Genomic DNA, 144,179 nt, shown 5'->3' with positions numbered 1-144,179 from the left:
TCTCTCATCTTTCTCTTGGCAATGCCCCATAGATTCTCTATGGGGTTCAGGTCAGGCGAGTTTGCTGGCCAATCAAGCACAGTAATACCATGGTCACTGAACCAGGTTTTGGTACTTTTGGCAGTGTGGGCAGGTGCCAAGTCCTGCTGGAAAATGAAGTCAGCATCTCCATAAAGCTTGTCTGCTGAAGGAAGCATGAAGTGCTCTAAAATGTCCCGGTAGGCGGCTGCGTTGACTCTGGACTTAATAAAGCACAGTGGACCAACACCAGCCGATGACATGGCTCCCCAAACCAACATAGACTGTGGAAACTTCACACTGGACTTCAAGCATCTTGGATTGTATGCCTCTCCATTCTTCCTCCAGACTCTGGGACCTTGGTTTCCAAATGAGATGCAAAATTTGCTCTCATCAGAAAAGAGGACTTTGGACCACTGAGCAACAGACCAGTTCTTTTTTTCTTTAGCCCAGGTAAGGCGTTTGACATTTGAAGCCCATGTCCAGGACCCGTCTGTGTGTGGTGGCTCTTGATGCAGTAACTCCAGCCTCAGTCCACTCCTTGTGAAGCTCCCCACACATTTGAATGGCCTTTTCCTGACAATCCTCTCCAGGCTACGGTCATCCCTGCTGCTTGTGCACCTTTTTCTTCCACACTTTTCCCTTCCACTTAACTTTCTATTAATGTGCTTTGATACAGCACTTTGAGAACATCCAACTTCTTTTGCAGTTACCTTTTGAGGCTTTCCCTCCTTGTGGAGGGTGTCAATGATGGTTTTCTGCACAACTGTCAGGTCAGCAGTCTTCCCCATGATTGTGAATTCAACTGAACCAGACTGAGAGACCATTTAAAGGCTCAGGAACCCTTTGCAGGTGTTTAGCTGATTAGAGTGTGACACTTTGAGCCTACAATACTGAACCTTTTCACAATATTCTAATTTTCTGAGATTCTGAATTTGGGGTTTTCATAAGCTGTAAGCCATAATCATCAAAATTATATCAAATAAAGGCTTGAAATATCTTACTTTGCTTGTAATGAGTCTATATAATATATTAGTTTCACCTTTTAAGTTGAATTACTGAAATTAATGAACTTTTGCACGATATTCTAATTTTTCGAGTTTCACCTGTATATATGTATATTTTAGTTAAAGTAGATCAATATATTATTATATTAACGGCAACATTTTGGTATTAGTTGCACTTTTTATTTGTTTGATATTCAATGAAAATGAAATGATGGTCAGTGAGGACATGCAAACATGCTTGTTGTCTACTACTTAGGAAACCCATTATCTTTAAATTAAATTTTTTAAAAAGCAATTGTATTGCATTATAATGCAAAGGCACCTGGTTCTATTAATTGACAGTGTTAAAATGCATTTTGTGATTTCCTTCAATTGAAAATCTTTGAAGAAAGTTTGGGGGACTTGAAGGGCACCCAATTCAGAGAATAACCCAGATACTACCCTGCTAATCATTAGAGTCAATATCACTATAAAGTGCCTTTGGTGTCCTCATCAGAATCGCTCAGTCATCATGAACATAATGCAAAATAACGAAATTCTGAGGTTTTATTATAAATGGCCAAACACTTACACACATACAAGTACAATGATAAGTCTCTTGAAATGTGTTTTTCTGATTTTATACCATTTTCTTTGATTGGATTTATGTGATTTTGGCATGTCCCACACGCTACTCAGCTAACTTCAGTGAGTGTAAAAAGTGGTTAAATGACATAACATTTAAATACTTTTTGAATGTTCTTTTTGTCCTCATCAAATTATTTAATAAAACAAGTCATTTTGATTATTTATATTTTATTTTCATAATAATATTAAGCATTTTGCTTAATAATACAGTGTCCCTGAAATTGCTGTCCACTCTGTCATTATTGGGTAAACACCCCTTTAAGAAACCAACTGATGTACACAGTGACATCCTCTCCCCCATTTGGTCTTTCTTCAGTGGAGGTTAAAACATCTGCTGCACACACACTAAGTATCTACACTTATATTTCCTAATTTTCATCATATTGTGTTTGTAGTTGCGTGTTGTCAAGCTTAATATGTCCACCCTGTCATTGTGAAATATTAATTAATATAAAAACTTTTCAGAAATTCAAAATATATATTTTAAACAGTGCACAGTCAGCTTCAGTCAGTGAATCACTTTGCTAACTGCTACACACCATGTGCTCATTAAATACTAACTTTAGCCAAAAATGTCCACCCTGTCATTGTCCACCCTGTCACCAAGCCTTCCAATGACAGGGAGGACATTTACAGTTTTTGCCACATTTTGATTTTTTTTTCACATATCAGAACATTTATAACACAGTTATAATGCATATTATAACAGTAGATTCTATACAGAATATATAGAGAGAAATAACAGCAACAGAGGAAGACCTAAACACCCAATTCCAAGAGAGGCTTTTCCATTTTAGACGCCATGTCTTCAACATCAAATGGCAGTTTGATGTCTACAGGGAGCTCAGGAAGAACCTGAAGTACAATGAGTGCCTCATACATGTGGACTTCAGTGAAAATTACACATGCAAATACAATGCAGAAATCCAGTCTGTGCATTTTGGAGGCTCACACCAGCAGGCCAGTCTGCACACTGGAGTGCTCTACACAGCAGGTGAAGCGGCGCCGCACACCTTCTGCTCCATATCACCCTCCAGAAGACATGACCCTGTAGCCATCTGGGCCCACCTTCATCCAATTTTAAAGGTAGTGAGAGAAAGACACCCTCAAGTCAGCATAATTAATTTTTTTAGCGACGGGCCAGCAACACAATACAGACAAAAAGGAAATTTCTTCTTTCTCTCAACGGAACCCTACAAGTATGGCTTCAAGGGAATAACATGGAATTGTTTTGAGGCTAGCCATGGGAAGGGTGCACCAGACGGTGTGGGTGGGGCCCTTAAGAGGTCAGCAGACCGGATTGTGGCCCAAGGAGGAGACATCCCTGATGCCCAGAGCTTATATGACAAATTGAAAAGCCTGAACACATCTGTCGAGCTGTTCTTTGTCCCAGAGATGGATATTGAATCAAAGCCTGAGGTAATAGTCAGTTAAATTTCCAGTCCATAATCCAACGTACTCCATAAGGGGCTTTTGCACCGCATAGCTCTAGCAGGGTGGTAGGGGTAGGGTTAGGGTTAGGTTAGGGTTAGGGTTAGAACTAATTTCCCCCTGGACCATATTTCTGGTTGCATTTGCACTGGCAGTAGGAACTCTGAAGCGGCCTATAGTGTTGGCTTAGACCCTACTCTGAAATAGGAGCTAATTTAGTTCCCCCAAAAGGAGGTCCTAGAACTAAAATCGTTCCTAGTTCCTACAAGTCCCTGATCTGATGCTTTTTTCACATGTTGTGGTTAAAATACATTTTATTTATTTATTTATTTATCTCACTTTAGGTACCTACAATAAAAATAATAAACATGAGCAAGGCCTAAATATTACTACAGTACATCTCACCAAAAAAATGTCACAAAATCCAGCATGGTTTTCAAATGAATTATCTGAACTCCTTCATGAAAGAAATTTGGCTTGGGCCACTGCGAGGAATTCAGATACAGAAAGAGACTGGGTAGCATTTAGAGTATTGAGAAACAAATGCACAGCTCTTGTACGTAGATCTAAATCTGAATATTATTTAAAAGAAACCTCACAAAATCTGAATAATCCTATAAAGTTTTGGAAAACTATCAAATCACTGTCTCCCTCCACATTATCTATTGACTTTCCTGACCAAATTTTAGCAAACGATATTCTCATTAATGATAATATGGTTATGGTAAATATTTTTAATAAGCACTTTATTTCTTCAAGTTCTATTTTTAAAGAAATTCCTGTGAGTGTTATACCAAATCCATCTCTTTTGAGAGAAGATAGTCCGATTTTTAATTTTTCTCCAATTTCAAGAAGTGAGGTCTTAAAAGGTTTAAAAAATCTAGACATCAAGAAGTCTGCAGGGCCTGATGAAATTGAGCCATATTTTTTTAAATTGGCTGCCGAGATCATTGCTGGCCCACTAGCCTATATTTTCAATTTATCATTAGAACAGAATATTGTTCCTGATGTTTGGAAATCTGCTTTGGTTGTACCCCTGCTGAAAGGCGGTGATCCAACCATTTTAAATAATTACAGACCGATTTCGAAGCTATCACCTGTGGCTAAAATTTTAGAATCTATTGTCACCGAACAGCTAAAGGAATTTTTAATTAACAATAGTATTTTATCTAGGTTTCAGTCCGGTTTCAGAAAAAATCATAGTACAGTAACTGCTACTATGAAAGTCTTAAATGACATTACCTGCGCCCTAGATATTGGAAGGTCATGTGCTGCAATGTTTATTGATTTGACTAAAGCTTTCGATACAGTCAATCATGGTATTCTTTTGTCGCGTTTGCATTGTATCGGTCTTTCTGAAACAGCATTAGGTTGGATCAGGAACTATTTAAAGAATAGGTGTCAAAGAGTGCAAATTAAGGGGTCTCTTTCTGAAAAGCTCACCATTGAATCTGGTGTGCCACAGGGGTCCATTTTGGGTCCCCTGTTGTTTACATTATATATTAACAATCTTGGTGATAATCTATCAGGCATAAGTATCCATTTATATGCCGACGATACTATTATTTATTGTTTTGCATCTTCTATTGATAATTGCATTTTAAAGTTGCAGAAAGCATTTGAATTAGTTCAGTGTAACCTATTTTCTTTAAAATTAGTCCTAAATGATAAGAAAACAAAATACATGGTCTTTTCTAGGAAACATAAGACTGATTCTTCTCCACCACCTATTTACACGTTGCAGGGTAACTCTATAGAACTGGTCTCCTCTTACAAATATCTAGGGTTTGTGTTGGAAGAGGACTTTTCATTCAAATTACATGTTAGACAACTGCTGTCTAAGTTAAGGTTACAGCTGGGGTTTTATTTTCGGAATAGTGCATGTTTCTCACAGTCAGCCAAGAGAAAGTTGGTGGAATCTACCTTCTTACCTATCTTAGATTATGGAGATGTTTTTTACAGAAACACTACTAAAGCTCTCTTACAATCAGTAGATTCTGTTTATCACTCTGCTCTAAGATTTATAACTTGCACAAAATATCACACTCATCACTGTGCACTGTATGAAATGGTAGGTTGGCCTTCACTTTACATAAGAAGGTACAAACACTGGCTCATACTTGTATATAAGGCATTAGTCGGCCAGCTTCCTCAGTATATGAATAGCTTAATAACTTTTAATATTCAAGGGTATAATCTACGTTCAAGTAGATATATTCTTTTAAATGTTCCTTTAATGAAGACAGAGTTTGGAAAAACTGCTTTTATTTATAGTGCATCAGCTGCTTGGAATGAGATCCAAAGTTCATTGAAACTTGATGTACTTATTTCTATAAATGAGTTCAAGTTACATTTAAACAAATTATTCAAATCTGTCTGCACTTGCTCTTAACGTTTAATCTTGTTTTATTGTTGTGTATGTGTGTGTTGTGTAATCTGTTTTATGTAGTTATGTATATTGTGTGTTGCTACCTTGGCCAGGGCTCACTTGTAAATGAGATATTTATCTCAATGTGATTATTTCCCTGGTTAAATAAAGGTTAAAAAAAAAAAAATAGCTGCTGTAAAAGGAACCATGAGAATCCATCAAGCAATCAGTTTGACACCTGGACAGATGATGTACAGAGACATTTCGTGCCTGTGTAAAAGGGAGGATGGTGTTTTGGACTGCACCTGCTTTAATCTTCAGGAGGTCACTTTCACTGATGTTCCACTTTCATCTGATAAGGCCAAAGCATGTGGACAGACACAAGATATCCAAATGAGACCAGAAATGACCGAGTCAAAGCACATCGGAGAGTGGTGCGTTGTCAATTATGACAATGAAGGCTACCCAGGTGTCGTCATGGATGTGGAAGGGCACAGTGTGAAAATTAAGTGTATGCACCGTAATGGCACCAACAAGTTCTTTTGGCCAGGTCCCAGGGAGGACATCAATTGGTACCATGATTGGCAGATACTTTGCCTAAGAACCACAAGCTCTGAACAAGCGCTCTCTAAAGATTGATCTGTCTGTTTGGAAGTATGTGGAAGATCAATTAGAGTGATGCAGAAAATTAATTTCTGAAATCCTTCTTTATATTGCTTAAGGGTTTCTTGTTGTTCCTGTTGTTTCTTTAATGTTCCTGTTCTCTTCTAGTTTACCCATTAAAGCATTTCTCCACCCTGTCATGCCAGGTTCCACCCTGTCATCTCTTTGTCCACCCTGTCATGTTCAACTTTTGTGAAAATAAAACAATTATTTTAACAAGTTAACAAAACCTTGTGTGTGATTTCTTAATAAACAAATGAGGCCCAGTTCGTATTGTTTTAATGTTTGACTAAATATCTTTGTTGTTAGATTTTATTTAGAAAAGAATGTGCAACTATCGCATATTTTATTGGGCAAAACATATTTAGGCAGTAACTTCATTATTATCAAAAGACTTTTACCATTAACTAAAATGTTTTGTTGGGAAAGGGACACATTATCTTTCTGCAGATCTACATTTTATAATCACTATGCAATGAATTTGTCCATGACAGGGTGGATATATTTTATGGTTTGCTTGTATATTGTCAGCTTGCAGTTAATTTATAAAAAGTGCTGGAGCTTGACCAATAGGCATTTCTAACTCTCCTTAATACAAAACATATAAAGTTAAATGGAAAATCTCCAATTTTTTTTTTTGGTGGAAATTGTGAAGTCTCAAAGGCACTTTATGGTGATTTTGACCCATTACATGGTTAAATTTAAAAGAGACATCAATACAAACTTTTCTTTTTGTGAAGTCCACCCAGAAACTGTTTTGCACCTCTTTTGGCATTGCTCACACACCAGGACATTTTGGCAAAACTTCAGCAGATTCATCATTGACCATATTTATAAAAACTTTGCCTTATTGTGGGAGAATGTTGTATTTTGCTTTTATAGAAGGCAAAGTAAAGAAAATATATATTTCATTATAAATTTATTAATTCTGTTGGCAAAATGTCACATTCATAAATGTAAATTCAGCACTAAAAAACTAATTTTGTACTTTTTCTCCATGAAGTTGTACATTATATTAATTTGATTTCTGGCTCCAACAACAAAAAGGCAGTTAAAACTGTCAACATATGGTTGTCTTTTTCGTTATAATAACCTATAAGCTTCCCCTGGCAAAACTCTTGTATTTTGTTTACATATTATGTTTGAAAATTGTTATGTTATATTTTGATAAGTCACTTGTGATTTTTATCCTTTTTTGGCAATAAAAAAAAGACATTTTCAAACACGTGTGAAGGACAGACGCGCATGAAGATGACGTCAGACAGTGTGCAGCTGCAGTTCAGTGAGCGGCCGCGAGATGTCAGCACGAGCTTAACAGAAATCCTTCTCAAAGGTTAATGAAAGACAGCATGACTTTTTCCACTGGTTTCTCTTTAAGATTTTCCTCTTGCATTAAACATGTCACAAGATGCTTTACGCTTGAGCAAGGTGTATTATTATTATTAGCAAATATAGCAATAATTAATTGTTCTCTTTTGAGATCATTATGACCATATAAAATCTGATCCAGGGGCAATTCTAGTATTTCAATGTTAGGGGGGCTCAGCCACCAATGACACTATTTTACATGTGCGCATAGTTAGTGTTTTCTTTTCTCCTTCTTTTTAACTCTGTTTACATCATTCAAGATAGCCAGCTGATATCCATTCAGAATTGTCATTTTCTGTAATAAACACACTTTTAAAGTTATATAAACTTACTAACTAAATATAACTAACTGTTTAAAGAAACATTCAAAGAACACATTTTTTTTTTAATTTTACATTTATAATTTTTTTTATTGCGTTTATTATAGAAAATCAATAATTGTGCAATAACTTGTATCGATTACCATTATATCAAACACCACAAAACTCTATTATCACCATAAATGTTGCATTTAGTTTGGTCGTTCTTATGTGGAGTGAACTAATTCCAGATGGTGTTTCTCTGTATGTCATTAACTCATTCCAAAGAGAAAATCACTTAGAGATTTTAATTTAACCCTGGTAAAATGAAGGTATGCTTTGAAACTGATGATAGGTGATCATGACCTCATCATTGCAGGCTTTTACACAGAGCCACAGATTTGAATTTTAGTCAGCCATGCAATATTTCTATTTTTAATGGTGTCATTTTTAATTCAGATGTATTAGTTTCATTTATATTACATGTGAAACATGAATCATGATGTCTGGTGTTTACAGTATCTTGAGCGCAGAGATCGTTCAGGATTAAAACACAAACAAATGCTTTAATGAACGCTACACCATGTTCTCATATATTGTTCTGTGCAGTGTTTCATCAGATCAGTGTTCAATCTGATGTTTAGAATACATTACAAAAAGCAACTTAATTCTTCTGGGTTCCGACCTGATTTCACAGAAACTGGCACAGAAAAAGGAGATAAACATGACACGATCTCAAGTGAATAAATATGCCGGCAAGAGAACTCACCGGCTCTATTTAAAGCCTGTAAACATCATCTCAGCCATTAAATGAACTAAACATTAGTCAGTGAGGGTTGAACTCATACACTGGTGGTGACCATGTTTAGATTGAAATCCAAATTATACAGAGGATTATATTATATTTAGAGGATTACGCTTCTAGTATTAGCACTCATGTTTGACATGTGCTCTGTGGGGGGTGGGGGGTGGGCTTTGGTAATGTCATTGATTAATGAACACTAAAACTGATGATTCGTTTTGAATGATCATGTTGAGAATCTCTTAATGTAATAAATCATATTCATTTCTAGTGTCGTGAGATCTTCACGGTTCCACAGAATCAGCTGATGAACACATTAATGGAGTCATTTCCATATATAAGTGTTTACATTAATGTTGTCACTTTACTGCTTTTAAACTTCAGAGAGTGAGAGAAATGTTAAAAAATGTTATGATTATTTACATTTTATTGAGTGGATTGTGACACTAAGCTGCAAATGTTCACGTTTAAATATTACTCCGTCATATCTGTGTCAGATTAATAATTAATCTTCAGTTCCAGGCCTATGGTATACTAACTAAAGTTAAAACAGACCATCCAATTAACATGAGAGGAAAATCCCACATGCAGCGGCGTCAGACGAGCCCCCAGTAAACCACTCGCATGTTAACACACACACAGACACACACACACACACACACTCACACACTCACACACACACACACACACACACACACACACACACACACACACTCACACACTCACACACACACACACACACACACACACACACACACACACTTGTTGTGTTTCCATGTTTTATGGGGACTTTCCATAGACATAATGGTTTTTATACTGTACAAACTTTATATTGTATCCCCTAAACCTAACCCTACCCCTAAACCTAACCCTCACAGAAAACTTTCTGCATTTTTACATTTTCAAAAAACATAATTTAGTATGATTTATAAGCTGTTTTCCTCATGGGGACCGACAAAATGTCCCCACAAGGTCAAACATTTCGGGTTTTACTATCCTTATGGGGACATTTGGTCCCCACAAAGTGATAAATACACGCTCACACATACTCACACACACACACACACACACACACACACACACACACACACACACACACATGTTGTGTTTCCATGTTTTATGGGGACTTTCCATAGACATAATGGTTTTTATACTGTACAAACTTTATATTCTATCCCCTAAACCTAACCCTACCCCTAAACCTAACCCTCACAGAAAACTTTCTGCATTTTTACATTTTCAAAAAACATAATTTAGTATGATTTATAAGCTGTTTTTCCTCATGGGGACCGACAAAATGTCCCCACAAGGTCAAACATTTCGGGTTTTACTATCCTTATGGGGACATTTGGTCCCCACAAACTGATAAATACACGCTACACACACACTCACTCACACACACACACACACACACACTCCTCACACACAACACACACACTACACACACACATGTTGTGTTTCCATGTTTTATGGGGACTTTCCATAGACATAATGGTTTTTATACTGTACAAACTTTATATTCTATCCCCTAAACCTAACCCTACCCCTAAACCTAACCCTCACAGAAAACTTTCTGCATTTTTACATTTTCAAAAACATAATTTAGTATGATTTATAAGCTGTTTTCCTCATGGGGACCGACAAAATGTCCCCACAAGGTCAAACATTTCGGGTTTTACTATCCTTATGGGGACATTTGGTCCCCACAAAGTGATAAATACACGCTCACACACACACTCACTCACTCACACACACACACACACACACACTCACTCACACTCTCACACACAAACACACACACACACACACACACACTCACACACACACACACACACACACACACACACACACACTCACACACACACAGAGGAAATAAGCTTCTGTCAGGTCACTTTATGAGATATCAGTCAGAAATATCATTTCATAAGACTGAATCAACCAGAGGCATAGGGTCACACCAACGAAAGGGCCAAACAGAAATAGCTCTTGAAGGTAACAACTGAATATTTGACCTTTGACATTGTATCAGCACAATAAGGAAGCATAACAACCACTTCAGAAAAGTGTTCACCATTTCTTGTTCATTTCAATGGCGTATTTTATAATAAAATCTCCTTTGTGATGGGATCAGTCAACGTGAGCCCTACTTGAACATTCTTCATAACACATCTATTCTTTTTATGGGGGCCTTTAGCTCCTGCAATATGGGGGCTTTTTACCCCAAATACTGCCTTTCACTTGATGGACAGGTATTAAACAACTTTTTATTTAATCAACTTGAACAAAACTGAAAATGACAAATTAGCATTTAAAAAAAAAAAAAAAATGTGACAAATTCCAGGATTCTTGTAATGTTCATGAATTTACAACATTTCTGAACTTAATGACTTTCTTTCTAGTGCAGAACACAAATGATTAAATAATACATTTTGTATCCACTGTATGGACCAGCTCGGTTGGTCCATACAATTGGTCCAGAATTCAGAACATAAAGGCAGCATAAAAGTAATCCATAAGACTCCAGTGGTTTAATCCATGTCTTCAAAAGAGATATGATAGGTGTGGGTGAGAAACGGATCAATATTGAAGTTATTTTTATCAAAAGTGAAAGTGAAGATTGATAGTAAAAAGAAGTTTTCTGTTCACCATTCACTTGCATTATATGGACTGACAAAGCTGAAATATTCTTCTGAAAAACAGCAGAAGAAGAAAAGAAAGGTCATTCAGCAGAAAAGAAAGTCACACATATCTGGGATGACATGAGAGTGAGTAAATGATGAGAGAAATTTTATTTTTGGGGAACTGTCCCTTTAACTTCATTGAAAGTCAGTGGCTTTAATCTAATAACAAGAATTTGAAATGTATTACACTACACTACTTTTTGTATATAAAAGTAATTAGATTACAGTAAAGAAAATGTAATTACACCCAGTACTGATTAGATAAAATAAGTTTTAGACATTGCATGTGATGATCTCATGGATCAGGAAAGTTGACAAACAGGAGTTGTGGTAATTATTGTTGCTATTTAGCAACAGAATTCTGGTTCTTTGGCAACAGTCTTATGTATTAAATGTTAATAACAATGTAACTAAAATGTAATAACACAATGATCATTGTATGAAAGAATAGTAATTTACTGACCAGCTCCAAACTGTATGTTTAACATAAAAGTTCAGATGCACTTGATGAATCAACATGATCTGACAAGTGTCACTGATCCGGTCTGATGCACAAAGATGGAAATCAGCTATTGATCTGACTCGATTTGTTCGTCTGATGGCAGCTTCCACACATGATTATGCCCAGCTCATCTGGACAGAGTGAACTGAAGCATTGAACACACAGAACACAAACAGAGCAGCTCACCGCTGAGAGAACATGTCATAGACCGATCGCTTGTTTCCTGCTGCTGTCAGTACAGTGTGAGTGAGTACATGTGGAATATATTTGATGTGTTTGTGCATGTGCTGCTCTTTGAAGTTGTGTGAGATTTTGTGAGACGGTTTTTAACTTGACAATACTTGATGTGTGCAGTCCATTCATGTTCTTCTTCTGCTGCTGTGGCTGTAATTGCAGTTTCATCAAGAATTCAACACACCGCTGCTCTCGAAGTTAATAGTAGATTTTCAACCTTAAATCTTAGGTTTCTTAAAAAGTTGAAAGTTTTCAAAAGCAAAAAATAGATTGCTGAAATGATCTCCGAAATAAAGTTTGAAAGAGCCTGTGTGTTAAAGCTCAGTCTGAGGCACGTCGTTTCTGTGCACAAAAATCTCAAAAATAAACATGGTTTTCAGACAGCTTTCCCAAACACTTGAGAAATAATTGACTGAATTAATAATGATAAACACTGTAATTATATCTGAACAGAAGTTCTGAATACTGATGCTGATGTCAAATATTCAGCCACTTCAGACCTCAATCTGTGTAGAGAAAAACTATAGTCCTGCTATAGCAGGTGAAATACAGTCTGTCATTAGTTGAGTAAATAAATCTATCAATATCACAGAGAGAGAGAGAGACCATATGCGTTGGGTCGGACAGGAGTGGAGGCTTACAGCAAAGCTGCCTTATCCACAGCATTACAACCTCTAAGAAAGGATTTCATCCTTGATTAGATACAATATCTCTAAACGAAAGTAGAATGAACATACACAACATGCCAAAATACACATGACACACATGACTGTTGCACACACACACACACACACACACACACACACACACAGAGACCATTAGACTGATCATCACCGCTGGACTTGAGCGCTTATTACAGATTCACAAACGACAAACATCGAGAGACTGGTGTTTATTTTCTCTCTCGTACAGGAGAGTGAGGGAGGAAAGAAGCATCTGTCAGACGCACACACACAGCTGCAGGAGGGGATGTCGTGTTCACTCATGTCTGTCTCACTCTTATCTCAGACCTTCAGCTGGAGACTCTCGTGAGAAACCGGATGGAAGTTTGACCGGATCTTATCAGTGCCGCATCCATGACTTTACACACTGTGATCATATACGCACTTGGATTCACTTTGGCATCAGAATTCTTTTACACACAGGGTGAGTCTGTAAAATACTGTGTGTGAGTGAGTCTGTAAAATACTGTGTGTGTGTGAGTGTGTGTGTGTGAGTCTTTAAAATACTGTGTGTGTGTGAGTGAGTGTGTGTTTGTGTGAGTGTGTGTGAGAGTGAGTCTGTGTGTGTGTGAGTGAGTGTGTGTGTGCATGAGTGTGTGTGTGTGTGTGTGTGTGCATGAGTGTGTGTGTGTGTGTGTGTGTGTGTGTGTGTGAGAGAGTGATTGAGTGAGTGAGTGAGTGTGTGTGTGTATTGATCTATAAGATGCAAACAGCTCCATTTACCCTGCAATCTATCAAAATAATCTTGATATGAATCAGATCAAACAGCTCTGTCAACAATGCTGTACATCCTGAAGCTCAGACTCAAAGAACAAATGATCAGTATATCACTCGCAGCACTGTATAATGTCATTTTGTGTAATTGTACATTGAACAGAACACACACCTTCACAAGAACAACACACACTTTCTAGAAGTGGTCACAGTCCACAGAGCTTCACTTTGATTTCAACAGATTTGTATTGAAGGGATTATTGGGCATCTGAAATGTGTTTGAGACGTAGTGGCTAATTAACGCAGTCACTGTGCAGGATTGTAGTACAGATGTGTCTCTCGGCTCTGGAAAGTCATTGAGATGTGAATCTGGTCTTCATACACAGTCTCTTTAATTCTCATCATTTCATTTTGATAAACACACACTGTCCATCATTCCAGAGATTGGTTTAATAATAGATGCTGTTATGATAAATGAATACATGAATACAATTTCATTCTCACTTGATGTCGTACAGCATCTGCCAACAGAGTATAGATGAAGTGAAATATGACAAATAATACAGCAATATGCAATAAATGATGTTGAGGTCTTTCAAAGAGAGATTGATAAAGAAGATGATTTGGATGTTGAAATACCTCCTGACTCATCTTAATAGAGTCAAGTGTGAGTAATCCAATGGTTGGTTGATATCTTGATAACACTGAGACTCTGTGGCACTTTCTAAACTAGCTCGACAAAGCAAACATCTGTTTGTCTGAGTAATGAGTTCTGAAAAAAATATTTTTGCAGTGGATGTGTTCAATGTTAATATCTTGAGATTTTATACAATTATGTGAACTAGTTTACCTACTACTAGACTAATGAGTAAGTGCATGACATGTCCATATTAATGCTATTTACAGGTTCAGGTTCATGTATAGATAGATAAGTAAGGGATAATGTACACTTAGCCGGTTTTTATCACACAATAAACCCAGACAGGGTGATCAGAATCCCAACACACTGAAGGGGTTATTTTGCAATAACAACTGGCTGACTGTACATTATCCTGCTTATTACATGACTACTAACTATTGATTTGAGTTGAATTTATTTTATTAGCTTAAGTGATCCGAGAAGCAAGAGAGATGACTCGCAGTACACGGATGAGCGGTCTGATATGTCTTAATTCACGGATATGCAGTTGTTACTCAGAAATATAAGACCACAAGATGGCACCATTGACCAATCAGAATCAAATATTACAGAGAGCCATGTAATGAATATATTTATAACATTAGCATAAAAGAGAAAAAAAGACTTCTGAACTTCTGGGCAAAATCTTCTGTGCAAATACATACAAACCTGTTTTACTAAAAGAGTCCTCCAACAGTGCATCTCCACATTTCAGACGTCTTCTTTCCCATTCATTTCTTTCATAGTGATTTCATACAATCCTTCATAAAAGAGTTGTGCACCATGAATCAAAGCAACCAGCTTCGAGGTGAACATGCTCTCTAATGATGTGACTTGTCTTCAGTTGACGGGCTGCAGTGTTATGGCTGTAATGTCTTCCATGGGCAGAAGTATGTGGACGTGGGCTGCAGCAACCCAGAGGTCATCACGTGTACACACTCACACAAGGGCTTCAAGCATCGCTTCTGCATCAAGACAGAGAGCAGTGAGTTACTCTGCACTACACTTCATATTCATCTGTAGAGATTAAGCCACTTTGAAACAGTAAACTAAGAGATTATACTAACAGTTAACCATCTTCAAGCTCATAATTTATTTTACTCGTCAGTGAAACTGTATTTATGAAGATGAAATGACACTGACCCACATATGCAAAGATTACAAACCTTAATCTTCTACTCTTCTTTAGACCATTCAGAGATTCTACAGGAAATGACCTCATATAGAACTGATATCTGGCAGATGTAAGCACGTGGCCAGTTGACACAGAGTGTGCATAAAATCTATTTTTATTTTATTTTATTTATTTTTGTGGGCAAAAAACAGTGACACTGTTGTAGGCTGATAAAATCAAATCCAAGGAACAAAGCCTGCACACAATGTCCATAGAAATAGACTTCAAGGATATTTATTAAGAGATGTTGTCTCTCAATATTACATTTTGTCATTTATGTGCAATGATCATGTGTCCATAAAAGGGTTCATTCAAAATAAGCAGATTCAAAGGAATACAATGAGCAATAATGTTTTTACTGTGTGCAGATGTGCTCATTGGTTACAAACATATCATGTGCATTTTTATAGCTTTCTTTGATTCCAGCTTCATCCTAAATGTGCCAGTCTGTTGACATGAGGAATAAGGTGACAGATCTCAAAGCACAAAAGGCCCACACAGTCAATAATGGAGTGTGCTGACGTCTCTTAGACGTTTGAAGGATGTGAGGAGTAAACGGCTGAGGTGGTACTGAATCTCCCTGGCTCAGGAGAATAAAGACATCAAAGAGTGCTGATGACAGTGTGTCAGCGCATGAGGGACTGACGTGTTGAACCAGATTTGAGATTGCTTTGAGACAGCAGGACGGCTCTTTGAATTGTGGCTTGGGTTTGATCTGGACCTGTGTTTGATTTAATCCCAAGAACCATTTATTTGAGTGAACCGTTGTGTAACACGCTTATAGTGTGCTTCTCCTGTTCTGTTGGGGAAAAGTGTCAACCTGCCTAATAGAGTTTTATTCCATTAGGATTGGGAGATGACCCAGGCTGGATTCAAACCCAGGTCCTCGTAAGCCAGCTACTCTTAGATGCCAACAGCAAGTGTGCCACATTCTGTGAAGCAGCTCTGACAAGATTATGAAGTTGAAAGAAAAAGTTGTGATAGAAAAAGTGCATAATCTTATCTTCATTTTACAAGTGCAATATTTTGAAGCACTCATTATACTCTTTGGAAAATTCTTAAATCAGCACCTGTGCATAATGTCATTATAGCAAAAGGGGGACAAACCAAACACTTTTTTATTTGTGTAAATTCATGTTAATTCTTCAATTTCACTTTTTAACTAATTAAAAATATTGTTATACCTGTTAATATAGTTTCCAAGATTCTGATCAATTATGTATTCAATGAGAAAAAGCATTTTCACTAGTGGTCTCAGGCTTTTGGAACCCACTTTGCATACTAGATTACTCCTAAAGTTGACAGAAAAAATCGAACTCAAATTCACTAAGAAATACAAATTTAAAAGTACTGTTTAAAGTAATAAGACATAATCTCAGAAAAACAAAGTGGACTAAACAGTCCTGCTCATGCACACCTTACATGCTAGTGCTTCAGACAGAACTATCTTTTAAAGTTTTGATGCCACTAACCTGAAAACTTTGGCACATCCAGTGATTAGCGCTTGACTCAGTGGACAGGTGAGCAGCTCTGCTTAGTTTTGTTGAGCACTGCTGCATAGAGGCAAATGTGGATGGTCAAAACGTAACAGATCTGCTTGACACAGGTTTTACAGTCACCATTATCCACCCTAAACTTTTAATGTGTAAATTATTCAACCTAGCCATCTACTACTGATTACTTTTTTCCATCATCTAAATGAGGTGACTGTCAAAGACTCCTGTTCTCTATAATGAATTGATAAATTGCTGGATCAGATATCAGAGTCCTTGTAGTTTTCTTCAATAGACCTACAGACCTGTTGTTGGCAGGAAGCCCTAAGTGCAGTCGGAATATACAAACATAGTTTTCAAGGCAGGATAGGCCTCTGGCAGTTCAGATCTATGCCATTTGGCCTTTGCAACGTTCCAGCCACATTTGAGCAGTTGATGAAGTGGGTGCTATAGAGCATCTTGATGACATCTTTTACATGAACAATTCCTTGACCTGGTCATAATCAGGGTAGCCCAGGCCGGGCTGAAGTTACCAACCCTGACATCCTTTTATGTACAGTATATTGTTACTTAGTTTAGGTACAAGTTGAAGTCAAAAGTAAACCTTATCCAAATATTTTTAAACTCAGTTTTTCACAATTCCTGGCATTTAATGGTAGAACACATTCCCTGTCTCAGGTCAGTTAGGAACACTACTTTATTTTAAGAATGTGAAATGTCAGAATAATAGTAGAGAGAATGAATTATTTCAGCTTTTATTTCTTTCATCACATTCCCAGTGGGTCAGAGGTTTACATACACTTTATAAGTATGTGTTAGCATTGCCTTTAAATTGTTTAACTTGGGTCAAATGTTTTAGGTATCCTTCCACAAGCTTCTCACAATAAGATGCTGGAATATTGTCCCATTCCTCTGGACAGAATTAATGTACTTGAGTCAGGTTTAGGCCTCCTTGCTCGTACACGCCTTTTAAGTTCTGCCCACAAATTTTCTATCAGATTGAGGTCAGGTCTTTGTGATGGACACTCCAAAACCTTGATTTTGTTGTCCTTCTCAGTTTGTTGCAACAACTTTGGAGGTATGATTGGGGGCATTGTCCATTTGGAAGACCCATTTCTGACTGAACTTCCTGGCTGATGTCTTGAGATTTTGCTTCAATATATCCACATCATTTTCCTTCCTCATGATGTCATTTATTTTGTGAATTGCACCAGTCTGTCCTGCAGCAAAGCACCCCACAACATGATGCTGCCACCCCCATGATTCACGGTTGGGATGGTGTTCTTCGGTTCTTCACATAGTAACATAGGCGGACTGACAAAAGTGGGCTAGGCCTCCATAAGAATTTTGTTTTATTATTATGCATTCTGTCTCAGACATTTGATGTTATGGGGAAAGGGTTTAATTTTTTTATATATATAATTTGATTCTACATTTTCTGATATGTTTATTTAATTTGTTGAAGGGAATCAATAAATATTGTTAATACCAAACAAAAAAAGTGAAACAATCTGTCTGTAAACAATTTTTGATAATATGAAATTGGTGGAGATGTTAAAATATGATATTTAATGACTTCAACCTACAGTAAGTATATGTAAACTTCTGACTTCAACTTTAGGCATATGCAAAATTCTTGGTGATAGCTGACAAGTAGTTGATGAATTCTTGCAATTGCATTAGACTACACTACTGAGAAAAGTGTTATGTGATGCAACAGGCTGTTACATTCTTAGGTCACCATGTGAGTGCAGCAGGGGTAGCCACAAAGGAAGTGCAGTTCCCATGCAGCTTGAGAGAGTTAACTTGCATTATACTACTGGAGGTTCATTGCTGGTTTTGTTACAGTTGTGCAGTTGAGGAGACTCTGTATTGAGCCAGGCACTGGTGCAACCAAATAGCAGATTGTTGTTCCCAAGTCCTGCAAAAGGCTTGATCAACCTTGGGATCAAACTAGGGAGGGACATTTTGGGGGAAAAGACACTGAAGTGATCATTGCAGAAGTTCAACTGGGGTACCTGTTGTAAAGTTAAGTCCTACTGTCCTACTTTTGGCTGTGCAAGTCCTGCATGCGCAGCCAGAAAATATCAGATGGGCCAGTCTCGTGCTCCCCTACGGTGGCTGTTGCCCTGTTAGAAGGCATGTTTGCCTGTTTAGGGATCTTGGCAGAAATCAGGGTATGAACTTCGAGTAGCACCTGTTTGCTGATTTCTGATTTCTGTTTGGCATCTGTGAGATAACAGGAACTCCCCTGCTCCTAAACATTGATGAGTTAATTGAGCAATACAGCTAGATCCTGGTCACTCAACTAAAACTTTGTTTGAGACAGGACCAGAAGGACTGAGGCCTTCAGGTGCAACTAGTTCTCCCGGCTAGTCGGAACAGGTGATCACAGGGTATACGCAAGTGCTTCTCATGTTGGGTAAGGAGCTGCATACTCCATCCTCTTTGTTCAAGGGTTGCATCTCCATCCTCCTCGCTCATAGGTCACACACCAGATGCCCTAGAAGCACCCCCTGGGCTAGAATGTTACCATCAATTTCTGGACTGGCTACAGGCAACCCATGACTTCACTTGTCACCAGGCCCCACAAGCTTGGGTTCACTAGAAGCAGATACGACCACCACTGCCCAGGGAATGATTTCAGCTAAACACACGCTCCCCCACCCTGCTTGCACCTGACTCAAACCCATTTCATGTTTGCATTTGTGATCCAGCTATTTTTTCACATGTCCGGTCAATCAAGAGCCACTTTCATCACATCAAAACTTTAGAAAATCAGTCTTCTGGTATTTCCTGGCCCAATCTTGATGCTTCAGCTTGCAGTTGTTATTAATTTGAGGAAATTTTTCAGTCCCCCTATTATTAACAATCTATTTCACTGTCTGGGGCTCACACCTCAATAAGATGGAATTTTTAAGAGTGTGCATCCTTCTGATTGGCTCATAATTTTGGACTTTTGTATCAGCACAATCTCTTTTTTGGCCCATTTGACCTGTAATAAGAAAGCTACATTACAATGATGCACATTTGAATATAGGGTGTTAGTCACTTTAAACCACACCCTCCATCATTATGAATTAAAAATCACAAGAGCATAATTCTACTTAGTAACTATTCAAGTTGATATGGTTTGGAATTGGAAAAATATATTTGGAAAATCGTATATTAAGAATGAGGTCGGCATGGTGGTGCAGCGGTTAGCACTGTCGCCTCACAGCAAGAAGGTCGTCGGTTCAAACCCTGGTTGCCCCGGCCTTTCTGTGTGGAGTTTGCATGTTCTCCCCGTGTCTGCGTGGGTTCTCTCCGGGTACTCCGGCTTCCTCCCACCATCCAAAAGACATGCAGGCTAGGTTAATTGGTGTCTCCAAAAAAATTGCCCTAGGTGTGGATGTGGATGTGGATGTGGATGTGGAGGTGAGTGTGAGTGTATGTCTGTCTATGTGTGGCCCTGCGATGAACTGGCGACCTGTCCAGGGTGTCCCCCGCCTTTCGCCCAATGTTAGCTGGGATAGGCTCCAGCCCCCCGTGACCCTGTACACAGGATAAGCGGTTGACGATGGATGGATGGATGGATGGATGGTATATTAAGAATTGCCTAATAATTCTGCATGCAGTGTAAGTACTCGTGTAAACACATAAACATAACACAACTGGCAGGCTGGTGAACACCAACTCCCGGAAGCTGATTAGCACCAGTTTAAAACATTTAGTCCAAAATAAGGTTTACACAGTTTTATTTTAATGAATGAAATAAAAACATATTTGATCTCCACTAGGAGGGATGATTGCTGTACTGTATTCACTTTATTAAATGCATGATGGTTTTTATTGGTCATAGTGACACACCAGTCTGTTAATGATGTCCTTGAGCCTGATGATGTTGTGTTATTAGTGGGTTTAATTATCAGACTCATGTGAGACGGTCAGAGTTGTGCCGTAAGACTTGCGCTCCAGTGAAGCAGTGATGATCAGGACTGAGTGATAGATGTTCTCTCTCTCTTTCTCTCTCTCTCTCTCTCTCTCTCTCAGCGGCACTGGATATCGTCCTCACCAGCGGCTGCGCCACCTCTCGTCACTGTCAGCAGCAGGAGCTGCCCGGAGTTAGGATCCACTGCTGCAACTCTGATTTGTGTAACAGCGCCACCCTTTGCCTGACACACGCATTACATTACATCATTCTGACACTTGGTGTGATCATGTGGATGTGTTTATAAAGTCATAATGTTCCTCTGGATGATGAACTCTATTAAACAAAGGGTGGACAGAATTTTGTGAAATGAAATTTTTTAAAAACATTTTTGTTTCTTTCATTCCCACAAGAGTGTCTCATCTCACAATACTGTTATGTTTTTAAATATAAGGCCACTAAAGTTTGGAGAACAAGGTCAGCATCAAGTGTGAGCTATTAAGGAAAAAAGTTTTATTTTCAGATGTGTGTTCTTTTGCCACAAGTTAAAAGTACGTTTCACATGGCGAGGTTGTGTTTAACCAATAAAGGGAAGAAGAATTTTTATGAATTGTGGATAGAAATTTGTATCTTTGTAAATATGTTTTGGTCACTGTTATTGCTGTATCATGGAAAAATGCTCAAACACAATGCAAACAAAATGACTCTGTTACTAGAACAAGTATGAGATCACATTTTCTGTCAACATGTTTTTTTCACTTTTTTTCTATTTCATTGCTTCTGTGAATATATGAACACAGGGTAGCACACTGTTAAATAAGATATATATTATTTCATTTTGATAAGAACTTTAACTTGTCTAAGCAAAATTTAATTTTTTGAGGCATGTTCATGTTTTATGTGATTGTTATGGATAAAGAAGTCAAACTATGAATTTATCTACAGATTATAAAGGAAAATAGAGCTATTGATTCACATTTTTAAATGTAAGTGTTTTATCTGAGTTATGTTAAACTTATCTGTATAAATGAAACGTTCAACATAAGACATTACTGTGCTTTTAGGACAAGGTAATGTTTGAGTGAATTTGGAACTCAAAAGACTTCCATAAAGCTTTACATTTCGAGTTTGTGTTTACCTTTATTTGCTAGATTATTTAAAGAGCTCTTCAGATTCTCTCACATTGTCTACACATGGTTATTGATTAATCACAGCAGTCAAAGCATTTTAATACCATGATTAGCATTAGATGCATTCATGCTATCAACACCTTTCTAACAAGATGCTGTTCTTCAAGCATTCAGTCAAACATTAAATTGTTCAGTCAAGGATATAGACCATTTCAAGGATGGTTCATTGGTTTAAGGAGGTGTCATTTTTGTCCCTTGAACATTTCCTACTAGTTGTCAAGTCTAGCAAGACAAGTCATTGACTCACCTCAAGCAAGTCAAGACAGTGACTCACCTCAAACAAGTCAAGTCAAGACAGTGACTCACCTCAAGCAAGTCAAGTCAAGACAGTGACTCACCTTAAGCAAGTCAAGTCAGTGACTCACCTCAAGCAAGTCAAGTCAAGACAGTGACTCACCTCAAGCAAGTCAAGTCAAGACAGTGACTCACCTCAAGCAAATCAAGTCAAGTCAGTGACTCACCTCAAGCAAGTCAAGTCAGCGACTCACCTCAAGCAAGTCAAGTCAGTGACTCACCTCAAGCAAGTCAAGTCAGTGACTCACCTCAAGTCAAGTCAGTAACTCACCTCAAGCAAGTTAAGTCAAGTCAGTGACTCACTTCAAGCAAGTCAAGTCAAGTCAGTGACTCACCTCAAGCAAGTCAAGTCAGCAACTCACCTCAAGCAAGTCAAGTCAAGTCAGTGACTCACCTCAAGCAAGTCAAGTCAGTGACTCACCTCAAGCAAGTCAAGTCAAGACAGTGACTCACCTCAAGCAAGTCAAGTCAAGACAGTGACTCACCTCAAGCAAATCAAGTCAAGTCAGTGACTCACCTCAAGCAAGTCAAGTCAGTGACTCACCTCAAGTCAAGTCAGTAACTCACCTCAAGAAAGTTAAGTCAAGTCAGTGACTCACTTCAAGCAAGTCAAGTCAGTGACTCACCTTAAGCAAGTCAAGTCAGTGACTCACCCTAAGCAAGTCAAGTCAGCGACTCACCTCAAGCAAGTCAAGTCAGTGACTCACCTCAAGTCAAGTCAGTGACTCACCTCAGGCAAGTTAAGTCAAGTCAGTGACTCACTTCAAGCAAGTCAAGTCAGTGACTCACATCAAGCAAGTCAAGTCAAGTTAGTGACTCAACTTAAGCAAGTCAAGACAGTGACTCACCTCAAGCAAGTCAAGACAAGACAGTGACTCACCCTAAGCAAGTCAAGACAAGACAGTTACTCACCTCAAGGAAGTTAAGTCAAGTCAGTGACTCACTTCAACCAAGTCAAGACAAGTCAGTGACTCACCCTAAGCAAGTCAAGTCAAGTCAAGTCAGTGACTCACCTCAAGCAAGTCAAGTCAAGTTAGTGACTCACCTTAAGCAAGTCAAGTCAAGACAGTGACTCACCTAAAGCAAGTTAAGTCAAGTCAGTGACTCACTTCAAGCAAGTCAAGACAGCGACTCACCTCAAGCAAGTCAAGTCAAGTCAGTGACTCACTTCAAGCAAGTCAAGACAGCGACTCACCTTAAGCAAGTCAAGTCAAGACAGCGACTCACCTTAAGCAAGTCAGGTCAAGACAGTGACTCACTTCAAGCAAGTAAAGACATGCACAATCTGTTTATTATGTATATAAATGAATTGGGCCAAAATGTGTCGGATGCTAATATGCATTTCTATGCTGATGACACGATTATTTATTGTTTTGGATCGTCCCCAGCTAAAGCGGTTGAGTCTTTGCAGAAAGCTTTTGATGTGGTTCAACACACGCTTATGCAGCTTAAACTGGTTCTCAATGCTGATAACACCAAGCTGATGCTGTTTAGTAATACTAAGAAGGTTTCTAAAGTTCCTCCTTCTGTGTTCACTTTGACTGGAAGTGTCATAGAGGTGGTTCATTTTTATAAGTACCTTGGCATTTGGCTTGATGATGCTCTCACTTTTAAACCTCATATAGACAACCTTGTGAAGAAACTCAAACTTAAACTGTCTTTTTTCTTTCGAAATAAATTTTGTTTTTCTTTTAAAGCAAAAAAGCAGCTAGTCACTGCAACATTTTTATCTGTCTTAGATTATGGTGACCTGGTGTATAGGACCGCTTCAGCACAATGTCTGCATAAGATTGACACTGTTTATCATGCGTCTCTGAGATTTATTACGAATTGTAAAAATTTGACCCATCATTTTGAATTATATTCCAGAGTTGGATGGCCATCGTTGTCCAACAGGAGATCAGGGCATTGGCATATTTTTATCTATAAGGCCATGCTTGGTCTGTTGCCATCCTACATCAGTAGTTTAATCACATGGAGAAGTGTTGGTTCTTATTCATTGCGATCAAATGATCACTTGCTGCTCTTTGTTCCATTTGCCCAAACAGAACTGGTGAAAAGGGCTTTTGTCTACTCGGCTCCTTCTGCATGGAACTTTTTGCAAAAAGACTTGAAATTACCTGAACTCATTTCCTTAAATGCTTTAAGTCCAGATTGAGAGAACCTGAAATGACCTGTTTAAATTGTAAATGTTTTTAATTATTTGTGTTGTATAACCTTTATAAATGTAATTGATTGTGTTTTTGCTGCCTCTTGGCCAGGACTCCCTTGAAAAAGAGGTTTTTAAACTCAATGGGACTTTCCTGGTTAAATAAAGGTTAAATAAAAAAAAAAAAATGAAAAAAAAAAAAGACAGTGACTCACTTTGTAATGTCTGCCAGAGGATTTTGGAGCCTGCCCAGATGAAACAGGAAAAATAGTAAAATGCAATAAGGAAAACTCTGAGGCAAATGATCGGGTAGTCTCACAAGGCTTTATAGATGGTTGCCACAAACACACTCTTCTCATACATGTCAAAGAGCAAGTATAAATAGGGAACAGTAATACTAAATAAAAGTATAGATAGGGTATAAATAGGGAACAGTAATACTAAATAAAAGTAGAGGTGAGCGCATTAGCATATTGCAACAGCACTCAGCGGTAGAGCAGCCATCTCTCTCTGCACACAAGCAATACTACTCTCCTCTCCGTGCGTGCACGCTCTCTCATAACAACAGTATACACCATTGGAGACGTCATCTTAAAGGCACATCAACATTCATGCCATAACAGTACTTAACATTAGGTGGCTGTGACAACTTCAAGCAAGTCAAGTCAAGTCCTGATGAGTTTCAAGTCAAGTCTCATTACTAAAATAAATAAAGGTTAATTTTTTAAATAAATATTTATTTTTGCTCTGAAAAGATGAACATATATATATACATATATTTACATTAACTTATTTTATATGAATTGTATAACAGTAATATGTTATACAATATACGTATATATATATTAGTAAATTGCGATAATGAACATGCACAATCTTTTTTTTGTGGGCACTTAAAAATACTGTGAATAATTCTAGATACCGTATTATACGATTGTTTAGATTTTAGAATTAACCGGTTAAAATGTATAACACTGCATTGTAGGGTGCACTGGTTTTTTAGATTAGTTTTACTATCAGATATAACTAATAATTATTAATTAATAATTAAATAAAATAATAGAATTTAACTAGTTGAATTCTATCCTCGGGGCACCACTCTTTGACAAGAGAAAATGATAGTAAGTACCCTGAAGGTTGAGTATTTTAATAATCAAAATACAAAAAAAGGGAAGAAGCTAGTCAAATTGCCATATGAATCCAAAAGTAATCTGGTTACAGTTGGCTTCTAACAACAACAATTTAACAATACTGAAGTAATACTGGAGTTCTTGACGTGGCAGAGGCTGGCTTCAACACAAATATTCAAACAAACAACTAGGAGTACTTATTATAATATAACAAGATTTATTTAATGAACACTGCCAATACTAGATGAACACAAAAACATAAAATGGAAGTCCTAACTGAATAGTGAAGCTATATGCTAGTGTATGGATGTGTGTGGGTGAGTGTGTGTCTAGATTCGGTAACAAAGGAAACAAAATGGCGGATTAAACTCAACGTGGGGAACTACTTTCAAAATGGAGGATTGGTTTCAACATTGAGAACTAGGTTCAAAATGGCGAACCGAATTCAAAATGGAAACTAGTTTCAAAATGGAGGATTAGATTGTAAAGGGTGGAGCCAACGATTATTTGAATACGGAGGGAAAGAAAGATGGCTGGATCAGATCCAGCACAACTGAGCTAATACCATGCAGGTGGTAATGAGCAGGCACACAAAGGAACTGACCAAACAGGTGGGAGAATTTGAAAACACCAGCCTGAGTTGGACATAAACAGGGGTGCTGCTCGCTCCGTTGTGTGTGTGAGAGAGATAGAGTGAGAGAGCGAACAAACAGAGGATAAACACTGGTAACAGCGCAATTGAATCGTTAATTCAGATCACTCAATAAACAACATTTCACCCAAAAATGACGATCTCACAAATCAAGACAGCAGTCAGCAATCGTAGTTAACATACAATTGTAATCAAAACATCAAACATTCGATCAAATATATGATTTAGCTTTATAAGAAAAGTCACAGTTTCTAATCTAAATCTGCCCAGATATCAAGCCTTACTTGGGAAATCCTGTGTGATTTCAGCAGGGTTGTCTGTTTGAATTCCTGTTGCGTTGAGCGGTCAGGAGAAAACTCTGTGGAATCTGTCCTTTGTCTCACGCTCGTCAGCAAAAAGACATGTCTCTGCGTTGTTTCTCGGGTCCGGTGATGGAGAGAAATGCAGAAGGTACTCAATGTTGATAGAAAACAATTGAGAAGGGAAGCTGGTCACCTTTTCCGTTTTCTAAATAAATTCACTGTCTCGTAGTGAAAATGATTGAACCGGTTGTAATAAGTATACTACATGACTGAAACAAAGCTAAGTTAATCTTACTCTACCGTGGCCAAATGGTGAGATTAGAAAAACGTGGTCTCTTTGTCCAGAAGGAGGGAAATTCCTTTGTATATGTAGATACGCGTCTCTTTAAACCGCAGGCTTGCGCAGCTGTATGCAGAGAGACCGAAATCAAATCTGTCTGCTAGATTTGTGGAGAAGATTACATCATCGGTCATAGGCCGATTTTGACCAATGGTGTTTGAGATTGGGTCCATGGGTGGGACTTCCCATCTGGCTGTGAAGCATTCTGGGAAACCGAGATCAATGTCTCACCTTTGATCATAGAACAAAGGGCCATGCGGTCTCCGCTGCCATTTTGATTGGACAAGGCCCAACAGAATGTATGCTGTGTAAAAATGCGGTCAGATTTTCACATTGATCTAACAAAAACGGCAGACGGGCTGAATGAAAATGCTAATTCGCTCTCTGAAAGTAGGTGGCTATAAAGGAGTTAAAGGGAAAGGAGGAGGCAAGAACCGGCTTGACGATATAAAAAATAGTTCAATGAAGAATCAAAAAGACAAACAAACACACACACACACATGTGTCAGACTGCTGTCCGTAAATCTCTCTCTCTGTTGCACTGCAGCTTCCAGTCACCCTTTATCGCTTTCTGAGGCTTGATTAGTCTGATTAGGGGCTGGGTGTGTGGAATCACGACCCGGCCCCACCCTCCACCCTGACACATTCCTCCCTCATTCTCTCAGGCCAGGAAGCATGACATACACCCCCTCCCCCCTCTCTTTGCCTGGGGAGGGGCATGCCTTCCGCATCATCTGCCGGCAGGTCATCCCCATCTACCTGGATGAGCGAGGGGACAAGGGGAGGGAAACACTTCACTCTTGTTTCCTTTAACACTAACACATACTTGTTATTGCATGTAAATGATGGAATGATTTAGATCAAAGCATAGCCTACAGCAGTGTTTCTCAACTGGTGGGTTGCAGGTCTATTCAGAATGGGTTGCAGACAGCAGGGAAAGAACAATGCCATGGTTCTCATCCCATGGTAAAGGCTTCTCATCTGCACTTTCACACGAGTGTAATGGAACCAGCTCACGATCATGAACTGCTCTTTATTTTGCGTGCAACGACCATGCTTGCGGTGCACAGACCTCAAAACTAATGTGACCAATTTCAAGTCTAGTGAGACTTTTCTAGTTTAAAGCATCACGGAGGAAGTTAAGTTAAATCTCTCAAACAGTAGGCAGCACCAACATGCCAAACAACAATTTTATATGTATAGCGCCTTTCACAACACACATAAGATCAGGCATTAACAAAAGATAAAACTGTAATGTCTATAAAGTCAATGAGTTATTATTGTGTAATTAGATAAAATACAATTGTGAATTGTGTTTAAAATAAGTAATTAAATAATAATTGTATTAATAACCCCAGTGAGCAAGCTGAAGGCGACTGTGGCAAGGAACACAAAACTCTATAAGATGTTGATTAATGGAGAAAAATAACCTTGGGAGAAACCAGACTCACTGTGGGGGCCAGTTCCCCTCTGGCTAACATCATGAATATAATGTAAATATTACTTATGTATAGTTAAAGTCATGGTTTAAAATTATTAAACTAAGTAAGTGTTAAGGGTCAGTGTTTAAACATCAATTTTGTATGAACTGTAAGATTAATGATTAATGTCTCTGAAGTTCATCCTGGATTAACTGCAGAAGTTCACATAGGTGCAATTGTCCTTGTTAATTGGCTGTGAAGGCTTTTATTGGCAATTGTTAGTCTATGCATTCCATTTCAAGATCGTAGTCCATGAATAGGCCGAGGTGATGCAGGCAGAGATCAGGGATGTGAAACGCAGTTCAACCTGGCCAGTAATTTCGGTGAGGTTCGGTGTGGTCCATCCTAAATCCAAGGTTCAGTCAGTGGCATATGAAGTATCCCATGTCTTATGCTTGGAGTTGGCATCAGTTCATCCTCTGAAGTCCATCATAATAGACCGAAGTGATGTTTGGCTGGCATCGGCTGCATTTAGTCATCATCATTCAGCAACACGTAGTGTATTATATTTTTATCAAGTTAATCAGGAGTAATCAATGAAAACATTGTTGATTTGTACCACAGTTATGTCTGACGGGCAAACATGCAGTTTACTGTGTGTAAAACATATGTGTGACTATTTGACGGTGTGTGCAGAAACATAAATAGCATTACTTGGGGGGGCTCTCATGACTGCTGGGAGAATTGAGCTTTTCCAAAGGTGGTTCTGTTACTTCTTAATATGGTCAAGACCAGAGTCAATGAAGAGCATGATAGATAATACATGTAACCCCACCTTGTTTGAGGAGATGTATTTAAGTAAAACCAAACCAGGGATGCTTCAGTTGTTGTTACTGTGGTTTCACGGTAGCTTTATTGTGTGATAATAAAGTCTATTCTTCTGAAATCAAAACCCCAAAGATGCTGAGTGATTTTTCACAAAATTGGCATAAAAAACTACTACAAATTGGCGCCCAAACAGGGACAGAAGAGAGCAGAGTCATTACATCGCGGGCTGGCTGGGAAGGCGAACACAAACACGGTGGCCACCATTAAGAGGTAAGCATATTTTGCTTATAAACGTTTGTGTTACTTGCCAGTTTGCCTCTGGTGGTAAGAACGCTCAAAAAGCTCTTCTAAACCAATAAAAAACAGAAAATAAGAATAAATAAAGGGTTTTGATTCCAGAAGTAATAATTGCATGCAATCATCTGTTTTCTGCTGTTAAGTGGGCCTTGATGGATAACAGTAAAATTGTTGTTAATTGTTTTCTACTGTTAAGTGGGCCTTGATGGATAACAGTACATTTTTGTTAATTGTTTTATGTTTATAAATCCTGTAGGAACGGGTCACTCAAAAAGAGTGTATGTTTATAAATCCTGTAGGAACGGGTCACTCAAGAGGAGTGTGTGTGTTTATAAATCCTGTAGGAACGGGTCACTCAAAAAGAGTGTGTGTATAAATCCTGTAGGAACGGGTCACTCAAAAAGAGTGTGTGTATAAATCCTGTAGGAACGGGTCACTCAAGAGGAGTGTGTGTGTGTGTATAAATCCTGTAGGAACGGGTCACTCAAGAGGAGTGTGTGTGTGTATAAATCCTGTAGGAACGGGTCACTCAAGAGGAGTGTGTGTGTGTGTATAAATCCTGTATGAACGGGTCACTCAAGAAGAGTGTGTGTATAAATCCTGTAGGAACGGGGCACTCAAGAGGAGTGTGTGTGTGTGTATAAATCCTGTAGGAACGGGGCACTCAAGAGGAGTGTGTGTGTATAAATCCTGTAGGAACGGGTCACTCAAGAGGAGTGGTAGAATAGTTGCGTTCTAGAATTATTTTGTGTTATTGTGAGCTCTGTGTTTATAAAGGCCTTGTGTTTGTAAAAAGTGTGGTCATTTCTGTGGTTTGTGAGAGTATCTGTATTTGTGTTTGAAACTGTGTGAAGAGCAAGTGTGTATGGACGTGTATGACTGAGTACAGACATAAGCCCAGTACAAAGATTGGAATGAAAGCCTGTCTTGAGAAACTTTGGAATAATTAACTTTGTTAAAATATAGAAAACTAAAAATGTTCCAAAATATCAGCCTGTGCTGCATAAATGGTAAGGTGTATATATGCAATTTACAGCAGGGAAAATATATTTGAGCTATTTTCAACCTTCCATCACTATATGGAGGCAGAAAAGAGCTGATAATTGCAGGCAGAAAAGGCACCTAATAAATATTCTGGTTGTAACTGGCTGGATAACATTTAGTCTTGGCTGTTCTTAGTCTAGCAGCTGTTGATTGGAATGGACTAGAGCAAAACTCCTAAACTAGACTCTAGCATAGAAATGTATTTGACTTCATGCAGAGAATCTATACATTCAAGAGATATTGTAGGGCGTGTGACCAAGATAGAGAGACTCAGCCCTTGCTGCGTGAACAGAAAGTTAACTCTCAGTTGTGAGGTTTTTTTTTAGACTAGCAGCTGAAAAATATGCCAGGCCTCTGAACTAGTCAGTCACAGAAGAGAAGTGAACTTCATACAGAGAATTGGTGCAGTCAAAAGATATATCTGTGCTTAAAGTTTAATATTTAAAGCACAGGGACAAGTAACAATAAAAAATTTGAAATTGAAATAAAATTAAACAACTTTAAAGTAATTAAAATCAGTTTGAAAAATCAAAAATGCTTAGAGAAAAAGTTTATATTAAAGTGATGAGTAAGAATATTTAAATTATAAAGAACATGTACATTATTCAGGGGCGTCCGCTTTTCCGCAGTACACGGCGAGCATGCCAGTTCCCTGCGCACGGAAATCGCGACCCTCTTAGCCAAGGGCGCGGTAGAGCCCGTCCCTCCAACCGAAATGAGGAAGGGTTTCTACAGCCCTTACTTCATTGTACACAAGAAAGGCGGTGGCTTACGACCAATCCTGGACCTGCGAGTTTTCAATCGGGCCTTGTTAAAACTCCCGTTCAAAATGCTCACGCAGAGAAATATTCTGGCTGGCGTTCAGCATCTAGATTGGTTCGCAGCGGTAGACCTGAAGGACGCGTTCTTCCACGTCTCAATTCTGCCACGACACCGACCCTTCTTACGGTTCACGTTCGACGGCCAGGTGTTTCAGTACAAAGACCTCCCCTTCGGCCTGTCTCTGTCCCCTTGTGTCTTCACGAAGGTCGCAGAGGCGGCTCTTGCCCCGCTACGAGTAGCCAGCATCCGCATTCTCAACTACCTCCACGACTGGCTTATCCTAGCACACTCTCGAGAGTTACTATGCACACACAGAGACCAGGTGCTCCGGCACCTCAGCTGATTGGGGCTTCAGGTCAACTGGGAAAAGAGCAAGCTCACTCCGGTTCAGAGCATCTCTTTTCTCGGGTTGGAGTTAGACTCAGTCTCAATGACAGCACGTCTCACGAGCGAGCGTGCTCAGTCGGTGCTGGATTGCCTCGCTACCTTCAAGCCAGGCACAGTGGTCCCTCTGAAACATTTCCAGAGGCTCCTGGGGCATATGGCGTCCTCCGCGGCGGTCGCGCTGCTAGGGTTGATGCATATGAGACCACTCCAGCACTGGCTCCAGACTCGAGTCCCGAGACAAGCATGGCACCACGGCACGCATCAGGTAAGGATCACCCCCGCCTGCCTCAAAACACTCCGACCCTGGACAGACCTCTGCTTTTTACGGGCAGGAGTGCCCCTGCAGCAGGTGTCCCGATGCGTTCTGGTCACAACCAACGCCTCCCGGTCCGGGTGGGGTGCCGTGTGCAGCGGGCACGCAGCAGCGGGCCGTTGGAAAGGGGCCCCGCTGCGTTGGCACATCAACTGCCTGGAGTTGCTGACCATCCTTCTCGCCCTCAGGAAGTTCCTCCCGTTAGTTCGGGACAAACACGTCCTCGTGAGATCGGACAGCACCACGGTGGTGGCGTACATAAATCGACAAGGCGGCGTACGCTCCCGCCACGTGTCACAACTCGCCCGCCGTCTCCTCCTATGGAGCCAGCAGTGACTCAGGTCGCTGCGTGCCACTCACATCCCCGGCAAGCTCAACGTCGTAGCAAACGCGCTATCACGACAACGCCTGCCAGGTGGGGAGTGGAGGCTTCACCCCCAGTCGGTCCAGCTGATTTGGGAACGGTTTGGCAAGGCCCAGGTAGACCTGTTCACCTCCCAGGAAACCTCCCACTGCCCGCTCTGGTACGCCCTAACAGAGGCTCCCCTCGGGACAGATGCGCTGGCACACAGCTGGCCCTCGGGGCTGCGCAAGTACGCATTTCCCCCAGTGAGCCTTCTTGCACCAGTGCTGTGCAAGGTCAGGGAGGACGAGGAGCAAGTCACGCTAGTGGCCCCCTACTGGCCCACTCGGACTTGGTTCTCGGAACTCAGGCTTCTCGCGACAGCTCCTCCCTGGCGAATTCCCCTGAGAAAGGACCTCCTCTCTCAGGGACGGGGCACGCTCTGGCACCCGTGCCCAGACCTCTGGAACCTTGACGTCTGGTCCCTGGACGGGATGCGGAAGAGCTAGCCGGCTTACCGGCGACCGTTGCGAATACAATTAACCAAGCCAGAGCCCCTTCTACCAGGCACCTTTACGCCCTAAAGTGGCACTTGTTCGCAGATTGGTGTTCTTCCCGAACTGAAGACCCGCAGAGATGCGCGATTAGGTCAGTGCTCCTGTTCCTACAGGAGAGGCTGGACAGGAGGCTGTCCCCGTCCACCCTCAAGGTGTATGTTGCCGCCATTGCCGCCCACCATGATCCTGTAGACGGCAAGTCTTTGGGTAAGCACGACCTGATCCTCAGGTTCCTGAGAGGCGCCCAGAGGTTGAATCCCTCCCGGCCAGGCCTAGTTCCCTCCTGGGATCTCTCGGTAGTCTTGGCAGGACTCCAGAGACCCCCTTCGAGCCGCTTGAATCAATTGGACTCAGGGCCCTCTCTCTTAAGACGGCCCTGCTGATCGCTCTCGCCTCTATCAAGAGGGTCGGGGACCTGCAAGCGTTCTCTGTCAGCGACACTTGCCTGGAGTTCGGTCCGGCAGATACGTCTGTGATCCTAAGACCGCGACCGGGCTATGTGCCCAAGGTTCCTACCACACCATTCCGAGAGATCAGGTGGTGAACCTGCAAGCGCTGCCCCGGGAGGAGGCAGACCCAGCACTTTCGTTGCTATGTCCAGTGCGCGCCCTGCGCATTTACCTGGACCGCACACAGAGCACCAGACGCTCTGAGCAGCTCTTTGTCTGCTTTGGGGGACGGCAGAAAGGGAATGCCGTCTCCAAACAGAGGCTCGCCCACTGGGTTGTCGACGCCATCACACTGGCTTATCACACCCAGGCCGTGCCCCTACCCTTGCGGGTCCGAGCTCACTCAACAAGGGGTGTTGCATCCTCGTGGGCACTGGCCAAGGGCACCTCCCTAGCAGACATCTGTAGAGCCGCGGGTTGGGCAACACCCAACACCTTCGCGAGGTTTTACAACCTCCGCGTTGAGTCGGTTGCGTCTCGTGTTTTGTCAGGTCCGAGCCCGTAGAACTCGGTAACACGTTGTAGCGTGGCCACATAAGGGGAGGTTTTATATTAAGGTTTATGACTTTAAATGTGTGTCATTGATTCTTATTAGTTATATTGCTTTCCCCTGTTATCTGTCATTCCCCTCAGCTGTTGTGTGTTGTTCCCCGATCTCTGTTCACGCGAGATCTTCGCGTGAATTCATGTTACGTGTTTTCCTGCCACGTAAACAGGAAGACTGTTGCCTTGAGCCGCATTCTTAACAACATCAATCCAAGAGTTGCGGGCTGTCTGAGAGGGACGGTGAAATCAGTGGAACAGCTGGTGAAGGTGGGATCTATGGTGGAGAAGGACTGGATGGGAGCAAAAGATTACTGGCAGAAAGTGAGCAAATTGAAAAGCAAAGAGACTACAACTAAAAGACCACCTGAACGCCATACTGCTAAAAATCTAGCAGGAGTATCCATTGCTCAACCCCACCCTATGACATCTCTTCTAGTAGTGCCTGTGACGATAAAAGGACAAGAGGTGAAGGTGGTACTGGATACAGGGAGCACATACACCCTTATGCAGGAGAGCCTCTGGAGACAGTTAGGAGGGGAAGCTAAACCTGACCCTTCAGCCCCTCTTCAACGGTTCATTATGGCTGATGGAAAGATGCACCAGGCGATTAACAAGAGATCAGTCTGTTATGAGTGGCATGACAAGGTATGCAGGTTGGACACCTATGTAATGAAGGATGCTCACCTGGCCTTTCCCCTTATAGCTGGTCTGGATTTCCTGAGGACCGCTGAAGCCATAGTGGACGTGGGACACTGGAGATATGGTCTAAAAATGGGCAAAGGATATGTTTATCATCCATTTCTAACTGCACTTCTAAATCCTCTACTGTCTTCACGACTAATGGGTGAAAACATAGGTACGACCGCTGCGGTGAGTCTCTATTATGCCTTACCTCCAACCTGGAATTTGGAGGTACCAAAATATGACTTACCCACACAAGTTGTTGATGCCTTGTCACAAGTCTTTGAAGCGCCTGAAAGTGAAAGTGTGCCCTGTCTAGCCATAATAAAACCAAAATGTGCCTCTGACATACCCCACACGTTACAGGAAATCTCACAAGCACAAAGTCATGACAATACGGTGTCTCTCCTCCAACTGTCCCAAAGAACCAGAAAGGTCCAGGATAACCAAATCACCTTTGAGGTCCACCAGGGGGTGTTATATCGCCGGGTTCCTGTCAAGAACAATGGAAATAAATTCCAACTGGTCGTTCCTCAGGCATTAATTCCTGGTTTCTTGCACTACGTACACGATAACCCGCTGGGAGGACATCTGGGACGGCTGAAAACCTTACTGAGGCTCTTGGAGGTGGCGTGGTGGCCAACTGTCCGTAAGGATGTCTGGGAGTATGTAAAAGGATGTGAAACATGTCAAAAATACAAACATGACAATACAAAACCCAGCGGTTTCCTACAGCATACACAAGTGACAGAACCAGGTCACACTTGGGGGATGGATTTCATGGGACCTTTCCCGACCAGTAAGAAACGAAACGCTTACTTACTGGTGTTTGTGGATTATTACACCAAATGGGTAGAGATGTTCCCCCTTCGAGACAGTAAGACCCCTAAGGTCGTAAAAATTCTAAGGGAAGAAATCTTCACCCGTTGGGGGGTGCCAAAGTACCTCATTTCCGACCGGGGAGCCCAGTTCACCTCCAATGTGCTCGCAGAGCTATGCAGGTCCTGGGGAAGCATCCAAAAGCTCACTACCAGCTATCATCCTCAGACAAACCTGACGGAAAGAATTAACAGGACGTTAAAAACAATGATTGCGTCATATGTGGGACAACATCATGATAGATGGGACCAGTGGTTGCCTGAATTAAGGTTTGCCATCAACACCGCACATCAGGAAACTACAGGTAGAGCACCTGCTGAATTAATGATGGGCAGACAGCTACACGGTCCACTAGAGAGGTTAATCCCCAAAAACCCCACTCCTGACAAAACCTCATATAACATAATTGAAAGACAGAACATCATGGCAGAGGAGGTAAAGCACCGAGTAGGGGTGCAACAATCTAGACAAGCTAGATACTATAATGCCTGACGGAAAGATGCGCAGTTTCAGCCGGGAGATCTAGTCTGGGTTAGAACTCACCCTCTCTCGTCTGCCTCCAATAAATACTCTGCTAAGCTAGCGCCCAAATGGGAGGGACCAGCTGAAATAATAAAAAAAATGGGGCCAATAAATTACACCGTTCGCTGGGGAGACCCATGTAAAACGGACAATAAAAATGTGGTGAATCTGAAACGCTGGTACGGACGATCTCCTCCTATGCCGAAGGCTGGGGGGGGATCTATGTAGCGTGGCCACATAAGGGGAGGTTTTATATTAAGGTTTATGACTTTAAATGTGTGTCATTGATTCTTATTAGTTATATTGCTTTCCCCTGTTATCTGTCATTCCCCTCAGCTGTTGTGTGTTGTTCCCCGATCCCTGTTCACGCGAGATCTTCGCGTGAATTCATGTTACGTGTTTTCCTGCCACGTAAACAGGAAGACTTTCAGTTTCTATTTAAAGAACCGCTATGCCGGTGTTCGGGGCTCATTTGCGAGTACGCACTTCAAACCCGTTCATTCATAAATTGGAATACGCTGGTGACTGACCTGGGAGCGCTGAGACGCCGTTCCTCCTGGAGGTATTTCGTTTGGCTCGTAGCCAGGATTACCTTTTATCAGAGGACTTTGGGCATTCATCAATTCATCACTCCATCACTTGATCACGCTCACGGACGATATAAACACCCGGTGAGGCTGATCCGAACACTGTTGATATCTCTGTGCACTCTGGACTTCACTTTTACATGTATATACACTTTGTTTGTTATTATTGTAAATATTATTGGTTTTGTAAATACACTTGGGTTTATTGATTTTTCATCGGTGTTGTTATATTTATTTTCTCCACTCCACAACCTATCATTAGAAACGGTACAGAAGATCCCATAATTAGTGTAAACTCAACTTTAAGATTGGAGAGTGTTAGACCGTAGACCGACCAGCCGGGTGGATCGCTTGCGCCCAGCGCCCTTTTCCTGACGTCAAGGTTAAGTAGTGTGCCTTTTTTCCCAGGGCGCCCCACTCCGAGTCGGGACCCTGGTCGATTCCTCCCCAGCCCTCCGGGTCCGCGGTTCAGCGGAGGAACTCGCCGACCCAAGCCACTGCGGGTACCCTGATGGCTACCCTGTACTGGTATAGGTGCTCCACAGGTAAGGCCTCCTGCTCGGACTCCCCCTGTGTGTATTTCCATGGTTCTGTCCCCTTACGAGCGGACCCCCGTGTCTCCCTTAGGCAGTTACAGCTGCCCCGAGCCCTAAGACGGCCGTGTGACGTGTCTACCACTTTTCCTCCCCAAGAAAAAGGGCAGGTGTGGTCTCCGCAGGGTCTGGGTAAGACCCCCTTCCCTATATGCATGTAAGGGCCCCGGCCGTGATTGCTCTATGCGAGAAACATAGAGAGAAAAGAGGCCCAGCCAGGCTGGCCCGTTCCCATGTTGGCAAACATCGCTAGAAGGATCCCGATGTTCGTATGGGGCATTGGGGAAGGGTACGTGCAGCCGGGTACAGACGATGCGTGGCACTGGATGAATCCCTGCCCGCCTCTGTATCGGCAGTTCACGTACACGGTTCAGCACATGGCAAGATTGGAATGGGTCCCCTAGTGTCTTTCCTCCGCCATGTCGCTGAACCGAGCCACTGTTGTGGCCGGCCCATTTCCGGCTCCTCAGAAAAATCCTGAATGAAATCCCGTATTTGCGCCGCTTAAATACCCGTATGTCCGGGGGCGGGACATGCAAATACTGGCTGCCAACTCTCATTGGCCTTTTTTCATAGATCAGAGGTGGATATCGGCGCTCAAGAGAGACCCCTAGTGTCGCTTCTCCGACACAACGTGTCGTTCCCTCCCTCGGGGAACGGAGGTTACATACGTAACCAAACGATTTTTATTTTGAGTTAAATCCATGAAAATACAGTTTTAAAGGTATACAGTTTATGTACAGTGACATCTGTCTCTACTATTTAACTGAATAATTGATCATGAAATGCTGATAAGTATAAAACGTAATAACTGAAAAATAATATTATTAAATGATGATAACATTAGGATATAAAAATGAGACTTGTAAGAAATTCAAAGGACATAATGTATTTTACTGATCAATTATTGCAAAACACAAGACATTTGTCTGAACTTCCATTGTGCCACTTTACTATTTTATTTTGTTTAAAATCTTTAATTTATTTTCTGTTCATTTAAAAAAGGTGATTTATGTTGGTTTATTTGACATAATGAAAGTTCCTTCTCCTGAGAAAGAGTTAGAAAAGGGAGAAAGTAATCATAAGAAAGTTTATTGATTTAAAACGAAAACTTAAATTTCTCAATGGTCTGAATACAAATGCACATTAATTTTATTGCGCGAGGAGGGAAGGGATAAGAGGATTAGAAATTCTAGAAGTTTTCTTGAAGATGGTTTAAAATGGCTGGAAAAGGTTAAAAGCAGATAATATAATGAAATATATTTGATTATATTATTTCATTAAATTACATTTATCACTATTCTCACTGTTGTAGGATTACATAAATGTGTTATTGTGATTTTCTAAGGAAAAAAAAGGAATAGCTGTAACAACAGTGTGAAGGAGTGCAATCTCTCCTTCAAAATTATTTCCCTCTCGCTCTGTTTAAGTGGGCTAAAACCATATCACAAAATTGTTTTATTTTCTTTTATATGGAAAATGATGTGATTTGACAATAATGTTAGATACAGCAATATGAAGGAAAGGTTCAAACAGCTTTCCTCATCATGATTAAAGATTTTTTTGATTTTCAGAGGGCAATTTGAATCTCATACTAAAGATAAGAGATTTGGTTGAATGTACATCTGGATGAATAAATGTAGGTTCTAAAACTACTTAGAAATTATTAAATTAAAGTGATGATTTAAATTAAGCATCTTAGAAGCTTGACAGAGATTACCCTGTATTTTGATTTGTTCTGATGGTTAGTCTTCACCAAGAGACAAGGTCTTTTGTGACCTTTGCCAAAGGAGAAAATATAACAACTTGAATGGAAATTAGTGAACTGTTAATGAGTTCAATTATTGCATTTTACTTTTCATTTGGACAATTTCAATAGATTGTTGAACTTTGAATAATGCTTTGTGAATTTAACCATGTTTTGGACTGTCTCAATGTTTGAGCAGTTGTAGATGGCTCCATTGGCTGTGATGGTTCTCAGGTGATGCTCCCTGAAACAAGGGAAAATATCTGTTTGCTGATACCAGATTATTAAAGACTGGATAATAAGACTGAGCGGTACCGCGGTACCATGTCGCAGAATGATGATGACTAAATGCAGCCGGTGCCAGCCAAACATCACTTCAATCTATTATGACGGACTTCAGAGGATGAAATTATGCCAACTCCAACCTGCATCACCTCAGTCTATTTATGGACTACGATCTTGAAATGGAATGCTTAGACTAACTATTGCCAACAAAAGCCTTCATCAGCCAATTAACAAGGACAATTGCATCTATGTGAACTTCTGCAATTAATCAAGATGGACTTCAAAGACTTTGGTCATTAATCTTACAGTTCAAACAAAATCGATGTTTAATCACTGACCCTTAACACTTAGTTTAATAATTTTAAACCATGATTTTACCTATACATAATTAATATTTACATTACATTCATAATGTTAGCCAGAGGGGAACTGGCCCCCACAGTGAGTCTGGTTTCTCCCAAGGTTATTTTTCTCCATTAATCTACATCTTATGGAGTTTTGTGTTCCTTGACACAGTCGCCTACAGCTTGCTCACTGGGGTTATTAATACAATTATAATTTAATTATTTATAAACACTATTAAAATTTGTATTTTATCTAAATTACACAATGATGATTAATCGACTTTATAGACATTACAGTTCTTATCGTCTGTTAATGCTAATATTCTGTAAAGCTGCTTTGAAACGATGTGTGTTGTGAAAGGCGCTATACAAATAAAATTGACTTGACTTGACTTGACTTACCGAGACCAGAGACAAGAGATGATAACCCAATGATGGGTAAAACTCTCCAGTGGCAAGAGGTGACGACCCAATGACGGGTAAAGACTCTCCATTTGCAAAATGAGAGCTACCTAAGACAGGGCGTCACCGCCCTGAACATGCCCAAGAAGGGTGAACTGGGTTTCAGGAAGTGGATGGATGCTTTTAGGAAAGAAGCATCAAAAGGGAGGTCTAGAAGAAACCTGCCAGAAATTGTGAGTTCCACTCAACCCGACTGTGTCTTAATAATCGCTTTATTAAAATATTTAATCACAGCGATGAATAACAAGCATTCTATCACTGTGTTATCAGGGGATCACACCCTGTGTAGAAGATCAATTATAGATTGATTTTGGAGGTAAAGCTTTGAGAACCGTTGCATACAAAGAAGTACCTAAATTATTAAAGAAGTATTAAGCAAACCTGGGATTGTTTGCATGATGAAGATTGGAAAATTATTTTTGTTTATGCTGTTATTGAACTCATGTACATTTTAATAATAATGAAGAATGGAAAAGAATATATGGTGGTGACTAAAAATTAACATGGCCTGATTGCCAAAAGAAATGGGGTGCACAATGAACTAAAATTAATATAATATTTGGAATAACCACATTGTGGAAGGGATAAGATAATGTTGTGTGTGATCATTAGTAAAATAATTTTGGATTCGAGCAACAGTGAAGCAGATGACTTTGATCGATGTGAGTGGCCCAATGCAATGGCAACTACCCTGAATGGACAGAAAGACCAACTTGGGAGAAAACTGATTCCTTCAATGAATATATAAGAAGATATGAAGAACCACACCCTGGGTGTAAGTGCTGGTTAACCTCTCCCCAAAGGGTGATCCTCTACGATGCGCAAAGCATCTGGATTGAAGACATCTACACTATAAGCAAGAACTCTTAAAATTAGGATGAATATTTTGTTTGATACACTCTACATAACTGTGACAACCAAAAACAAGACCGAACCTCTAGCACGTACATGCTTAAATATGTTAATTTGTGACTATAAAAAGTCACAGAGGAGGGAATATGTAGTATATTTTTATCAAGTTAATCAGGAGTAATCAATGAAAACATTGTTGATTTGTACCACAGTTATGTCTGACGTGCAAACATGCAGTTTACTGTGTGTAAAACATATGTGTGACTATTTGACGGTGTGTGCAGAAACATAAATAGCATTACTTGGGGGGGCTCTCATGACTGCTGGGAGAATTGATCTTTTCCAAAGGTGGTTCTGTTACTTCTTAATATGGTCAAGACCAGAGTCAATGAAGAGCATGATAGATAATACATGTAACCCCACCTTGTTTGAGGAGATGTATTTAAGTAAAACCAAACCAGAGATGCCAACATATTCTCACACCCCAACTCGTCACATACGGACGCTCGGGCAGGACCCCTTAGCGTCGCTTATTGACGCGCCGGGTGTACCTTTGGCGTCGTTTTACGACGCGTCCGGTTTGGAAACATAAAAAACCGGTTGGAGGGCCATTGTAGCGTGACATTTGAACGCTGCACGCTCCGGTACCTATGGGACTGCCCTGCGCTTCGAAAAATGACGCCAAAGGTGTACCCGGCGCGTCAATATGCGACGAAACTGCCCGAAGCGTCCGTACGTGACGAGTCGGGGTGAGAATGTGTTGCAACTTGTTGTTACTGTGGTTTCACGGTAGGCAACTCGGCTTTATTGTATGACAATAAAGTCTATTCTTCTGAAATCAAAACCCCAAAGATGCTGAGAGATTTTTCACAAAATTGGCATAAAAAACTACTACAGTAGCAGTAGAGTCCAACATGAAGCAGGAATGGTGCTGGATCCAGCCGGTTCTGGTGAACTCAGTATAGGAGTCCTTAGGTTGAGACGGAAACAAATTAAATAGTATAAGCATAGATGCCATTCAATTTATTGCAGAGTTCTAAATCATGATCAATGTTTCTGGTTTCTGGTTCCGGCAGACCCAACTAAAGCAGCCTAATTGTGGGTTGGAGGATAAATTAGGTGTATGCCTGGCTAAATAGAGGAGTCTTTAGTCTAGACTTAAACTGAGAGAGTGTGTCTGCATCTCGAACAGTGTTAAGGAGACTATTCCATAGTTTAGGAGCCAAATATGAAAAGGATCTACCTCCTTTTGTGGATTTTGATATTCTAGGAACTATTAACAGGCCAGAATTTTATGATCGTAATGAACGTGATGGAATATAGCATGGTAGAAGATCACTTAAGTACTGCAGAGCTCGACCATTCAAAGCTTTGTAAGTAGTTTACAGAATTTTAAAATTAATACAGAACTGAACAGGTAGCAAATGTAACGATCATAAAATGGGGCTAATATGATCATATTTCTTAGTTCTTTTAAGCACTCTGGCTGCTGCATTTTGAACCAATTGAAGTTTATTTATTGATCTTGCTGGACATCCTCCCAGTAATGCATTACAATAATCTAGTCTTGAGGTCATGAACGCATGAATTCGTTTTTCGGCATCAGCAACAGAGAGCATACGCCTTCATTTAGCAATATTTCTTAGGAGGAAGAATGCTGTGCTACAAACATTTGTAATTTGATTTTCAAAGGACAGATCGATTTCAAATATAACACCTAAGTTCTTTGCTGTTGAAGATGATGTAACAGTACATCCATCGAGAGTCAAATTATATTGTAGTGGCTTATTTTTAGCGTTTTTTGGTCCAATAATTAGAACCTCTGTTTTCTCAGAATTGAGTAGAAGGAAATTTCTGGCCATCCAATCTTTTATTTAATTGATACACTCTGCTAATTTTGAGAATTGTGAAATCTCATCAGGTTTTGAAGAAATATAAAGTTGTGTAATGTCGGCATAGCAGTGGAAACTTATTCCACGATTCCTGATAATAGCACTGAGGAAAAACGCAACACTGTGCTATGCACACATTTGTTTTCATTATACATCATCACCTTTACAAATTTGTTTCAGGATTTTACGTGTAAAAGTAACTGTTATATTTTGACAACATGTTCTAGTTTCTTATGAAATAATCTAAAGGTAGAATCTATTAGACCACATTTTATATCAACAGTGGCAGTTGTAGTTAAAGTTTCAAGATGTGTTTCAGCTAGTATTTATTTTTCATAAATATATTCATTTATTATTATTATTACTACTATTTAAGTATAGCTACACTGACTTAACAATGGTAACGAGGAGCCTTTCCTTCTGTGTAATATGTGTGTTCTGTTTGAATTATGTTTGAAATTAGTAACAAATGGGATAATAATGCCCGCGACCCTGTACACAGGATAAGCGGTTGACGATGGATGGATGGATGGGATAATAATGGGCTTATATAAGTAAATATGCTCTTCAATTTTTAAAAGGGGGGAGAGAAAACTTCCTGACATCAACAACAAAAACAATGTCACTTGATGCACGTCCAAAACTATGCAACATAAAAGGAAATGTGACCCAGGATACATTAAATACAGGTTATGTTTTTATTATGGGTCTTTGCTAGAAAAAATCAATAAAAATGTCACTCTTTAAGGTCATCTTTTAATTGCAAACATTATAAACAGAACAGTTAGTTATTAGAATGTTGTTGTTTTTTTAGTAAAAACCAGTGGCTCAACTTTCCCATGACAGTTTGGTTCATCTTGCCCTATCGTGACCATTCTGGAAGAAAGCACCTAGTTTTGTACTTCAGCGCTAATATTGTGCTAATCAAATAATGGGTATTTATACATTGGGTATACACCATTATGCATGATATGTCATTGTTTACCTACATACATTTACTTAAGAACCAGAAAACCTCATATGTAGAAAATTTACTTTGGCCAGCAAATTGTTTTAATTTTTTTTTTTTAATAAAAACACACTTACTGTTCAGTTCCCATGGTCAGTGTCTGCTCGATTGTCAGTGGTGATGCTCAGTGGTCAGTCTCAGAACTGCTTCAGTTCCCATTGTCAGTATCCGCTGGTGTTTTAACCTAATTGTTCAATTGGGATAAAAGAAGACTTATATTAATTTAATATTAATCCAATTTAATAAGCAATAATTGACTGGAAGACGAAGTAGCCAGCACTGGTATTTTGGTGGCAGTTTCCATTTGTTTGTCAGTGGTGGTGCTCAGTGGTCAGTCTCAGAACTGCTTCAGTTCCCATGGTCAGTATCCGCTGGTGTGTGTCAGTGGTGGCGCTCAGCGGTCAGTCTCAGAACTGCTTCAGTTCCCATGGTTAGTTTCCATTTGTTTGTCAGTGGTGGTGCTCAGCGGTCAGTTTCGGAACTGCTACAGTTTCCATTGTCAGTTTCCGTTTGTTTGTCAGTGGCGGCGCTCAACGGTCAGTCTCAGAATTGCTTAAGTTCCCATGGTCAGTATCCGCTGTTGTGTGTCAGTGGCGGCGCTCAGCGGTCAGTCTTGGAACTGCTTCAGTTCTCATGGTCAGTGTCCGCTCATGTGTCAGTGGCGGTGCTCAGCGGTCAGTCTCAGAACTGCTTAAGTTCTCATGGTCAGTGTCTGCTCGTTTGTCAGTGGTGGCGCTCAGCGGTCAGTCTCAGAACTGCTTAAGTTTCCATGGTCAGTGTCCACTCGTGTGTCAGTGGTGGCGCTCAGCGGTCAGTCTCGGAACTGCTTAAGTTCTCATGGTCAGTGTCTGCTCATGTGTCAGTGGTGGCGCTCAGCGGTCAGTCTCAGAACTGCTTCAGTTCCCATTGTCAGTATCCGCTGGTGTTTTAACCTAATTGTTCTATTGGGATAAAAGAAGACTTATATTAATTTAATATTAATCCAATTTAATAAGCAATAATTGACTGGAAGACGAAGTAGCCAGCACTGGTATTTTGGTGGCAGTTTCCATTTGTTTGTCAGTGGTGGTGCTCAGTGGTCAGTCTCAGAACTGCTTCAGTTCCCATGGTCAGTATCCGCTGGTGTGTGTCAGTGGTGGCGCTCAGCGGTCAGTCTCAGAACTGCTTCAGTTCCCATGGTTAGTTTCCATTTGTTTGTCAGTGGTGGTGCTCAGCGGTCAGTTTCGGAACTGCTACAGTTCCCATTGTCAGTTTCTGTTTGTTTGTCAGTGTCAGCACTCAGCGTTCAGTCTCGGAACTGCTTCACTGGTATTTTGATGGCAGTCAGTCTCAGAACTGCTTAAGTTCCCATGGTCAGTATCCGCTGTTGTGTGTCAGTGGCGGCGTTCAGCGGTCAGTCTCGGAACTGCTTCAGTTCTCATGGTTCGTGTCCGTTCGTTTGTCAGTGGTGGTGCTCAGCGGTCAGTCTCAGAACTGCTAGAGTTCCCACCCTGATAGCAATAGACTCCGGGGCGGATCCGCCCTCAAGCCGCCAGGGCCGCTCTTCTCTCAGACTCAATTCGGCCATGCGCACAGAATATTCCCCGCCTACAGACAGCGCACTGTCAACTCGCGGACTCGCTACAGACGCTGGGCGGATTCGCTGACTGAACGCGCCTATTTTCAACCGTCACCATCACTGAATCATTCTCCACAGTGGAAAAGCTGCTGCCGTCAGTTCAGCGAGGACGGAACACGGTAAGAATAGTTAAAATATGCTTTATTTGTACAGTTAACGTTACTTAGCCTGTAATATTCATACCGTTCAACATACCGATGTTTTTATTTCTGAAATGATTGTGGCAAAACAACTTAGCAAATTGTCATTGGCGTAGATTTGAGTAAAATGTATTTGGTAATTAATAACTCTGATTAAAAATATATTTGGATGGAATTATTTCTCTCTGGGAGGTGAGGTCACGTAAGTTAGCTCTCCAGATTTTTATCAAACCCTGAGCGCATATTTTCTCCACTTTCCAGTAAAATGTCAGGCGAGAAATGATCGTGTTAGGCCTACTGTTACTTTTTAAAACTGAATTTCTGAATTTCTGTTATAACGTTAGTTTAAGTCCATTTGTGTTTACATTTTGACAGTTCCACCACCCCATGTAATGTTGTTTCAGAAAAATGTATTAATATTATATTAAATCATGATTACATCATGTGTGTGTGTGTGTGTGTGTGTGTGTGTGTGTGTGTGTGTGTGTGTGTGTGTGTGTGTGTGTGTGTGTGTGTGTGTGTGTGTGTGTGTTCTGTTGCAGCTTACAGTTCGTTCAAGTGCCACCAGTTTTTTTGGAGTTTCATCTTTTCCATTCATCTGAGTAAGGTAAGATTAAATAGTACTGTTTGAAACTTGATTGAGCCAACTTGTCCAGACTACAACATTTAGCCTAACACTCTTCTGCTAAACTAGTTTGAGTCTATTTTTGTTTACATCATGACAAATATATTCTCCACCACCTCCCCATGTAATGTTGTTTCAGATAATTATTTCATATCATATTAAGATACTGTGTGTGTGTGTTCTGTTGCAGCTTACAGTTTGTTCAAGTGCCACCAGTCTGGTTTTGGAGTTTCATCTTTTCCATTCATCTGAGTAAAGTAAGATTAAATACTGTTTCAAACCGTTTTCAAATTTAGCCAGCTATTTTGTCAAATACTGACACTGGTCCACACTACAGCATTTAACACTTTTCTACTAGTTTGAGTCTATTTTTTTTTTTTTTACATCATGACAAATAAATTCTCCACCAAAGTGGAGTACCAAACTGAGTCTCCTTGCGCTTGAATATTTAAATTGTCAAGGCTTAAAAATTCGCAAATTATCAACTTCCTTGAAGATGCAGCACTGGCCCGATCGGGCAAATGACAGTTCCGGCAACTGGCCCAAGTAGTGTTGTCACGGTACCAAAATTTCAGTATTCGGTACCAATACCAGTGAGAATCCACGGTTCTCGGTACCAAAGCTTAATTTAGAATAAACTTTCATATATTATTATAGTGTATATCACGGTTAGAAAGATGGAAACTGTAGTATTAAAAACACTTTACAATAAGATTCTATTTGTTAGATAACAGATAAAATGACCTAACAATAAACAATAGTTATATACTGTAGCAATTATTCTCCTTGGGGTTAATTTAAAAATGTTAGGGCTGTAACGATACACCAAACCCACGATTTGGTTCGTATCACGATTTTTGAGCCACGATTCGGTTCGTATGGCGATTCGATCACGGGGTGAAGAGATGGGGTGAAGAGATTTTGAGAGAAAAAAATATACCGGTATTTTTATTAAATAACATTTGAAAAACCTGTATAAACTGAACACCAAAGAACAATATTAACTATGCAAATTATTAAACTAAACTAGGCAGTGTAGGCTGCTGCTTTTGGGTTGTTTTCTGTGCTCCAACTAAATTGATTTCGGGATGTGCCGTAGGATATGCATCTGCATGTTGGACGTGTTACCGGTTCACATTTGAGGAAGCTTCTTAAAACACTTAGCCTACGGCAAATTGTGTGGATCTTGTAGACTACACGATTGCCATCCTTATTCTCCACCGCTAGCCGAAATGTTGCCATACTGCTGACTTAAATGTATTGGGAGGGTCCGCAATCTCTGGGTTGTTTTCCATGTTTCCTCATGTTATTTAACTAGCTCGCGTCACATGGAAAAGTATAGTTACATGATACGTAGGCTTCTAGGCTAACATGTAAAAAGACGCTTACAAGTAAACTTTTTTTAATAGTTGGTTGGGATAAGCAAATAATTTAATTTAAAAGAAAACTTGACCGGCGAATTTAAAAAACGAGGGTAAATATCGGGATAGCTTTTCCCAGGTGGAAATAGCTAATGAAGGAGAAAGACTTTGAAAGGGGAAGACTTTGAAAGACGCTGAAGCCGCCTGCTTTGTTCTCGACAAGTCAGTCAGTGTTACGGTCTAAATTACAGGCTTTTTTTCATTGCTTGGTTGTGTAATTCATTATATAGGCAGCATAACAGTAGAACATGTATAATTAAACTCGATGAACTGCTATTCAAAGACATGTTGTCATAGCTTCTTGGCACATAACGGCTACCATAGATGCAACACGCATTTGAAAAAGCAAGGCGCTAGAGAGCACAATTCGTTTGAATGCAAAATACAATTTCACCGCTAGATGGGAGAAATTCCTACGCAGCATACCTTTAATATTTTAAGCAAATATCTTTTATCAGCCATTTTATAAATGTTTTTAATGGTCTTCCAGCCAATCAGAAAGTCATATTGTTATGCCTATAATAAATAACAAATTTTTGTTACATTTTTGATTTCCTCCCTGGCAACTATTGGGGGCTATGACACCAAACGTGTCACATGGAACATCCTTTCCAGTATGTTCCATGACGATGTTGGGAGGAGGATCAATTGGAAGGGCACGAATGGGAAAAAATCATTCAATCAGATGGAGTCTAAAAAGTTACTCCTGTGTAAGTAAATGTATTAAATATTGTCTGGCTAAAAAATACAAGCTAAAAAAAACATTGTTTTTTTAACAGTTTTAAACTGAAACAGTAACACTTTTTGTTTAAAATTTACAACATTAATGTAAGGAGCAAGTATATCATGAATCCATCTTCCAAAGTGTGATTTGTCTTATCCTGAATCACTACAACACACCTATAATAAGTGTTTATATTCTGACTATTTTAGACAGCGCGGGATGCCAACCGCTACGGAGTATCCCATTACCTGCCGTGACTTGCCATAGAAATAAACCAAGAGAAGTAGCTCTGGCTACAATGTTCTACCGCAAGACGAAAAAGTTTCTGTTTATTAACCGCTAGAGCGCCAAAAGTTACAGTGTACCTATAAATGTCAGATTGTACACTTTTGTTTTAAAGGCAGTGGTTATGTCTATCCTTTAAAAAAAACAACTTGGTAGTTTCAATGTGATTTCATGTCATTTAATGAAAATCTGCTTGTGTATTACAGGTGCTGTGAGAAAGAGCCATGTCTCCCGTGCCGCCACCGATGACGAGATTACGAAGAATGTAATACGTTGGTTCAACCTGGCAGCAGATAGGGGAAGCTCAAGGAGCCGTCCCACTGTCAGCATCCTGACCCAACAGTAGTGACTTTTTTTATTTTTTTTAATGTTTTTTCATTTAGTAAAATGTTTTTCATTCAATAAAACAATGTTCTTGGAACAATTTATGGTTGAATTTCATTTTTCTGTAATGTCTATTCAATGTAGCCTATACATGAATAAAACTATTAAAATAGTAAATACATTTATAGACTTTAAAGACCTATTTTTTTATATAGTTTTATTGTTACTGGCTAAAAATTATGATTTTCAAATTTTGAATGATTTCATGTTTTATTAATATTAATAAAGGCAGACACATTAATAACTATTCAAGCTTTTATAGAGCAATCTAGTCTATCTAAAAAACATTAGATTTGAAACATTAATGTAGTTTTGGCCAGATTACTAGTTTTGAATGAGGGATCTGAAAGGTTTTCAGACCGAAATGAACGGGTCCAGATCGGATCCGCGGCGGGTGAGCTGCTTTATCAGCGGATACGGGTAGGGTCTGCCACGGATCTAGTCTGGATCCGCAATCCTTATCTGTTCCGGATTCGTTGCGCTGTGCAAGTGGACTCCGTTCCGGATCCGTTTTGCGGATCCGTTCCGGAGCTTGTGATACCTCCGTGGCAGATCCGTTCCGGAGTCAGTTTGCTATCTGGGCATGGTCAGTATCTGCTGGTGTGTTTCAGTGGTGGTGCTCAGCGGTCAGTCTCAGAACTGCTAGAGTTCCCATGGTCAGTATCCGCTGGTGTGTGTTAGTGGTGGCGCTCAGCGGTCAGTCTCGGAACTGCTACAGTTCCCATTGTCAGTTTCCGTTTGTTTGTCAGTGGCGGCGCTCAGCCGTCAGTCTCGGAACTGCTACAGTTCCCATTGTCAGTTTCCGTTTGTTTGTCAGTGGCGGCGCTCAGCGGTCAGTCTCGGAATTGTTTCAGTCTTTGTGCCGCCGCCATCTTGATCAGAATCGGTTTCATCATCATCTGACCACACTGATTTCCATTGAACACACACGAGTACAGGTGAGAACAGACACCACAAACATACACACACACACTGCGCGGGAACACTTCAGTCTGACTCATATGATAAAACACAATCTGTCAGTTCAGAGTTAAAGTGAATGTTTATCTGAACATGTGCCGTTAGCATCATGCTAGTTAGCGGTTAGCAGCTCAGGAGCGCCATATAAATAACAACACAGATTAAATATATAAAAGAATAATGTTATTGTTGTTGTCTGTTAATGTAGAGTGCTGTCTGTATCTGTGATGTAATTTTTTGTGTAGAAACACAACATTAGCTGACAGGAAGAGAACCAACACCCAAACTGATTTATTTAAAATAATATCTGAATAAACGATATTATTTAGTTAATACCGTCAACTGATGTGCGAGTTAACATAGGAAAGAATTCGGGATAGGTCTGTTGTCAGTCTGCCTTTGAGTTTGCTAGATTGTTATTGGCCATTATATTGGTCGTGCAGGTAAACGAGTGTAAATAAATGTATATGAAGCTTTAGTGACTACAGCAGATATCTGACAGTCTCCCGCATGGAGCTGCTGTGTTACATTGTTCAAATGTGTTGTTTCTTTAGAGAGGATGGAGTTTACTTCGGGTCCTCTTTAAGTGATGTATAAAACAGTCAGTCATTGTTTTTCTGTCATTGAGTTATATAGCATCTTCACATCACAGGTGCTACCTTACATGCGTGATGAAATAATATGTTTGTTTTTTGTTTGTTTATTGCAGTGTCTGAAATAACTTTCCCATTAAGAGCTCTAATTGCCATCTGGATTTGATTTTCAGGGGCATTTTGTACTTGTGTGAGGGCATATTTTCTTCTAAACATAGAAAGATATATATACTATGTGTCATACTTTCATTTCTAATACCTCAATTAATCTATGTAGTTCTCCATTTGATTAATAATTTGAGAGTTTATAATCCCTTAAATTAACTCCTATTTTATGCCATAGTATGTATAATTATGATTATACTAGAATATGAAAAACTACATCCAATGTCACAAATAAAAACAGGGATTTCTCTCTATTTTTATTTATTTTTTGGTCATGTTTGGTGGTATTTTCTTTGAGTTCCTCTTAATTTCTGATGCTTCTTCATGATTTATTTGAAAAACACCTCAACTATACGCAGTCTCATTGTCATCTCTGTTCTTGCAGACTTTTCCAGCAGTTGTATTGCAGCACTTCTCATGTGATAAGTGTGTAAATATGTATGTAGTGAACAGAATGAAGGATGAAATCACGTGAGTGTTTGTGAATCAGATGAGCGAAGTGCTGACACTGCAGGTCACATGACTCTCTGTGTTCAGGAACTCTGATATCTATCGCTCTGCAGTCTGAAACTGACTCTAGAGCAGCTGTTTTACAAGTTTACTGACACAAATGACTGTACCACAGATAAGCGCCATCTTCAGTGTAGTGATGTGAGCACATGATGAGGGTCATGTGATGAGGCAGGATCTTCACACTGACTGTACGTTATTATGGTGTTGTGATGATAAAGGCATACCTGCATTACAGTGCATTACTAAGTGCAGCGCTATGACATAATCAGTGGGCATGAAGTTTTGGTCTAGACGCTTCTGGGTTTGGCGATTTCACCCACGCAAATGGGCTGGGTCAAGTGCAATTTAATTTTGAGGTTCTTCTCTGGGTTTTCCACTGTCTGTATAAGTGGTATTAGGGAGGCCAGCGGGGGGTGCTCACCCTGCAGTCTATGCAGTCCTAACGCCGCAGTATTGTGTCGGGAACACTTTACTGTAAAAATGCACCATCTTTCGTATGAGACATTAAACTGAGGTCCTGACTCTCAGTGGTCATTCAAAATCCCAGGGCACTTCTGGTAAAAAGTAGGGGGTGTAACCTTGGTGTCCTGGCCAAATTCCTCCCATGGCCCTTATCAATCAGGGCCTCCAAATAATCCCCCTCCATTAATTGGCTACATCACTCTGCTCTCCTCTGGCGCACTATGGCTGCTGTCACATCATCCAGACCTGCTGCACACTGGTGGTTGTTATACTATGTAAAGCATTTTGAGTGCCTAGAAAAGCACTGTATAAATGTAAGGAATTATTATTATTATATAGTCCATTCTCTGTCAAACACCAGTGAAATAAACAAAGACAGCACATTCATAAGAAGTTGGTAGTGTAAATAGACTGTATGCAATTGAAAATTATGCCTTTTTGTGCATTAAGTGCGTCCTTGATGATTGTCGGGCATATCTCTGTGACATTCACACGCTCCTTTTATATGCATGGAATATGTATGTTCTGTAAAAATGCTGAATGTAAGTATTATTAATCATTTTTATCTATTGTCACACAAATCATGGCTAGTATTAACAGTGATTTTATTGGCACGCACTTCAGTTCTACCAATCGATTTTGAAAAATATAATACATTTATTAAAACATTAAACAAAAAATATTTCTAAATTGAAATTAGCCTACAAATCAAACAAAATGGAAATATAAAATAACGAAGTGGACAAAAAAATCATACCAATTCCAAACCTATCTGAACATGTGTCTTTAGCCTCATGCTAGTTAGCGGTTAGCAGCTCAGGAACGCCATAAAAATAACAACACAGATTAAATATATACGACAACAGGTGGAAGAATACCTTTAGGCCTACAAATTAGACCATAAATACAATTGTAAATTTAAACAATTGTAATAATTGAAAATAATCTGCGACCGTTATCATAAAACGGCTACAACAGTGATTGTCAGGGACATAATTTGATGTTCCACTATATTTTCAGAGTTTAAACATGTGGTGAATCTCCAAACTGTAAATGCAGGAACTCAGTTTAAATTTTGTGCTGAGTTAAGACGTGGTTTTCAAACATCCTGGCGCAATGAGTAGGGATACACTGATACCACTTTTTGACCCCGTTTACAGCTGGTATTAAATGCATTTTTGGTGATCTTATCACATGTGGTCAGATGCTAAATACAGGTCTAAACAGGGTCTAAAATGTATGAACGTACCACAAAGATAGTCAGAATTGCATGTGACAGCATCTCCTTTGAGGTGTAACCGCTAATCCATCCTGATTGCATCCCAGATAGCAGCAAAGCACCACCCCACACTTGTCTGCAATAAATACTAAATGAATGGACAATTCTGCTCGAAATGTTGCAATTGTGCGTGGATGAAATTTCAGCTGCACCTGAGAGAAACAGTGTGCCTCTCTTTGGGCTTTCTTTGTTTTTTCTCACTTTTTTGCACTTTAATATCATGCATTAACACACTGACGTAAACCTAGTTACCATCCACTTTTCGTGCTGTTTTGTTATCGACAAAGTGAAAATGTATAAAAAAATTTTTTGTGAAATTTGATGTCTTCTGCGTGTTTTCATTAAAATGGGCTTTTATCAATAAAAATGGTGTGCGTGATCACATCATGCTTAAAAAAATGCTTTGTTGCATACGTTTTGGAAAAGCTGATATCTTCCTTTTTGCTAAAGTGCAGTGGATTTTAATTTAGTTTTCTGGTCACACAAATCTTTGAAACAGGAAAAGAAAGATTGCAGCCCACCCCATAATCTGATTGAAAACAATTATATATATAGATATAATAAAAACAAAGAAAACTGAATGAAATTTGTCACTAGGATTACATTCTGTCATTTTCTGTATATTTTTGTGTTACATATATACATAAAACAATTTAATAATGACTTATTCCTGGGGTCTGGGTATCTCAGCGAGTATTGACGCTGACTATCACCCCTGGAGTCGTGAGTTTGAATCCAGGGCGTGCTGAGTGATTCCAGTCAGGTCTCCTTAGCAACCAAATTGGCCCGCAAAAATATTATTTCTCTCACAACATTTCAGGTATCTAGCTTTTATTTTGGATTGTGCTTTTATTATGACATGTATTTTGCCGGAAGTTTCACTTTACCGGACGAACAGTTTGCGACACGGCTCTGTGTGATCATTGAAGACTTTTATGTCGTGTTTGAAATCTCATCTGTTTACACTTTGAGTCTGACAAATGAAATGAAGGACACAGTTTTAGAGTGTTTGGATTTTTGAATACTGGTGTTTGTGTATGTGGTAATTTTGAAATTTTATGTTTTACATTTTATTACAGTGTAGCTCTTTGGGCAACTCTGTTGTTTTAAATGCTGTATAAATAAAGTTTGAGTTGAGATTAAAGCACAAATGCTGTGATTTATTTATATAATGTAGTTTACATGTGCTGCGTGCTTCACAGTGGTTTAGTGCTCTGCTTTGTCATCTAATACAATGCGAATGATTCTCAATGTCGGTTGCAAATAAATACTCTAAATGACCATATTCTCATATGGAATTTGGGAGAAATGTTGTCAGTACTTTATAGAATAAAACAAAAATATTAATTCAACACAAACACATTCCTGTAAATCCAGAGAAAATTCTAATTTTGCAGTGGTCTCTTAATTGTTTCTGGAGCTGTATGTTGGTGAGTATATAATACAAGCATTAAAATGTATCATTTTCAAAAGTAAAAGTGTGTCGATATCATAAAATATCAGGTTCTGCGTAATGGAGAGAAAATTAGATATTATAAATTCATAATCAGCCATTTAAGTCATGATTTAAGTGAAAGTGAATAAAATAGTGTTAATTCTCCTGGAAATGGCAGGGAATTGTACCTTGAGACACGTACAGTATAACAAGTTTTGCAAAAATGTACACAGTCACGTTTTCACTATGAGACCAGGTTGCGCTAAACAGCTCTTTACTACTGTTCCTGGGAGATTTTCAACAAATAAACAGTTTGAATAACTACATCTTTTATTTTGAAAAATGACCTCATTAGAAAAATTCCATTACAGAACGGCACAAATCCGCTTATGTAAATCTCAGTTTCAGGGCAACAGACTAAAAAACTGGAGGAAAAAAAAAAACATTTAGGAGCCAAATGCCTGTTTTTAGTTGCCAAATCACCGAATTGCTTGGTTTAGATTGTTGTTTAGAAACAAGATAGAAAGCCAAAGGAAAGTCAGCTGATAACCCATTAATTGGCGGTTTAATATATATTTATTAGAGTGCATAAGTTTTCACACCTCTTTCAGAATGTAAACAAATATAATTTTATTTTAGTACTGCCCTTCAGAAACTACATAACAAATATTTACATAAAGTATAGTATGCATAAAGAAAATGCTTTCAGAGTTGTGTCTTTTTCATCTTTGACTTTTGATCTTGTAAAAGCTTGTAAAGTCAGACAAATTCCGCATGTCACATGACTTGTGTATGTGTGTGTGTGTGTGTGTTTCAGAGCGACGATGGCCACTGCACCCTACAACTACTCCTACATCTTCAAATACATCATCATCGGTGAGTAACTATCAATAATAGACTGGATTAATTAAACATGGGCCTAATTTGACAACGTTGTAGGCCGGCAGTAAGAGAACAGTACTCTCAGATCTCTCTGTCTCTGTGCAGGTGATATGGGTGTAGGGAAGTCCTGTTTGCTTCATCAGTTCACAGAAAAGAAGTGTGAGTATCAGGCTGATGTTGAGTGTGGTGTTTGTGTGATTCACTGTCTGTGTGTTTGAACAGCACTGCAGATTAGGCTCCAATGAAGAGGTCAATATGTTCATTTGATTTTGAGGTTCAGGTGGTTGTTTTTGCGCCTTCTAGATATTAGATGCCCAGAAATCTTCTAAAAACTTCTGATTAACTGATATCTCTCTCTGCCATCCTCAGTCATGGCGGACTGCCCACACACGATTGGCGTGGAGTTTGGCACTAGAATAATCGAGGTGAGCGGACAGAAGGTCAAGTTGCAGATCTGGGACACGGCGGGACAGGAGCGATTCAGAGCGGTCACACGCAGCTACTACAGAGGAGCCGCAGGAGCGCTGATGGTGTATGACATCACCAGGTACTGTGTTACTGCTGCTGCTTACTCATACTAGCTAATGCATTCTGCTTGGAACACAAAGACTGCTGGTGCAATCACAGCAACATGCACAACAGACTGTTATTGTGAGGTCCATATCATCATACCCTTCAGCAATACATGTACATTTATGTGTTTGAGATCTGAGGCAGCTCAAAAATATACTTTATGACTTTCCCTAATCTAATGAGAACTGGTTATAAATTTAAACTTCATTACACACTTCAAACATCCTCCATAAAATCGTTTGGGATCACTGATATAGAACAAGTATAAACCAAAGTATGCTCTGATGTTTTGTGTCTCTTCTGAAGCTTTGTTTGAATATGTTGAGTGAGTGAACTGCTGCTGTGTTAGGGTTAATGACAACCATTGGTGAAGCATTTGTCGGTGCTCTGCCCTGTCTGTTCTCCACAGGAGAAGCACATACAATCACCTGAGCAGCTGGCTGACCGACGCCAGGAACCTCACCAACCCCAATACTGTGAGTGCACCCATATGTCCCAATACTGCTGTTCCTGCACCAATTCCTGAGATTAAAGATTAAACTGATTCACCCAAAAATGAAAATTTGCTGATAATTTACTCACCCTCAGGCCATCCAAGATGTATCAGAGTTTCTTTCTTCATCAAAACAGAATTTAATATTTTTAAGATTTTATTTCAGGCCTTTATTTTTTTCCTTTAAACAATGCAAGTGAATGTACTCCATTTTTTGATGGTCCAAAATGCATATTTAGTGTGCATCAAAATAATCCACACGACTCCAGTCGATAAAGAAAGTTCTTCTGAACACAAACGATTGATTATTTTTACAAACAAAACAATGCTTCTATACTTTTCGATGAAAAGTTAATATTTTTCCCGGCGTGCATTTTCTTTGGGGTTTCAGAAGGTTGAAGCATCCAGGATACACACACCAAATTACCTTTTTGAACAATACACTTCTACGAATACAAATCTACAACAAAGACAATTAAACATTTTTGCAGCTCTCTTTCTCTCAGAAGAGAACATTTGTAGATAAGGGTTCCTAAGATGAGGGGAGATGGGGGATAAGAGGAGCCAGTAGGTTGAGTCCTCCCAGGCCACACCTCGTTCCCTCATGGGACCTCTCAGTAGTCCTTCATGGCCTGCGAGGGGCTCCCTACAAGCCTTTATAGTCAGTTGAGCTTAAGCTGCTCTCCTTGAAGACTGCCCTCTTGATGGCTCTCACCGCCATCAAGAGGGTTGGGGACCTGCAAGCGTTCTCTGTCAGCGAAACATGCCTGGAGTTCGGTCTGGGCTACTCTCACATGATCCTGAGACCCTGACCTTTCAGGGACCAAGTGGTGAACCTGCAAGAGCTGCCCCAGGAGGAGGCAGACCCAGCCACAGCGTTGCTGTGTCCGGTGCGCGTTTAACGCATCTATTTGGATCGCATACGGAGCTTTACGATCTCTGAGCAGCTCTTTGTCGTCTTTGGGGGACAGGGGAAAGGATGTGCTGTCTCCAAGCAGAGGATCACCTACTGGATCATCGACGCCATAGCTGTCGCCTACCAGGCTCAACATGTGCCGCCCCCTGCAGGCCTACGGGCCCATTCTACCAGGGGTGTGGCGGCCTCTTGGGCTCTGACCAGTGGCGCTTCTCTGGTTGACATTTGCGGAGCAGCGGGCTGGGCTACACCCAATACCTTCACGAGGTTCTACAAACCGGGTTGAGCCGGTTTCGTCCCGTGTCTTAGCAGGAATGCACAGGTCAGCCGGGTCAACCGTCTGGGTATATCGCTTGCACCTAGCACCTCCCCTGAGCTGAAGATCTTTGTTGTTGTTTCCCAGTAGTGTTCACAGATGTGTTCCCTGGTTGATTTCCTCCTAGCCCTGCGGCAGGTGAGTTTGGCGGAGAAAATCACTGCCAGCCCATTACTGGTGCTAACCTAGCCCCATTCTGGTATTGGTGCTCCACATGCGTTTGTTCCCTGTAGGCAACCACTTGTGAAGTATTTTCTGCTGAAATATGTTTCCCTTTTGTCAGACGGCTTCTTCCTTAGGCAGAGGCCCCTCCATTAAGTCTGACCTATTCTTGGGTAGTCAACTCGTCCCCAGTTGGGTTGCACGACACTCACACTTGCGTCGGGGGAGGTTACGTGCCGGCTAGATGCGCTGGCTTTGTGGCACACAGCAGTCTGTCCACCTCGCACCGCCATCCCACGTAACACAGTTCAGCTAGTTGTGGTGTTTTTAGACAATGTCATGTGAGTGACAGATAGGGAATGTCCTGGTTACTTTCGTAAACCTCCATTTCCTGATGTGTCCCTCCTGCCACATGCTGAGAATGCTCAATGCTGAACTACCCGTTGAAATGGCCGGGACCTTTTTCTCAGCTCCTCAGCACAAAATCTAATGAGCTGTATGCAGTGTCCTCTCCTTTATACCAGTATGTCCGGTTGGAGCGGCATCCAAATACCACGCGGCAATTCTCATTGGCCTTTTATTAAAGATCAGAGGCGTCTCGGGCTTTCAAGAATGACCCCTAGTGTCACTACATCGACACAACGTCTCGTTCCCTCCATCAAGGAATGGAGGTTACGGAAGTAACCAGGACGGTAATTAGCAACAGCACTGACAGCATGTGGTTTTAGCACTGAAATCTGTATTTGGGTCGGAAGTTTTGACTAGGAGAATGGGTGTAGGGTTCAGGGTGGGAGTAAGGAGCAGCATTGGGGTTTGAAATAGGGTTACTGATTCATTTAGATGATTGGCAAGCTGTTGGGCTCTCAAAGTAAAGATTACACATGTGTTTTTGCAGGTGATCATACTGATAGGAAACAAAGCAGATCTTGAAGCACAGCGAGACGTGACGTATGAAGAAGCAAAACAGTTTGCTGAAGAGAACGGTGAGTCAGCAGTGGCTTTCAAATCAGTCATACACAGATTAAGCTGTTTTGTGTTTTTAACATGCGTGTCATTAATGTGGTCTGATGTTCATTCACAGGTCTGTTGTTCCTGGAGGCCAGCGCAAAAACGTGAGTTATTACAGCAAATGCTATTTCTCCTATTGAATATGTATCTGTTTCAAACCCTAATGAGCTGCCTACCCAAACTGCATAAAAACGCTCCTGACTTGAACAGTGTTCTAAACAGTACGCAGATTCAATGTTTATCCCTTCAACAGAATGACTGACTGGAATGCTCATTAAAGAAGGTTTTTTTGACAATGCAACATGCTGAATCTTGAAAGAATTGAATCAGATAATTCAGTCGTAGTATATTGTGGATTTCCCACTTGATCTGCATGAACACAAGCTAAACTATCCTCTTTGCTAACAGGTTGATGTTCATTAGAATGAACAGGTGAAGGAGAGGATGAACATGTGAACTTGAATTAAGACACGAGCTAGTCACAATGTTATGTGAATGAAATGTGTTGAGAATATGCTGTTTATGTAAACATTTTGTAAATCTCCGTTTTCTGACCCACCTACTTCAGGTTTTGGTGTCTCCACTAAAGAGCTGATGAGTTGAATCAGGTGTGTTTGATTAGGGAGATATTCCAGGAACAGGGTTGAGAACCACTGGTCTAAAGAACTGAATATTCTCTAAAGTGTGAAGGATTCACAATAGAGTACATTTCCAAAAGTAGCTTAGACTTCAGTATATTAATTGTATGCTATTAATTCAGGAGTTCAGGTTTTCACGACATGTTTCTCATGTTATGTTGATAAATTACAAATGTGTTTTGTACATACAGTGGCTTGTAGTTTGGGCACCCAAACGTTTTGTCTGTTGCTGTGAATAGTTAAGTGAGGATAAGATGAACTGATCTCCAAAATGCATAAAGTTAAAGATGAAACATTCTTTTCAATATTTTAAGCAATATTAGTGTATTATTTTTGTTTTGTACAATTTTAGAGTGAAAAAAAGGAAAGGAGCACCATGCAAAAGTTTGGGCACCCCAAGAGATTTGAGCTCTCAGATAACTTTTACCATGGTCTCGGACGTTAATTAGCTTGTTAGGGCTATGGCTTGTTCACAATCATCATTTGGAAAGGCCAGGTGATGCACGTTTCAAAGTTTTATACATACTCTGACTCCTCTAAGCAGCTGCCTAGCGCTCTGAAAATTACAATAATTGATGCGCACAAAGCAGGAGAAGGCTATAAGAAGATAGTAAAGTGTTTTCAGGTAGCCGTTTCCTCAGTACGTAATGTAATTAAGAAATGGCAGTTAACAGGAACGGTGGAGTTCAAGTTGAGGTCAACATTCAAGATGGCACAGGTATCTCACAGATCTAGAAGCCTTTTGCCAGGATGAATGGGTGAAAATCCCCCAAAAAGAATTTAAAGACACTTAGCTGGTTACAAAATGCATTTACAAGCTGTGATACTTGCCAGGGGGTGTTACCAAGTACTGAACATGCAGGGTGCTCAAACTTTTGCTTTGGACCCTTTTCCTTTTTTTTTTTTATCTTGAAAGATGAATATAAAAAAGTTAAATTGCTTAAAATATGAAAGAAATGTGTCATCTTTAACTTTATGCCTTTTGGAGATCAGGCCATCTTTTGCTTGCTTAGCTATTCACAGCAAAAAAAAATTGATCAGGGGGGCCCAAACTTTTGCATGCCACTGTATGTTTAACCTTTAATCCCGGTTCATTAGAGACAGGCTACGTCCGTATTCGTCCATATAAATGTGAAAACACTCCATGCACTGCCGATTTCAAACATTTTCCAAAAGCTGCTAATCTACACTTCAATGTATTCTACACTAAAACTTTAATTAAGTTCCAAATAAAGTTCCTGTCACCGTGCGGTGAAGGTTGTACCAATTAACATTTATCTTTAACAGTGCTATCAAAGTGGATAGCAGGCACAACAACGGCGCTACAAAATAGGCCACCATCTTGAATGTTGTGGGTTGAATGGATCGCATGACCGCATCACATGACAACAAATATGTAATTGTTTTCGCAGTCCATACTACAAAACAAATACAGCGTTTTCAAATCTATCCCCTTGAGAGAGCATTTTTGAAAAGCTCTTTTTCCCTGGACAAAAACACTGTCTCGATGTGAATGGAAGGCCAGAATGTAGAGAAAAGCATTTTTCAGTCTTAAATAAAATGTGTAATTAACACAACTTCACTCTAGTAGAAACACTACATTTATATGTTATCTTCACTTCTATAAAAACCTTCACTTCAGTTAACTGAAAGACTAAAACAAAAAAGACCCCCCAAAAAATAAAGTGCATTGGGGGAATTATACAAGTAGATGCTTCAGTTCTCCATGCATTGGCTGATCTATATAAGCCAATGTTTTAATTTTGCAATTATGACACAAAGTTTACAGTCAAACCTGACTATGGTGTTACAATTGAGTAAACATTTTATCATTTATGTGAAACAAAAATTCTAGCATAAACTTTCTCTCAGTGGGCTCTTAGATCTGGATGTGTTTACAGATGTGTCTAAACCTGTGAGAGTCAAATGTCATCACTACTATAGTAAACATGATAGTGATAATGTAGGAAGATAGTGGAAATGACATTTTAATTATCCTCACAAGTAAATAAAAGTGGATCAAATGATGTTGATATTTACATCTAGTGATTTGCACAGGTTTGTGTGAAGGTTATGTTTAGGGGTGGGAGAAAGAAGACATCATTAGCCTGAAATGAAAACAATGGTAGTCGATGAAATGTTCTCACCGTTATAATAAAAACAAAACATGCATGTGTGTGTTCTGCATTTTTGCTGATTTATTTATTTTATCCGATAAATAAAAAAAGAAAATGTTCTGTGTTACAGTCTAACCCATTCATTTCTTATTCTGGTCAGATTAGTCCCAAACACGACGAGTGTCGCACTGCTAGATAAAACTACCTAGAATCATCAAATCAAGTCAAAAACTAAACTTTTTTTTGTGTGTATTTAGATTCCAAGTGTAAGAAGTCACAAAGCCTTATTCTCCTTAGATGAAGAAACCCATTTTTATAAAAAACATCAATGATAGGGGTCAAAAGTGACTCCAACAACAATTAAGGTTAAATAATCAAATGTGTGAATATATGGTTAAAGTTTGGTCATTTACAATTTGATACATGATTTTGCACGTTATTGTCTACTAAAATGTTATTCAATATTCAATGATTTGCTATTTTAGTCAAACGTACTAAAATGAATAAATATGACATGACGAAATGGGAAAACAAACGGGTGTTCTGGTGATGTGTAGTGAATCAGTTCTGCTCAAAAGTTCACAAAAGTTTTTTGGTGAAACGTTTGGTTTGAAGAGTGTGCTTCTGCTAGATTTCTTTAAAATAAATGACACTTGCTTTGATATTTTGTTTTCAAATGCAGTGACATTCAGAAATTGAAGTGAAACTTATGTGGCCAATTAAATAAATCTGCGTTTCTCGTCACAGAGGTGAGAACGTAGAGGACGCGTTTCTGGAAGCAGCAAAGAAGATCTACCAGAACATACAGGATGGCAGTTTGGATCTGAACGCGGCTGAATCGGGCGTGCAGCACAAACCATCAGCGCCGCAGGGTGGGCGGCTCACCAGTGAACCACAGCCGCAGAGAGAGGGGTGTGGTTGTTAATGACCAACATCCTCCACCTGCCCACAAAACCATCCGGCCTCCTCTACAGAACCTTCATCACTCTCAAACGCCCACAGTCACCCGTCTCCGAGGCCACTTGGGTGTGGGCCACAGATGGGAGGGGTCACGGGTCAGGCAGGGAAACTCCTCTTCATCTGTCCATGTTCATTTCTCATTCTCCTGGTCATTTTCTTAATTTCCCATCATCATTAACCGCCACTCATTGACTCATCACGCAACAGGAATCTGTGAGACTGCTGACAACCACACAGGTTATTTTTTATTGGTTCATTTTATATCTCAATAACGTAACATTTGTTCTTCTGTAAAACTGAGAAATGAGACTTGTACAGGAAGAAGCAGAAAGTGGCTGACAATAATCAGAAATGATATTGCTGCTGCTGCATGAGTTTGATAGCGGCTGCTCGGCACAGGTGATGCGATTATGTTTTCATCACACATTTTATAATCATTTTGAGACTAACTTCATTCCATAGTAGTGCGATCAGCCGTGCTGCAGATGACTGAAGCTCAGAGAACATTTAAAGGCCTTCAGGGCTCAAAATAATGTGTTTATGAAATCTGTGCCGATTCCAATGATTTCGATCGCAGATTAACAGCAGCATTCTCTCATTGGGGTGAAGACGCAAACACGGGTGTATGTAAAGTTGGTTTGTGTTGGACACATTTCTGAATCAAAGACACTTTAAGAAAAGATGTTTCCTGCTTTTTATAAATGATACTTTTGACTCTTATTTTATTCTTATGCTTTGATCAAATCAATAGATGTTTGTTTGTCCTTAACATTATTTTATTTTAATGTTGCCTTATTATAATTCATGTTAATATTATTACTATCATGGTTTAATATGTTACTGTGCTAGCTCAACATACAGTTTTGACTCGAGTGGTTTTACAACACTGCTACTTTTATTGTTCAGATCATGTGACAGAAACAGCTCCAGTTGTATAGGCTGTACTTTCTCCAAAATGGTGAGTATTTGGGGGACTTTTAATTCAGTTTATGTACCACATGACATCAAATCTAATTGAGCTGCTGTATATAGGGCTATATCTGTTGATGATGATGCTGAAACCGCACTGACTCTTCGCTCGGACCGATGATGTGATATTCTGTGAGATGCCACTCTTGTTTGGGAAAAGCTGTAACGTGTTTCCAAGTATCAATATTACAGTATGTACCTCACAAACTCTCTGAGGTGCACTTTTCCTCAGCTAAAGAGACTTTTGGCATATGTTAGAATTCTTCCACAGAATGTTTTATCATCTTATGATCATTTGAGGATCTTGGTGGATTAGCCTCTTGAACTGTCTCGGCATCTCTTTACTATCTGAATGAGTAAAAACAGTACATATGTATAACATTTGAAGGAGCTGTACTAACATTTAAAGTCTGTTATTCTGTGTATATGATTAAAAAATGTTGACATTTTGATTTTAATTATGACAATAAAAACGCTGCAGACAGAAAACAGTATTTCATCCAGTGTTGTGGTTTCACTGTGAACGTAAGACTTCAGCCTTGGATGTCAGCAAGAGTTCTGCTTAGTGACAGTAATATATACATGTATACAGTACTGTGCAAAATTATAGGCACTTGTGAAAAATTTTGCATATGGATGTCTTCAAAAATAATGCCATAAATAGTTTTCATTTATCAGTTAATGTCAATCAAAGTCCAGTAAACATAAACAAGCTGAATCAATATTCGGTGTGTCCACCTTTAAAACATCCCCAATTCTCCGAGATACACCTGCACACAGTTTTTCTTGGTGGTTTCAGTTCTTCTATTTCATCTGTCTCTTTATATAATGTCAGACTGACTCCATGATGTTCAGTGGGGTCATGACATCTGCTGCAGGGCTCCCTGTTCTTCTGTTCCTCTCTTTTCTGTAATGTTTGGGACTCTAAAATGCATATTTCCTATCGACACACTAAAGATGAAGATATAAATAACCATCTTAAGACAAATGCTGTTGTGAAACATCTGATGCGCCTTAGACAAGCTATATGGTCACCAATGTTACGAGCTAAAATACACAATCTCATTGTGAAAAACATGATAGAGATGGCACCAAATTGTCTAGCACAAAAAGGGTTGTACATCAGTTTAAATTGCGCACTCATAGTGCCAATTCAAAATTATTACTCAGAAATGGATCTTATCGCATGTACTCCCACACGATTGATTTCCGTCGATAGATCTGAAGGATGTGTACTTTTATATTCAAATTGTATGATATCACAGGATGTTTTTGAGGTTTACCTTTAAGGGAACAGTGCACCAATTCAAAGTCCTGCCCTTCGGACTGTCTCTGTCTCCTCACACATTCACAAGGTGCATCGATGCGGTTCTCGACCCTTTGAGATGGAGCGGCGTATGCATTTTGAAGTACCTTGACGATTGGCTGTTACTGGCGCAATCAGTGGCTTACTGCCTCAGCATCTAAACAGCTTGGGCCTCAATGTGAACTGGGCGAAGAGCACTCTCTCCCCCCGCCAAAAGACTTACCTCAACGAGCTGAAGCGTTGTGTGCCACAACGTGCTTGGCGCCAAGGGCGCATGCGCATCACTATATCTCGCCACTGTATAACTGCTTTAGCACCATGGACAGCTCCTGCATTTTACCTGTGAGGTGTCACGCTGGGCAAGTTGTCACGCGGTGCCTAGAGCTATCGGCTGTATCTTTCTAGCATTACAGGCTTTTCAGTTAGAAATAGCAAACTGTCATGTCCTGGTTCGCTCAGACAACATGACAGTTGTGGCATATATAAACCACCAAGGCAGAATTCAGGAGATTTCATCCTCAAACTGTATTTAGGATTTGGGAAATATTCGATAAAGCAGAAATCGATCTATTTGCCTCAGTGGAAAATACCCACTGTCCCCTCTGGTACTCGAAGTCCCAAACCCCGCCAGGAGCAGGCACAATGGCGCACAAATGGTCGGCAAAATGCAAATATTAATTTCCCCCGATATGCCTGATTCACTCTGTTATGCCTGATTCACTCTGTCATACCTAAAGTATGAGAGGACTTTTTCTAGTTTTACTAGAAAAAAAGAAATTATAATCCAACATGAATTTTCTTGATAAATAAATATGATCGTGTCTGTAACGTGTATGAAAAATGGCTAGAAATAGAAATTTTAACTTAGCGTAAAGCTTCCTGCCTCCTCCGTGTGACCTTACCAACGAGATTACGTCATCCCTCTCATGAGTATGAGGGGGGTCAATGTTGGGGTGTTCCTCCTAAAGTCCACAATCATCTCCACCGTTTTGAGCGTGTTCAGCTCCAGGTTGTTATGATTGCACCATTGAGCCAGCAGTTTAACCTCCCTTCTGTATGCAGACTCATTATCATCTCGGATGAGGCCGATGACAGTGGTGTCATCTGCAAACTTCAGGAGCTTGACAGAGGGGTCCCTGGTGGTGCAGTCATTGGTGTAGAGGAAGAATAGTAGTGGGGAGAGCACACATCCCTGGGGGGCACCAGTGATGATTGTACAGGTGCTGGAAGTGAAATTCCTGTCTCACAAGCTGCTGCCTGTCTGTCAGAAAGCTGGCAAACAGATAGAGATGGGAACAGGGAGTTGGGTTAATTTAGTCCATAGGAGAGTGGGGTTGATGCTGTTAAAAGCCGAACTGAAGTCAACAAATAGTATCCTTGCATCCCTGGTCTGTCTAGATGTTAAAGTAATACAGTCCCATATTGACTGCGTCTACAGACCTGTTTGATCAATAAACAAACTGAAGGGGATCCAGAAAGGGTTCAGTGATGTCCTTCAGGTGGGCCAACACCAGTCTCTCTAATGACTTCATGACCACAGTCTTCCAAGCGACGGGTCTGTAGTCACTAAGTCCTTTGATCTTGGGTTTCTTTGGGACGGGGATGATTATGGTATGTTTGAAGCAGCATCAGAAAATGTAATTATATATAAATTAGGGTTGTCGCTTTAACGCGTTATTTTGGTGCGATTAATTTGACAAAAAATAACACATTAAAAAAATTAACGCCATTAATCTCAATGCCTCAGGAACGTAATATGGAAGATTCCTGAGAGCTTGTAGTACCACCTGTTTACTCCAGAGGGCAGTAAGTGAAATGTCAGCGGTATGAGCAATGCACAGTTTATACAGTGAAGAAAAACACCCTTGAACAGCAGAACAACACAGACATGCGTTACGTTCTTGCGTTCAAAACACTTGGAGCTCAAATCCGAGTAGCAAAGAGATCTCAAGATGTGTTCTAAGTATTAAACTACATTTAAGGACACAGTGACCTAAAAATGTATGTTTATGACTCAACGCACCCGAGACGCTACACAAGCATGTCTAATGCAGGTGTACATTGACGTGTCCTTAAACAAGCCCTCATAATAAATCTCAACTGATTGACAAATTCACTTGTGAAATGGATTGCTGTGAACTGTGTGACAATGATTGACTTATGATCAATAATATGGTAGTAAACAATACATTGTATTCTAAAGCCGCTTTTTGTCTTATAAATGATTAACTCTTCTGCTACAAGAATATAATGCATTTGAATTATCTGAATATTTTTTATTAAATATATAATTTTTTTATATTTAAAGATAACTATGTATAATTATTTCATCATTATATATTGAATTATTGTTATATGAGGGGCTTTCTCAGCAAATATTTGTATATGCAATTAAATGCGATTAATCGCAATTAATTAACCAGGACACCATGTAATTAATTCAATTAAAAATTGTAATCAATTGACAGCCCTAATATATATATATGATGTGTATTTACACTGAAGTGATGACTGCATTCATTAAGCTCAACCATTAAACACTTCACCAAAGTCAGTGTTAGAAAAATTATCTTAATCTATTATTTTTCTTTAATTTATGGAAATATTGTATATCTAACCCCTACTGAGCGATAGCTTAATTTAACATAATCTGCAACCCTGTTACTTGCAATAGCATTACCCATATATTTCCCATCTCACAAGCTGCTGCCTATATATATATATATAATAGAGAGAGAGAGTATATTTATAGGTGTGTTCAATTATATGAAAAACAGTATGACTTATTGACATCTAAAGACATTTTTTGAAATATTTAGTCAATGATTTACTCATCTGCCACAATAATGTCTTTAGGGGCTTTTCTCAGCAAATATATTGATATATGCGATTAATTAATTGCATATGTCATTCGATTGAAAACTTTGACCAACAGCACTAGATTTTATTGCTTTGAAAAAATATAAGGGGACAAACTGTACCCTTTTCTGGAAAGTGTTAAAAATTCTGAGATAAAGCTGCTGACTTTTTAGAATAGACAGCACAGCAAAGCCACAAAAACACAAACTCAATCATTGTTCAAGTAGCAAAATTGCTTTGTATTTTATGCAACAAAAATTGCACCACGGTTACAGAAAGAATTAACTGAAATGAGAAAACAAGATGTGTATTTACAAAGAAAAGCAATTAGTCTACAAAAGAGTGAGGCTTGATACAAATAAAAAAGTAGTGGCATGATTTTTTGAGACAAAACATGAAATGTCAACATTGATAGAATCATGTTGAATTAAAGGCAAATTGTGGTTGACTTCATCCTCAGGCGTCGCAGTCAGAGGGCAAAGTGTTGACAAACAAATACTGAAAACAACTGTATTATCTTAATTATACAAGTAAAACTATATAGGAATGTTTTAGTAAGATAATCGTTGAATTAACAGTTTGTTGGTTGTTTAGTGTACATCTCCCACATCCTCAATGGCGATCATCTCTTTTAGGACACACCGTTTGGTTAGCACTGTCATTTGATAACACTGCTAAGTTCGTTGAGGAGCTCCCATGATTCTTTTCTGAGTTCAGTCAGTGGTCTGCAGAATCAAGCGGTAACTGAGAAAATGACCAAACAAACATATATATTGGTTCTAAGTTCTGATTTAAGTTCTTGCTTGCAAGTCTTTCTCCAGCTTCTTGAGACAGTAGTGTTTTATTCGCTGATAAATATGATTCAGCAAGTCCCTTTAAGGCCACTATGTACTTTTGGTAAGGCATTTATATAGTGATTGTACTGAAGGAACACTTGATCGAAATGCTGTGATGGGGCAGCAAGGGATGGATTAACTGTACTGACTTTTATGATCCCATTAGTGAAATGTCATTCATCATGGCACAGTGTTGCAATACTACAATACTCAATCAGTCGGTTTCAAAATGAAACGATAGTTCCTCATATCACAGGGACCATTCACATCACACAACTAAGCCCTTTTCTATATCAATTGCAATGACAAGAAAACAAAACAGCTGAAAAAGGCAGTTTGATGAATCAACAGTCTTTGTCAAAACTATGATCATGAATACAAGTTTCTTTTGTAATCAAAAATATATATTTTTTGATTCCAAAAAAGAAAGGATTTTGAAAATGTGAGGCACATGAAGTCTTTTCTGTCAGTCACCTGTAAAGCTGTCAGACAGTGCTGCCTAATAATATGAGAAAACAGAGAAGGAAAGTAATTTATGGAAATACTGAAGGAGTCAACTTATCAAAAATCAAACAACTAAGACTTGGCTACCTTAAGATGGGCAAAAACACTCTTGAGGAACAGTGTCTGTTCCTCTGTTTCTGTGCACATTAACAAGACTCTTTTGGGAACGTTCCTCTGTTTGCCATGAGAAAAGGCGAGGTTGGTTTATTTAACTGAAGGGTACATTTTGCCACAGCCAATTCAGAGAAGCCCCAGACATATTGATTTCTCTTCTATAAAATACATTGCTCTATCACATTAAGAAATCTGGTGAAGGTCTTCTCCACTACCTCTGAACAATGTCACTAATCTCCTTGGCGGAAGAAAGCAGCTTTGAAAAGTCTTGTGATATATTGGCTCCCCCAGTAGCAGTGGGGCAGATCTGTAGCTCTCGGAGGCTGCTTTCCAATTTATTGATGGCTTCACGGAAAGCAAACCTGTTCCGCATCTGCTGGATGGACTCGACGTAGCTCACGCAGTACTTGGACAGGTTCTTGCCGGCCTCCAATACTGCGCTGTGGCTACCGGTCTGTTCTGAAATTCTGCCAATAGCGGCCCGCAGAATTTCTGTGCTCTCCAGGACCATCTCGCGTGTGATGGCAGTGTTGGAAAGTTTCTCGGATGGTTGCCGCATTTTCCGCAATGAACTGCGAAAGTTTGATCCTCGTTCGCCTGTTCCTATACCTAGTGGCTGACTGGTTGGTGATGTAGACGAGGTCTTTGGAGGCTGTACTTTTGAGGTGTTTTTTGGCAATTTTTTGGCACTTTCCTGGGAAAGAGTACCCCTGACTTGTTCTATGGCGCCAGAGCTTGGAGGACTTGAGTCATAGGGGACTTTGACTTTACAATCTGAAGAAACATCATGAGTGGGACTCCTTGAAGTCTTGCCACATTTGGAGCTTGAGACGGGAGGTGGAGGAGGAGCTGGTTTAGGTTTTGCAAACTTTCCCTTTTCTCTCTCTCTTTGTACAGGGACATCAGAAGAGGGTTTTTGTCTACGATGTCTGCATTCATCCGCAGCTGCTCCTAGAGGTGGAAACACGTTGGGCTTGAGCAGCTCAGCCTGTAAGGCACTCGTTTTGGAGCTTTCCGTCTGTGGCCGACGGCCTATCTTCGGGGTCAGGGTCAAAGGACTTGATCCAGGACTAGATTCTGCATCCTTGAAAACCTCATCGGATGCATCCTCTGTCTTTTTGGGAAGGCGTGGTGGTGGGGTAAGGGTACCAACACGAGGGATACAATCTCCTTTCTTACGGGGCAGAGCTGGCTTTCCTCCAAAGGTATCAGAGTCAAAATGAGATGACTGAATGTCACGAGGAAGGGTAACCGACCTCCACTCCTTACGGTTAGACCCTGGGGGCATGCTGGACGCTGAAGATGACCTCAGGAAGCGCTTGGAGTTTGAGATAGGATCTTCCTCCGCTGGAGGATTGGTGACAAGTTTCCCTCCTCCACCTGTTGTTGTAGATGTTCCCTTTCTCCGTGAAAGAGGAGGAAAGACTTGCCCAGGATACACTAGGGCTCCATTGGTTATTCCAACAGCTGTGGTATTATTAGAACCAAACAATTTTGAAGGGTCAATGCTGTGAATGGCATCATTTGTGGAAGCACCATTGTTGAACTCATCCCTACAGTCATGTCCCAATCCTCTTCGGTCCAGATGACCATCCATCTTACTAAAGGAGCTACTACGTTTTGGAGGTGCAGGAGCAGTTCTCTTCTTTTTCTTGATGTAGCTGAAGGGATTCATTCTGAATTTATCTTTAACTAGCCGATCATCTTCATTCAAGTTGCTATCAAGAAGAGGCCTTGGGAGCATCAGAGGCCCGGCAACCTCAGCTTCTGCTGCATCTGCAAATGGTTTGAATCATTAATACTTCCTGCACAGAAACACCTTAGAAGCATGAAGAATTGATTGTGAATATCAAAAGAGCAGGGCTTACCAGGACTGTCCCCGTCCTTACTGTCCATGTGTCTTCGTGTTGTCCTTGTCTTAGTGGGTAGTTCTGGTGCCTGCTGTATTGGGCCCAAAGTCAGCTTCTTACCATTCTTCCCCAACTCTTTCTCCACCTCTGCAATCCATAAAACATTGAAGATGAGCCACAGGAAATGTACTTGCACAGCTCTCTAAAGCTCCAGAGATTAAGTCTTACCATCAGAGATACTGGATTCTTGAAACATGGTCTCAAATGCTTGGTGGGTTTCGGCAAAAGAAGGCCGCTCTGCAGGGTTCCATCTCCAACCTAAAGACAGAGACATAAATCTCAAAGTGGGACAGAACACCCCAAGCTGTAATAATATAGTTTAAATGTTAAGTTTACAGGTTCAGCTAAGATTTAAACATCTACAATAGATCAATACATCTACTTACAGGCCCTCATGAGCTCATAGACTTTCTCTGGGCATCCCTCAGGTCTGTCCATGCGGTAATCTTTCTCTAGTAGCTCGTACACTTGGGACAGGTCAATTCCAGGATATGGAGACAACCCATAGGTGGCAATCTCCCAAAGCAGGACCCCAAATGCTGACAAGTTTAAGCAAGAAATGTTATTGTGTCTCAAAATGTGAGTTTAGCTTAAACATTTTGCCAGTAAAGTGCATCCTACCGTTTCAATGATCTTAACTTACCCCATACATCTGACTTTATAGAGAACTTGTTATAGGCCAGACTCTCTGGTGCAGTCCATTTAATGGGAAACTTGGCTCCTGCATGAGCTGTATAAGTATCCCCCGTCATCAGGCGACTCAGTCCAAAGTCTGCCACTTTAACCAAGTGGTTTTCCCCAACTAAGCAGTTACGGGCAGCTAAATCCCTGGAGGAAGAACCACATTATTACTGGAAACATGTAACTTCAAACGAAACTCCAAAAATGTGCTCCCTTTGTCCTTGAACTTAACTCCTGTGTTTTGTTTTTTGTACTTTTTATGGACAATTGCTCTATTGTAAACAATCATAAAAACAAAAATTTTTAGGGCAACTGCTATTTCTAATTTCTTTCTGTGTTCAATCTTTTCAAAAACAAGCAAGGAAGATTATTCCACCGTTGAGGCACAACACCATTTCCTGTACTCTCATTGTACCTCTATGGTGGAATGACGTTCTCAACCCTACCCAGAAAGCAGTGTCACTCACTACTAGGGCTACCTTCAAAATTAGGGACATGAAGAGATTCAAGGGAATTGAAAACAAATGACATTTTTTGCAGAACATAACTGAAAACGGGAACAAAGTTCCTTCGATTGTTCCAGAGTGAAACTTTATTTTTAAATGCCGGTAACCATTAATAATGTTATTTTGTTTAGAATTTTTTCCCTGAAACCAAAGAACAAAGGGTTTATCAGTAAATGTCTTGTTGTCTGAAAAAAATTGGCTTTTCTCTTTTAAATTGTAGTTTTGAATGAGTCTCCCCCATGGACTCCTTTCCAAAATGGTAACTGGTTAGAACAAAATAAAAGAGCAGTTAAAAACATTCTTTTGAAAATGACAGATTCTGTGCAAAGGGTGAGTGATATACCAGTTGAGTGTTGCCAGATCTCAAGCGACCTGGTTTTGGAAAACAAGCCCAAAGTTAGCAACTTGCCTCAATAAATAAAATAAGCAATACATTGTTTTACCAATAGGGGGGGATCAGTGATCCTGACAAGCATGGTGTAGTAGCCCATGTCAAATAATGTCTTATCAGTAAACGTATCCTTAATATTAAAATATATCCAAAAATAATTCAAATATTTCTGATATACAACTGACCGTCTAAAATCAGTTAATAAATATCTGCATTTATATGTAGTAATTATATATAGCTGTCAAAAAGATCTTCAGCATGTCATGGAAACTTGCAAAGAAATGAGTGATGCAGCACTTAGCCTCAGACTCAAGGCAAATGCTTACTATACTCTATCGGGTGCATTTAGTCTTTTTGCTAAAACCCGGCAGTCTGGAGTTAGACATGACTCATGCAATTTGCAAATCCTGCAAAACTAAAGTGAAGTTATGCAGTAACTCTACAAACCTCCATCTACACATGTCAAGATAAAACCCCAAATATGTGCTTCTTTAATCTCAAGAGAGGTGTGGAAAATGCCAAAGAGCTTCAGGGGAGGTGTCGCAGATTTCATTTAAAAGCTATATTCATTTAAAAAAAGTTATATTAAATATTAAGAAAACACAGTTAGTGCAGGACATGTCTTTTCACAGCATATTTTGCAGAGACTGTATTCATGAATTGAACTTAAAATACTGACTTCATGAGTTCTAGTAAATTTACCAAGTACAGTTTTATGTTATACTTGTTATAAAACATTTCTTGTCTTATAAATACAAGCGCATTGTGTACAAATGCATTGTGTTTGACTTAAACACGTTGTTTAAACCTAGAGGTTTTGCCTTTCTGTTGCACACTTTATTGTTTAGAAACAGTATTTGTTTTGGAATCAGAATATTTCATATTATAGTTCCCCAAAGGAACACAAAACACAAAACACTTTTAAAGCAGAAAGAAAAGGCCATTAAAAGTCATTTGATTTCTGATTTATTTATCTATATGAACCTTATAGTGTTTTGAATATATATATATTTATTGGTTTGTTCCCAATCAAAATAGTTTGGATCACTTCAGAAGACATTATTTCATTCACTGGAGTCGTATGGATTACATTTAGGTTTCCTTTGTGATATTTGGTCCTTCAGATTTCTGGCCACCCATCACTTGTATTGTATGGTAGAGTTAGATATTTTTTTATTCTGTTACAAATTACAATTCTTGTGCCAAGCAGAAATTTTTAAAATTGTACCACCATGATGTTCTATTGCACTTATTTTTGTCAAAAGTATTTATTATAAGCTTGGAGCAATGTTATAATGCATAATCCAGAAGTATTTGTCATGAGTCATTCTGCAGATTCTGTCTGACACTAATTTCATAAATAGTTGAGCTGTAAAAAGGCTTATCAAACTGTTAAATGCTGTAAACTATAATATTTATAATCTAACATTCAGAGTATTCATGCGCATTGGTGGGTAAATATGTTAAATATTTACCCGGCACTGTCGACAAAAAATGAGTCAAGACACAAAGACGCGTGCTTAAGGAAAAACGCCTGATTATATTTTGAAGAACAGACGAAAGAAATGCAGATGATACGCCTGTCTGTTTTTATTTTTTCCCAGAATTTAATTTGTGCTTTGGCACCCACACGCGCAGTGCAACGGTCTCGCGGAACAGGCGTAAATGGCGAGTTCTCTGTCAGTCATCTGGGAGCAGTGTTGGTTATGAGAACACTGCACAAGATCTCAGGATGCATATGCAAATAACATGCAACAATACTGAGACTACAGGTGAACGGTCATGTGTGTCAAACTTCAGTACAGCCCCAGAAACTGATTTTGAACAAATACTCTTTAGCCTTAAAATGATATCTTGTACATATTTATTTGTTGAATACAAATGCACATAATCCAGCCTCATACTTGGGTTCCTTTGCACTAACTAGTCGCCTAGCTCAGACAATGCACTGACTGGCCGATTGGTAGTTTTAAATTGATAGTTTAGCACATCCTATCTTTAACCTGCAAATGATATATTACAGAGTGAAAACAATTATCATTTCAGACACAACTGTTCCTCAATAGATATTATTTCTGAGAAAAGGGAGTTGTTTTTTTAAATCTTTTTATGAAGTTTTTATAATCAACACATTTCTTAGAATCAGCTAAAAATCTTGTTATAATATCGAATTGGGAAGTCTGTGGCAATTCCCAGCCCTAATGTATGGCTCTACAGGACTGAGATATTCTTCTAAAAATCTTCATTTGTGTTCTGTAGAAGAAAGAAAGTCAAACACATCTGGGATGACATGAGGGTGAGTAAATGATGAGAGAATTGAAATTTTTGGTTAACCTGCATTGCAATACTTATCATATCGTGACATTGTTGGTTACTCACAGCCCTGATCTCTACCTCCAAGAAACAACAAAGACACACTCTCTCAAAGCACAGCTTTCTTAAAAAACAAATCACCAATAATTGTTACACTGTTGTTTCTAATTTAAAACTTTGAGCTGCAACACTTCTCCTGTTCCAGTCTCCTCATGATGAATCACTTGTTTTCTTCAATCATTTTAGATGAAACTACTTTAGCTAAATAAGTAAATGTTACTTTCATAAAATGGCCCTTTTTTTTTTACTTAATTTAACAAATTCTTTTGTTGGCAGTGATCTTGAGTGCTGGTCTTTGAGGAACAGGCTACATCTTGACAGGAATGACACTACTGCCTATCTAGAAAAATGTATCACAGTTTGTCAAAGTGCAATAAAACGTTTAACCTGGAAAAGGATAGATTATGAATTACAAACAGGCTCATTCAAGACAACAACCATTTAATAACACAACTTATTTGGTTTGGTTTCTTTGGCTGTTCAAATCAACGCAGCTGCGCGGCCTCATCAGCACTGTGTTGATGTCAAAGGATCATGTCTCGAGCAATTCTTGCTCACCTGTGGATGAAGTTCTTCTTCTCCAGGTACTCCATCGCAGAGGAGATCTGTGTGGCCATATACAGCAGCACAACAGCGTTGACTTCCTCACGGTTACATTCACGCAGGTAATCCAGCAGGTTTCCATGGGTCATGAACTCTGTGATGATATAAAAGGGAGGTTCTCGAGTGCAGACACCTAGACAGAGATACACGGAACACGAGCAGGTTATCATGACTAATAAACACCATTGTACACTGTGGTGATGTTTACATATACAGTAGCCATGCACACTATATTCTGTGACATTTTTCACAACAAATTGGACAATTTTGGACAATTTACACTTCTGTTCCTGGTCAAAAATGACCGGCCATTGGAAATGAATGGATTAGACTACAAAACACAGACATATTAATTTAATAAATTGGGTTCAGGAGCATCACAATCCTTTAGATGAGCGCATATGTGGATGGGTGTTTGCACACACATCGTGTGTTGATTGTCCATTTGTGCATCGTCATATACACTCATACAATATTTTAAGATCTGTTGTGTTTGTGCTCGTCTGAATCGGCACGGTCTGCTGTAAGTTACGGTATGTCATTGTTTATGTTATATGTATGCTTCAGGAAGTAATAATGAAAAACGTGACAAAAAAACGCTCCTGTTTATTATATTTATGTGTGTCAGGGGGGATTTCATACACCAATACTGAGACCTTTCCAACAATATAAAACACATGACTATCTCATCTTCTTTATGGTTTTACCAATTCTGAATATAATTGTTGTGATAACACATTTGCAAATGATGAGAATGAGATTTTTAACTAACTAATGGGTTTATCAGAGTAAATTACACCACTTCCTTTGCCCGAGGAAATGAGGATTCTCTCTTTATAGTGAAACATGATATAAATGTGCTTTGATCCTGAAGAAACCGCTGCATTAAACATTTCTTTGCCTTATTGCACATTGTGGATGTACCATCCCATGACATGCTGTAGACTTTATCAATAACTACTTATTATTACTACAGCATGTACAGTTAATCCATATTGGACATATTTAATGTTAAGAATGCATTTATTAAAAATACATTATTTTAATGTATATAGGCTGCTGTATACAATGCTAATGATTTCTATGCTGATCACTCCCTCACAAGGAAAAAAATGGATCACGTTGCTTATTTTGGGCTTTTTTCTAGATCAGGTCGCTTGTTTCATTTGTAAGATCAAACTCCAACCCACCCTTAGCATGGAGTTTTTAAAAAGAATGTCATTTTATTTCATTCTAAATTATAAATGGTAAATGGCCTGCACTTATTTAGCGCTTTTTTTAACCTTAGAGTTTACCAAAGCCCTTTACACTGTGTTCCAATCACCCATTCACACACACTCATACACCAATGGCGGCAGAGCTGCCATGCAAGGTGCTAGCCTGCCATTGGGAGCAACTTGAGGTTCAGTGTCTTGCCCAAGGACACTTCGGCATGTGGAGTGGTGCGGGCTAGGAATCGAACCGCCAACCCTGTGATTGGCAGCTGACCTGCTCTTTCACCTGAGCCACAGCCGCCCCAGGACCTAAACGGTTCTAACCGGTTACCATTTGGAAAGAAGATCATGGATAGCCAAAGCCTGAATGAAAAAATACTGTTTCTTGAAAAATAAATAAATGTATCCCTAATTAATAGCAGATATTCAACAAATAATCTGGCTAAATCCACAAAACCATCAGAGTCCTCACAAACAAACAGAGACCTACAGATGCATAATAATGGGAACATTGCTCACAGCAAGTGATTTGTCTGATAGTAATTTAAACTGATTTGGGGTGAATTTGTTATAAACATGCTGCTTTCAATGCAATTAATTCAGAGATGCTTTTGATAAACGGGTCTTTGTACATTCTGACAACAATCGTTTTAGCTTAACGCTTTATTAAAACGTGAACTCACCTAACAGCTGCACCAGGTTTGGGTGTTTAATCTCTTTCATGACTGCAGCTTCTTTTAAAAACTCCTCCACTTCCATCGTGTCTTCCTACAAAAGACAAAAAAAACAAAACAATAAAACAGCAATTCCCAACATCACTGTTTGACACTTTTATGCTCTAAATCATTGCTTCCCAACTGGTGGGTTGCAACCCACAAAATATGTTGCAGGGCTGTTCTGACAGGGTCACAGACAGCGTGAAATAATCAATCATAAATGCACATTTTATAATGTAGCTAATATATACACTCACCTAAAGGATTATTAGGAACACCATACTAATACTGTGTTTGACCCCCTTTCGCCTTCAGAACTGCCTTAATTCTACGTGGCATTGATTCAACAAGGTGCTGAAAGCATTCTTTAGAAATGTTGGCCCATATTGATAGGATAGCATCTTGCAGTTGATGGAGATTTGTGGGATGCACATCCAGGGCACGAAGCTCCCATTCCACCACATCCCAAAGATGCTCTACTGGGTTGAGATCTGGTGACTGTGGGGGCCATTTTAGTACAGTGAACTCTTTGTCATGTTCAAGAAACCAATTTGAAATGATTCGAGCTTTGTGACATGGTGCATTATCCTGCTGGAAGTAGCCATCAGAGGATGGGTACATGGTGGCCACAAAGGGATGGACATGGTCAGAAACAATGCTCAGGTAGGCCGTGGCATTTAAACTAAGGGGCCTAAAGTGTGCCAAGAAAACATCCCCCACACCATTACACCACCACCACCAGCCTGCACAGTGGTAACAAGGCATGATGGATCCATGTTCTCATTCTGTTTACGCCAAATTCTGACTCTACCATCTGAATGTCTCAACAGAAATCGAGACTCATCAGACCAGGCAACATTTTTCCAGTCTTCAACTGTCCAATTTTGGTGAGCTCTTGCAAATTGTAGCCTCTTTTTCCTATTTGTAGTGGAGATGAGTGGTACCGGTGGGGTCTTCTGCTGTTGTAGCCCATCAGCCTCAAGCTTGTGCGTGTTGTGGCTTCACAAATGCTTTGCTGCATACCTTGGTTGTAACGAGTGGTTATTTCAGGCAAAGTTGCTCTTCTATCAGCTTGAATCAGTCGGCCCATTCTCCTCTGACCTCTAGCATCAACAAGGCATTTTCAGCCACAGGACTGCCGCGATACTGGATGTTTTTCCTTTTCACACCATTCTTTGTAAACCCTAGAAATGGTTGTGTGTGAAAATCCTAGTAACTGAGCAGATTGTGAAATACTCAGACCGCCCGTCTGGCACCAACAACCATGCCACACTCAAAATTGCTTAAATCACCTTTCTTTCCCATTCTGACATTCAGTTTGGAGTTCAGGAGATTGTCTTGACCAGGACCACACCCCTAAATGCATTGAAGCAACTGCCATGTGATTGGTTGATTAGATAATTGCATTAATGAGAAATTGAACAGGTGCTCCTAATAATCCTTTAGGTGAGTGTAAATGTAACTTAAGAGAGCAAAATAAACCAACGTATCAATGGGAGAAATGCTTTCCATATCTTTTATTGTCACAAGACAATGCATCCAATCAAACTCTCCTGTAATTTGGCACAAATTAATCTGTTTCTTGGTAAAAGCTCATTGAATTAGATGGATGTGAACATGGACAGGTTGTGTGACATGCCTTTATCCTAAAAACCATCAACAAAACTACATAAGAATACATTACATACAGATACTTGGTTTAGGCACTGTGTATGTCACCACTTGATATCCAGTTGAGAAGCACCGCTCTGACGACCCAGTCGGTTTCTCACACTGACCTTTAGTGTTTTCACAGCAACAGTCAGGCTGTATTTCTTCCACACGCCCTCGTACACCTCACCGTACTGCCCTCCACCCAGCTTGTGTTTCATGGTGATATCGGTCCGCTCCATCTCCCACTTGTCATAGTTGGGCGAGACGCCATAGATGGTAGGCTTGTTGCGTTTGGGTGCTGGATAATGCAGTGTTGTGATAAGACCATCTGCTACGGTGGAATGATGATGAACCAGCTCCGCCAGCGTGTTGAAACGGCTCTCAGACGACACGTACAGCTGCAGAGGATGAGATGTGTGAAGTTGAGAGAGCGCAACACTGGCCTACAGGTTCTCAAAACTGCTCTAACTGTTCTTATGATTTAATTTTTACCCATGGGATCACTTTTTTGCTGCCCCATGTAAAATGCAATGGCACTTCAGTGCTTACTCCTGCTCTGTTCAGCCTCAGTTGCGGTCACGTTTTGTCATTTGTAAAGTAGTTTTATTGTTTAGAACTGCAAATATAAAGCAACTTCTTGGAAATCTGCCATATTAGAGTATCTATTGTTTTATGATATTTTTTTTTACAGTCTTGTAGACTCAGAAAGTCCAAAAAGGACATAAAGGCAGTATAAAAGTAATCCATACGGCTCCATTGGTTTAATCCATGTGTTCAGAAGTGATATGATATGTGTGGGTGAGAAACACCTCAATATTCAAGTACTTTTTTTAAAAATAAATCTCCACATTTGACCAGCTACAATCAGTAGGTGGCTGAATTTGAAAGTGGAGATTTATACTAAAAAAGAAACATTAGTCTTTTCTGCACACACCATGATAGTGTGTTGAATTACAACATGAAAAAAAGCACTGTTGATCTTGTGTCATCCCAACCTACAGTTGCCGGGAAAACGCGAAGACCCATTCAGCTGACATCACACTATCAACAGAGAAGCGGAATGTTCATTTTAAATGTTTAATTAAACGGTACAGTACATCTGCATTGAAAATTGAACTTTAAAATGCATGTAAATGTACTGACTGAAGCCAGTAACTGAGGGCCATTCAGTCCACTGATGCATTAAAGCTAAAGTGTGTCATTTCTGAGCCACCATTCAGAATTCCAAAGATTAAAATTGTTCTCAGACAGTTTCTGAACATGCCCTCTGGCTAATGATGACTGAACAAACAGAAAGCCCCGCCCCAACTCACACCATTGGTCGAGTCAATGTTGTAGTGTTGGGCTGGACGGGAGGCTAAAAAAAACTTTCATAGTGCCATAGAGATAGTGTTTACAGTTTTCCAGAAAATTCACCAACGAATGGCTTTCTTTCAGCAGTCTCGGCGTTTTAGCTGGTAGGAGAGAAAGTATTTTAAAACAGAAAAAAATCCCTACAGTTCTGAGTCTTTCCTGATGGTTTACAACGCTGATCCCACAAGGGGATGTTTGTCTTCACCTCATGTTAAGACTGTTAAGCGGTTGAGGAACGTCAGACATGTGAGGAATGACTGCTGCGCTATCAGAGCTCTCACACACACACACATATACACAAACACACACACACACTAATTTATCTGCTGGACTCTCAGCACTCTGTGTGTGTGTGTGTGTGTGTGTGTGTGTGTGTGTGTGTGTGTGTGTGTGTGTGTGTGTGTGTTTAGTTGGCTGACAGAGATGAGGTTTAGTTCAAATTGTGAGGATGACCTGTAATAGTTTTGAAAGCATTAGTTAAAATGAGTCAAATATTATAAACTAATCACCACATGCCTTAATTTTCCATCAAAAGTGTGTTGATGAATGTATAGCTGTGATGGAGTTACATTATACAAGTATGATTGCCAGCTATAATTTTTTTAGCCAAATATATTTTCTGACACACATAAATGTGTGTGTGACGATGTTAGACAACGTTTTAAATGGCAAAATTGAAGAAAAAAAGAGAAACTACACTGCTATTCAGCACTGTGCCAATCCCAGAGATCAACCACAAATGACATTTTATAATAGATTAACATATTAAGTATTTCACAAAAAACATTAGGTGTTTAGTTTAGAAAGTCTTCAAAATAGTTGACTTTGGCTTAGTGAGCAGTTTGGGTTGCGTAAAATGAGCCTCAAAACATTACACTTTGAATTCTAACTATTATTACCTACATTTATTTTTTAAAGTTGACTGTATAATTGAAAGTGGCTGTACAATTCGCACACTGTGTAAATGTGAACCAGCAAAGTATTATTTGCAGCAGTGTCCAGTAAACTGTACAGAATCTTTAGGCACATCCCCATTCACTTTCATTTATTTTTAAGGTGTCAATGACTAAATTCATAGTTTGACACCACCACCACTGGAGTGGTTGTGGTGTAGTGGGCTAAAGCACATAACTGTTAATTAGAAGGTTGCTGGTTTGATCCCCACAGTCACCACCATTGTGTCCTTGAGCAAGGCACTTAACTCCAGAATGCCCCGGGAGGATTGTCTCAGTAATAAGTGCACTGTAAGTCACTTTGGATAAACGCGTCTGCCAAATGCATAAATGTAAATGTTAATGATTCAAGATCTGGTTCCAAAATGGTGGCACAATATGGTGTCAAAGAGGTGCCCTGCTTTGTGACTGACAGGCTGATCAGTCCAATAGGCATTTCTAAACCAGTGTTTCCCAACCTTTTTTCTGCCATTTTTTGAATTTTATATTTTTCCACGGCACACCTGACAATCTTTCACAGCGCACTAGTGTGCTGCGGTACAGTGGTTGGGAAACAATGTTTTAAGCAACAGTGTAGGGACGTAATTCTTTGCCGAGTTAAGACAATCATTCTGTGTAAAGATTCTGATCTGACCTGCCAGCAGAAATAGACTAAACAGGTATAATGCGCCAGTATGAGGCGGCACTGCGGATGTCATTCTGTGTCAATGAAATGCAGCATCTGAGCGAATTAAACTTTGTTGTTGTTTATCAGCACATCTTATCTGTATCTGTAATGTTTTGTCCTAACTATTAAAATACTGATAATTCATATTTGTGGATCATTCCAGAATAATTTTAAAACAATTTACTATGTATGGGTGAATCACTTTTTACCCCACCCAAAGGAATTTGAAAGCAAGCAGATGCTTTTATCCAAAGTAGCTTTAAATTGACCTAAGACGGGGAGCATCATGCTGCAGTAATCTGAGGTCCACAATGTTGATGGGTCATTACAGAACTCTCTTCTGGAAAATATTCCAAATTTGCATTTACACATCGTGAACACACAAGTGTTTGCCAAAATGAAAATGCAAAATGAATTTGCAATTGAACTTTCAGTGTCTTTCGAGTGACAGCCGAGCGATATTGAAACAGTAATTGCATTTGCACTGCTTAACAGGGACACCTGCCAATAAGCCATGGGGGCGGGACTGGGTTTACAGTGGGCCGTGTTTTAAACCGGAATCAACCTGCAGGCTCAACTGTCAAGTCATTTTTATTTGGATAGAGCTTCTCACAAAACACATTGTTTTAAAGCGCCTTTACAGAAAATGATGCTGTAATGTCTCAAAGAAATTGTCAATGTAAAGTCACGATGTAACGTGTGGTTTCAGCAGTGATGCTGTGGTGGAATCTCACCTTGCCATCCGAGGCGGTGTTGATGCGGTAGTGGTAGACTCGGCCCTCGTAGCGCAGCGATATGGACCGTTGTCCCGGGCTGCTCTCGCTCTCTCTCACTAGGAAGCTGCCGTTGATGCCGCTGCTCAGCAAGTATTCTGCGGCATTCCGCGACACAGGTCCATGATACCAGCTGTGCTTCTCCAGGCTGTTGACGGGCGTGATGTAGTTGCTGGGCACCCAGCCCTGCCCGTTCTTCGTCTGAGCTTCACACCACTCGCCATTATGATTATATCCCAGAACTCTCAGCTTCTCCCCTAAAGAACACAGCCATATTACACACTGTTAAACAAACACTCAACACTAGAGGTCGATGATATATCAGTTTTACCAGTTGCTTTTCTTTGGACTGTGTATATTTAACACTGATTTTTGCAGATAGTTTATTATTATGTTTCCTCTGTGGCTGGTACTGTAGGATTTTACAGATAGAACGGCTTGATTCTACAGTACAGCAACCTCTAGAGGTGAAATAAAAACAATCAAGGGGGCTGTATCTAAATGCAATTCATGCAACTGATAATAAGTGATATTCAGGGGTCACAACGTAGACTAATTATACAGTAGTCTAAATGGGCACTAAGTTACAATTCAAGCATTACTAAATATTAGAGTGTTGCACCATTAAACTACAAACTAATTAATTACAGAAACATCCAACCAGGAGTAATAGTTGGAATAAAAATATCCAAATGATAAAATGACATCAATGAGCTCATGTGGCATGAAAGACTTCAATCCTTCAAACATGCATGATAATGTTGACATATCCACTTGTTTATATTTCTGAGAGCATTATGTCAAAAACTGACTTCTTAGTGGCTCTTCAGCATTAAACCGGTCTAAATGGTGTATTTCACTGTGTGCGTCGGCCAGGTCACTGGTATGCCAAGTGTAACGTTGCTGCTGGCACTGGCATTGATGAAGAAAGAACCCAAGTGCAATTTATTAATAAATGTGAAAACCCTAACTACACATGCTAATAAAACATAAACATTAACATGAATTTGAAATAGCATGACCTGACAAGGCATGAACAGCGTACCAAACACATTCAATACTTGACAAAGTACAATGACAAACATGAGGGTTTAAATACATGGACATGGGAGAACATAAACCAATGAACAAACAGAACTCTAAACAAGATAATCAACCAATAAACCAATGAAAACAAGAAACATGAGCATGGAGGGAAAGCAGGACATCAAATGATCAGGATACAGGAACTAAACTTTTCAAAAATAGACATGACACCAATTTGCAACACAAACCATTTATATAGGATAGGCATGTGCCAGGGTGGTCAACTAATAGACTAGTCATCCAACAAGTGACTAGTCGATTATTTAGTCATAGTGGTTTTAATGGGACACTTAATTCTCTAATTAATTGAGAGACGCAACTTCTCGGACAGCGTTTTTGAGTGATGATAGTTTGCGGTGCTTAAAAGTGAATAACAGCACAATAAAACCTTAATGATTTGAATTTAGTCCATTTATGCACCACTGCAGTTTCAGCCATCAACAATACATTTCAAGATCTGCTGTGAGTAATGTTCCTGTATTTGTGAGGTGCTGCGGAGAGAGATTCAACTCTTTTACTGATTTTGTCTGTCAATGCTTCATCATTTTCCATTCAGGATGCACGTAAGCGGTTTTGTTGCTCTGTATTTGACCCTTTTTATTTAGTTGCTTTGATAATTTTGTGCAATAAGATGTTACAATTAATTAGCCAATTTATTTGTGGAATATCTGTTAATAACCATGTTAAAGTGCTGCACTTAGCGTCCATATATCCCTCTGAAACGTGTCTGAACGGAGTTGTGTGAATATAATGGAAGCTAATTATACATTATTATCCTAAACGCAGACTGGTCGACTTTTCAATCAAACAACTGACTCACAAGTCGATTATGAAAATGGGTAATTATGCACATCCCTAACATAGAATTTAAAATGAATAAATGTAAATGTTTCAAGTCTGTTGTATTGGATTGTTTTTATTAGTTATTTATTCATTATTAGTTATTTATTGACCCTTATTCATTTTTAACCCTTTTTTTATTGTCCACCAGGCAAAAATCGTTTGATATGAGGAATGTGTGGTTTTGTTCATAAACTTTGAGCAAAAGTAATAGTGACACGTCACTTAAAAAAAAACACCACTTACAGGTGAAACTCGAAAAATTAGAATATCGTGCAAAAGTTCATTAATTTCAGTAATTCAACTTAATTAAGTGTTTAGCTGATTAGAGTGTGACACTTTGAGCCTACAATACTGAACCTTTTCACAATATTCTAATTTTCTGAGATTCTGAATTTGGGGTTTTCATAAGCTGTAAGCCATAATCATCAAAATTATATCAAATAAAGGCTTGAAATATCTTACTTTGCTTGTAATGAGTCTATATAATATATTAGTTTCACCTTTTAAGTTGAAATACTGAAATTAATGAACTTTTGCACGATATTCTAATTTTTCGAGTTTCACCTGTATAATAGATTATTAAAAAGCTTAATCAAAGAGAGGTAAAATAGATAAATATTATCTTTCCAGTGATTCTCTCTCACTGTTATTGTGTAATTGCTGATCAAATGTCAAACTTGTTATGAATAGTCTGATCAATTGGATTGCCTCCATCAAGTCAACAACACAAATGTCCCTTTCATTTGAAAGAATTTGAGTAATAATTGTTGACAATTGACTATTACTACATGGTAATAGTAATACATGAAAACTTTTTGGCTTGAATTTCCATCAAAAGTGTCTGTGTGATGAAATATGTGATGTCATGCTGAAATGTTTATTAGCGTGTGTGAAGTGTACAGATGATAAATATGAACGTCTCTCTCACCTTTGGTGATGCTCAGTGTGTTGTCACCGCTCGCCACAAAGTCATAGAGTGCTACGAACAGGTTGGGGTCATTCTCACTGGGTCCTGACAGCAGATTCTCTTTGGAGTTCCAGCGCCCGGCTTCAGACAGACCAGACGGCTCGAAATCTGGCCGCTGAAGAGCTTCTGTGAAGAAACGAGAGAAAGGTTAAAGGTCAACACGTGATGCTGAACATGAACACATATGAGCTACAGAAGGAAGCTGCAGAACTTATTCAGGAAAGGTATTTTAATTAGTCATATTACACAATCACAGAGTGTGATTCCAGAGCTCATTTCTAGAACATCCTCACGTAATATGAAGACTAGCTCATGGAAAAGTCTTGATGGGTAGGCCTGTCACGATAGCTACTTTTGTTGGACGATATATTGTCCCAGAAATAATTGTGATAAATGATATTATTGTCATTTTAAGACCATTTTATGCAAGAACACCCTTTTAAAGAGCAATGAACTTTTAATTCTTAAGAATATTCAGACATTGGAATCGGAATGTCAAAAAAAAGCAGAAAGGCCCCTCTCCATCTCCAACTGCGGTTTTTGCTCCCAGCTCGGAAAACAGTGCAGAAAGACGGTAAATCATTACACACCCTAAAGCCTGTATGAATTTCTCTCTTCTGAGGAACACAAAATTAGATTTTTGGCAGAATGTTAGTCAAGGTCACCATTCACTGTCACTGCATCTTTTTATTTCTATCAAATAAAAGTTGATTGAGACTGAAACTAATATTCTCCCGAACATCTCATTTTGAGTTCCACTGAAGAAAATCTGACGGGTTTGGAACAACATGAAAGTGAGTAATGATGACAGAATTTTACAGTAAGGTTAATTAACATTAGATTATGCATTAGCTATGATGAACTAACAATGAACAATATTTTAAAGCATTTATCAAACTTAATGTTAGTTACTAAAGAAATACATTTGTTCATTGTTCGTTCATAGTGCATGAACTAATGTTTACAGATACAACTTTTTATTTTAATGTATGAAAATGTGTTAATATACTGCATGTTGGAATTAACATTAATCAGGATTAATAAAGGATATAAAAGTGGTGTTTATTGTTAGTTCATGCGAACTGATGTAGTTAACAAACGTTAATAAATGAAACCTTTTTGTAAAGTGTTCCCAAATTTTCAAATCCGAGTAAATCATCTCTTTGAGAGTACAAGTCAGTTGCATTAAATACATCTGTTTAATATTAACAAAATGCATTGAAAATGTGATCAGATAAAATCCTAAGAGAACCTCTCTGCTAAATATGTTATGATTTTAGCTCACCTTCTAACCAACACTTTATTTTAAGAAAAGAATGTTGTTGCAAAATGTTTAAGAACAAAGAAAACGCTTGTAACGATGGCATAATTAGATGGCCTATGAAACAAATATGTGATCATTAAGTTCACTGTTGGGGATGATTTAGCATATTTTGCATTTGTCAAGTCAGAGCTTAGAATTCTGAGTTTACAACTTATAATTATGATTTCTATGAAGAGGTTAACGCTTTTTCTATTTTTTTTTTTTACAGTGCTTTCAGAATAGAGCACTGCTGGTGTTCCGGAAGTATTTTCTCCATTCATTTCTTCCACAGACATCATGAAATCCTTCATAAAACAGTTATGCGGCATGAACCGAACCAACCAGCTCCAGGGAGAATCCCAACACCCCAAACTTTGTTTTGAAGTTACTCTATATTATATTACAAGGCTGTATACTTGCCTTCTTTCATGAGGGCACGTACTACATTCCCATGAAGCATTGCGAATTATGTTATTGAATGAAAGATTTTATTGAATTAAAATACTGCTAAATATTCCAATATGTGCTAAAGTAGTTTAAAGGTGAAGAGACACCGACTGATTGCATCATTCACAGTGCGTCATGGGAGTGGGCGGTCGTTCGAGGCATGTTTCGCGGGCTTCGTTGGCTGCGGTTCTCTGATTGGTGAAGCTTTCTCTGCTGGACCATGGGTAATGTAGTCATTTACCATGAATTCCGCTATCAAACACAATTTTTAAACAATGAGGTTGAAATAACGCAGATGGATCGCTTCAACTGAAGCATATACCATTGATGAACAACCTTGCAGCTCATGGTTGGTCTGTTTTGAAATGTTTATTAGCTATCATTGAAATCAGTTTGTCTAGGTGATGATTGAATGGGATTGTTGTGCTCTATTATGGTAATTCCGACATGATGTAAACTCATCATAATAGAGTAGTGTTCGGCTGGTCATGTGATCCTAACATGGTAGCACCCATAAGGGGACCCTGTCCATGTAGAATAAAACTTTTATAAGGTTTCAGTAAAATGTAATTTTTTCCCCTTAATGAAGAAAAAATACTGTCTGCACCCTTAAAGTTATATCAAATTGTAATACCATCATTCATGGTTTCGCTTATTTTTCTCTATGTGAGTAAAAGTCGTACATTTTAAAATCGCACGATTTTGCCATATCATACTATTATTATGACCTGCATGAGTGTCGGATTCTGCACTAGTTTTAAGTCTCTAATCAAATGCAATACTGACATTGATCATGTAAACTCTTTGATTTTCTGTCTTCCGTTGAATATTCTCAGATCATGCTGGAGAACATGATCATCATCATTCATGTCAGCTCGTGCAGTGCCATCATTAGAGCAAAAGATACACGTAGCAAGAACAACAAACATCAAATTCATGAACATTTTTCAACTCAACCTCAAATTGTTATGCTGATAATATAACATGTTATTAAAAGAATATTGTCAAACCAAACAAAAGTAAAATATGGAGTGCCACAGGGATCAGTTTTAGGGCCTCTACTTTTCTCCTTGTATATGCTTCCCCTGGGAGATATTATCAGGAATCATGGAATAAGTTTCCACTGCTATGCCGACGTTACACAACTTTATATTTCTTCAAAACCTGATGAGATTTCACAATTCTCGAAATTAGCAGCGTGTATCAATGAAATAAAAGATTGGATGGCCAGAAATTTCCTTCTACTCAATTCTGACAAAACAGAGGTACTATATTCCATCACGTTCATTATTGTCACAAAATTCTGGCCTGTTAATAGTTCCTAGAATATCAACATCCACAAAAGGAGGTAGATCCTTTTCATATTTGGCTCCTAAACTATGGAATAGTCTCCCTAACACTGTTCGGGACTCGGACACACTCACTCAGTTTAAGTCTAGACTAAAGAATCATCTATTTAGCCAGGCATACACCTAATTTATCCTCCAACCCACAATTAGGCTGCTTTAGTTGGGTCTGCCGGAACCAGAAACCAGAAACATTGATCATGATTTAGAACTCTGCAATAAATCGAATGGCATCTATGCTTATATTATTTTATTTGTTTCCCTGTCTCAACCTCGGGACTCCTATCCTGAGGTCACCAGAACCGGCTGCATAGACTATCAATTGCCAACAAAAGCCTTCATCAGCCAATTAACAAGGACAATTGCATCTATGTGAACTTCTGCAGTTAATCCAGGATGAACTTCAAAGACATTGGTCAATTAATCTTACAGTTCAAACAAAATCGATGTTTAATCACTGACCCTTAACACTTACTTAGTTTATTCATTTTAAACCATGATTTTAACTATACATAAGTAATATTTACATTACATTCAAAATGTTAGCCAGAGGGGAACTGGCCCCCACAGTGAGTCTGGTTTCTCCCAAGGTTATTTTTCTCCATTAATCTACATCTTATGGAGTTTTGTGTTCCTTGCCACAGTCGCCTACAGCTTGCTCACTGGGGTTATCAATACAATTATTATTTAATTACTTATTTTTAAACATGATTAACAATCGTATTTAATCTAATTACACAGTGATGATTAATCGACTTTATAGACATTACAGTTTTATCGTCTGTTAATGCTGATCTTCTGTAAAGCTGCTTTGAAACGATGTGTGTTGTGAAAGGTGCTATACAAATAAAATTGACTTGACTTGAATAAAAAAGAGAATCATCTTGCCTAGTGGTCTCAAACTTATGGATATTTTCCAACTGCTCACTTTAAGCTGCTGAAGTTCACTTTTCTCAATCTGTACACTATTGACACTATGGTCTAATTATTGTTAGATATGCCTGAAAATGGACAGTAAACCAATCATTCAGTGACCCTTTCAAATGAACTTCTTGTTAGCTTGCAGAAATGCACAGATGCATCCAAACTTCACACACTGAACGGATCTCTCCAGGCAGGAATCAGATTTCCCAGTGTTCTCTCCTCCCTCGTTCTTTCCTCTCTTTCTGTAATGGTGAGCCAGTGTGTCTGGCGTTCCTCTCGCTCATCCCCTCCTCCACTTTCCAAACACACAGACGGAGAGTCGAGGCCTGTGATTTTAAAAGACCATCAACCCCTCATCTGTCCATCTGATCATCTGGATGAACTCAAGCACTCTGTAAATTCAGACACGCACACACACAACCGCCAGCACAACTCTTACCTTCAAAGTAACAGCTAGAGGATGAGGAAAGACCTTTTTTGGATTTACAGCCCACCAATTTCAAACAAATCTCCAACATTTTCATTTGCTTTCAATACGTCCTCTTGAAATAAATATTCCAGTTCCTCTTGAACGATATTTCCGTGCTCTCCGTTACCAAGCGTTTGTACCACCAAAAATGTACCACCCAGACACACAGAAAAGTTTCACCACAAAGTTTAGTTGTTTTAATGTAATTTATAATACAAGAATAAAGTCAAGGATCAGTTTTCCTGATAAAAAAGCTTGACATCTTGAACCCACAGCTGCTTCGAATTCACGCAGATTTTCTAGCGAATTTCCAGAGAAAGAGGCTCCATTTTTTCCCCCGTTCCAGTTTCACTCGGTTTCTCTTTCCAGAGAGGAACATTCAGCAGTTCAAATGTAGAGTTTTCCCAAACAAATGTTTTTGAAAGTTGAATGAACTACTTTGATGCAAGTGTTGTGTTTATCATAGCAACATGCGCTCCGGTCGTCCGAGTGTCGATTCAGAGGAAAAGCAGGACGCTCGTGCTGAACTCTGCCAACAAAGAGGCCCTTTCAGGATCAGACCGCTGGACTCGATGACATCAGTGCACTGGACCCGCCCACCTCCACACACACACACACACACACACACACCCCCACTGAAAAACATGCAGCAGCCCAGCTGAGCAACATTATCTGCTATGAGCGAGTGTAACTGGAATCTGCCTTTGTCTTTCAGCTTCACACGCCCCTCCTACACCTCCTACACCTCTCTCTCTCTCTCTCTCTCTCCAAATGTTTTCAGTTTTAAACAAAGAGACTTGAGCACAAGTGCACTCAGTGTCAACACAATCATTCCTTCAAAACTGTCTCAAGGAATTACTGTCACAAATCACTTCCCATCATGCATTTTAAATGCTGCAAGTAACTTTTTTATTATTAGTCAACAATATCATGATAACCATTAAACAAAGACTGTAATCATAAAACTTAGAATTTTCCCTAAAGGCAAGTAATTTGCATCCCTGATTAATAGTTTATTCCATCAGAAGGACACAGGCTAGTTTTTAATTCAATCTATTATCAAATTCAATCTATTATCCTCTATAAAACTGGACAATATGGCTTTTTGTCCTGTTTAAATTTTTTTACAATTTGAGAATTGAAAAGCTTTCATACAAGGTAGGACTTAACCTTTACTAATATTTAATAGTGTTGAATATTCGAGTTTAGCTATATTAACAAATTCCGGAATATTTATTGTCCTTGATATTACTGACGTTTAAAGTAGACATGTGGTGCAATATCAGAAATTTTGAAGCCAATGCAAAAAAAATATAAGATTTGTATTTGTTACTATGTGCATTTTGCAATATTTTACAAAGGGTTTAAATGACCCTTCACTAAGCTACGCCCCACTTGGTTACGGTTGCTCGCTCTGACAAGTACAGCAGAACTCCCCATAGAAATGAATTGGAAGTTGCAGTGAACGGTGCGTTTTTGGCAAAATATTCTTAGAAACGTCGGCTGGAATGAAGAGTGACAGTGACCACATTTACATGCACTTAAGAAAACTGTTTATTCCAGGGTTTTAGCTGTAAGTAGTGTTCTGAAAGGGCATGTAAACAAGAACGCTGATTTCCTTAGGCTGTTTAAGGGATTTTGAGAAAGCGGTTTAATATACCTAGGTGTCTCTCAGAGAGACTTACCATTGTCATGTAAACACACAAGTGGTGTTCTGATGGGTGCGCGTGTGTGGAACAGACCGGACAACAAAAGTTCTAGGATGGAACCCAACAACAAGTCAAAACAGTGGAACGAATTCAACATTTCTGGGAGTACAGTGGGAAAAACACATATATTGTAAATATACCCATTTATACACACCAATGTAAAATATCGTCTGTCCCTTACGTCCGCATATATGTGCTCGTGCATTGGGGGAATCCCAGAGTTTTGTATTAGAAACCCCACTAATGCAGCGCAATTCTGCTGCAGGTCACGGTAAAGAGTTAAGGAAATGAACACAGCAACAGCTCTGGAATATCTGGAAATGAAGCATATCAACAGAGAGTAAAAAAGTGAAGTCTACCTCAGATCCCATGTTTGTGTTTTACACAAGTGTCGCAGGGAAATGATGTTGCTGTGGAGAAAGCAGCTTACCTATAAGTATACAGGAGTAAAGAGTACGCCGCTTAAACAGTACATGCAAACGGAAACGCTGTTTTCTCGCAATATACCGCTTTCTGGTGTCCATAGTCAGTGTAAAGCATATTCACCTAAAGTTTTTTGTAAGAGAAATTGTTAAGTTACACAGTAATCGGATTAAAAACTGTGGAGACTGTGAATCAGAATAAAGGCAAATGATTATTACAGTCACTTGAAAAGAGAAAAACTTGATTTAATGGTGATTACACATCTAATATCTTTAACATAAGTGAACAGAACTGCTAATAATGTCTCATAACACTCATTTTCATGCTGTGAAATCTTTATTAACGAATCGATTTTACTATGACCTGAATCAATAACTAAATGAATTAAAGTTCAGTTATTAGCTTTAATTTATCTTAGAGTAAATGTAGGTGTCCTCGCTGATGTTAAACATGTTCATTTGGGAATGAGGAATGACACTGTTTAATCCATAACAAGCTCTTCTCTACATTTATTTAAAGACTTTACTTTTTTTTAAAAAAAACACACACACAGCAAGCATCCTCTCTATGTACCTCCTGTCACTATTACATGTGTAAACAAAGTTTTTTTAAAATATTTGGATCAATTAGATAAAATCTCACTTAAAGGTGCACTCAGTAACTTGTGTCTTAGTGTCATCTTGGACTTGCATCTTTGGATGCAGCATCATTTAAAATCAAAAGATTTCAGTTTTATATGCCATTGTAGAAATGTAGTATTCAGTCCGCCCCCATGTGCGGACCCTCTCCATGTAGAATTAAACAGCTTTTATAAGGTTACTGATATGACTGGAGTCTTCATTTTAATTTGGTGCTTGTGATTTCCTACATACAATATAATACAAAATAACAATTCATGTCTTTATAAGTTAAACTTATGTAACGAGGAAAAATGACTGAGTGCACCTTTAGAACTCCTCAAACACACATTCCCCCCGTAAGATATAAACAAGTCAGTCCACTTGAGCCTTCTCCCATTCCATCCGTCACATATTCTAACCACTTCTGGGGCTGGGATAGTGGATGGGCTAGTTTTTAGAACCTTTTATGCTTCTATGATGAGCTCAGAATCCCATGCTGCATTGCAATGTAAACAATATGATGGCACACTTCCCCAGAATAGCATTCGCAATCACATCATAATTACTCATTATAAATATCTAAAAATCATATGCTTTTGATAATATACCTTTATGATCTGTCAGTGCATCTGCTGTGAAGTGTATGGTGACAGTTTTTAAAATTAAAGTGCACATTAAAGAACTTAATCAAAACAGGAAAAACTCAATTGTGAAAAGGTCAACTTTGGTGGTAAACAGTGGTCAGCACAATAGCCCTAGTGCCAGCTCTCCTAACCAACATTATAAGGTTTGGACAGCAATATTGCTTATGATTGGCAGAAAACTGCATTATAATGTCAGTCTTCCAGTTATATTTGAAATTACATCACAGTTAACAAATACAATTATATCATGTATAATGGCAACCAAAATCCAACGTTCTGATAAAACGCACCTAACGACAAGAAAATATATTCACAATGCGAATCAGCGGCACACAAATCCTGCAGGTCTTTGTTCTGGCAGACGCTGTAAGCCTCTGCAAAAGCAGCATTAGCGTTCGTCTGGACTGACATCACAGTCTCTGAATGAGTCGAGCGGCATCTCCAGACAGACGGGAACCTCAAGCTCACGAATCCAGGAGTGTCTGTCAGTTACATGAAATACTCTCTCAAGTTTCCACTCGTAAGAGTGAGAGAATGACTGCAAATCCGACGGAGATATGACTGTGTCAGTATATTGCAGCCAGGAAGAGTGAAATCCAGTGGATGTCTGAACTGATGCATAACACCAGCCTGGTGATCTGCTCCATTTACACAAACACTCATTTCATTTCATTTCAAAAACAACAGAGCAGAGCATGAAACCCCTTAAAGACAATGACTTCTCAGGTAGAAAAATTATAATTTGTGTCTTTGGTTAAAAAGGTTAGATCAACCCAAAATAACCATTCAGGAAAAACAACTTATTTACTAAAAATGTTGGAAGTTCTCCATGTGTTTCCGACACTACCCATTCTCATTACCGCTACTGATGTTAAATCTGTGGCAAAATGCATTTCATAATCAATTTTGAACACTAAATTCATTTTTAAATAGCTTTGTAAGATGAAGCAATAATTTTTGCGTTAGGTCACACCATTACCGCAATGCACTTTATCACTACAGCAACATTTATATACATGTTGCGTTAATGAAAAACTATGATTGCAGTTATTATAAGACATTGCAGATAATCTCCATATAGCCAAAATATCAACAGATATACCAACTTGACAGATTGTTCTACCAACTTCAAGGTTTTTAATCTTGTTGTGTGTAAAAGGTTGTTTGATAAATGTATATGTGAAAGAGATAGAAAAGTAGAGATAGTCTAAGTTTTAAAACCTTAAGTTTGTATTTAACTATAAATTATTCTCATTACAGAGTTGCTTAGAGCAACCATTAGACACATATTTACAAAAAAAACGATTTGGATTCCTCTGAAATATATAAAGCCAAACAAGATATGTAATGATATCAATTGTTTCAGTAATGATATCAATTGTTTTTTAAACCAATCTTGGCACAAATAACACCCAGCCGTTGATCCTAGATGGGGTAGTCAAATACGTTGAGGAATTCTGCTACCTCGGCTGTAAAGTGACCAAAAAATGGTGGAAAAGATGCTGACATTGGGAATCGCATCAACAGAGCATGCCAAGCATAGTTTGCCCTGAGCAAGGTATGGAAGTCATCTACCATATCCAAGAACCCGAAACTTCACATCTTTGGTGCTTGTGTAGAGCTCCTGTATGACTGTGAAACTTGGTGTATCACATAGCAAAACATCAAACATTTGCAGGTGTTTGACAATAAATGCCTTTGTCATATCCTACGGCCCAACCGCATCTCAAATCAAGATCTGCTTCAGCTTACCAACAGAAATGCAATGGCCAATGAAATCAAGAAACGTAAGTGACCTGGTCATGCCCTCCGTCGGCCTCCCCAAGACATCAGCAGAACTGTGCTTGAAGGGAACCCCCCAAGGCAATCGTAGACCCGGGTGAACTAGACACATGGAGTGGAATGGTAGCAAAAGAAGCTTAAGGCAAGCGCAAAACATGACGGACAACCACGAGGCATGGAGACATTGGGCTGATGCGCTATGCTCCTCTTAGGAGCCATAGCAAGCACACACTAAATTTTGATATGTAAAGTTGTAATAACTTGTTAATTATTTTTCAAAATTCTCAGCTTCTCAGATTTTTACAATGACTTCAGACCTCCTTTTACATGTTCCAAAAGAAGAAATAAAATGAACACTGTTTAATACTTTCTGTTAAAGGTTTGTTCAAATCACTATGAGCAATAGTAAGAGTGATGCTTGACTTTTCAAACAGCACTAATATGTGAATGTTGAAAGGGTTTCCTCTGGTGCTTAGTGCTGGAGAGGCAGGTTTAGTGAAAAAGAGGGGGAGGTGACAGATGTAGAAACATGAAGCACATTGTTCAGAGATGAGCTCACTTATATAATCCACTCGCAGTATGTGAACAGTTAGCTGATGTACACAGCACTCGCTCGCTGTAACCTTCATTAAAACACTCAGCGCTTTTTCCAAACGGAATGGTACGAGTGAATGAGGGCTGATGTAGTGTGACGTGCTGAACTGTAGTGTCAATTTATGTGTGCTATTAATGTGAATCATGTAGTTAACTGAGGAATCTCTGCAGGCTTGGAGCTTTAGTGTGAATGTAAACCTGATCCAGGTGTGTGTGTGTGTGTGAGAACCGCTGGCAGATCACAGAACGACTGGCGTCACACTCAAATAATCCACACACACACACCTGGATCAGGTTAACATTCGGCCCGACTCTCAGCTGACCCAGTTTTTTCTGAGAGAGCAGAATATGGACTCAGACTCAGAATATAGAGCAGATGTTTACATCAGGACTGGTTCAGTCCACACAGGGTTTGGCTGGTTAATGTCACCTAGTTAATCCCTGCTAGATGCTGGAACTACATCATTATGATGGCACAAAGCAGCTTTCTCCATTGACAGCCTTTCAAGATTAGCAGTGTATTCTGTTGAAATACTTTTTCCAAGCATCATATAAAACACAGGTATTTAATCATTATTAGAGTATCTTTGAGTGATTCATTATTTCTGAAGGGCTCTTAAAAGACTTAAAATGCCTTTTAACTAGGGCTGAAACGATTAGTCGACATTATCAACAAACAAATAAAAAATTGTAGACAAACATTTTCATAGTCAAACAGTCGTTTCATCTCATTCAACGTAACATGAGATCACCTCAACCCTCTGGGGTCGACGGAAGCGCCGGTGCGTCCTGCTGGATTTTTCCGTCATTACAGCGGAAACAACTTAAAATACTCCATCATTTTGAGGTATACAGATAAGTGTAAGACATCATTAGAGACTAGAAAGGGTCTACTTTTATTTGTGTATACTCACAATAACAACAAAACCTTGTGCTTTTGTAAAATAAAGAAAATAAAAAGGGTGAGCTATAAGACGTCTCTGTCTCCACGAGCATATTTCTGAAAGACGTCGCAAAAATGAACTGAAACTCCGCGAATACTTATCACACAAACATGAAACATATGTCTAAAGAAAGCTTAAAATGTCTATTTAAATTTAAAACAAATATTCTCCTGAAATGTAATCTGTATGAAACAAAGCGATGTAAATGTTCTCTTGGCTCAGCTAATTATCTCTAATGTGATCACACCCACGGGCAGAGGACGCTATTCATACGCTAATGTGCCGAGACGATCAATGCAAATGCTAAACGCCCCTGACTGTGCCTTAATAACATCAAATTCATTCACTTTTCCTGCGCATTTGGGAGATCGCACAATACACAGGCGAGGAAACTCCTGTATAGTGACGAAGAGTTATAATTTTCCTCAGAAGAAGAGCGGGACTCTGATGAACGTTTGTATTTTGAAGAGAGACTTGATCCAGACGAGGATACAATTTCAGACGAGTAAGTAATTTAGTTTTCATTAGTTGACATGCTATTTTATATAAACATGTACATATTTTACTAGTGGGACTGTTTCCAGAATTGCCAGACAAGATTCAGAGTATTGACATTTGAAATATGTCCTAATAAGCAAGTTTTAGTTACATTTAAATGCCGTTTTGGCTAAAGCAGGTATTTAAATTGTATGCTGAATGATAAAAATATGATATGTAATATGATATAAAATTATAAGAATGTTTAGATTATATTTTAACTAGTGATTATGCTGCCTCATTATCATCAACAAAGCTTGTGCTTGCAAATATGTGTTCAGATGTAAATGAGTAAAATGCACTTTAAATTAGAGGTCATTAAGCAGGGCTGTGTTGTGCTCGCTGTGGCACTGCGTGAGCGTGAGCGAGATCTCTCTCTCTCTCTCTCTCTGACTGCGAACAGCTAAACTGCATCACAGACAAATGGTTTCATATTATTGTACATAGAAATGGCTGGCGAGATAAAATAACTTTCTCTTTATAGCAATAAAGAATGTATTTTCTTAATTTCTCCAGTACTGACAGCAGAACCGATAATGTCCGAGCTTACCAAAGCCAGTCCTTCAATAGCCCTTTGTGTGACAACCCTCTCAAATATAAGACAGAAAAAATAAGTCTCAGATTCACTGTCTGTAATTGCAAAATTCTTGCTTCCTTATTGTGACATGATAGCAACCCTTCTGCTGTGATAATGCAACTTCAACTACGCTATCAATATCCAAAGTAGCCGAACGTCATGTCGCATTTTTTCTTGAAGTTGGCAGTAACATATCAAAAGTTTTTAATTAAATATTATGGAGTTATACAAATGTAATCCTTACTGTTTTCTCCAAGGAACTTAGCTTCTTCCTTAGGCACTGGATGAGGTCTGCTCACTCCAGGGAAAATGACTCTAGGGGCAGCGTGTGCCGAACACGTGTTCCACAACAACACTAGGCTGCCCACAGATGCGCCTGCCTAATAATCGGCTTGATATGCGTGGATATTGGCCGATGCCGATTATGTAAAAATGCAAAAAATCGTCCGATTAATCGTCCGGCCGATTAATCGGTCAACCTCTAGTTAAAACTGCCCCATTGAGCAATAATTATGGGCAATACACTGCTTAGTCTAATTATATTTATACAACATACCATCTACTGCCATTACATTCCCTCACATCTGTATATAACAGATATGTATTTGTACAGACGTGTATATATATATATATATATATATATATATATATATATATATATATATATATATATATATATATATACTTCTATTTGCCATTCACTTTTTATTAGATTTTTATTATTATTATCTCTGTCTTGTTGCTGTATTGTTTGTGCAATAAAGCTCATTCTGAGAAGTACGTTTTAGCTAGTTAAAATGATAATTCTTCATGTCATTAATTAGGTTTGAACTTTACACTGGTACTTTTCTACTTGCATAAAAAAATGCCTTCATTACTCACTGAAATGCACAAAGTACGTAATTATTGATCTTTGTAAATGCATTTTCACTAGCAGAATTTCACAATGACCTGTCATTCACTCTTGATAAAAATAACCCATATCTATAATTAATGCAGTATATAATTATATATATTAGTTGAAAACCCAATGTCACATATAAACTATAGCTACTAGTATTTTTTATTTTATTTCAATGAATAATTACATAGTTGCATGTGCGGATGTTAAATTACTGATATAAAATTTAGCATGTTAAATTCAGTATTTCAGATAGCTTGAAATTGAAGAGTAATTAAATATATCTTAAACGGTTTTTTTACAAGTTAAAATCACATTGTAGATATATGAAATGAACTTTGCCAAGAATTCACATTATTACTACTGAAATTGAATTGTAGAAATGTATAATTCATATCCTGCTCATGATTAGATGTTGAAAGGGCTTGTGATTAAATTCATCTCGTACATGATCCATTGAGCACTCTTGCAGTTTATGTACAATTACTCTACCCACAAGAAAACTGAATCATTGTCAGGTTAGTTTGACACCTGATATTTACAGGAAATGGACCCTTTTCACATATCCAGGTTTGAATTTGGAAGTAAACTATAGCAGGTTAAACTTGTAAAGCTGTGAAGGAGAGACCACAGAATATTAAATTTTTGCGTACCTGTTTTTTACAACCGCAAAAGAAAATGTCCTCCATTACGCTTTCACAGTTTTCCAAACAGAAGGCAAAAAATGGAGAGCGGTGGATTATGATAACAAGAAGAGAGAAGATGACAAATCTTCTGTTACTCTCTCAGCAGCTGGATTATAAACATCTCGTTTTTAAAAAACAATTCAACGGAAACAAAATTCAAAGTATAATGTTATAAATTTACACAAAATAATACAAAATTGCAAATATTAAAATGTTTGCAAGATTTATGCTGCTAAATAAGGTAGCTGTGTCCAGTTGTGCAGTCCACCTTTAACGTCAGAGTGACATCAGCAGGAACAGCCAATACAACTGGCAGTATAGTGACTGGAAGACCTCCAGTGATCAAATCACTGTCAGTCTGAACGGCTTTTCTGAACTCTGAATGGATGTTCATATCGGAATAAATTGACCTGTCTTTCTCCTATTAAACTGTGTGTGTTTCCTTGTAGATTAAAGACATCCTAAAGCCAGAGATCACGGAGCAGATCATCCTCGAGACAAGACAGCGCCTGGTTGAGCATGAAGGCTAAAGAACAAAATAATTCTGATTCAGCATTTTCATAATTAAATGTAACATATATACATATATATATATATATATATATATATATATATATATATATATATATATATATATGCTTTTCAGTAAATAAAATTTTCAGAAAAACAATTGCCTTATTGTTGCTTATACAAATCAAAAAGCCCTCACTGTCTGTGTAAGAGACTCGATGGGCATTTTAATAAAAGAGATGGGCATTTTGTAATCTTATTACAAAATAATTTATTTGAATGGAATTAGTAGTTTATCCATTAGAAATGTAGTCAGTCTGTAGTGATGAACTGAGTTAGTTCTCAAATTTGTATTTGCTGTTGTTAATTGCTTGATGTTAACTATTGATGACCAAATTAATACCATGTAATTCTTTCTAAAGACTGGTCCAAAATCTTAGGAATAATCACAATAATTTTACAAACCGCAAAATAAATGATGATATGTGTAGAAAAGTGGTTTAGGTTGGAGTAGGACATCGAACTGAACGTTAAACCGATATTTTCAGTTCATGATGATATGTGTAGAAAAGTGGTTTCTGTTGGAGTAGGACATCGAACTGAATGTTAAACCGATATTTTGAGTTCATAATGATGATGATATGTGTAGAAAAGCGGTTTAGGTTGGAGTAGGACATCGAACTGAACGGTAAAACCGATATTTTGAGTTCATGATGATGATATGTGTAGAAAAGAGGTTTAGGTTGGAGTAGGACATCGAACTGAACGTTAAACCGATATTTTTAGTTCATAATTGTGATGATATGTGTAGAAAAGTGGTTTAGGTTGGAGTAGGACATCGAACTGAACATTAAACCGATATTTTGAGTTCATAATGATGATGATATGTGTAGAAAAGTGGTTTAGGTTGGAGTAGGACATCGAACTGAACGTTAAACCGATATTTTGAGTTCATAATGGTGATGATATGTGTAGAAAAGTGGTTTAGGTTGGAGTAGGACATCGAACTGAACGTTAAACCGATATTTTGAGTTCATAATGGTGATGATATGTGTAGAAAAGTGGTTTAGGTTGGAGTAGGACATCGAACTGAACGTTAAACCGATATTTATTTAATACATTGAAGTCTATGAAGTGAGTGATATTTATACGAGTAAAGGGTCATCACATGACTCGAGTCAGCGCTGCAGAATACATTGAAGTCTATAAAGTGAGTGATATTTATACGTGTAAAGGGTCATCACATGACTCGTGTCAGTGCTGCAGAATACATTGAAGTCTATAAAGTGAGTGATATTTATACGAGTAAAGGGTCATCACATGACTCGAGCCAGCTCTGCAGAATACATTGAAGTCTATAAAGTGAGTGATATTTATACGTGTAAAGGGTCATCACATGACTCACGTCAGTGCAACAGAATACATTGAAGTCTATAAAGTGAGTGATATTTATACGTGTAAAGGGTTATCACATGACTCGTGTCAGCGCTGCAGAATACATTGAAGTCTATAAAGTGAGTTATATTTATACGTGTAAAGGGTCATCACATGACTCACTTCAGTGCAACAGAATACATTGAAGTCTATGAAGTGAGTGATATTTATACGTGTAAAGGGTCATCACATGACTCGTGTCAGCGCTGCAGAATACATTGAAGTCTATAAAGTGAGTGATATTTATACGTGTAAAGGGTCATCACATGACTCACGTCAGTGCAACAGAATACATTGAAGTCTATGAAGTGAGTGATATTTATACGAGTAAAGGGTCATCACATGACTCGAGTCAGCACTGCAGAACACATTGAAGTCTATGAAGTGAGTGATATTTATACGAGTAAAGGGTCATCACATGACTTGAGTCAGCGCTGCAGAACACATTGAAGTCTATGAAGTGAGTGATATTTATACGTGTAAAGGGTCATCACATGACTCGAGTCAGTGCAACAGAATACATTGAAGTCTATGAAGTGAGTGATATTTATACGAGTAAAGGGTCATCACATGACTCGAGTCAGTGCAACAGAATACATTGAAGTCTATGAAGTGAGTGATATTTATACGTGTAAATGGTCATCACATGACTCACGTCAGTGCAACAGAATACATTGAAGTCTATGAAGTGAGTGATATTTATACGTGTAAAGGTTCATCACATGACTCGTGTCAGCGCTGCAGAATACATTGAAGTCTATAAAGTGAGTGATATTTATACGTGTAAAGGGTCATCACATGACTCACGTCAGTGCAACAGAATACATTGAAGTCTATGAAGTGAGTGATATTTATACGAGTAAAGGGTCATCACATGACTCGAGTCAGCGCTGCAGAACACATTGAAGTCTATGAAGTGAGTGATATTTACACGTGTAAAGGGTCATCACATGACTCACGTCAGTGCAACAGAATACATTGAAGTCTATAAAGTGAGTGATATTTATACGAGTAAAGGGTCATCACATGACTCGAGTCAGCGCTGCAGAATACATTGAAGTCTATAAAGTGAGTGATATTTATACGTGTAAAGGGTCATCACATGACTCACGTCAGTGCAACAGAATATATTGAAGTCTATAAAGTGAGTGATATTTATAAGTGTAAAGGGTCATCACATGACTTGTGTCAGCGCTGCAGAATACATTGAAGTCTATGAAGTGAGTGATATTTATACGTGTAAAGGGTCATCACATGACTCACGTCAGTGCAACAGAATACATTGAAGTCTATAAAGTGAGTGATATTTATACGTGTAAAGGGTCATCACATGACTCACGTCAGTGCAACAGAATACATTGAAGTCTATAAAGTGAGTGATATTTATACGAGTAAAGGGTCATCACATGACTCGAGTCAGCGCTGCAGAATACATTGAAGTCTATAAAGTGAGTGATATTTATACGTGTAAAGGGTCATCACATGACTTGTGTCAGTGCAACAGAATACATTGAAGTCTATAAAGTGAGTGATATTTATAAGTGTAAAGGGTCATCACATGACTCGTGTCAGCGCTGCAGAATACATTGAAGTCTATAAAGTGAGTGATATTTATACGTGTAAAGGGTCATCACATGACTCACGTCAGTGCAACAGAATACATTGAAGTCTATAAAGTGAGTGATATTTATACGAGTAAAGGATCATCACATGACTCGAGTCAGCGCTGCAGAATACATTGAAGTCTATAAAGTGAGTGATATTTATACGTGTAAAGGGTCATCACATGACTCACGTCAGTGCAACAGAATACATTGAAGTCTATAAAGTGAGTGATATTTATAAGTGTAAAGGGTCATCACATGACTTGTGTCAGCGCTGCAGAATACATTGAAGTCTATGAAGTGAGTGATATTTATACGAGTAAAGGGTCATCACATGACTTGAGTCAGCGCTGCAGAATACATTGAAGTCTATGAAGTGAGTGATATTTATACGTGTAAAGGGTCATCACATGACTCACGTCAGTGCAACAGAATACATTGAAGTCTATAAAGTGAGTGATATTTATACGAGTAAAGGGTCATCACATGACTCGAGTCAGCGCTGCAGAATACATTGAAGTCTATAAAGTGATCGATATTTATACGTGTAAAGGGTCATCACATGACTCACGTCAGTGCAACAGAATACATTGAAGTCTATAAAGTGAGTGATATTTATAAGTGTAAAGGGTCATCACATGACTCGTGTCAGCGCTGCAGAATACATTGAAGTCTATAAAGTGAGTGATATTTATACGTGTAAAGGGTCATCACATGACTCACGTCAGTGCTTGATATACTTGGATATTGGCCGATGCCGATTATGTTAAAAAATGCACACACAAAAAAAAAATAATCGGCCGATTAATCGGTCAACCTCTACTTTAAATATGCCCATATTACAAAATCAGCATCTTATAATGATTTCTGAAGGATCATGTGACACTGAAGACTGCAGTAATGATGCTGAAAATTCAGCTTTGATCACAGATTGCATTTTACAATATATTCAAATAGAAAACTGTTCATTTAAATTGTAAAATGAGTTCACACAATGTTTTTACTGTATTTTGGATCAAATAAATGTAGTCTTGGTGAGCAGAAGAGACTTCTTTTAAATGGTAGTGTAGGTCTAAAATTAAGTAAAGTCTTTATGTAAAGAAAATGTATAGTCAGATTACATGTTTTCATTTAAAACTTGACTTTGATTATTAAGTCTCCTCACATTCATTCTCTTTCTGTCACATTCCTCATTGATAGGCCCAGGGGAGGGGTCTTTGTCTCCTCAGGTGTGAATCACATCAATATTCATGATCACAGTCCAGATGCACTCTAAACTTTCCAAACAGCTTCAGCTGATGTACATCACAAAGTAAGAGGGAATTATAATGCAAAAATACAAAATAAGTCAATACAGAAGCACTCTTGTTGTGGAGATCTTTGAAGGAAACACCCCGGCGTTACATCTTTAATGCAGATATATTTAATGTGTTACAGCTTTATTAAAGTTAAAATAATACAGAAGCAGATCATGTAAATAACTACAAACTGCGAAAGGGTAATTTCTCTGTGCGGTCAGCGCCTCTTCTATGAGATGTGTGAATGTCCCGATCTAAGGGGGAGAGATTTAAACTGAACCGGCTGATGCACACTCTGTCACGGGACGCTCGTCCCTCGAGCACACACACTTAATGCAGCTAGATTATAACGCGATGACTCGTGACTTATTGAATCATAATATATGTCACTGTGCATTTCTTATTATTTCTTAAATTGTGCAATACTCAGCTTTATTAATAAGAGAGAGTTTGTTTTGAGAGAGGTGAAGTCTTCACCCCATTATACACTGCAACAATATACGTTTATGATTTATTTTGGCTTGTTTTCCAATAAAAATTTATAAAACTAATTTCAAACAATGTACATTTTCTTTAGCATCTATACTGCCGAAGACAAACATGTTATCTGAGAATGATGAATATAATATTTATTATTTTAAAATATCTAAATATCCTTTCAAAAACATGCATTCACCTGAGAAGCAGCGTGTCAGATATTTAGACTTGCTTTAAGAGAACAGATCTTGAATATACGTATATTTTGTCTTTACTGCACGTGCAGAAGTATAACCAAGTGAAAAAATACAATTCTATTTAAGAGGCATTCTTTTAAAGTAAGTCTAAATATCTTATATGTTGCTTCTCAAGTAAATGTATCTTGTTTTAAGGATTTTTAGACAATATGTGGAAAACAAGACTAAAACACTCTATAACAAGAGGATTTTTCAGTGAATTTCTTTACTGAATTAAACTTAATAAAGTATGTTTCCCCTTTAATTCAGTGAATGTCATTATGATGATTTTTTTAAAAGATGATTTTGACCTCTTTATTGTTAATAAACACATTTAATACAACCTTTTAAGTCGGCACAAGCTGAATAATCTGTTAACAACTAATGATTAATCTTTGCAATAATCACAGAATTGATATCGTTCTAATGATCGTTAGATTAATCGATTATTAAAATAATTGTTAGTTGCAGCCCTACTTTGAAGAGTGATCAGTCACATGACCTGATGGTGCATTCCAGACAACTTTTAAAAGTGCACAGCAGTATGGTTACAGACGAAAAAACCCTTTCATTTTCTCTATAGGCAAACTGATTATGAACGATAACTTACAAACCTTTAAAGACAGATCTACCGTGAGCTCTGAGGTTGTTAAACAAGGTATATGCTTCTGTCGAACACATCAGTCCATTATATTTCAACTTCATTGTTAAAAATCATGTATAAAAGCAGTATTCCTGCTGTAGAACTACACTACCCATAATCCTGAAGAGAGATCCACCAATCTCTGCAGCTCCGCCCACTCCCATGATGCACTGTGAATGATGCAATCGAGTTGCTCTCACTACACTCTCAAATTACTCATATATGTGTCTGAAGATTTTACAGTAAATTTAAAACCTATTGTTTCTATACTTTTAATCAACAACTTCAAAATAACCACTGGACCGGCACAACGTGTGAAGTCAGGGCAGATTGATAAACCTTTAATCTTTAAATTATTAGCATTGCATGGGAAGACGTATGAACGTAGAAGTGGTTGTGTATCAATGAATGCCTTCCCTTACACATATTTTGCTTGTTAAAAAGTTACTAGCTCATTACCACTAGCTAATAGCCAGCAAGTTTCAAGGTTTACTTTTCCAAAACACAAAGGAATTTTTTGTTAAGATTTATGACCTGCTGATTCACAGGATAAATGTATACGTTTATATTTATGTCTTGTTCATTTATAATTTATACCCAAACTTTCATAGTTTCATAGAAAATAATCAATTATAATTACTACTAATAATGTAATACCCAATGTATTACATTCATTTATTTTCAGAAATATAAATAAAAAGTTTGGGGGTCTGGGTATCTCAGCGAGTATTGACGCTGACTATCACACCTGGAGTCCAGGGCGTGCTGAGTGACTCCAGCCATGTCTCCTAAGCAACCAAAATGGCCCGGTTGCTAGGGAGGGTAGAGTCACAAGGGGTAACCTCCTAGTGGTCACTATAATGTGGTTCTTGCTCTCGGTGGGGCATGTGGTGAGTTGTGCGTGGATGCCGCGGAGAATAGTGTGAAGCTACATTAAGATTACTTTAGGAATCGCTTAATTCTTCAGTCTGTTCCGATTGTTTATGTTCACGTGGTATTCCTGTTGTTATTTCAATGACCTCCACATGAGGAGGTGGTGAAGAGAAAGTCAGAATGAGCCAGTATATCTCCCCACTGCCATTCTGAACCGGTGTGTGTGTGTGTGTGTGTGTGTGTGTGTGTGAGACAGAGATCCGTCTGAAGAGACGAGTCCTTAAGCACAACATTCGGTATGTGCAGAGGCGTTTCCAGCATTGAAAGACATCCGGGGCTTAGCCCAGACCATTTTATTTTCACACTAGCAACCACTTCCCTGTAGTCCAAAGCTGGTGAGAGGGTATTCTTTGAGTTTTGCTCTGGCTGGGCCTGTTTCTACAGTTCCTAAATCTTCCACTCTAGTACTATCCTCAACATCCTCTCTCCTCCCTGAATCATCTGTGATGCAAAAGAACAGATACAGCACATAACTTATTGCAAATCAGCTTCAAACAACTAATTCATCAAGTGCTACATGTGTCAAATTGTAGACCAATACCACTGAAGAAAATGTATTGGGAAGAGCAGATCAGTGGGATTGCCCTAAGATCTATCATGATTCTTGAATTGTCATGTACATTAACATAAATTCATCACAAAAGAGTTATATTATAGTGAGTAAAGTGAAGCAAAAAATTTTTTATATATAAATAATTTATATTTTTGACATAAATAGTCAAAATCATGTATAAGATCCTAAGTTAAAGCAATACATGAATGACTTTAGTCTAAGTTCATTGACACACCATGGCATCGAACTGTATATAATTCTCATCATCTCTATGAGAATAATTCATCTGTCAAAATCCTTTCATTAGGATCATTGAGATAAACAATGTTTCACTTTTAACTTTCTCTAAAGTAAAGTGACTGATTAATTGCCAGTTTCCATGCCTGATTCTGGCACATCTTTGCTACCCTCAAAGTGTATATTTCCTACAAACTAATATCACAAAACAAGTCACACATACATTTTATGTTAATGCTTATTGGTTATCCTTAGCGAAAACAACACCTGATAAACAAGAAAATTATACTCCGAACGGGACTCGAACCGCGGTCTCCAGCGTAAGAGGCGAATGCGCTAACCACAAGGCTAGATGCTACAACATGTGATGTCAGTCGGTAGTGGACATCTTGAGGTTTAGCCTACTGTGGGTGAAACCCAGCCAGATGATGATCTTAAGACTTAAAGGACAAAAACAAATGTGAATTCTTACCCACTGACTTCTTTCGGAAATTTTAGAAGCCTCATTTGCTTCATTTTTGCTGTCTTTCCTGCTAACTGCTGTTAACTCGCCACTAAGTAACGTTAGTTGATGTCAGCTCCTCCCCAACCTGCTGTATATTCAACAGAGAGGATGAAATAGAGTCGCCCATAGGCTACCGACAGCAAAGGAACTTATTCTATAGGCTACATTATGCCTATGTCTATTTTTACAGGCTGTATGCAGTATGTGCAAAGCCAAAACACAATGAAATAAGGCAACGTATAATTTCGGGGGTTTACATAGGCTATTGTCCGGTTTCATATTTGTCCGTCAACTTTTCAAAATTAATTCGGGGCTACACTCAAAACATTCGGGGCTGAAGCCCCGCAAAATCGGCTGCCGCCGCCTCTGGGTACGTGTGTGACACCCTTGGCCAAAATCAAGTTGTTGTGATCCAGCTAGTGAGATGCTAGCTTTAACATTCTGCAATAAGAATAATTTTAGACCCATTTGTTGATTGCACTGCCAGGCGTGACGTCGCAGAACTAGAAACCATCTCAAAAATAGAAAGCCCTGTCGCTGTCACTCGTCATGTGTTGTGGCTGGTTAGGACAAAAACTCAGATTACTATGGAAAAGATACCCTTTATCTCATGTCGCAGCATTGCATCGCTTCTGGATAGGACACGGTGTAAAATGGAGAGTATTGAGGCAATTTATTGGCATTGCCCAGTTTACGGTTTAATGTCACTTAATTGCAGTAGCTCGTCTGCATCTGGGATTATTAGAAGAAATTGATTGGATTACTTGGCAAAATAAACAGAAGTGGTGGCATTAGTGGGCCTGTAATCCTATATTACACTCCTGAATTAAAATATGGAGAATACGTTCACATGTAATTTTATTTGTCCCTGCTGGAAATATGTTGTGAAACGCTGGGCTACAGTGCGGACAACACATTAAAACCTCAACACTCCTCTTCACGTTTCACAAATCACAAATCACTTTTGTTCATTTCAAAATGTGCTAACCAAAGAAAACGCGCTCATTTCTTTTACATGTGTAAATAAACACTTGAAAGCATGAAATGCTTGAGAAACACTGCATTAGTCCATACATAACAGCCAGTGTAGTCTGCAGTCCTTTGTTCAAAGAGATGTTGGAATTTACATTAAAACTCTGTCCACCTCTTCCAAAAAACATACAAATAAACAACATACAAACTTGGAATGTGTGAATGAATTTCAGTGCCTTTAAATAACTTTTGGTATGATTTGACCCCATATAGCTCTGTTTTTTATGACTTTATCTGTACCTGTACACTTGTAATGATTTCTTGTTTTTCCTTTAAGTTCATTACCTTTTTTGTCTATTTTTATCTGAATACTAATTATTTTGGCACTTTTGTTTACTCCCCTTGGTGCTGGATTTTATTTCTCGTTTTGTTTTTCTGCTCTGAAAACTTGTGTCTGTTATTGCAATACAATAAAAACGAAGTGTGTCCTCTCGTTGGCCAACATCCACTTCAGGCACTCGGAGAACTTAAACAACCATAAATAATGCTTACAGGATGGACAGTGTAGATTCATGGTTTGTGTGTGTGTTTAAATTAAGTGAATGGAATTATTATATAAAATGGGGTTATTTTTTTATCGGGGGTTTTGGTAAAAGACGGCGTAATCTTTACCGACTGGAACGCGCGGACCATAAAAAGTCTGGAAAAACTTCCATCAAGAATAATAATGTGTCTTTTAAAGAAATCAAAGAAATCTCGAGTCTCCAAATCAGTCCACGTGTTCCTCTGCGTTGTGCTGTTTTTTGTAAGGACAAATGTGATGTAAATTCTCATGTGACGAAAGTTAATGCCATTTTAATGCCAAAAACTGTTTCCAAACTAGTTTTTCTCGACATTGGATTTATGCGATTAACTTCAACTGAAAAATATGATGTCGACACTTGTGAAATTGTATCAATGTTTTGCATTTCCATCAGCTTTATTTTTATGTGCTCAAACTTTTTTCACAAACAAATCCTTGGATAGAAACAAATATTTACCAGACAACAGGAGTATTGGAGTACAGCTCATTGTGCTTTCATACATGAGGTGACAAAACTGTCCAAAACTCTTCCACTGTGATGGGCGGTAATTCTGCCTGTGTGTGTGTGTTAATGAAAAGCAGATGTTTCTCGGCCATCTCTCTGCCGTCGGTGAGGATCAGTGTTGCATAAGGATGAGATGATAGAAAGAATTTCAATATATCGCAAACCAAAAAAAAATTATGTATCATATTGAGGCAAAACTCCATATTTTGAAATTTGCAACATTGTTTTCTGTCCATGTGATCATAAAAATAATGACCCGTCAAACATCATAATCTCTCATTGCTTGATTTTGCCCCTACTGTGCTTTTTTTCCCTACACTGTTTACAGGGATTGCAAAAGGTCCTTCAAGTTTTGCTTTTAGAAATTTAAAGGGACAGTTTACCCAAAAATGTGATTTCTCTCATCATTTACTCACCCTCATGCCATCCCAGATGCGTGTGACTTACTTTCTTCTGCAGAACACAAATTAAGATTTTTGGAAGAATATCTCAGCTCTGTAGGTCTGTGCAATGCAAGTGAATGGTGACCAGAACTTTGAAGCTCCAAAATCACATAAAAGCAGCATAAAAGTAATCCATAAGATTCCAGTGGTTTAATCCATGTCTTTAGAAGTGATATGATAGATTCGGATGAGAAACAAATCAATATTTAAGTCCTTTTTTACTATAAATCTCCACTTGCACATTCTTGTGTGGAAGTGACCTCCACCTACTGGTTAGGGCTGGTCATAAGTGGAGGTACAATTCTTTATTAAGAAAGATGCAAACTCATTGCAGTTGCTGTCAGAGAACACAACGCAGGGTGTGTCATGGGGATTGTTAGTCTCTGTACAGTAGCAAAAACACTGCGGGTATGTTTACATTGCTGTTCATAATGTCTAGCTGTACCTAGATCCACACTGAAAGCATGAAGGTTGTCTTTATAGATGTTATAATCTACTTCAAGTTTTGTCTTCTGCCACATTAGTTCTGCTTTCCTGCATTTTATTTTCCTGTTTTGCACTGCTGTTGTGTTTCTCCAAGGTGCTATAATCTTCCTGACCTTTACAGGAGCAATGTCATCAATAGTATTTTTAATGTTGAGTTAAAGTTATCAAGGAGATAAGAGATAGGTGATATGCTCTCTGACAGCAACTGCAATGAGTGGATATAAACTACCAGTCAAAAGTTTTGAAACGCTCATTCTTTCTTTTTTCCTTTCACATTTTAGAATAATAGTAAAGTCATTAAAACTATGGAATAACAAAAATGGAACTATGGGAATCATGTCCAAAGTAAATCATAACTGTGTTATATTTGAGCATCTTCACAGTAGTGCAGACCAGGGTTTCCGTTGTCCGGTAATTACCGGACATTGACCGGTAAAAAAATTAAATGTCCGACAAAATTAAATCTCTCCGGTCAAATTGTCCGATTAAAATTGCCTAATAATCCCGTCCCCCTAACACAATCTGAATTTGAGAATAAGCCTAAAATGTATAAAGCAAAAATACACCGATCTCTTGCTATGTTATAAAGGAACAGGCTCTATCGTTTGAAAGTTATGAAACAACATCGCATGCTGCATTTCAAATAAAGCGCACGCCTAAAACGGCTGCAATATCTAAACAACGAACGATTGAGTGAGACGTTTCAAATATGGCCAGGCCCAGGCAGACTAGCTTTAAAAGCTTTTTTCAGAGGCCAGACGATGGTGAATCAGGAACATCTCATTATAGATAGATCAGTGCTTCTAATCCGCGCATTCGTGCAGTTTTTTTCTCTATCATCAAAACTGAATAGCCTATGTTCATCAGTGCATGGTTACAGTCTATATCAAGCAGGGACACGTTTGTGTGCATTTTATTTTGTGATTTCACCGGAATTAATAGAGTCTCCGCAACGGCGATAGATTGAAACGCGCGTCCTAGTGAAGATTGCGCAACTCGCGCAGCGCGTCGTCCATGCAACTGATAGCAGCGGACACGAGCGCTCAGCTTGATTTCAAAAACAACAGATTTTAGCGCTAGATCTCTTATTTAATAACGGACTAAATGAATGATCTGCTAGTTAACTGGAGATGTTTTATTTATTTGTATTAGGTACATCCGTGCCTCAATGTTTCAAAAAGTGAATGTGTGTGAAACCACAGTAAAAAACAATTGGCGTTGATTGACGCCAATCGGACGTTCATATTTTTTTTCGTCTATTTGAAAGTTAAGCTAATAATAATATGTTGCATTCTATACGGCCTGATTATGTCATTTTTTAAGTTACATAGACTGCCTCCAGTTTTCCTCAACTTGACTAATTAAGAGGCGATATATTTGACCGGCATATCATAAAAATGTCCGTAAAACGAAACCTCGTGACCGGCACCATTTTTTTCTAGCGGAAACTCTGGTGCAGACATGTACTCTTCTTGAGGAATCACCCTGAGATGATTTTAAACAGTATTGATTTTATCTATGTTGGGCACTTATCGACTGCTTTATTATTTAGTCATCAATTTCAAAAACTTTTTTTTATTTAATTTTAGTTACAAAAACTATTAATATTTTCTACATTTAAGCATACGCCTTCAGATCAAAAGACTTTTGAAATCACGAGAAACATCAGTCAAGTGTTTCATAACTTTTGACCAATAGTGTACTTGGAAAGGGAAGACATTTGTTAGGAGCAGAGTTGACAGAGGCCTTTTAATGCTCTTATCCACTCTTTTGTTCACAGAAACATGGTGTTATGAGGTTCATTTAGACTTGCATAGAACTTTTAGTGGCCAAGTGTATTTGGAGCAATACAAATGTGCAATTAGTGACTCTAGAGTGCTGTAAACATTACACACTCGTGTGCTTTGAGAATGTGTAAATACGGTACAGAGAACAGAACTGCACACATGTTGTAAACGAAGCGAGCAGCACATTCAGACCATTTATTTATTTCATTAAATCACAACCTGTGTGATTTGATAATGGCACAACGTCATATCACGATTACGATTTTATTTAGATTCATTTTATTTGTGGGCTGGGCGACATGACGATATATATCGTAGAGATGATATAAAGTATCAATGGATAGAGATTTTTCTATATTGTGTATATTGCGACATGTAAATATCCATGTGCACGACGTTAGTGTTTTTATCAGTGGAAAGGGCTTCACATGAGTGTGAGGGGGGAATAAGTTGCGGCTGGTAAAAGCACCAGTTATTTGCACATGCTGGTTTAGTGCCCATTTCACCAAATTCATTGCTGAACGTAAATTGTACGCACAATTTACACAACTTACATCTGCACAGTGAAGCGAATGAACAGGTAAACTTGAAAACATTGTCAGAGTAATCCTGACTAAAATGAATGAATATGACGAAATATTGACAATATTAAAGAACATTTCCATCAAAAGACTAAAACTATAACTAAAACAAAAAAGTGTGAAAAAAATGAACACTGGTAGCCCGTTACGTCACCATTCGACCCTCAAAGCGGGCCAGTTTGTGAAAGGCAGATTTCCCCTGCCGAAAAAGCCAGCACCATTTTGGTGGAAAAGGGGTATGTGATCAGAACTGCACGGCCTGAAGTTGTAAAAGCACTTTGTTTAGAACAATCATGATAACCATGAAAACCATGAATAGGCCTATTCAAATAGCATTTTTATCATACCAGACAAATCATCGGCTTTAGAATCAGAGAACAGACAACATTCAACTCCACAACAAACACGGTCATCAGAGAGAGAGAGAGAGAGAGAGAGAGAGAGAGAGAGAGAGAGAGAGAGAGAGGAATGCACACATCATATTCTAGTCTTGTCCTGTTCAGTCAGTGTTACTCAACGCATGATATACACATCTCTATCTGTGTGAAAATCCCCTAAAATAAAAACTACTACCACACGGGTGCATTTATGTTCTCCCGTTTTTGCAATGAACTCCTGAAATATTATGGACTAAAACAATGTGTGTTGCAGTGAATTGACCACAGTTAGGGTGTACTTGGGCCCCATTTCAACCTGGTATTAAGATGCGTTTTTGGTGATCCGAGTTTAAACAAGAGTTTCAAAAGAAATAACATCTGCAGCTCAGGTTAATACAACGAATAACTGTATAACTGTATCAATAATGAGACAATTCTGCTCAAAATGTTGCATTAGTGCTTTGATAAAATTTCAGCTGAATCAGAGGAAAAATCTTTTATTTTTTTGCACTTTCTTTGTCTTTTCTGACTTTGTTGCAGTTTATTATCTTGCAGTAACACACTGACATAGTGACTGATGTATGTCGTCATTAAACTGAGACCCTCCCCTCCAAATCCAATCAAAAGTGCTCACACGAGACACAATTCATTGACCAGGTGTTGGGTCTTAGTAATCAAGCATTGATGTGTTGTGTGCGTATATGAGCTATTTTACAACAGCTTCCAATTAATCCAATCGGAAATTAGAGTAGGAATTATCTGCTTCATTAAAAAATGATTATTGAATCATTCTTTTAATTAGAGTTTGCGTTTGTAATCTCTGAGACTGCAGCTTTGTCAGAGTTGATTGTTTATTATTCACCTCAACAAACCAATAAACACAACAGCACTTACACAAAACACATGAGTTTCTGAATAGAAGAAATAGACATCTATGGATCTACTCACAACGGGCCCAACAAATTGTCCACCTACAAATCAAAGTGCTTTTAATCAGGGTTTGTACACATTTTCAGTAGTAAATGCCCATTCATTTTTCACAAACTTCCAAAACTCAACTTGTTTTGCAGCATTTTCAGATGTTGCTAACCATTTAGCACTGTTTAACAGTCAAAATATAAACTTTACGCAACATCACCAAATCAATAACTCAGAAATATCTGCCTTGTAATAATTCATTGTTTTTTTTGCTTGTGAACACCATGTTTTTGCCTTGTCCTCTAGCTTCATCTTTTGGATGTTTCATTGTCAATTTTGTGCTCACTAATTAGAACTTGTTGTCCTATGTGGTTTAAATGAATAAACAGTTACAAGTTTGTTCAGCAGGGTATGATTAGCCTATATACAGTATATATTTGCATTCGCATCAGTTCCACATACACTTGTCAATGTGTGAATGGACATGTGATGCCATTGTTTCAATGTGTAAACATTGATGTTTATTTTTTTAAGATGCACCTTTATTTTGGGCTTCCCTTGATATCATGGCGCATTTGAATTCTTCAAGAGAATTTTCTATTTTAAAACACTATGGATCAGTTCAACCAATTAAAGCAGCTAAATAGCCGTGATATTCTGAAAAGCACTGACGAGGGAAAGAGGAAACATCTCCCTGCACCAGCATCAATTACAACATTTATCACTGTAAACTGTAACAGAGTTTTTCAATACAACTGTAGAAGTTGTAGCCAAGAAAAAGCACAGAGAGCACATACTGTCCTGTCGTGGGTATGCAAGTATTTTGGATTGAAAGACTTGCTTGACTGTAGTAGAGATGACAAATGATCACAGTATTTACCTCATTCCACAAGCCAATGAGCTGTCATCAAACAATTGATCATCACTGTGTGTGTGTGTGTGTGTGTGTGTGTGTGTGTGTGTGTGTGTGTGTGTGTATTTTTTTGAGGACGTCCCAGTGTGGATACTGGAATTGCACTTTTCAAAAAGCATTTTTGCAAAAATTACATTTTGGTTGCATTAGTGAGATCATTCATCGTGTAAAATAGGCAAATAATATCATAATATCGATCGTAGGCCCCTGAATCGAATCAAAACTAAATCGTGGCAGACTTTGAGAGATTTTGGCAAACAATGGATCGCTGGCTAAGAGAATCTATATAAGATTGTATTGTGATGAAACTTGCGATTTATACCCCTAATACACATGCAATTCAAACACATTTTTAAAACAAACTTAATGTATATTCAGCATCCATCCATCCATCCATCTTCAACCGCTTATCCGAAGTCTGGTCGCGGGGGCAGCTGCTCCAGCAGGGGGCACCAAACTTCCCTATCCCGAGCCACATTAACCAGCTCTGACTGGGGGACCCCGAGGCGTTCCCAGGCCAGTGTGGAGATGTAATCTCTCCACCTAATCCTGGGTCTTCCCCGAGGCCTCCTCCCAGCTGGACGTGTCTGAAACACCTCCCTAGGGAGGCGGCCAGGGGGCATCCTTACCAGCTGCCCAAACCACCTCAACTGACTCCTTTCGACGCAAAGGAGCAGCGGCTCTACTCCAAGCTCCTCACAGATGACTGAGCTCCTCACCCTATCTCTAAGGGAGAAGCCCGCCACCTTCTGAGGAAGCCCATTTCGGCTGCTTGTACTCGTGACCTAGTTCTTTCGGTCATGACCCAACTTTCATGACCATAGGTGAGGGTAGGAACAAAAATTGACCGGTAGATCGAGAGCTTTGCCTTTCGGCTCAGCTCTCTTTTCGTGACAACGGTGCGATAGAGCGAATGCAATACCGCCCCCGCTGCCCCGATTCTCCAGCCAACCTCCCGCTCCATTGTCCCCTCACTCGTGAACAAGACCCCGAGGTACTTGAACTCCTTCACTTGGGGCAAAACCTCCTTCCCTACCTGGAGTACGCACTCCATCGGTTTCCTGCTGATATATTCAGCATATTCATGTAAATTACAGCATGTCTGAAAGTGTAAATTTGCGAATGCTTAGTTATTTGCCAATAACTTACTCTCCAGAAGCCACAATGTCATGCTTCGAGGGCTGTGCCAGCGCTCATTCATTAGAGTAGTAATGTGGTTGTTATTTTGTGTGTGCTGCAATAAAAAATAAAAAAAAAGAATGGCCCAGAATCTACGCACAATCACTGATTTAGATGAAGAAAGGCCGATTTACATCAGCAGCCGATCGATTGGTGAAAGTGTTTTAGACCTAATTACATTTTATTGAACATTTCGTGATGATTAAAAAGAGTTTGCCCCTTACTAATAAGGGGTCTGTGCAGGAATTAATAAACATTAACATGTCTCTCTTTATGCAATTCCTGTCTTGATGCAATTCACAATGGAAAGAACTTTCTCAATCTGGCGTTTGGGATCTCTATGATTTACAGAAAATGAGTAAAATTACAGTAGATTTTGAGGACCTTAGATGCTTAAACCGCTAATGATGCATATCTAAGCTGAAATCCAAATGTTTTGATTGTGAATAAATAAAAGGTACATTTTTAGTTTGAACATAATTTGTAAATCAGACACTTTCTTTGGTTGAACAAGAAAAACTAGCTCCATACTATGTGACCTACGTTCGGTTTTCGATTGGGAAAATGGACAAATTTAACAATTTACAGATGGAGCCACATTGAGAGCCCAATATTTTTGGGATCAAACTTTATAGGGCCTTAAAAATAAAGATACAAAAAGAAAAGTTTGTTCTAAACTAGAACCTAAAAGGATATCGAGAAATTTTTTTGAGGTGCTATTGCTATCAGTGCTAATGTATAACGAGAAAAACGATTGATTTCTCACCGTGATTAAAATTATTTACGGAAACAATGAATTCCTAATGAGCCCTTCATACCTGGAACGAACATTCACGGCGAATCGCGCAAAGCGACACTTTTTTTTATTTTTCCGGTGAGTATCAAATAATTTTTTTTTGCCTTATGATGAAATGCCCTGACCAATACAATTTGAGCTGTAAATCACATGTCAGGAGCTGCTGGAGTTCCCAAAAACAGCAGAACATGTTCTGACCTCCGACATTAAATGCTGAAGGAACTCTTGAACCAGCAGTGAGGACGTGTGTTTAGTTTTTCTCATGTAAATGATACTTCTGCATCACTGCCTTGCATTTAAAAAACCTCTCTGATCTTTCATGGATTGTCTTCATTATGTATTCCATTTTGCTGTATTTTGTTCTTATATCTGTAATATTACATAAATCACGGCATATTTTCCTTTGTATCTCATTTTTTAATTAACAACTGAATGGATCTTAAGTGTTTTTATTTGCCAAATATGAATCAAATTAATGCTGTGACTTGCAGTTTACTGTATGTCTTTTTATCAAAATGCTTTTGTACACAAAAACGTGTTAGGGTCTCCTCAAAATCTGTCAGGTTTTTAATCCGACACAAGACAGAGTACACATGGGAAATATAATTGGAGAGAAATCAGGAGGGTAACGAGGGAACACGGTGGGGACCATAAACTAATAATCAAACAGGTAACAAGACAAATGAGAGGGCGAGGTTAGCACTAAAGACAAGACACGAATGTACAAGAAAATGAGAAAACACAAAACCAAGTGCATTCACAAAACACAAGAGGCAGGACTCAAGAGTAAAACCAACTGAAGAGGCTGAATCCAGACACAAGACACAGTAAAACAGAGACAGAACACGTCCTACATGTCAGGGCTCTGCCACAAAGGGGAAAACCCCAAAACTAAGGGCAGAGCACAAAGGACAAAAATCCTTAATTCTGTGCAATTGTCAATAGTCGTTAACAGCTGTCGTTGGCCAGTATTAAAGAATCTAATAATGGGTCAGACTGAAGATGGTTTTGTTGGGTGAGGTGTTGTATTTCTTGCATTATATAGACTCTAGGGCTGCACGTGCTTACTAACAATAAAGAGGTCAAAATCATCTTTTAAAAATTCCTCTTAATGACATTCACTGAATTAAAGGGGAAACATACTTTATTAAGTTTAATTCAGTAAAGAAATTCACTGAAAAATCCTCTTGTTATAGAGTGTTTTAGTCTTGTTTTCCACATATTGTCTAAAAATCCTTAAAACAAGATACATTTACTTGAGAAGCAATATATAAGATATTTAGATTTACTTTAAAAGAATGTCTCTTAAATATAAATGTATTTGGTATATAAGTGTATTTTTTCACATGCGTTCCTGAGAGATGAGTGTCCCGTGACAGAGGGTGCAGTTTCAATCTCATTTAAGATGTAAATCTTATTCAACTAATAATTGACTGGCAGTATTAAAATAGTCAGCATTTGACTGATAGTAAACAGTTATCATGTTTATTTAGCTATTCATTTTATTTGTATTTATTCTTTATCTTTATTTTAATGGTCAGACACTGATTGATACTGAACACACAGTACTGATATTTACTTTCTAGAAATCTACAGTGATGAAAGTGCCTGAAGTTGAAGCACCCATAATATATATAAAGTTCAACAAGAACACTGAGTTGAACAGCATTTTCATGTGATCCTCGACCATCAAGCTGCACCAATATCTCCCTATATCACTGCAAACACTCAAGGGTTACTAATGTAGTAAAGTAAGTACACTCACCATGAACGGTGAACACATTGAAGTGTTGAGATCCCTGCCGTGTGGACTCTCTCTTCATGGCACCCTTGATGAAGGGCAGCGCTGGCAGACTCGGTCTCCTCTGGTCCCCAACAAACTTCCCCGGCTGCTGCCCCATAAGGGCATGAGTGATGACAGTTTGATGATGGAGTGAACGTCGTGTCCTCCTCCTTCAGTGGCACACGGGACGGACCAGAGCAGAGTCCTCAGGTGATGGGACACAACTCTGAAGATCCCCGTGTGTATCATGCATTGACTGCTGAATGTGTGTGGAAATCTATTTCCTGACAGCTCGATTACTGATAATCACTCAAAAGTTACTGATTTTACACTTAAATCGCCATAAAATAGAAGTAGAGTGAGGTTTGAAGCACTATGGGTGAATTTTCATTTCATTTTCACATATTAAATTCATAAAAGGTGATAATTGAATGCATTAATGTTAATTTACTGTGAATGTCAGACTTGCATCCATTTCTCAGAGGAAGGCTGCAGCCCAGATGACTGAAAATGAAGGCTAAATATTAACTGAGGAAGAGGAGGATGAAGGCACAATCAACCTCATGGCAATCTCCAGGTCAAACACATGATGAACGGTGTCATAACTAAGAAACTAAAATCAAAGAATGCACTCTAACCTGCTCTTGTGTGATGAGCTGTCAGTCATAGTGACGCAATCATTCATATTAATGACTCTGACACACCAGACACGTCAATCAACGATGCAGATATCCTGATGTGCATGACATTTGAGTTATCTTCATTATTCACGTGACAGTCCAACTTGCATGTCAAAAAGATTTTGATCTGAATAAATGCAAAACTGTATAAAGCATATGCTTATATGCGGTGGTTATTTGCCGTTTAGACTGTAGTGTCAATCATATGTGAATGATCAGTAGTTATTACACTTCTGCCTCAGCTGTGAACTTTATTAAGATTAAAGTTACTCCTCTTCAAAACAGCCGTTATGGGAGAGTTAACTGTAACATGTAAGTGTGAAACAAATATGAATCAGTGTCTGAACACTCACAGGACCCCTCAAAAGTTCCTCCGGAAACTTTTATCCAGTTTATCTGTCCATGTGTGAGACTTTGATTTGTAATGTTAGTTGGAGTTTGTTTTAGTTATTAAAGTCCTCGTCACTTCCGCGTGCATCTCTCTCTTCTCAGGCGAGTATAAACGCTCTCTTTCCCGCTCTTATTTATGTCCTTTCGGCCACTTTTCAGCACCGATCACCCGCTGGATTCGGTCGCAGAGTTTTTAAAGTCAACCCCCCTCATGTCTTCACTTTATTTCCTATTTTTCAGCACTTTTCTTGCAGACTCTCGTCGTCGCAGGAACCGCCATATTTACGCACGCGAGCAGCGTTGGTGACGTCAGACGCCGCGCTCTTCCGCCAACATTCAGTTCGGTGTCCTACTCCAACCTAAACCGCTTTTCTACACATATCATCATCATTATGAACTCAAAATATCGGTTTAACGTTCAGTTCGATGTCCTACTCCAACCTAAACCACTTTTCTACACATATCATCATCATTATGAACTCAAAATATCGGTTTAACGTTCAGTTCGATGTCCTACTCCAACAGAAACCACTTTTCTACACATATCATCACCATTATGAACTCAAAATATCGGTTTAACGTTCAGTTCGATGTCCTACTCCAACCTAAACCACTTTTCTACACATATCATCATCATTATGAACTCAAAATATCGGTTTAATGTTCAGTTCGATGTCCTACTCCAACCTAAACCACTTTTCTACACATATCATCACAATTATGAACTAAAAATATCGGTTTAACGTTCAGTTCGATGTCCTACTCCAACCTAAACCGCTTTTCTACACATATCATCATCATGAACTCAAAATATCGGTTTTACCGTTCAGTTCGATGTCCTACTCCAACCTAAACCGCTTTTCTACACATATCATCATCATTATGAACTCAAAATATCGGTTTAACATTCAGTTCGATGTCCTACTCCAACAGAAACCACTTTTCTACACATATCATCATGAACTGAAAATATCGGTTTAACGTTCAGTTCGATGTCCTACTCCACCCTAAACCACTTTTCTACACATATCATCATTTATTTTGCAGTTTGTAAAATTATTGTGATTATTCCTAAGATTTTGGACCAGTCTTTAGAAAGAATTACATGGTATTAATTTGGTCATCAATAGTTAACATCAAGCAATTAACAACAGCAAATACAAATTTGAGAACTAACTCAGTTCATCACTACAGACTGACTACATTTCTAATGGATAAACTACTAATTCCATTCAAATAAATTATTTTGTAATAAGATTACAAAATGCCCATCTCTTTTATTAAAATGCCCATCGAGTCTCTTACACAGACAGTGAGGGCTTTTTGATTTGTATAAGCAACAATAAGGCAATTGTTTTTCTGAAAATTTTATTTACTGAAAAGCATATATATATATATATATATATATATATATATATATATATATATATATATATATATGTATATATGTTACATTTAATTATGAAAATGCTGAATCAGAATTATTTTGTTCTTTAGCCTTCATGCTCAACCAGGCGCTGTCTTGTCTCGAGGATGATCTCCTCCGTGATCTCTGGCTTTAGGATGTCTTTAATCTACAAGGAAACACACACAGTTTAATAGGAGAAAGACAGGTCAATTTATTCCGATATGAACATCCATTCAGAGTTCAGAAAAGCCGTTCAGACTGACAGTGATTTGATCACTGGAGGTCTTCCAGTCACTATACTGCCAGTTGTATTGGCTGTTCCTGCTGATGTCACTCTGACGTTAAAGGTGGACTGCACAACTGGACACAGCTACCTTATTTAGCAGCATAAATCTTGCAAACATTTTAATATTTGCAATTTTGTATTATTTTGTGTAAATTTATAACATTATACTTTGAATTTTGTTTCCGTTGAATTGTTTTTTAAAAACGAGATGTTTATAATCCAGCTGCTGAGAGAGTAACAGAAGATTTGTCATCTTCTCTCTTCTTGTTATCATAATCCACCGCTCTCCATTTTTTGCCTTCTGTTTGGAAAACTGTGAAAGCGTAATGGAGGACATTTTCTTTTGCGGTTGTAAAAAACAGGTACGCAAAAATTTAATATTCTGTGGTCTCTCCTTCACAGCTTTACAAGTTTAACCTGCTATAGTTTACTTCCAAATTCAAACCTGGATATGTGAAAAGGGTCCATTTCCTGTAAATATCAGGTGTCAAACTAACCTGACAATGATTCAGTTTTCTTGTGGGTAGAGTAATTGTACATAAACTGCAAGAGTGCTCAATGGATCATGTACTGAGATGAATTTAATCACAAGCCCTTTCAACATCTAATCATGAGCAGGATATGAATTATACATTTCTACAATTCAATTTCAGTAGTAATAATGTGAATTCTTGGCAAAGTTCATTTCATATATCTACAATGTGATTTTAACTTGTAAAAAACCGTTTAAGATATATTTAATTACTCTTCAATTTCAAGCTATCTGAAATACTGAATTTAACATGCTAAATTTTATATCAGTAATTTAACATCCGCACATGCAACTATGTAATTATTCATTGAAATAAAATAAAAAATACTAGTAGCTATAGTTTATATGTGACATTGGGTTTTCAACTAATATATATAATTATATACTGCATTAATTATAGATATGGGTTATTTTTATCAAGAGTGAATGACAGGTCATTGTGAAATTCTGCTAGTGAAAATGCATTTACAAAGATCAATAATTACGTACTTTGTGCATTTCAGTGAGTAATGAAGGCATTTTTTTTATGCAAGTAGAAAAGTACCAGTGTAAAGTTCAAACCTAATTAATGACATGAAGAATTATCATTTTAACTAGCGAAAACGTACTTCTCAGAATGAGCTTTATTGCACAAACAATACAGCAACAAGACAGAGATAATAATAATAAAAAATCTAATAAAAAGTGAATGGCAAATAGAAGTATATATATATATACACGTCTGTACAAATACATATCTGTTATATACAGATGTGAGGGAATGTAATGGCAGTAGATGGTATGTTGTATAAATATAATTAGACTAAGCAGTGTATTGCCCATAATTATTGCTCAATGGGGCAGTTTTAACTAGAGGTTGACCGATTAATCGGCCGGACGATTAATCGGACGATTTTTTGCATTTTTTACATAATCGGCATCGGCCAATATCCACGCATATCAAGCCGATTATTAGGCAGGCGCATCTGTGGGCAGCCTAGTGTTGTTGTGGAACACGTGTTCGGCACACGCTGCCCCTAGAGTCATTTTCCCCTGGAGTGAGCAGACCTCATCCAGTGCCTAAGGAAGAAGCTAAGTTCCTTGGAGAAAACAGTAAGGATTACATTTGTATAACTCCATAATATTTAATTAAAAACTTTTGATATGTTACTGCCAACTTCAAGAAAAAATGCGACATGACGTTCGGCTACTTTGGATATTGATAGCGTAGTTGAAGTTGCATTATCACAGCAGAAGGGTTGCTATCATGTCACAATAAGGAAGCAAGAATTTTGCAATTACAGACAGTGAATCTGAGACTTATTTTTTCTGTCTTATATTTGAGAGGGTTGTCACACAAAGGGCTATTGAAGGACTGGCTTTGGTAAGCTCGGACATTATCGGTTCTGCTGTCGGTACTGGAGAAATTAAGAAAATACATTCTTTATTGCTATAAAGAGAAAGTTATTTTATCTCACCAGCCATTTCTATGTATAATAATATGAAACCATTTGTCTGTGATGCAATTTAGCTGTTCGCAGTCAGAGAGAGAGAGAGAGAGAGATCTCTCACGCGGTGCCACAGTGAGCACAACATGAGCCCTGCTAAATGAGTGACAGAACTAAACATTCAAACGTAGCTTGGTTTAGATCTGTGATTATTAGTCTGATTTTATTTTAGATTTCGCCTTCCAATTATAAAAAGAATATTTATACATAAGCCGCATTCTGTCTAGCACAACTTCCTTCCCTTCACAGCGGTGCACTGACATTTCTCCCTAAAACTCAAACTTAACGTCAGAATCAGAACGATCGGTGATTGTTGTAAAATGCTACTGTTGCTAAATTGCGGGACACGTTTAATAATAAAAAGAGGGCAAGAGATTCCGTTCCCAAGGCGGCGCGCGCTCCGAAACACACCGCAACGAGACAAGCAAAGTATAGGCTACTTTGGGTTTCATGTGCGCGTCTAAACAATCAAATATACACAAAAATATGTCAAAACGACCGGCTTGGAGATTCACTTAAACACAGTTTATGTCTTAAATGGACGTAGTTATGGAAATAGTTGGGAGAAAATATGCTGCATCAGGAGCCTATTAGATCTGAACTCGGTCTTAAAGGGGAAGCGGTCTATTAAACATGTGACGATTGAGCCATTACTGCGAATCAAACAACAAAAGGCAAAGAGAAAATCACTTACAGCTCTTGAATGAATAACTTCTGCATTAATAAGCATTAATCTATCTATGATAAACTATGCAGTGTTATTTTACAATTGATTACTTTATTAGATTTCTTTTTAGACCACACCTGAACAGTAATGTTAGTAGACCTTACTGAAAATAAATCACTGTGCCTATATAACGTTTATATTTGTGTAATATATATATATTATAACAAAAAGAACCGTTAAAAATACCGTTAAAGTACCGGATCGATAAGCAGTATCGGTAAGATAGTAATACCATTAAAACCTTAACGATACCCATCCCTAGTTATGCCTGTGCTTCTCTTGGATGCTCTGAATATTGGATTACGTGTCTGGATTGCCCCTTAATTAAAGCTGCATTTGGATCTCAACCTTCGTGTCTCGGAGCAGTTCGTGACACCTGCTTTGTTTATTTAATATATTTGTTATACATTATTTATACAATATGTTTTTACATTATACATTTTTAAGTGTACAAGTGCAGATTGGTCAAGCGTTCAATAAATGTATTTGTTGAGAAATGTTGTCTATCTTAAGTAATTATTTGTGTTACATTTTATCTTTCAAATAAAAGGTTCAAATAAGAGGTTAAAAACAAGCACATATCGGCCAAAATAAATCAGCAGCATTAATCGGCCATCGGCCGACCCGGATTTCAAAAGATTGGCATCGGCCTGAAAAAACCAATATCGGTCGACCTCTAGTTTTAACTGTTCATGAGATGGATAGCCTGAGGGAAAAAACTGTTACACAGTATGTAAATCATATCCTGCACATGATTAAAAGTCAATAACGACCGATCCTAATGTACAGTTGTGCTCAAGTTTGCATACCCTTGCAGAAATTGTGACATTTTGGCATCGATTTTGAAAATATGACAGATTATGCAAAAGAACTGTCTTTTAATTTAAGGATAGTGATCATATGAAGCCACTTATCATCACATGGTTGTTTGGCTCCTTTTTAAATCATAATGATAACACAATCACCCAAATGACCTTGATCAAAAGTTTACATACCCTTGAATGTTTGGCCTTGTTACAGACACACAAGGTGACACACACAGGTTTAAAATGGCAATTAAAAGGTTAATTTCCCACACTTTTGGCTTTTCAAATTGCAATTAGTGTCGGTGTATAAATAGTCAATGAGTTTGTTAACTCTCACGTGGATGCACTGAGCAGGTTAGATACTGAGCCATGGGGAGCAGAAAAGAACTGTCAAAACACTTGTGTAACAGGGAAATGGATCTTTATAAAGATATCCAAAGCCTTGAAAATGTCAGTCAGTACTGTTCAATCACTTATTAAGAAGTGGAAAATTCAGGGTATCTTGACACCAAGCCAAGGTCAGATAAATCAAGAAAGGTTTCAGCCACAACTGCCAGAATTGTTCAGGATACAAAGGAAACCCCCACAGGTAACCTCAGGAGAAACACACGCTGCTCTGGAAGACGACGGTGTGGTTGATTCAAGGACCACAACATGACGATACTTGAACAAAAATGAGCTGCATGGTCGAGTTGCCAGAAAGAAGCCTTTACTGCAGCTACACCGCCTGCAAGAATTTAGGACCTCAAAGACAACTATTACAAAAGAGTGCATGCTGTCATTGATGCTGAAGCGGGCCATACACAGTATTAAGAACTAAGGGTATGCAGACTTTTGAACAGGGTTCTTTTAATTTATTTATTTTTTGCCATGTTTTGTTTTATAATTGTGACATTCTGTTATAATCTACAGTTGAATATGAAGTAATAAAAGAAATGCGTTTTGCTGCTCACTCGTGTTTTCTTTAACAATGGAACACATATTACCAATTCTCCAAGGGTATGCAAACATTTGAGCACAACTGTATAAATCAAACTTGCTCAGATTGGTGATTGTCTGACACCATTTTCCACGCATCATTTTTAAATGATAAATACCTGCGTGACAAATCATGTAAAACATCATGCAGACAGTCGACTACAGTCTCTCACAGGAGGGGTCGTGTCACTTATCATGACTTCTGGTCACTCTTCTGCAACTGCAGATGTCTGTCAGTGTGAACGGCCCTTCAGCAGTCTGGTTTGATGGGTTAATCGTGAAATGGTGGGTGACAGCACCTGGTGTGTAAGGGAGGATTCATAGCAGTACAGCACACTTGTGTCATACAGCAGAACCTTATGAGCGGACAGAGCCAACAAACAGTTCCTCAACCTGGAGATCACCTCTCGATCCGACAGAGACACAGGCTGATAGAGTGTGAGAGACAACACCATTACAGATCTCCAAATCTAAACTGCAAAATTGAAATCCATCAAAAGCAGAAGTCTGACCTCCATGCTGGTGTAATATCCTCCCGCCTCCTCGTCCTGATGTCCTGGCGTGGGATACAGCCACACGTAACCGTTGTTCCCCAGGATTATAGAAGCTCCGCACGGAAGATTGTGGAAATGAGTTTTCTGTCTCTTCACTAGAGATGGTGACACTAGTACCAGCACACCCTGACCCAGCTGGAAACACAACACCACCCAACATCTTTTTAGAAACATTCAAATAAACCTTTTGTTTTCAAATATTTCTTTGTGATTTGAGTAAATTAAAGTGTACGAGACAGGGTGATATGGCTATGAATGTTTTCTCTCAACATTGTGCAGCCTATTGACAATATACATCATTATCGAGTTGAGTATTTAATAATGGCACACTAGAATAAAGAACTAAACTCAGACTATGGATTGATGATTATGAAATTTGCCTGATGATTAATTGTCAAAACAAATTGTGATTATGACGATTAAATGTCTGTTTTAGGGCTTTCACGTTTAGACCAATTAATCTTCATTCTTCTTAAAGTGAATGTGTGCTTCAAACACTTTCAGAAGTCATTTATTCATATTTAACTTGGAATCATGTAATAAAAACGAGACAATTATATTTTAAATATTTCAAAATACTTTACATATCAATCTTTACTCTTTACACTGTTGTTTTTGGAACTAAGCCAACCAGAATAGTTATAATATTACTGTATGCAATAATAAAATATTTCTTCACTTTCACACATTATTTTATAGCTCTCAGATTAAACCTGCAAGCCCTTATTTCTCATGAAAAGACCTATAATATTAATATTGAACCTTTTTCAGAATGACCGCAAGCGTCCGTCTCCTCTGTGTCTCATTAAGTCTGCTAGTATGAACCCACAATGACCAAGAACACTTGCATTTTTGCTGGAGTTTGGTGTGAACGCACAGTTCATGGCATTTCTATTTATCTTATTTGGCCAGTAAAATGAGATTAGAATTTGAAGGGCACAATAATCACTGCTTTCTCAAATAACTGCGATCGGATGATTTTTTACTGCATTTTAGCCATTAGAGCCAAATAGATTCTAAATGTTTAATGCATGTAAAACAAATCTAGTTATAAAAAAATGAAGGCAGGTTTTCCACAGTTTTCACTAAATAAACAAAATAATATTTTAGTAAAATCAAATTTATACGCAGCAAAACAATACAGCACTAAAACAAGTACCGGTAGTGCAGAAACTACAAATTCACTGCGTTCATTTCTTTAACACAATATTTTTCATACAATTAATTGCACTGAATGAACAATTATTAATAATTTGAGGATAAGGTTTGTTTAGTGGAGCTTTTCTTTTTCTGGAAAACTAAAAATACAGTGTGTAATTCAGTTTAATGTTGCTCATTACAAATCTCTCTGAAAAATCACATCAAAAAAATCATGAATATTTCATATCTAGCCCAGGCATTTCACCTTTTATGAAGTAACTTGAGCACTACGAGAGAAACATCGTTCTTACCTTTCCATACTTCAAACTGCGTGTGTGCAGAGAAAGAGCTCCATCTGAAAATACAGACTGAACCTCTGCCTGAGAAATATTAAAGAAAACAATAATAATAATAAACACTGAAGATGTATAAGCAAGAGGCTGACACTGTCCGCTGTGATTCTTTCCAATCCTTGAATGAATATGATATCAGGATACACTGATGAGATCTCCTTCCTGAAGATAATCTCTCATGGCCAGCTCATCTTCAGCCGATCGTCTTCTCTGAGAGAAAATAAACACACAAAACAAAACAAATCTTGAGCAGGTTACTTATGCAATCACTCAATTGTCCATTCATCTGTGTGTGGTTTCTGGTTTTGTTTCTATGACGAGTGAAATACTGCCATACATGCTCTGAACTCATCTCACATGCCTGCCGTGAGAACTACTGCAAACAACTAATGAGAGAAATATATCATGTGTGTGTAATGAACACTAAAGCTGAAGTGTGTAACTCCTGCACCACCGAATGGAAATGTAAACATAAATATTGTTTTTAAATAGTCTTCCAGAAAAGCAGGGTAACAGAGTCCGGATCAGAGTATGTGAGTGGCAATTTAATTGAATCGTGGCAATCACCTCCCCACTCGTGTTCTCCTTCGCCGTCCCGTCATTCATTTTCACTATATGCCAGTTGATGCAGGAATAAAGAGACGAGACACGAGCATGTAGTCAAGTCAAGCTTTACCGCAAGATTAGAAAAACTAAAAGTGAAAGTAACCTTCGTGCTGGAGATCGAACATTACCAAGTGCTGCTGATTATATATATGAAATTCCATCTTTCCTTCATGCAAGTGTTTAACACTGCTTAAAATGTGGTGAATTATTGCATTAAGGTCCATTAACAGGTGCTGTGCTTGTGATGGAGTATTAGTGGAGCGAGAGAAAACAATGATGCTCTGATTTTTTGAAAACCCGTTCCAGGCAAAATCATGCCACCCCAACAATCAATGTCAAGTGTACACCTGCACCTCACCAGTTCTCCTCCAGGTAGATTGACTGACGACAGCAGCAGCACAGAATCCAGACGGGAATTCGTCTCCACTTTCCATCGTTTCTGCTGCACCTGAATGACACACGCACACATCAGAAGAGAACTTCTATCACACAGAAACAAATCCAGCACGAATCACCACCACAAACCTCTGTAATTCTGCCAACAATCACATCACCAACTTCACCGTTGTATCTGAAAGAGTAAAAACACAGTTCAGGACTCATGTGAATGAACTCTTGTTGTGCTGTTTTGTGATGATATTAACTGAATATTATTACGATTTTGTCACCGTTGCTGGCATCTTATTTGTGTCACTGCTGTTGTGTGTATGTGTTGATATCGTAAGGTGGTGTTAAGGTGTTGACCTGGTCTTAAGTGGTTTCACGCAGATGAGTTTATTGACTCGTTCTACCTCTCCAGCCACTGATGCTGTGAGCCGCTCTTCATCCATGTAGGTGCCATGACCCCTGATGATGAGGACAAAGATCTTCACAATCACACATGATTTCACATACAGGCTGTGTCTCAAACATACATGCTGCCTACCTGGACAGCAACTTTGGTCATCATACATGCAGATCCAAAACAGGGTTTATAAACATTTAATTCTACTCCAAAAAATGTCTATGACTTATCCATCACAATGTCTTGATAGATCTGGACAGAAAAATAAGTGTGACCTAAATATCAAGTTATTCATACATTCATTCTCCTTTTGGGTTCGGGTAATTTTTTTAAACTATGGTTTTTAGTATGGCAACCAAACTTGTATAAAAATGCAATTTTTGTTTATGTTTTAATTTAAGAGATTTAATAATAAAAAACAACAACTGTCATATCAATTTTGACCTGCGCATCAACGGTGTCTTTACACATGATATTATGTATTCTCATGATATCTATGCATACTTAAATACACTTTTCTTACATTTAGCCTCTTTCCCGTACCCTCACACACACTTTTTATTGTCTCCCACTAGGACTGAATCTTCTTTACTATGGAGTCATATGTGTGCCACAATTCTAAGCACACAAAATTATATTTTGAGAATGCAATGTGATATTTTGAGCACACAAATTTCTGTGTGCACAAAATTATAATTTTAGTGCGCAAGATTTTATTTTGAGCACACAAATATGTTCCTGTGTATTGAAGCTACTGAGAAGAGTCGATCAAAATGGATTGTGTGTGGGGGCACAAAAAGTATTCTTTACCAAGAGATGATGGTGTGAGCCTGCACTACGTGAAAATGCTTCGGGAGGTGTTTTTCTGTCACTGTAAATGTTTTCCAACACACGCAGAGTTAAACTGGCCCTGCGGATCACATTCAGACAGTTATAACACACTGCACTTTTTCATAATACAATTGTTATAAGTGTAATCTTGCTTAATTTTGAGATTTCAAATTGTTAATAATTTGAGTTAAAATGTGTAGATGACATTTCCACCAGTGACAGCTCGAATTATTACACATGCAAGATCAACATGAAAGACAAATACAACAGTGCATTTTAAAATAAATGAGTCACCATCTTAAATGTGATTAAAATAAGGCAGTTTCTCTGGCGCTCAAGGTGAATAATGTGCCATCATTTCAGCCAGTCAGAGATCAGGTGGTATATTTTGATTGGCTGGCTAGACCACAGATCATACTGCTGCTAAAAACAGGAGGAAGAGGAGAAGGGATAAAGAAAGGAAATGTGTAACACACCATGACCACATGAAAGCAGCTCTTTTGTGGACAACGGTTTTTATTGAACCTTTATGAAATATATATATATTTTAGTCTGTACACTGCCAATAGACTTGATAAGCTAGATTACTATCCATCTCCTAGTTTGGTCCATGTTAGTATTTGGTTCTCTAGGTTACACTTATGTAGCTACTAAAATGACTAAATACTGAAATTATATTCATGTAATCACTACTGTGTGTAAAGCTCTTTTAGAATAATGTAATAGTGCAGTTTTGGGGAATTGAATTTGACTTCTTTCTATCCCAAAGGATATTCTGAGAGATCCGTTTATTAAAAGAAATGTGACCAGATTACAGTCTATCATGGATCAGCAACAACTGAACCTTCTTCTCTTTGTTATTATTACAAGAAATATAATTGTCTTTAATGAATATGTTATTTTGTTTGCCTTTAGTGTGTCCTCTCCCATCTTTTCGACAGCCTTGTGTATTATAAATATTGCCTACAATAACATATTCTATTCTTAATAGTAAATTAGAAAAGATAGCTAGAAAAGCAGTTTTTGTTGTTGTTGTTGTTGTTGTTGTTGTTGTATAAACTTTTTTTTTTTTAAATAATGATTGAGTTGCAAGGGAAGTATTTTAATACCATATACTTGATGGTTACGCTTGACATTTTTTAAATCATCATATCAATCATTTTAGAAGAAATTGCTTTTTAAACAATGTGTGAAACGAACAGGTGTTTTTAAAATATTTCTTAATTTTGTTATCTCAGACCACCTCATTGTCAATGACCGTAGGGACCAAAGTGTTGTCTAGGTAGGTAGCTCAGAAGTGTTCGAGACACAGCCAAAGACTAAATTCCCTCCACAGTTTACAAAACGAACATAATAAATGACAAACTCACACTATTCACTCAAACAAGTCACTACAGATAGTGATAGCCACTGAAAAACACTTTAAAAGATTCATAATATACAATCATCCATCAGCAGCACAAAATGAAGTTATTCACCCGTATCTGGACCTGTTTACCTCATGAACCCGGTGTCAGATGTGATGATATCACCAGGGACCACCAGATGTTTGCTGTCCAGCTGAGTTTGTGATGCTGCCAGTGAGATATGTTTGTGGACAGTTGGTAATCTCATGTCCACCGCCATGCTTTCACATGAGATCAAGCCAAAATGGCAGAAAGCTTCTAACTTTCATATTAAAAGACTCTGAAGCCCAGCTGTGTCTTTCAGTCACAATACATCCATGATCTTATACAGAACAATTCCACGATTTAAGCACTGTGTTATGTCAATTTCAATATTTTTTTTTTTTTCATTTGTTAATTACCATTGAAGTTAAATATGTGAAATTTCATTTTGTAACCATTCAATGACACGCCCTACAGTGTCCAGCAGAGGGAGACAATGCGATAGTTAAACAACACGTACAGCGTTACACAAATAATAATCATTTTGAGTTTCAAGAATGTACTTTTGTCATCTTAAAGCACATTTCACATGAGTTGAGTTGAGGTGTCAAACGCCACATCGCCCCCCACATGACAAGAGTTGCAGAAAGCGTCACAGAGGGGCGATTTTACCTGTTTGCCACATAAAAAAGCGGGCTGTGCACAATAAACATTGAAAACATGTATTTGGAAGAGAGAGAAAAGTGTGCAGTTGCTTTGATAGTAGAAAGTAATAAAAGGACTCGTTTATTTTTAGAAGCGTTTTCTTGGTGAATTTAAACGAGTTTGATAACTGGGGTCTCTGATATTTGTAAACGACAACGTCATTTTTAATTCTAATAATTTTTAAGATGTTCAATGTCTCTTCATAAATTTGGACAGTTTTTAAATATTTCTTGTTGCTTAGTACTCTCAAAGACATTATTGGTGAAGCAAAAACTTGTGTGTAAACACTTTGGTGTGGTGTCACTTGATAGACTTGAATGTATTCTGCAGCGCTGACGCGAGTCATATGATGACCCTTTACGTATATAAATATCACTCACTTCATAGATTTCAATGTGTTCTGCAGCACTGACATGAGTCATGTGATGACCCTTTACTCGTATAAATATCACTCACTTCATAGACTTCAATGTGTTCTGCAGCGCTGACACGAGTCATGTGATGACCCTTTACTCGTATAAATATCACTCACTTCATAGACTTCAATGTGTTCTGCAGCGCTGACACGAGTCATGTGATGACCCTTTACACGTATAAATATCACTCACTTCATAGACTTCAATGTATTCTGCAGCGCTGACGTGAGTCATGTGATAACCCTTTACATGTATAAATATCACTCACTTCATAGACTTCAATGTATTCTGGTGCACTGACGTGAGTCATGTGATGACCCTTTACATGTATAAATATCACTCACTTCATAGACTTCAATGTATTCTGGTGCACTGACGTGAGTCATGTGATGACCCTTTACTCGTATAAATATCACTCACTTCATAGACTTCAATGTGTTCTGCAGCGCTGACACGAGTCATGTGATGACCCTTTACACGTATAAATATCACTCACTTCATAGACTTCAATGTATTCTGCAGCGCTGACGTGAGTCATGTGATGACCCTTTACATGTATAAATATCACTCACTTCATAGACTTCAATGTATTCTGGTGCACTGACGTGAGTCATGTGATGACCCTTTACATGTATAAATATCACTCACTTCATAGACTTCAATGTATTCTGTTGCACTGACGTGAGTCATGTGATGACCCTTTACTCGTATAAATATCACTCACTTCATAGACTTCAATGTATTCTGTTGCACTGACGTGAGTCATGTGATGACCCTTTACACGTATAAATATCACTCACTTTATAGACTTCAATGTATTCTGCAGTGCTGACTCGAGTCATGTGATGACCCTTTACTCGTATAAATATCACTCACTTCATAGACTTCAATGTGTTCTGCAGCGCTGACACGAGTCATGTGATGACCCTTTACACGTATAAATATCACTCACTTCATAGACTTCAATGTATTCTGCAGCGCTGACGTGAGTCATGTGATAACCCTTTACATGTATAAATATCACTCACTTCATAGACTTCAATGTATTCTGGTGCACTGACGTGAGTCATGTGATGACCCTTTACATGTATAAATATCACTCACTTCATAGACTTCAATGTATTCTGGTGCACTGACGTGAGTCATGTGATGACCCTTTACTCGTATAAATATCACTCACTTCATAGACTTCAATGTGTTCTGCAGCGCTGACACGAGTCATGTGATGACCCTTTACACGTATAAATATCACTCACTTCATAGACTTCAATGTATTCTGCAGGCTGACGTGAGTCATGTGATGACCCTTTACATGTATAAATATCACTCACTTCATAGACTTCAATGTATTCTGGTGCACTGACGTGAGTCATGTGATGACCCTTTACATGTATAAATATCACTCACTTCATAGACTTCAATGTATTCTGTTGCACTGACGTGAGTCATGTGATGACCCTTTACTCGTATAAATATCACTCACTTCATAGACTTCAATGTATTCTGTTGCACTGACGTGAGTCATGTGATGACCCTTTACACGTATAAATATCACTCACTTTATAGACTTCAATGTATTCTGCAGTGCTGACTCGAGTCATGTGATGACCCTTTACTCGTATAAATATCACTCACTTCATAGACTTCAATGTATTCTGCAGCGCTGACACGAGTCATGTGATGACCCTTTACACGTATAAATATCACTCACTTCATAGACTTCAATGTATTCTGGTGCACTGACGTGAGTCATGTGATGACCCTTTACATGTATAAATATCACTCACTTCATAGACTTCAATGTATTCTGGTGCACTGACGTGAGTCATGTGATGACCCTTTACTCGTATAAATATCACTCACTTCATAGACTTCAATGTGTTCTGCAGCGCTGACACGAGTCATGTGATGACCCTTTACACGTATAAATATCACTCACTTCATAGACTTCAATGTATTCTGCAGCTGACGTGAGTCATGTGATGACCCTTTACATGTATAAATATCACTCACTTCATAGACTTCAATGTATTCTGGTGCACTGACGTGAGTCATGTGATGACCCTTTACATGTATAAATATCACTCACTTCATAGACTTCAATGTATTCTGTTGCACTGACGTGAGTCATGTGATGACCCTTTACTGCGTATAAATATCACTCACTTCATAGACTTCAATGTATTCTGTTGCACTGACGTGAGTCATGTGATGACCCTTTACACGTATAAATATCACTCACTTTATAGACTTCAATGTATTCTGCAGTGCTGACTCGAGTCATGTGATGACCCTTTACTCGTATAAATATCACTCACTTCATAGACTTCAATGTATTCTGCAGCGCTGACACGAGTCATGTGATGACCCTTTACACGTATAAATATCACTCACTTCATAGACTTCAATGTGTTCTGCAGTGCTGACTCGAGTCATGTGATGACCCTTTACTCGTATAAATATCACTCACTTCATAGACTTCAATGTGTTCTGCAGCGCTGACGCGAGTCATGTGATGACCCTTTACTCGTATAAATATCACTCACTTCATAGACTTCAATGTGTTCTGCAGCGCTGACACGAGTCATGTGATGACCCTTTACACGTATAAATATCACTCACTTCATAGACTTCAATGTGTTCTGCAGCGCTGACTTGAGTCATGTGATGACCCTTTACCCGTATAAATATCACTCACTTCATAGACTTCAATGTGTTCTGCAGCGCTGACTCGAGTCATGTGATGACCCTTTACACGTATAAATATCACTCACTTCATAGACTTCAATGTGTTCTGCAGCGCTAACGGGAGTCATGTGATGACCCTTTACCCGTATAAATATCACTCACGTCATAGACTTCAATGTATTCTGCAGCGCTGACGTGAGTCATGTGATGACCCTTTACACGTATAAATATCACTCACTTCATAGACTTCAATGTATTCTGCAGCGCTGACTCGAGTCATGTGATGACCCTTTACACGTATAAATATCACTCACTTCATAGACTTCAATGTATTCTGCAGCGCTGACTCGAGTCATGTGATGACCCTTTACCCGTATAAATATCACTCACTTCATAGACTTCAATGTATTCTGCAGCGCTGACTCGAGTCATGTGATGACCCTTTACTCGTATAAATATCACTCACTTCATAGACTTCAATGTATTCTGTTGCACTGACGTGAGTCATGTGATGACCCTTTACACGTATAAATATCACTCACTTTATAGACTTCAATGTATTCTGCAGCGCTGACACGAGTCATGTGATGACCCTTTACACTTATAAATATCACTCACTTTATAGACTTCAATGTATTCTGTTGCACTGACGTGAGTCATGTGATGACCCTTTACACGTATAAATATCGATCACTTTATAGACTTCAATGTATTCTGCAGCGCTGACTCGAGTCATGTGATGACCCTTTACTCGTATAAATATCACTCACTTTATAGACTTCAATGTATTCTGTTGCACTGACGTGAGTCATGTGATGACCCTTTACACGTATAAATATCACTCACTTCATAGACTTCAATGTATTCTGCAGCGCTGACACAAGTCATGTGATGACCCTTTACACTTATAAATATCACTCACTTTATAGACTTCAATGTATTCTGTTGCACTGACGTGAGTCATGTGATGACCCTTTACACGTATAAATATCACTCACTTTATAGACTTCAATGTATTCTGCAGCGCTGACTCGAGTCATGTGATGATCCTTTACTCGTATAAATATCACTCACTTTATAGACTTCAATGTATTCTGTTGCACTGACGTGAGTCATGTGATGACCCTTTACACGTATAAATATCACTCACTTTATAGACTTCAATGTATTCTGCAGCGCTGACACGAGTCATGTGATGACCCTTTACACTTATAAATATCACTCACTTTATAGACTTCAATGTATTCTGTTGCACTGACATGAGTCATGTGATGACCCTTTACACGTATAAATATCACTCACTTTATAGACTTCAATGTATTCTGCAGCGCTGACTCGAGTCATGTGATGACCCTTTACTCGTATAAATATCACTCACTTTATAGACTTCAATGTATTCTGTTGCACTGACGTGAGTCATGTGATGACCCTTTACACGTATAAATATCACTCACTTCATAGACTTCAATGTGTTCTGCAGCGATGACATGAGTCATGTGATGACCCTTTACCCGTATAAATATCACTCACTTCATAGACTTCAATGTATTCTGCAGCACTGACTCGAGTCATGTGATGACCATTTACATGTATAAATATCACTCACTTCATAGACTTCAATGTATTCTGTTGCACTGACTCGAGTCATGTGATGACCCTTTACTCGTATAAATATCACTCACTTTATAGACTTCAATGTATTCTGCAGCACTGACACGAGTCATGTGATGATCCTTTACACTTATAAATATCACTCACTTTATAGACTTCAATGTATTCTGTTGCACTGACGTGAGTCATGTGATGACCCTTTACACGTATAAATATCACTCACTTTATAGACTTCAATGTATTCTGTTGCACTGACGTGAGTCATGTGATGACCCTTTACACGTATAAATATCACTCACTTCATAGACTTCAATGTATTCTGCAGCGCTGACACGAGTCATGTGATGACCCTTTACACTTATAAATATCACTCACTTTATAGACTTCAATATATTCTGTTGCACTGACGTGAGTCATGTGATGACCCTTTACACGTATAAATATCACTCACTTTATAGACTTCAATGTATTCTGCAGCGCTGACTCGAGTCATGTGATGACCCTTTACTCGTATAAATATCACTCACTTTATAGACTTCAATGTATTCTGTTGCACTGACGTGAGTCATGTGATGACCCTTTACACGTATAAATATCACTCACTTCATAGACTTCAATGTGTTCTGCAGCGCTGACTCGAGTCATGTGATGACCCTTTACTCGTATAAATATCACTCACTTCATAGACTTCAATGTATTCTGTTGCACTGACGTGAGTCATGTGATGACCCTTTACACGTATAAATATCACTCACTTTATAGACTTCAATGTATTCTGCAGCTGACACGAGTCATGTGATGAACCTTTACACGTATAAATATCACTCACTTCATAGACTTCAATGTATTCTGTTGCACTGACGTGAGTCATGTGATGACCATTTACACGTATAAATATCACTCACTTCATAGACTTCAATGTATTCTGTTGCACTGACTCGAGTCATGTGATGACCCTTTACTCGTATAAATATCACTCACTTCATAGACTTCAATGTATTCTGTTGCACTGACTCGAGTCATGTGATGACCCTTTACACGTATAAATATCACTCACTTCATAGACTTCAATGTGTTCTGCAGTGCTGACTCGAGTCATGTGATGACCCTTTACTCGTATAAATATCACTCACTTCATAGACTTCAATGTGTTCTGCAGTGCTGACTCGAGTCATGTGATGACCCTTTACTCGTATAAATATCACTCACTTCATAGACTTCAATGTATTCTGCAGCGCTGACACGAGTCATGTGATGACCCTTTACATGTATAAATATCACTCACTTCATAGACTTCAATGTATTCTGTTGCACTGACGTGAGTCATGTGATGACCCTTTACACGTATAAATATAACTCACTTTATAGACTTCAATGTATTCTGCAGCGCTGACACGAGTCATGTGATGACCCTTTACACGTATAAATATCACTCACTTTATAGACTTCAATGTATTCTGTTGCACTGACGTGAGTCATGTGATGACCCTTTACACGTATAAATATCACTCACTTTATAGACTTCAATGTATTCTGCAGCGCTGACACGAGTCATGTGATGACCCTTTACATGTATAAATATCACTCACTTCATAGACTTCAATGTATTCTGTTGCACTGAAGTGAGTCATGTGATGACCCTTTACACGTATAAATATCACTCACTTTATAGACTTCAATGTATTCTGCAGCGCTGACACGAGTCATGTGATGACCCTTTACACGTATAAATATCACTCACTTTATAGACTTCAATGTATTCTGTTGCACTGACGTGAGTCATGTGATGACCCTTTACACGTATAAATATCACTCACTTTATAGACTTCAATGTATTCTGCAGAGCTGACTCGAGTCATGTGATGACCCTTTACTCGTATAAATATCACTCACTTTATAGACTTCAATGTATTCTGCAGCACTGACACGAGTCATGTGATGACCCTTTACACGTATAAATATCACTCACTTTATAGACTTCAATGTATTCTGCAGCGCTGACTCGAGTCATGTGATGACCCTTTACTCGTATAAATATCACTCACTTTATAGACTTCAATGTATTCTGTTGCACTGACGTGAGTCATGTGATGACCCTTTACACGTATAAATATCACTCACTTCATAGACTTCAATGTATTCTGCAGTGCTGACACGAGTCATGTGATGACCCTTTACACGTATAAATATCACTCACTTCATAGACTTCAATGTATTCTGCAGCACTGACTCAAGTCATGTGATGACCCTTTACTCGTATAAATATCACTCACTTCATAGACTTCAATGTATTCTGCAGTGCTGACACGAGTCATGTGATGACCCTTTACACGTATAAATATCACTCACTTCATAGACTTCAATGTATTCTGCAGCGCTGACTCGAGTCATGTGATGACCCTTTACACGTATAAATATCACTCACTTCATAGACTTCAATGTATTCTGCAGCGCTGACTCGAGTCATGTGATGACCATTTACACTTATAAATATCACTCACTTTATAGACTTCAATGTATTCTGTTGCACTGACGTGAGTCATGTGATGACCCTTTACACGTATAAATATCACTCACTTTATAGACTTCAATGTATTCTGTTGCACTGACGTGAGTCATGTGATGACCCTTTACACGTATAAATATCACTCACTTCATAGACTTCAATGTATTCTGCAGCTGACACGAGTCATGTGATGACCCTTTACACTTATAAATATCACTCACTTTATAGACTTCAATGTATTCTGTTGCACTGACGTGAGTCATGTGATGACCCTTTACACGTATAAATATCACTCACTTTATAGACTTCAATGTATTCTGCAGCGCTGACTCGAGTCATGTGATGACCCTTTACTCGTATAAATATCACTCACTTTATAGACTTCAATGTATTCTGTTGCACTGACGTGAGTCATGTGATGACCCTTTACACGTATAAATATCACTCACTTCATAGACTTCAATGTATTCTGCAGCGCTGACATGAGTCATGTGATGACCCTTTACACGTATAAATATCACTCACTTCATAGACTTCAATGTATTCTGCAGCACTGACTCGAGTCATGTGATGACCCTTTACACGTATAAATATCACTCACTTCATAGACTTCAATGTATTCTGTTGCACTGACTCGAGTCATGTGATGACCCTTTACTCGTATAAATATCACTCACTTTATAGACTTCAATGTATTCTGCAGCACTGACACGAGTCATGTGATGACCCTTTACACTTATAAATATCACTCACTTTATAGACTTCAATGTATTCTGTTGCACTGACGTGAGTCATGTGATGACCCTTTACACGTATAAATATCACTCACTTTATAGACTTCAATGTATTCTGTTGCACTGACGTGAGTCATGTGATGACCCTTTACACGTATAAATATCACTCACTTCATAGACTTCAATGTATTCTGCAGCGCTGACACAAGTCATGTGATGACCCTTTACACTTATAAATATCACTCACTTTATAGACTTCAATGTATTCTGTTGCACTGACGTGAGTCATGTGATGACCCTTTACACGTATAAATATCACTCACTTTATAGACTTCAATGTATTCTGCAGCGCTGACTCGAGTCATGTGATGACCCTTTACTCGTATAAATATCACTCACTTTATAGACTTCAATGTATTCTGTTGCACTGACGTGAGTCATGTGATGACCCTTTACACGTATAAATATCACTCACTTCATAGACTTCAATGTATTCTGCAGGCTGACTCGAGTCATGTGATGACCCTTTACTCGTATAAATATCACTCACTTCATAGACTTCAATGTATTCTGTTGCACTGACGTGAGTCATGTGATGACCCTTTACACGTATAAATATCACTCACTTTATAGACTTCAATGTATTCTGCAGCGCTGACACGAGTCATGTGATGACCCTTTACACGTATAAATATCACTCACTTCATAGACTTCAATGTATTCTGTTGCACTGACGTGAGTCATGTGATGACCCTTTACACGTATAAATATCACTCACTTCATAGACTTCAATGTATTCTGTTGCACTGACTCGAGTCATGTGATGACCCTTTACACGTATAAATATCACTCACTTCATAGACTTCAATGTATTCTGTTGCACTGACTCGAGTCATGTGATGACCCTTTACACGTATAAATATCACTCACTTCATAGACTTCAATGTATTCTGCAGTGCTGACTCGAGTCATGTGATGACCCTTTACTCGTATAAATATCACTCACTTCATAGACTTCAATGTATTCTGCAGTGCTGACTCGAGTCATGTGATGACCCTTTACTCGTATAAATATCACTCACTTCATAGACTTCAATGTATTCTGCAGCTGACACGAGTCATGTGATGACCCTTTACACGTATAAATATCACTCACTTCATAGACTTCAATGTATTCTGTTGCACTGACGTGAGTCATGTGATGACCCTTTACACGTATAAATATCACTCACTTTATAGACTTCAATGTATTCTGCAGCGCTGACACGAGTCATGTGATGACCCTTTACACGTATAAATATCACTCACTTTATAGACTTCAATGTATTCTGTTGCACTGACGTGAGTCATGTGATGACCCTTTACACGTATAAATATCACTCACTTTATAGACTTCAATGTATTCTGCAGCGCTGACACGAGTCATGTGATGAACCTTTACACGTATAAATATCACTCACTTCATAGACTTCAATGTATTCTGTTGCACTGACGTGAGTCATGTGATGACCCTTTACACGTATAAATATAACTCACTTTATAGACTTCAATGTATTCTGCAGCGCTGACACGAGTCATGTGATGACCCTTTACACGTATAAATATCACTCACTTTATAGACTTCAATGTATTCTGTTGCACTGACGTGAGTCATGTGATGACCCTTTAAACGTATAAATATCACTCACTTTATAGACTTCAATGTATTCTGCAGCGCTGACTCGAGTCATGTGATGACCCTTTACTCGTATAAATATCACTCACTTTATAGACTTCAATGTATTCTGCAGCACTGACACGAGTCATGTGATGACCCTTTACACGTATAAATATCACTCACTTTATAGACTTCAATGTATTCTGCAGCGCTGACTCGAGTCATGTGATGACCCTTTACTCGTATAAATATCACTCACTTTATAGACTTCAATGTATTCTGTTGCACTGACGTGAGTCATGTGATGACCCTTTACACGTATAAATATCACTCACTTCATAGACTTCAATGTATTCTGCAGTGCTGACACGAGTCATGTGATGACCCTTTACACGTATAAATATCACTCACTTCATAGACTTCAATGTATTCTGCAGCACTGACTCAAGTCATGTGATGACCCTTTACACGTATAAATATCACTCACTTCATAGACTTCAATGTATTCTGCAGTGCTGACACAAGTCATGTGATGACCCTTTACACGTATAAATATCACTCACTTCATAGACTTCAATGTATTCTGCAGCTGACTCGAGTCATGTGATGACCCTTTACACGTATAAATATCACTCACTTCATAGACTTCAATGTATTCTGCAGCTGACTCGAGTCATGTGATGACCCTTTACACGTATAAATATCACTCACTTTATAGACTTCAATGTATTCTGCAGCACTGACGTGAGTCATGTGATGACCCTTTACACGTATAAATATCACTCACTTTATAGACTTCAATGTATTCTGTTGCACTGACGTGAGTCATGTGATGACCCTTTACACGTATAAATATCACTCACTTCATAGACTTCAATGTATTCTGCAGCGCTGACACGAGTCATGTGATGACCCTTTACACGTATAAATATCACTCACTTTATAGACTTCAATGTATTCTGTTGCACTGACGTGAGTCATGTGATGACCCTTTACACGTATAAATATCACTCACTTTATAGACTTCAATGTATTCTGCAGCGCTGACTCGAGTCATGTGATGACCCTTTACTCGTATAAATATCACTCACTTTATAGACTTCAATGTATTCTGTTGCACTGACGTGAGTCATGTGATGACCCTTTACACGTATAAATATCACTCACTTTATAGACTTCAATGTATTCTGTTGCACTGACGTGAGTCATGTGATGACCCTTTACACGTATAAATATCACTCACTTCATAGACTTCAATGTATTCTGTTGCACTGACGTGAGTCATGTGATGACCCTTTACACGTATAAATATCACTCACTTCATAGACTTCAATGTATTCTGTTGCACTGACTCGAGTCATGTGATGACCCTTTACACGTATAAATATCACTCACTTCATAGACTTCAATGTATTCTGTTGCACTGACTCGAGTCATGTGATGACCCTTTACACGTATAAATATCACTCACTTCATAGACTTCAATGTATTCTGCAGTGCTGACTCGAGTCATGTGATGACCCTTTACTACGTATAAATATCACTCACTTCATAGACTTCAATGTATTCTGCAGCTGACTCGAGTCATGTGATGACCCTTTACTCGTATAAATATCACTCACTTCATAGACTTCAATGTATTCTGTTGCACTGACGTGAGTCATGTGATGACCCTTTACACGTATAAATATCACTCAC

The 144,179-nt window shown here is 38.7% G+C and overlaps 3 protein-coding genes and 1 pseudogene across 5 annotated transcripts; 1 reads left to right on the top strand and 3 right to left on the bottom strand.

Annotated features, from left to right (window-relative positions):
- Positions 1-41,823: 41,823 nt before the first annotated feature.
- LOC127641771 (uncharacterized) lies at positions 41,824-43,700 on the bottom strand (annotated as a pseudogene).
- Positions 43,701-49,648: 5,948 nt separating this feature from the next.
- LOC127640160 (ras-related protein Rab-14) lies at positions 49,649-63,733 on the top strand. The gene is made up of 8 exons (XM_052122586.1): positions 49,649-49,744; positions 55,031-55,089; positions 55,201-55,254; positions 55,465-55,642; positions 56,078-56,144; positions 58,451-58,538; positions 58,637-58,667; positions 62,066-63,733. Exons 2-8 carry the CDS (start codon positions 55,038-55,040, stop codon positions 62,241-62,243), a joined length of 648 nt encoding a protein of 215 aa, XP_051978546.1. The 5' UTR covers positions 49,649-49,744; positions 55,031-55,037; the 3' UTR covers positions 62,244-63,733.
- A 3,872-nt stretch (positions 63,734-67,605) lies between these two features.
- LOC127643156 (tyrosine-protein kinase ABL1-like) lies at positions 67,606-120,565 on the bottom strand. Of its 3 annotated transcripts, XM_052125751.1 has the most exons (12): positions 90,015-90,615; positions 89,749-89,901; positions 85,517-85,681; positions 82,621-82,916; positions 79,039-79,311; positions 77,228-77,312; positions 75,286-75,463; positions 71,420-71,604; positions 71,163-71,315; positions 70,945-71,034; positions 70,735-70,863; positions 67,606-70,642 (listed from the first exon to the last, which is right to left on the bottom strand). In XM_052125751.1, exons 1-12 carry the CDS (start codon positions 90,097-90,099, stop codon positions 69,078-69,080), a joined length of 3,357 nt encoding a protein of 1,118 aa, XP_051981711.1. In that variant the 5' UTR covers positions 90,100-90,615; the 3' UTR covers positions 67,606-69,077. The 3 variants fall into 3 exon arrangements, with proteins under 3 accessions (XP_051981711.1, XP_051981712.1, XP_051981713.1); XM_052125752.1 differs by lacking the exons at positions 89,749-89,901; positions 90,015-90,615 and adding an exon at positions 119,197-120,565 and having other exon boundaries at positions 67,607-70,642; XM_052125753.1 differs by lacking the exon at positions 89,749-89,901 and having other exon boundaries at positions 67,607-70,642; positions 90,015-90,614.
- Positions 120,566-121,704: 1,139 nt separating this feature from the next.
- Positions 121,705-132,415, bottom strand: LOC127643159 (exosome complex component RRP4-like). Its single transcript, XM_052125757.1, has 9 exons — positions 132,275-132,415; positions 129,906-130,007; positions 129,687-129,732; positions 129,520-129,609; positions 128,700-128,765; positions 128,514-128,582; positions 127,021-127,197; positions 126,808-126,936; positions 121,705-121,858 (listed from the first exon to the last, which is right to left on the bottom strand). The coding sequence occupies exons 1-9, from the start codon at positions 132,400-132,402 to the stop codon at positions 121,778-121,780; spliced, it is 888 nt and encodes a 295-aa protein (XP_051981717.1). The 5' UTR covers positions 132,403-132,415; the 3' UTR covers positions 121,705-121,777.
- Positions 132,416-144,179: the final 11,764 nt, after the last annotated feature.

The sequence above is a fragment of the Xyrauchen texanus genome, chromosome 4 (genome assembly GCF_025860055.1).
Source record: "Xyrauchen texanus isolate HMW12.3.18 chromosome 4, RBS_HiC_50CHRs, whole genome shotgun sequence".
In the NCBI taxonomy this organism is placed as follows: Eukaryota; Metazoa; Chordata; class Actinopteri; order Cypriniformes; family Catostomidae; genus Xyrauchen; species Xyrauchen texanus.
This window is presented reverse-complemented; position numbering and strand designations above follow the sequence as displayed.

Bases quoted from the DNA above. Each gene is read 5' to 3' on its own strand.
- LOC127643156 (XM_052125751.1), bottom strand. From the start codon at position 90,099: ATGAAAATGTTGGAGATTTGTTTGAAATTGGTGGGCTGTAAATCCAAA. The intron at 82,917-85,516 runs GTGAGAGAGACG...TGTGTTCTTTAG, and splicing joins CACACTGAGCATCACCAAAG to GGGAGAAGCTGAGAGTTCTG. The intron at 71,316-71,419 runs GTAAGTTAAGAT...TAAACTTGTCAG, and splicing joins TATAAAGTCAGATGTATGGG to CATTTGGGGTCCTGCTTTGG.
- LOC127640160 (XM_052122586.1), top strand. From the start codon at position 55,038: ATGGCCACTGCACCCTACAACTACTCCTACATCTTCAAATACATCATC. The intron at 55,255-55,464 runs GTGAGTATCAGG...TGCCATCCTCAG, and splicing joins TCAGTTCACAGAAAAGAAGT to TCATGGCGGACTGCCCACAC. The intron at 56,145-58,450 runs GTGAGTGCACCC...GTGTTTTTGCAG, and splicing joins ACCTCACCAACCCCAATACT to GTGATCATACTGATAGGAAA.
- LOC127643159 (XM_052125757.1), bottom strand. From the start codon at position 132,402: ATGGCGGTGGACATGAGATTACCAACTGTCCACAAACATATCTCACTG. The intron at 127,198-128,513 runs GTAAGAACGATG...TTGTGTTTCCAG, and splicing joins GCAGTTTGAAGTATGGAAAG to CTGGGTCAGGGTGTGCTGGT. The intron at 126,937-127,020 runs GTCAGACTTCTG...ACACTCTATCAG, and splicing joins GATATTACACCAGCATGGAG to CCTGTGTCTCTGTCGGATCG.